The 109,724-nt window shown below is 38.6% G+C and overlaps 2 protein-coding genes across 3 annotated transcripts; both read left to right on the top strand.

The window, feature by feature from the left end:
• The first annotated feature begins 29,222 nt into the window (after positions 1-29,222).
• On the top strand, positions 29,223-33,654 carry LOC128503385 (ubiquitin carboxyl-terminal hydrolase 36-like). Its single transcript, XM_053473489.1, has 2 exons — positions 29,223-29,331; positions 31,547-33,654. The coding sequence occupies exons 1-2, from the start codon at positions 29,223-29,225 to the stop codon at positions 33,652-33,654; spliced, it is 2,217 nt and encodes a 738-aa protein (XP_053329464.1).
• Positions 33,655-38,999: 5,345 nt separating this feature from the next.
• FANCC (FA complementation group C) lies at positions 39,000-92,853 on the top strand. 2 transcript variants are annotated; one of them, XM_053467455.1, is made up of 14 exons: positions 39,000-39,233; positions 45,613-45,697; positions 49,622-49,716; positions 67,274-67,387; positions 69,104-69,168; positions 69,886-70,050; positions 71,162-71,318; positions 77,844-77,896; positions 80,748-80,847; positions 83,672-83,747; positions 86,705-86,780; positions 87,725-87,899; positions 91,048-91,251; positions 92,700-92,853. In XM_053467455.1, exons 1-14 carry the CDS (start codon positions 39,069-39,071, stop codon positions 92,829-92,831), a joined length of 1,662 nt encoding a protein of 553 aa, XP_053323430.1. In that variant the 5' UTR covers positions 39,000-39,068; the 3' UTR covers positions 92,832-92,853. The 2 variants fall into 2 exon arrangements, with proteins under 2 accessions (XP_053323430.1, XP_053323437.1); XM_053467462.1 differs by lacking the exon at positions 45,613-45,697 and having other exon boundaries at positions 39,117-39,233.
• Positions 92,854-109,724: the final 16,871 nt, after the last annotated feature.

The raw sequence follows: 109,724 nt of genomic DNA, 5'->3' as shown, positions 1-109,724 counted from the left end.
AATACTCTAGGCACTTGTAAAGGTAAAACCGACCAAGAAATATGTAGCGTTCTTTCCTTCACCGTATAAGCGTTCTTTCCTTAACCGTATAAGCTATTTCACATTGGCACACCAAGGGGATGCCAAGTTGATGCCTTACAAACCTCTCCGACAATGAATTTGTTATAAAACGTCCTTTATGTTCAGATCACTGTCCTCCATGTAGGCAATAATCTCCTTTTATGAATAAAAGACAATGGGCCCTGTTTGCTTGCCATGTAGTAAATACAGACTATTAATACAGAGTGAAAAGCTAAGAGTGACAAAAGCTATATAATGAACGGAAATTCATTTTCCTGGCATTTTTTTATTGTGTATTGTGTATTTCTTTGAACAAAATTTAAAAGTAGGAAGGCGAAAAAAAAATACAGATGGGATAAGTAATAATCTCAGCCTAGTTTTATCCAAAGTTTAAATTGATGGAGTGCAGTGACACTGCACAAACCGAATCAAAGTGGAATGCACTGCTGAAACAGGTTTACCAACGTTTAGAATCCGGATTCACGTGTTTTATTTGCAGGTACTGTTACTGTTCTGAGGTTCCACAAATTTAGTGTTTACGGAACTAATATAGTCATGCTTAACAGAATTGCAAGCAAGGACGGTATCTAGTAGCACCTATTTCGTATCTTCGTATACAGTTGCGGAATGAACCCTAGTTGTTTGGAGGGTAGTCTCTTTGATTTGGTTGAAACTAGCATATAACGCTTTATCAAAGGCCTCTTTGATAATTAATATTTTCTGAATCAACTTTGGCCAATACAATGTATAGCCAGATCTTCACTGCCACTTACTGTATGAGGCCATAAAGTGATTTTTTTTTTATTAAGCCTTCTTTTGTTTGCAATTCTGCTAATATGATATACAGGTAGCTTTTTATGGTCTAGGTAAAACTAGTAAAAGCTATTTAGGTCTCCATTTTTTAATTTCTAAACCTTCTCTCTCCTCCACCTTGCCTATAATATTCCAAATATTCTTTCCTTTCCCAGTGTTAGTGCGTCTGCTGCCTTCTGCACAGTATAGACATCAGATCTCCTATAGTCACATTGACAAATGGAGAACTCCGTATCTGGCGATGTTTTTTTTTTAATATTTATATTTTTGTATAATAAGAATGTTTGTTTTTCTTACAGTATTTGTCATGCCAGTTTATAACAAAACAATGCAGGGATTTTTTTTTTTGTTTTTGTATTGGGAAACATCTATCACAGTTACATTCTACTTTTAATGATATTTTTTTATTTGTATAGAGTGCTTACTAATGTTAAATAGGACAGAGTATATAACATTTACATTAAGAACTCATAGTGTTTTTAGTTAAAAAAAAAAACAACAAAACAAAAAAAAACATTCAAACTGGGTCTCATTGTCTGCCTTATTTTTTGGGTGACGGCAGGAGTGGGTTTTGTGTCATTTCATTTACAAAGATAAACGTATGCCATATAATTTATTTATATGAAAATTTATTTTTGTAGTGTATATAGTAGTCATCAAGTCTTTTGGACAGAATTATATTTTTAAAGAGTTTATATGTATTGATATCATTGTGAGACATTAAACTTACAGTGCACATTGGGCAAAATATTATTTAACCAAGAGTTAGGCGGCCATTGTCTTTGACTGTTGAGCTGTCATTCCAATGATCTTGAGAGTTGTAGTTGATCAACATGAATAGAGCCAAAGGCTGCTTAACCCTTGCTTACCCGATCCACAATTCTCGATTTGTGTTTTGTTGATACCGTCTGTTAGTACAATGATGGTTAACATTTATCACTCTAGCTGTTGTGGGCTATCGGTCAAGGTAGGGTGGGAGTTGAGGGACTGTGGGGCAGAACAGCTATTGTGCCAGAGGTTATCCATCACTGCATTATTTGAAAGGGTTAATCCAGTTCAGAGAGCATTAACAATTTCACCATACAAAATGTTTGTTTCCATTTGTAATCTAGTGTGGTTTACTTTTCTGGCTTTGAAATAAAATGTACAAACTCTCTAAATATTAATGTTCGAACACTGATAGAATGTCTAACATGAATAAAAATTATTATAACTTATTGGTTACTCATTTTGTTCTTGGAGTTTTCTTTTTCACTTGGTTTACAAAATCGTATTTGAGTCATTGTGCTGTTGGAAAGCGTACATATCAGTGGCTAGGGTTTACTCCAGGAAATCGGAAATTAGTTTGGGGCAAAGTCTTAGAATTTGTGAGCAATAGAATTGTATTCTATAAAGAGTGGTTACTCAGCTAATGAGCCTGAACAAGTTCATACTTATGTGGCCCCAATGTTAACTAGTTGTTTCAAGGACCAACCCCATGCTGAGCTACAATTTCAAAAAGCAGTGGCCAGGCAGGATACCAATATGTTTATTGTTAACATTGTTGGAGTAACTTCAAAATCTGATTTCTCATCAGATTAAATGTTGCTCTGAATTTTTAATTAGCTTTAGTTACATAGTTAGGCTGAAAAAGACATGCATGGATCAAGTTCAGCCTTTCCCATATCTGTTTACTTCTTGCTGTTGATCCAAGAGAAGGCAAAAAAAAAACATTTGTGGCTCTTTATATAAAATAAATAATTTGGTAGTGACAACAATAGAATTGAAAGGGAAGCTGGTGGTCAGAACAAAGTAATACACTACATCTTGGATTTGGGACCAGTAGCTGTTTTTTTTGTGTGTTTTAGTTGCAATTCCACACATAGCCACCAGGAGGTTACACAGCATTCGTATGACTGTTGGATCCTTTCTGTGCTCATTTCATTTGTTCTCTGATCCCTTGTCAATGTGTTTTGAACAGAACTGGGTAAGGAACATAGAACATATGTGCTTGGATATTTTTGTTACTGGGGCCACTGGGCTGAATCCTGCCACAGCAAGGAAACAGGGGATGCCTGAATCAATTATAAACTTTTAGTGCAATTCATACGCCTGTTAAAATTTTCTTCCATAAAGGTGCCACATACCAGATTATCTATAATTCTTGTTGATTAAATATTAAAATATGAACATAAAAAGATATACAGCCATCATTCTTCCTGGGGCTAGCCCTGCCTCCTCCACCCACGTGCATGCATCTTATAAGGAGCAGTGGATGGAGAGCTCTAGGAGTCCTGCCCTAGGAAGATCACAGATATGGAAATAAGATGACAGAAGGATTCCACCTGAGCCTTTATTGAGGAATTATAAGAAATTAGGTGGGTTTTCAGTGTTGGATTCTCAGTGTCAACATTTCAGTGTTGGATACTCATCACACAAGTGATGAGTATTCCAATAAAAGTTCCCAGTGGAGACAAATGGCTCAGCCAACCTTGGTGGCAGGAAATCCTAAAAGTAGCAAACAAGTCAGGAGAGAGTCTGACATACAACTGAGACTACAAATGGTTCAGGTGTAGTAGGAGGAGATGACACTCAAAGTTCAAGCTAACAAGAACAGAACAGGTATTCACGTAATTATATATTTATTTTATGTTGGGCGTCTTGTTTGTACAGTTCCATTTTTAATGACACCAAACTTCAATATAATTTTTAGTTTACTTTTTTGTTTTTACTTATTTTTAAGAGAAAACCAGAGAGTTTATGCACACATTTTATTTGTCTGCAAAAACAGGGAAAGTCTGTGATTTCTTTTTTTTTGGGTACTATTGAGGTGTTAAGGCAAATCATAAAAAAAAAAAAAAGGAAAAGCAAACAAATATTTATTAAAATGTAGTAAAACCTTTCTTTTTAGGTTAATCCCCTAAAAGTATGCAGACAAACATCCCCTGTATGAGACGGAAAAAAACACCAAACACCTTTTTAAAAGGCCATAGCCTAATTTAAATGCATAAATGGGCACTCAGTGATGAAACTTGCTTTTATTTAATCTCCTTGCTTTTCTCAGTATTCCTTTCAAAATCTTCCTATCTATGAAAGGTGTAATGATCCCAGAATTTTAATTTAGCAAAACACTTTTTTTCATAGTTTGAAAATAATGCAAAACAAGTTCTCGAAACACCTTCAGAAAAGTAAATTGGATCCGCTAGCAAACCGCAACGTTGCTGCCAATAAGAAGGCAATATGTTGTTACTGATCTACTCAATGTGCTTAAACGCAAGGTAAGTGTGGGAATTTACAGATGATTTTCCCGTTAGATAATATGCTATATAATAAGTTATGACTTGGCTATCAATAGCTTTTTTGTAACTGAGGAGGAGTGACACAAGAAGAATCTGTGATAGATACTACAAAATTCTACTTATAGGGCTATCGGAAAACAGGTAGTTTCATTGTGATCTATAGATTTATATTTATGTAATCAAGTATAGAATTTTAACTGAGAGTTAAGCATGTTGTTTTTACTATTAAATGTTTTAAAACACATTTCCAGTTTATATGCATATTATTGAGAGTTTTAGCTGCGGAAAGCTCGGATACCCTGCTGTATTTCGAGTGTCTAGATAAAAGGGTCATCAGGGTAGGAAAGAGGGACGGAAACATTTGGGTTCCAAAGAGGGACTGTCTATCCTAAATAGGGATCACTGGGAGTCGAGAAGAAGCAGATCTGGGCAAAAGTGATCTCTCCCTGCTCCCTATGCCAATATTTAAATGTCCCTAGAAAAAGCATGAAAAGCAGAGACACAGACAGGCCTGTCATTTGTTTTTGCCTCTAAATGTTGTCTTAAAAGTACATGAATATTTTTAAGGAGCTTTATTTTGGACTCAAATAAAAAGTGCCCCAAATAAAAGTTAATTTCCAGTCCAAACTAATTTTTTTCTATTTTTCAAAAGGTACCCGCTAGACTATAAAAAAAAAAAAAAAAAAAAACAGCGCATAAATACTACTGGATTATAAACTATGACACAAACATGGAACTATATATCTGGCTTTTTTTGTTTTTATTTTAAATTATGCAAGACGCTTTCTACAATGGATGAACGTGACATTGATAAATGGTAGCAGTATATCATCATGTTGGACTGCCATGCAAACGGTTTCATACTTCACTCTGCACCACTGCCAGTCTAGACTTTATGAAATTGTTTACAAGGACTGATGAAATCTCCAGATCATTGTTCCCAGTTCCAAAGGTATCTATGAGCTATTGACTACTATCTGCTATCTTACTTGTAGCAAGACTTCAGCTACGCCACACCAAGCCTGGATATATGGAAAGATAGGGCTGTTACGGATATTGAATTTCTTTACCTTAACGCATGACCTTTACTTTTAGCCTTTGATTCATGAAGCAACTACAACACTCAACTACACCTTCAAGAAAAAAGCCCGGCTTGGGTTACGTGAAGTTTTCCAAATTCAAATAAAAATAAGAAAACATGATTATAGGTATCCGTTTAAGTTATTTTTTCAGTATGTTCTTTTTGCTTACTTTTAACATGTTTCTACTCTGTCTTAGTTCCATTGTCTGTGTCATGCTTTGTGATCCCAATTGAAAGATCTTTTCACTTCTCACTTTCTTTTTGTTTAGATTGTTTGCTTAAGCCAACAAGAATAATGAATGCTTTCTTAGGAGCCCTTGACATGTCTCCTGGTATAATGTATCACACATGTCTTAACAGTTTCCCCACTCACATATAAGTCTGCAAACCCATCTTCCAAATATCAAGTGAAAAAGACTACAGGGTGAACAACATTTTAGAGGGCAATTTTTTTTTCCAAGCAACCATAATTTCCCAACATTCCATATTCCATTCCAAATTTCTTTCAAAACGAAGTGTTGGTGATACGGGTTTGGCAAGCACAGTGATATATTTTTAAAAAAAAAGATAGTACGGTTTATGGCAGTATGAAAAATATTAATGATTTTACACACAGGACAAACTAAAACACACAAAAAATATAACAGATATTTTCAATAAAGATACATTTCACTGCAAAATAAAATCAACACGTATTCTGTTAATCTATGTAAATTAGAAGAGAAATAGTGTTAACCTTTAAACACTTGAAAATACATATCACAGTTCACACCGTAGGATATATGAATATGTAGGCAGGAAGATGTATAAATCCAGTGGACTCATGCAGGACTGCAGGTTTAGATATAGAAAAGATAGTAATGATTTAGGCATTAGCCTATACATGTACATGTTTAATGAACATTAGGAAGATAAATGTCTGATATGTATCTTGGCATCAGCATTATAAAATTGAATGGAGATCACAACAAACAAGATCATAAAAAAATAGAAAAAAAAAATAAAAAAATTAAAGTCATATAATCAGCAAAGGTAACATTTAACAAAAAAACTGAATTGAGAAATTAAGTAAAAGTAATCAAAACTCCCCACAGCCTAAGAAGGGCTGGGTTTATCTTGAGCTGACCTCATTTCTTTGTAGTAAAGAACAGAACTGTATTACTTTCACATTGTGATAGGGTTCACTTTACAGTGCTTGTTGCCAGCTGGCAGATACTGACAAAATATTACCGTTACACTTGGCATGTGTTTATCTGGTCTTCCTTTAGGTGCCAATCTACTGAAAGTTAATCCGGTCTAGGAAAATGCTAATCTTTATCTCCAGACAAAGCGATTTCTTTGTATAAAACCCACACAGGTAATGGAATCGCAATGGTTAACCCAGCTTTTTACTGTGACCTCAAGCTTGGTGTCAGTCAGGTAATTGCCAAGCCACAGGAACTGTACTTCTAATGAAACGATTAAATGAACTCATCTACGGATTTATTTCAAGTGAGCTTGTTATTAAAAAAAAAATTCATTCATTCAAAGGAACAATGTCGATTATGTATAAAAGGGCCCATAAAATGAAGCCCATCTAAATATAGCGTGTTTGTGGTAGCAGTGCCAAAATAGAAAATAAGAAAGTTGCATTGATGCACTATTGTGGGGTTTGCTTTAATGAACTAAATGTTGTTACTTTTGTTTTCTGTGCTGCGGCTATAAAAGGTGCAAATACCTGTAGGTCAGGAAGCTTTTTATTTATGATGAGGGTATAAGAACGGTGAGCTGTTGTCAGTGGCTCTTAAAATAACTAAATCCATTTCTTAAAACCATCTACAGCTTGTACTTTTTGTATTGTTAGTATCAGACGTGTGAGACCTGCGATTAAGTCCTCGTTTGGACGAAACGCATCAGGTTAAGAGCGGACATGTTCCTTCTGCACGGTGCTGCTTTTTTTTATGCTGCAACAATAAATGTTATGTTTTATATTTGAAGACTTCTGTTCTCGGTCTTCTTTACCTGTGAAGAAGCCATATCCGGTTTGTGCTTTATCCTTATTTTGCTGTTAATTACTATAATGGACAAGTGGGGTGACCTGTTCCCCGCAGGTGAATTGAGGGCAATATAGAGGAGCTTGCAGTGGCGTCATCTCCCAGATCATCCAGTCAGAGGAGAGGATGTCACCGTAAGCACCGTCATTTAGCCCTCATGCAAACTGGGGGAGCTTTCTGGCTGAAGCAGGGAAACAATTTCAGACCTTTAACAGTGTGGTAGACTATACAAGAGGCCATTTTGTTTGGGTGCCAAACCATCCCTCCCTGGGAGTGTTTTTCATAGGGAAGAACAGCTCTGGCCATCACCTCTGATCTTGTCTCATTCATTGGACTCCAGGTTTTCTGACCCCTAGCTCCAATAAGTTTAGGATTTACATACCTTTTCCACTCTGCAATGTAAAAATGTATGATTGTTGATGTGTTATTAGATAAAGCAGACTATGATTGTCTATTTTTATGACTTAGTTGGAGATCAGATCAAATGTAATGACTGATATATGCAGAATTCCAAGTAATTTCAAAAGGCTAACATATTTTTTTCGTAACTGTATAACAAATCAGAGTTAACATTTCAAGTAAAAAAAAGTAACTGTCCAGTCATGGCTAGCATTTTTGTTGAGCATTAATGGCCAATCAGGTGCTACCAATAAGTCTTGGTTCATTCATGTTCTGATTTGAACACAAACATTTCTGGTATTGACATTGTTCAAATGGTGATAAATTGCTTGGGTTCCAATATCTGATACAGAAATCTGCCCAGCAAAATGTCCAAAGCTTATAATCATAACCTTAGAAAAAAGGACTAAAGCTTCTTAGCATCAGGAGCATAGCATGAGAAGGTATTCTGGCATGCTTACAGAAAGCTCAGGGGTACTCAATTATGGGAGCTTGGTAACAGCTAGTTAAAACCCAATGTATATATTATTCTTGTTTATTTTAACTTCTTAAACTTTTAAGTAAAATAAAAAATGTACATTTGGATATTCCTTGGTTGTGCCTTTGGTATATTATCTTTAAAAGTTTTATCTATCAAATCCAACATATTTAAGCAAAATTGTCCAGCCTTTGTGATTAATCAAGCCTAGCTTGAAACGGGTTGTCCACACAAGTGTAAAGAATGATGTTGAAAGGATTTAACATTTTGTGTTGGGGGACAAAATGAAAAATATTGATTTGGCAAGATGTCCTTTTTATTGCTTTCAGCCTATACTGTGAATGATGTACACATCTCTTACCAAAACAAATCCTTCACAATCAGCTCTGGGTGTGATCATTCCCAGCAGTCAGTTCCAAAAACATTTCCATTCACAGGTAGTAAACTGCTTGTCATGAATGGAGCCAAAAAATAATAAAAATTAGCTTCTGGTAAAGCTCCCGCTTGATATTTTGCAAAAGAGAATGTAAGGGACATTGGCTATATAAACTTTACTTGAAAGATAGTGGGGAATTTTACAGATATGTCAAAAGAAACAGACTGTCAGGCCCCACTGGAGATTAAACCAGAAACTTTGCCTTTGGTAGGTACTATAACCACTAGGCCAGCAGGTGGCTTTAGTGTTGGGGGTCTCTGGCTCCCTATTGACATTGGCTTCAGGCCTGTCTATGCCACACCTGTGGCTCGTTGGTTGCATGCCTGGATCTTCCTGATCTGGGGCTTGCCAGATGACCATGGACCTATATGTTGTTGGGCATGCTCCTAGCTCCTGGCTAGTGCATTTGTTTCTGGCCCTACTTGTATCCAGCGGCTTTTGATATTTCTGCTTGTTATTTTGGATTTGACCCTTGAACTCTGAGCTAGCTTTGTTTTTTGAGCACTTGGATTTTTCACCTATTTGGCGTGGACTTTGACTTCTCTTCTGGATTATCCCATGGTACTGTACTCCAGGCCCCACCTGCAGTATGCACTCGGTTCAGACCCCACCTGCAGTCTGCACACCCCTTGGTGCCCTAAACCTAGTGTCTACAGATGGAGCCAACAGATAAGGTAGACAGCTGTCTGTAATTGGACGCAGCAACACCTGCCTGTCTTGAGCACAGTCCCAAGGCACAAGGGCCCTGACAAAGACCATGATAACTAAATCACAATTTGAAACAGTGTTAGGCCAAATAACTAAGACATTTCTAGGCAAATGATCATGTGAACATGTGTATACAAGGTTTGAAACCTTAGGGTGAACCAGAAAAATATACTAAATATAACAGGGCACATGCAATAATACCATGACACTAAGCAAACAAAGTTATGGTAAAGTGACCATTTGGACTGTCATGTGAATTCCATGCATTGTATGAAACGTGATTTTGTAAGAACAGGTCCATAAGTTGAAAGGGGCAAAAGGGGTAACTGAACTTTCCCTGCACCTTCTTTTTCTCCATTTCCAGAAGAAATTTGAAAGCACAGGGGGCAACCTCTTACTGCACACCAGATGCCAGAGTTATATTCTGTCTCAGACTATGTTCATTTGCTTAAGGTGTTTTGTAAGAATCAAAAACTTTGTCATTGCTCATGTTTCCCCAACAATAGCTCCAATTTTTATAACTATGGTCCTTCTGGATCACAATGATACTTTTTGGGATTTTATATGAGATTGCCCTTATGGAAGAGGAAAGCACTTTATGTTGTCTTTTACCATCCAGGGAAAGGAATCTATACTCGCCTCAGTACAGATAACTATTAATAATATAGTAGTCATTCAAATAAAATCTCAACCCCGTGAACAAGTTCACATGAACCAATATTAGGGGACAATATGTAACCGAAGGTCACATCATATGTATTAGGCTTACATAACAAGATGAGTGAGAAGGGTAAGAAATAAGAGGATAAGAATATTCTTATTATTTTCATCATCTTTTCAATATTATAAAATATTATTTTACACAAGGCAATGTAACACTATAGTACTAAAGTGTACAATGTGATTTAATAAAGAAAAAACTCAATCTGAGCAGAATTCATGCTTCTATCAATTATGGCAAATCACACAGGTCCTGAAGCAGCAAAGCAGCCCCCTAACATCACACTACGACCATGTTTGACTGTTGGTATCATCCTCTTATTGTGCAATGCTGTGTTAGCTTTCCGCCAGATGTAATGGGGCCTATGTCTTCCAAAAAGTAACATTTTTGACTTATCACTCTACAGAATATTATCCCAAAAGTTTTGGGTGTCTTCAAGATGATTTTGAATGAGTCTTTAATGTGCTCTTAGATGAGTTTTGGTAGGTTGGCTACTTCTGGGAAGGTTCCCCCACTGTTCCAGTTCTTCTCCATTCGTAGATAATGGCTCTTAACTGTTTAGATTTGACAGAACTGGGAGTAATCATGCCTGAGTGTGTCTAATAAAAATGAACTCAATTACCAATTAAATTTGGTGAACTGGTTGATTTACTAAGAGTGGCATTTACTTTTTCACATAAGACCAGGCATTGTTAGATAGATTTTTTCCTTCTAAATGAAATCATCAATTAAAACTGCATTTTTTGTTTAATCAGGATAGATTTCTCTAATATTAAAATTAATTTAAATATCTGAAACATTTAAGTGTGGCAGATATGCAAAAAAAGAAGAAATCAGGAAGGAGGGCAATATTTTTTCACAGCACTGTACATATGAAGTTTTAAAAGCAAACCATTCTTGCCTACTAAATGATCATGTCAAATAAAATATTCAGTGCTAAATTTCCAAAGTTTCTTATTCCTAAAATGAATGCCACCTTTCATCATACTTAATAACCTATCACTATGAGCTGTTAGTGCTGGGTGATATATAATTATGAAAAAATATTCTAGAAACCTGGATCCTATCATAAAACACTGTACTTCCACTGTATGCAGAAAGATGCACTCAACCTAAAGTCTTAAGAAAAGTCTCATGGTGTGATATGGAAATTATATGTATAGCTCTGCGTCTGGGATTTGGATAAACAAAGCTTTATGCCAAGAAAATAAAAAGCTCAATCACCTTTCCTTCCCAAAGTGCCTGATATTTGGACAAAACACTTGCTGCCCAAAGCATGAAATGGTTTGGAAGTTTGCTGTGGTCAGTTTGCAGGGAAATGTAACATATAGCTAAGTTTCTTCACCTTACAATAATGTGTTCTTCAATAAAGAAAACAGTAACAATAAAATAGCTTTCATAGGCCTAAGATTGAAAGTCCAAGGAGTGTAGTCAAGGGCCAATTGCACTATTGGTGCCGGTCAGCACAAGCCTCAATAGCATGCTGTAACCGGCACTAGGTCTCCTTAAGAGGTGGACCTCAGGGATGGCATATCTTTCTGCCTTTGATCACATCCTAGCCAAATTACACAGCAGAAATTAGCAACTAAAACAATGTAATATAGATATAGAGATTTCATGGTTATGGTCCAAAATACATTTCCAGACGGACTAGCAACCTATTAACGTGTGTAAAAACAAAAGGCACATTTTACAAACTGAACCAATAAAGAATGTGATCTCATTTAAATTACCAATAGTACAAATGGACTCCCTGTGTACTGCGCATGGAAAAGTCTTTATGTCTAGATATTTACAATTAGCTGTCATTGTCATTGTCTTTCACTCGTCATTTTGTTCCAACATACCCCAATGACATGGCTTTACAATTTGCTACAGGCTCAGAGGGGAAACAAGACTAAAGGGAACATATTTAAATTTAGAAATAGCACCATATTCAAGCCTGTCTTGCAATGCATGTAGCAGTTAATAGATAAGAACTTGTGATACATTAGATTGCGCTACATAAAGTGGCACCCCAGTATCCCAGGTAGGATCCTCAACAAAGAAGGTTTATTAAGCACTCTCTACGTATGCATTTAAGAACCTTAAATATAATAAAGAACTTACATTTAATAGAGAATGCAACTCCAGAGCAGTAGAGCACCACATCCTCTATAGTCCGATGTTTTGCTCCACTGCTAGGTATACAGGGAAACATTCATATTAGATGAATTGGTCATCGTAGCCAGACTAACAGGCTTCAGGGCTAATGTTATTACCCAATCGTAGGTGAGAAAAATCCAGTAAGAGCACTTCTATGTGACAAATGTCAAAAAGCAGAAAAACATGGCTGGGATTGCAGAATGATGCTGACAAAGATGATTATTGGTTGGCCCCTGTGTGACTGACAAAGGTAATCAGTAGACTTGTGCATTCGTATTCAGGCGAACATGAAAACGAACACGAAGGGTGCCGAATACCGAACATACGAACATGGCGGCGGCAAAATGTATACGAAGACACACAACACGAACAATCTACGTGTTTGTTTACTAATCTCAATGGTTGCTTCCCCATCCAGCCTTCCTTATCTACGCAGCATCGCAGGGGTAAACGGGAGCGGAAATCCGTAGGTTCGCCGCCAGGGGTTAAAGACCTTTAACTCTTGGAGTGGGGAGACAGGCCAAGTTCCCCCATCAGGAGTTAAACGGCCGTGCAAGCGAAGGTTGGTTGATGCCAAGTCTGTTCGAGCAACTTTATTGGTCGCCAGCAGGGGGCTCATCTGCCGTCAACCCATGAAGTGCACTTCATAGGTTTATGGCAGAGGAGACCCCTGCCGGCGACCAATAGAGTTGCTTGTATGGACCTTTAAAATCCTGGCACCAAAGCTGCTGCGTAGTGCATACCACGTTAACCACGTATTAACCCCTTCTACAGAAAACGAAGGAAAAAAAGGAACACGAAGAATGGACACAAATATTCGCCCGAACCGAACACAGGAACGGGCGAATATTCGCGGAATACGAAGATTTTTCCCCCCACGAAGACGAACACGAAGAGTTGGCCGGAGCTCAAGTCTAGTAATCAGCGATGTTTTTGATTCAATTAAATGTCAAAGACATACAACTCTCTATATACCCCTGTCATTGCTAATTATGTAATTGAATTTCATGTTGCTTCTAAAAGACATATGTATGGATCTTTCAAACTTATAGCACATAACAAAATACATGTTTAGAGGCCACCGCGGAGAGCCTTCATCTGTGTTCATCGTTTCTATGTTTCTACAGATGCTGTGGTTGTCTGCGAAAAGCAGAGAAAGTTTGTCTTGCTTCCTAGTCTAATAATTAGAGTGTAATAACATATAAAGGTTTCTTACTTAAGATGGTGAGATCCCAAAACAACACCTGTTACACAAAATACATTATGTACATCTGGAAACACGCTTGTTGAAATCATAGTAAAACTTTTTAAAGGGAAACTTAAAAAAAAAAAGATGTTTACAGTAACAGGAAGGACGCGATGAAGGCACATTCTTGGAATTTCACACAGACACTTTAAAACTTTAATAATGTTAGGGAAATCCATCTGGCAGGTCACCACTTAACATTGTAGAGCCTTGCTTCCCTGCAAATAGTCCAAGATATACAACAGCATGAAGGGAATGCACAAGGGACTTGTCTGCTTACAACTTTCTCACTTCCATAGTGCAAAGTGTTAGCCCTTGAGATAAAACTCCTTTGGGGGGTCACTAAACTTACTAACAACAAAAAAAGTTTTTGACATTTCGCAATATATAAAAAAGAAGATGTTTCCACAAAAGTGAACCACCATCTACAATAGCCAATGGCTTTCTCCTGTTCTCTCTTGTTGGTTTAAGGACTCATAAATAAAGGCAGCACAGATTCTGCTCCCCCTTCCATATTTTGTACTTTTTACACAAAATGCCCTTATTTAAACATAATTTAATTTAAAAAAAACTCTTACATTCACTGCTAGACTAGACTCTGCTGGGATTTCTGATCGCTCCGATGAGGCACAGACACTGTGATCTCTATGCAAGTCTGTGGGGTCTTGCATAAAGCTCACAGTGTGATCGGTGCAGGGGGATCCCAGGGAGAAGAGTGAGAAACCATTTTTCTCACTCTTCTCCCATGCTGAAAAGTGAATCAGCAAAACAAAAAAAAAAAAAAATGTTAGTGATTTCAAAAAGGGGGGAATCACTATATCACTACTGCACTGATAATAGTATTTTTTTAAATAAAAAAATACAAAACATAAAAATTTAAAAAAATTATAATAAAAAAGATGACAATAAAATAAAAAAAATTGCCCTAACACAACATCTAAAAGGTATAACCCTCCTGCCCCCATTCACAACCCCAAACCCGTTAAGCCATAAGTATAAAAATACTACCATATAGGGTACTATATGTAAGGGATGGATATGGCCCTCTAGAAAGAAAAAAACTAAGGATGTGGGGTATTTCCGTAATCAGGAGATGCAGCTTAACAATTTTGGCCAAGGTTTCTCTGTCGTAACACATACCCTGTGCAAAGAAATCTAAGCAACACAGAAGTGTTGGCGAAAAAAAAGCGCAGGAAATAATTTCTGCGGCCACCTTTGACAGTGATTGGTGGCCAAATAGCAGCATGAAGAGCCCCAAATACCCCTGATATGATAGTCTGGGTTGTCTGCTTTACAGAAATATATACTCGTTTATTCGTTTAAAATTAGAGTTGCAATCCCATCATACCTAATGTAAAAATGCTACGAATAATGTACACCTTAGAGTACGTTCCCTATATGTACTGGGAAAGTATGGAAATTCTATATAAATTAGGTATTTCTAAAATCAGGACACCTGAATTGATAAACTTGGAGAGGATTTTTCATCACTTTACCTAATTTTGTGAGGATTCAGAGGGAAAATATATAAAAATTAGGTATTTTTTCTGATTTTTACTAGTTCATCTAACTATGGTATCAAAAGAAATAAACTTACGGTATTAGCCTCTACCACTGCAGCTGGGAGACTGTTCCATTTATCTACCAATGATTCCATGAAGTAAACTATTCTCCTCCTTTGAAATAAACTTTCCTCCTGTACTTTGTTAAATCAATTTAAGTATTTAAACCACATATCCTCTCTCTGTCATCTCCCCCAAGCTATATTGAAATGACCTGTCATAAACCTGCGTGGTGTGGATTCACACAAAGCCAAACAGAGAAGTCATTGGTGCCTGAATCATTTTCACCAGAGATATGATTGTTTATGATTTAATATCTTTACCAAAAAAAAGTATATGGCTAACACTATAGCCATCTGTCAGTTACTAGACAGATGAAACAGACCAACAACCAGGAAATGTTATAAAGTCTATAATGGTTATTCTACCTAACTTATTTTTGATACCAGTACGATTCCCTGAAATAAAGTCACTTGTATGCTTTTACCTCCTTACTCATCATCAAGGATAGCAATTATAGGCAGGATATGGTACACAGCTTTCTTTCATACACAGCATTTCTAATTTATTTCCTAAGCAAAATGGCCATATGGACAATTTAACGATGACTATTAAAATAAGGAACTGCTTCCCTGTTTTGGTCACTGTCATCACATGGCCAGCTGTTAGCATCTGAGACTGTAAAGTCCGCAGTTTATAGATGTTCATAAGCTTTGGAATGGAATAGCTCCGGGATTGGTGAATATAACCAGGTTGCCATAAAGTTACAGAAACCCAGACCTACAGCAGAGAACTCAATTCAGCACTCGTATTTTGCATGTAATGGGGCTACTTAAAGTTACATTCGCCATTTGGAAACGATTTCAGATATCAGCACTGCCTAATTTCATTAGAGAAATATAAAACTGCCATGCCACTTTGCCTTCCTTCATCTTGACTAAATGTTAGGTGAAGTCTTTTAATATCTACCAAGACAAAATAGTGTTCTGAAGTGTTTATCCTTAGCCCTATCCTACCAATAAAGTTGAAATAGATCCTAACAAAGCCCATACATGATTTGTATAATTTGGCAATCCACAGTTACTTTATTTTGTCTTAATAATATGGAATATGGAAATCAAAATATCATAATTGACAGCCTGTGAAGCTATATTCAAAATATTTGCTAAAGGGCGCAGAAATAAAATCTTGTGTTTTTATTGTTTAGTTTATACATCCAATGTTATGCTCGGTCTCCATTATCATGTTGGGGTGATTGCAAGTGAATGAAGTGTCAGTTGAAGCAGGTGCATCATGGTCACCAACATTTTGACCCACACTGTTGGGACAGAATGTGACACTGATGTCGCCAGTGGGTGTAGTTGTGATGTCACACTTTGTCCCTATTACATGCCAACTCCATGTGACATCATGCTCCACCTACATCAAAAAATTCAAACCTTTAGTAACTATGGCATGTAGAAGGATTAAAAAGAGAACACTAGTAATTAGCTTTAACTATTGTATAGCTTGAGCAGTGGTTGGTATTCACCTGAAGACCAAAAATATAACCAGCTTCAGAGTATGACGAATAGGGGAGGTAGTAACAGGTACAAACGAGAAGCAAAATGTAGCTTTATCTCTGATGGACCATTTACAAAGTAGCCTCTGGTTAATATATAATGATATATTGTTTTAAATTAGCCAGCGTTTCACTGCATCCATTTAGTGTACGTTACTTACCATCGGTAACGTAACATGTGTTTTTGTTGACCACACTGGCATGATCCAACACTACTATAGTTTACGAATGGTGAAGTTCAAGGGGGTTGCAGCAGTGCCTGGTTCTCTGTGACCCCTATAGTCATACAAAAGGGTAAAATCAAGAGAGAATTTATTGTCTATTCAGAATTACTCTCATGGAGAGCTTTATGCCAAATTTACCATGCATTCACAGTGCATGAGCTCAACAGTTATCCAATAAACACACAATGTTGAAAGCACTATAACTCACGTAGTATTATCAGGAGGAATTTGCTTTAGAGACCATTTTGTGTAGCAAGAGTTGGATTGTGAATCATAGTTAAATATGTGGTCACACATACAAAGTAAAATACCAATATTTCCTAAACGCAACATAATTTATGTGGGCCTACTAAGGGGGAAAATATGGTGTGAGTTCCCCTTTAACAAAGATCTGGGGAAAATGCAAGCTGCAATAACATACAATGGGAAAAGGACCAACATGCTCAACCAATTTCTTGGCAGAACATTCATAATCAGCAAATATTACACACTATTATATATATCACACATATGTAATTTGTTTCCCATATGGATTATATTACTGAACTTATTATTTGTCAGGAATAAACTATACATGGAAATGGCAGTCATACAAAATCATGGAGGCACTGTTCCTAAGTGTCAGATAATATAGTACATCCAGCAAACACAAAGAAAAGACAGAAACTAGACAATCACGTGTACCCAACAAAAGGGTATTACATATTACGATAAAAGGTATGATAATAATTGGAAGACAGTACAATCGTGCTTTGTGCACAGGGGCACAGTCATGCTGGAACAGGAAAAAGGCCTTCCCCAAACTGGTGCCACAAAGTTGGAAGCATATAATTGTGTAAAATGTCTTTGTATGCTATTACCCTTAGATGGAACTAAAGAGTCAAGCCCAAACTCTGCAAAAGAGCGCCAGATCATTATCCCTCAACCACCAAACTTTACAGTAGACATTTAGGTAGGTAATGTTCTCCTGGCATCGCCAACCCAGATTCATCCATCAGACTTCCAGATAGTGAAGCCTAATTCATCACGCCACAGAAGATCTTTCCATTGCTCCAGAGTCCAGTGGTGGTCTGGCTTACAACTCTCTAGGCAACGCTTGACATTACCCATAGCGATCTTCGGCTTTTGTGCATGGAAACCCATCCCATGAAGCTTCTGCTGCACAGTGCGTGGGCTGATGTTGCTTCCAGAGGAAGTTTGGAGTGAGCGATGCTGCAAAGAACAGGCACCTCAGCAGCCCCACTCTGTGAGTGCGCGTGGTCTACAATTTTTTGGCCGAGCTGTTGTTACTCCAAGACGTTTTCACTTCACAATAATAGCACTTGCAGTGGGCCGGGGCATATCTATCAGCAGAGAAACTTTACAAAATGACAGAGCTACATTTAAAATCGCGGAGCTCTTCAGTATGACCCATTATACGGAAAGTGTTTGTCTATAGAGACTGAAAACTGTAGGGCAAACGAAGGTTTGCGGCATATGATTTCCATATGAAATAATGGCATCCAGCAACAAGCTGCATATATATTCCACTTAGAATAACATACCCTTCCACTTTATTTTTTTGACTCAAATGCCTTAATAGAATCACACATCAATGTAATCTTTGTCAGATTGCACATCTACTTTTAAACATTGGCTATAATAAGTACAGTTTGTTAATATACCCAAGTGTTTTGTGCATATTTAGCCTCTTGAAATAATGATCTTTCAGAGCCAACAAGAAGCATATATAATTCGATATGCTAGGTTTGTTTCATATACGTAACAAGCATTTACCTAAACTGTGCTCTGGCTCATGTATATTTTGTCTGGCACCAAACTTCTCTCTTTACTCCAATGGGAAATAATTGGTTGCAGCCAAACAACAAAGCACTTTCCAAGTTCAAAAAAAATGAAGTCATCATTTCATTTGCTTAATCAGTTTCAACATTGTGCTATTTAATTAAATGGAACATTAGCATTCCATTGATGTGGTTGCCAACTAGAAATGTTCACAAGTCATAACAAGTGCTCACAGCACAAGTGCAACTTGAAAGCATGCTCCCCTAAGGTTCTGCTGGTGGGCACAATACCATTCTAGGCTCTCACAACAGGTACATACAGAATTACACATCACAAAAAGCAAGCTATTCTCCTTAACCATTAAGCAAAAGCTTTTGTTTCAGCTCAATGGGTTAAATGGTTATTAGTGGTGGACTAGGGATAGAGGTCATTCCAGAGTCATAACACAAGATGTTGCCCCTCCACCCAAGCTGTGTTGAGGGGCCTACCTCTCCTTGTATATTTCTTACTGTGGATCTTACTGCTTGTGTCTCACTAGTGCCAACTATGTGCAGTTGTAATTATGGAGCTGATAAAACAGAGGTGCCAATGTTTCAACTTAATCAGCCTGTGATATGATAAACAGCTTGTGCACTGCGGATAATAAATCAGTTACAAAATTAATTTGCAGTACATGCCATTATTGGCAGCACCAAAGCAACCACTTGTGTACAGTTCTGTACAGTTCTGTATTTTTTCCAGGCTGCATAATCAAGCCTTCTACAAAGGAGGTCTGTCACAGGAACCGGGTTTTTTTTAGCCTGTATCCCTGGTAATCATGTTAATGGTCCATTTTAGGTCCACCAGGGATGGTCTGACAAAGCTCCTAGACAGCAGCACTGTTCAGGAGCAGAAAGCAATATAGCAGACTTCACCCCTGCGCCTTAAAATTCACCTTGTGTCCCTGTGTCTATATATTGCTGCTTGCCATGGGGCTCCTCCACCTCAAATCCTGGCACCTGAAGCTGCTGCTGCTGTGAATGGGGCTCCATCAGCTTACATACCTGCACTTGAAGCTCCCCATGGGTCTGCCACATAGCTGTGCACTTATGATTTTTTGGTACATACTTTCTATTCGGGGACACAGGGTGAGATTTCAGGTTGGGGAAATTCTTCTGGTTGGCCCTTGAGAAAAAATCACCCTGGTAGTTACTGCTCCTTTCAGATTCAGACCAGCAGATTCTCCAGCAGGACAATCTAAAGCACCTTTTTCATACTAAGCAAAAGCCGCCATCCTGTCAACAACTTCAGAGGAGTGTTTTTCCCCCAGAATGGCTTGATGATCCCTCACATTCCAGGTGACCTCGACAGTCAGGTAGAGATAGATATCAGTCATGTTACTAGAGGTTAAATCTTGGTGGTGATTTTGAACATTTGAATAGGATGCCACTGCGATCACCAAAGTTATGAAAACCAGGAGGTCTTTAGGATCCCTGGTTAGCATATTTATGTCCTTATTAAGTACTCCAGGAATGGTCCTACAAAGCTCCCAAGTAGCAACTCTTTAGGAGTATAGATCCTTTGCAGGGTCTTGCTATCTAACTGCTAGTACTGAGTGTAGCTAAACAAGCATTCCTTTATTAAGAACAAATCCAGATCTTTTATAGACACTAAAACAACGGGAAGTCAATTAAAAACTAGATAATTTAAATTAGGTTTTCGAACAAATAAACCAAAACAGAGGACCATACACAAAAACATCTACTAAAGAAAGGAAGATTGTGGTACATCCCGAGGGGCAAGGATAAGGTGGTTCTTGGAATGATTGCCTTATTGATTTATTCGGAGGAGGGCTATGGATAGGAGAAGTGTCTCCTCTCTCTGTGTTATTCCCCTGCTAATCAAGAGCACTCCCATCATATATCCCTTATGTGGTCCAAGCATTTTATGGCTAGAGTTTAGAATGTTTTTGTAGCAATGTTTTTTTTACTACTGGGGTTTCCCACTTTTTGGTTTCCACTTTTTGACTCAAAACTTCAGATTATGCTTAAAAGGCTTCATGTATTAACCGTAGAAACACACACACTCACTGACATGTAAACTAATGTAAAGCCAAGCTGTGTTCAAAGTGTCTGGGGACTTTGGTTTTGTAACGATATGTTAATAATGTCTAAAATATTGCATTGTATTTGCTTGTTAAATATATATTTTTATATCAACCAATCATACATTATTTGTGTTTGTTGAGATATTACTTTTTTATTATATTATATTGTGTGGCTGATTTCTCGAATGTACCCTAATGGGGGCCAGAGGAACTAGGATGTTGAGTTGTGACACAGTAAAAGCCCAACGTGTGCAATTGGCAAAGATTCCAAAACACTTACTATGGCTAATTTAGTGTGCTGGGTAGCAGTGCCTTTGAGAGGGATCTATTTCACATGCGCACTCATATGCAAACCTGCTGATTCCTTACTAGAGGGCAGTAGAGGAGCTCCACCAGCAACTGGATAAAGATCTGCCTTGGGGTCCACCAGATGCAATAGGGAGGTCGGTAAGTACTCTACTTCACACAGGAATATTGAGTTTGATTCAATGGACCTGAATAAATATGGTCATAGTCAGAGAGAAAACACCGGAGGTATTTGACAGTGGCTATAGGAGGGCAGCATTGCACAGTGAATTTTACACAATAAATGTTTGCAGGGCCGGCCCGACCATGGAGCAGAGTGGGGCAGTTGCCCCAGGCAGCGCCTTTTGTTCTTTATTTTTTTAAGCGGAGGAGAGAGAGGGGCGGCGAGTGGTTTTCGCTTACCCGCTCAGCGCCCCTCTCTCTCCTCTACGAGCCCTCTAGCTCGGTGCCGGCTTGTAATGATGAGCGCCGGAAAATGACGTAATTTCCGGCGCTCAGCAGTAAAGCAGCGCGCACCATGGCAGAGCAGGGAGACTCGCCACAGGACTGCTGAAAAGGAAGGTGCAAAGGGGGGGATAGGGTAGATAATATGAAGGGAGGAAGAGGAAGGATAGATAATAGGGAGGGAAGGAGAGGAAGGGTAGATAATGACCCCTGGCGTCGGCAGGGGTCACTCCGCCCCAGACGGCATTATATCTTGAGCCGGCCCTGAATGTTTGCATACAAACACTGCATCCATAAACATCCATAAGAAATGCCTAATTATTATTTTAACCTATTAAACATTTAATTTTATGTGTGCAGTCTGAGTGCTGGGCAGGTGTTCTGGGTGTGTGGCCTGTGATCTATGTCTGCAATTTAGGGTTTCCATGTATTATTTACATGATCTATACCTTCAATGCTGAGTTTTTTTGTGATTTTTCAGTTGGTCTATACCTGCAAGGCTGGGTTTGTATGATATTTAGTTGCTCTGAGTCCATGTGTTATTTATTAATACCTGCGAATACAGGGTATGTATGATTTATTCAGTTGATCTATACCTGCAATGCTGTGTTTCCGTGTTGTTTATTTGATCTATGTCTGAACTACATGAGGAAAAGAGAGGTGTGGTACAGTGAAGGAGGGGACAAAGTGACTCGGGGGGTAATGACAAGGGAGGGTCGACCACAGGGATGGTGGCACCATGGTGGTGGCCTGTGTAGGGCACCTGAACACCTAAAGCTGGCCCTGATCACGACTCACACGTCTGTTTCTGGTCACTTGTATGACATGCACTGGTCATTTGCTATGTGATCCGCATAGTATCTTGCTCCTCCTATGCCCTGTGCATGTGGCATGAGAACATCTCACCTGGAGTCACACTAAGGTCAGAAGGAAGGAAGGGCTGCACTGACTCTGACAGTCTCCTCCTAATCTGCAGAGTCAGTGTGGCAAGTACTTTTCTTTTTCTGTGGGTTTGGGGGGGGGGTGGAAGGCATGATTACATGCTAGGGAGCGCAAGGTGGGGTCAAGCTAATTCTTGCCCAGGGTCCAATCAGTATTAAAGCTGGCCCTGGTCAGGGCTAGTGGAAATCAGAGAAAAGATTTGATGAACTGTAATAGACAACCGTATATTTAAAGCATACAGATATAGTGCTCATTAAATTGATTTAAGGAAAGGGTTTTAATGTGGCATCTTCTGTGCTGTTGAATACACGATCATTGTATGAGGTTTAGTCAGGCTGTTGAATTGCTTACTGTGCCAATTAGGGTTTAGTCCGGTCATTGAATAGAGTCCATTAACTTTAAAATAATAAAGTACTGACTTTTAAAAAATACATATACTTTTTCACCTACCAGGGGAGACTTTTTACAGAACCTAATTTTTTTGAAACACCAGTTCTCCATCCACTTTAAAGCAATGATTTTCCACTCGATATTATTTGTTCCGACAGAAAAACCAGATCCGGAATAAAACCAGCATGTTGCAGCAAAACATGAGGTCGACAGGTTTTTTAAAAAGCCATTACTGCTCTATCAAGTTGACATTGCAAGGTTGAATCGAGATCTTTGGATGGCTTGAAGAAATTGCAAATGCCTGCTTTCATGCTGATACAATACACATGTTTTGAGCGTACATTGTCTACTAGCACCATTAGAAGTTTTATTACTTCTGAAGCATCTGTTCCAAAAAAAAAACTGGAACACCCCAATCTCTGGAAAGAATCTTGTACAATAAGAAGCCATGTTAAAAGGTTTAGTGCTTAAGAGCAGTGTATTTAACTTGATAAGGCATTACTGTCTTTATGGTACTGGGGTCAATGACACAATGAAGAACACGGGGTTATATATACAGAGCAATTCTGGTTCATAGCCATATATATCGCAGCCATAGTAGCCAACAAAATGTTTGTGCTCCACTATTACCAGTTTGCACTCAATTAGCACATCCTACATAACCACACAGCATAGCGGACGTACATTGAGCCAGTAAGTGCACACTAGGACCAAATCAGCTGGGTATAGGTACACGGGAGGTGCCATCGGGCAACCATGCACCAAACATTTGCCTTGACGGCCAAGTTTCTGATTATGCATCAGTTCAATATTTATATATATATTTATATCATCTTTATATTTACTGTAGAGAAGGTAGTAAATCAAAAGGTAGTTTTTAAAAAATAATTAAAGAAAATCAAATTTAGGCTTACTAATCATTTACATCAATGATTGCACGGAAATTGCAGCATAACATAATTGATTTTGCAGTTTGGTATACAGCACTGCTAATAAAGCTGTATGTATTGGATTAATTGAATGAGAATATGGATTGCAGGGAGATAATTTACCAGTAGAGGGAAACTCCAGTGAATTTGGCTCTGTATAACTCACAGTCAGCTTAAGGCATTGATCGATCACAGATACAGTGAAGGAAAAATGATTTGCTCCCCTGCTGATTTTGTAAGTTTTTCCACTGACAAAGACACGATCAGTCTATAATTTTAATGGTAGGTTTATTTGAACAGCGAGAGACAGCATAACGACAAAAAAAATCCAGAATAACACATTTCAAATAAGTTATTGCATTTTACGCAGCGAAATAAGTATTTGATCCCCTATGAATCAGCAAGATGTCTGGCTCCCAGGTGTCTTTTATACAGGTAACGAGCTGAGATTAATCTGAGTTTCTTACCTGTATAAAAGACACCTGTCCACAGAAGCAATCAATCAATCAGATTCCAAACTCTCCACCATGGCCAAGACCAAAGAGCTGTCCACGGATGTCAGGGACAAGATTGTAGACCTACACAAGGCTGGAATGGGTTATAAGACCATCGCCATGGTAGCTTGGTGAGAAGGTGACAACAGTTGGTGCGATTATTTGCAAATGGAAGAAACACAGAATAACTGTCAATCTCCCTCATTCTGGGGATCCATGCAAGATCTCACCAAAAAACAAACAAAAAAACCACACTTTTATTAAAAGTAAGTAACACACCAAAATTAGACAAAAAGAAATTCAATAACAATATTAATATATATATAGATATAGATATATATATATATCATATTTGCTCGATTATAAGATGACTCCCCCAAAATCTGAATATTAATTTATGAAAAAAAGAAAAAGCCTGAATATAAGACGACCCTATAGGAAAAAAAGTTTTACCAGTAAATGTCAATTCATGTAAGCTATGTGAACAATTGTTTTGTTAATAAAAGCTATGATTGAGAAAAAAAATTTGTTTTTATTTCCTTTTTTTTTCAACCTGTCCCCCCCCAGTTATGCACATCTGCCCCCAGGCTTGCCACTCTGCCCCAGAAATGCCTTATAGCCCCTACATGCCACTGTGCCCCATGATATGCCTTTTAACCCTCTAAATGCCACTGTGCCCCATGATATACCTTTTGACCCCCTATGTGCCACTTTGCCTCCAGAATTGCCTTATACCCCTATATGCCACTCTGGCATTTAGGGGGTTAAAATGCATATTATGAGGCAGAGTGGCATATAGGGAGGTATAAGGCATTTCAGGCGGCAGAGTGGCGTGTAGAGGGTTAAAAGGCATTTCATAAATGCCTTATGCCCCCCGTTTAACACTCCCTCCCCCTCCCTCCTCCAAACTTACCGGTGCTTCTGAGTCCCCGGTGCTTAGTCCGGGCAGCGTGTAGAGCTCTACGCGAAATTCCGCTTGAAGTTTTCCTCCTCCTCTTTCTTCTTCCTCTTGGCTCTTCTTCTTCGGTGGTGGGCACGGCTTCAGTTTTGTGCACCGGGATGTGAAAGCAAATCCCGACGCACAGCATCAGTTGCCGCACGCATCGCAAGGGAGCAGGATCGGAGGTCTGCATTAACTAGACTGACTTTAAGCCGGTTAGAGGGAGATCCTTGATCTCCCCAAATGAGCCTGCTCCTCTAGCAGCGGACATTACTGTCCGTTTCTGGAGGGGTGCGGGCATGGTGGCACCCCCTGATGAGCGGCACTCGGGGTTGACCTCCCCCGCTAAGCACGCTACTGTACATCCCCAAATAAGTGGTGAATAGTTTTTTGTTTTTACAATTTTGATGGTGTCTTTAACAAAAGGAATTTACCAAACTCACATTGACAAGTAAACCAAGAATGCCTGTTCACAAGCTTGCATTACAGAGAGAATGGGATACAGAAGAAGACATATTCAAGTATCAAACTGTAAGATAACCAAGTATAAACCATTATATTTTGCATCCAATTTTATATAGAATGAGTATGGTACGAATATTACAGCTGAGGATAATTCGGTACGAGCCTATTCTATAAACACATAGAAACATGGTAGGTGGTATGTATTTAAAAGGGCAAGACGCATTTTTTTTCCTTTTGGTCGGCGTATTTTTTTTTTCTTTTACTTTTATTGAGAAATATCAATATGTTGAAAGGTAGCTGTTTCATAAATGTGTACCAGATGAAGTAAAATATCTGATTAAAACGTCCAACTCTCAGGCACGACATAAATACTATAGAGGGATTTAAAAGTTATTAGAGAAATTGGATACCACTCCCTGAAGAGAATGAATACCTGGCCATTGCTTTTTTTTTTTTTTGTTTCTCTTTGATTTACAAAAGAAAGAACAAATGAACCAGATCATCTGGTGGACAAAGAACAACAATCAAAGACTGTATTAATGGAAAAGATTTAACAAGACAATTTTTATTAGGATTTAAAATGAAGTCCATAACAGGAACAGTAACAATCATCTAAAAATGACTTTAATGTACGCCTTGGTTTCTGTATCGTTATAGGCTTCACAGAGCAGTGTCCTCACCGTATTTTTGCGTACGTATTATACAGGACCGCCAAACATTGGTGCCTTATCTCTCTAAAACGTAAATTACATAAGAAGATATTAAATAAGGGAGACATATTTTAGTGAATGGCTAAATCATCATGCACATTTACCATGGTATAGAGGTGCACTTTGTTAGTCATAAAGAGGAATCAAGTAAAGATGACACAGTCAAGCTGAGACAGCTTACTGCAAGGGTGGGCTGGCACCTTCTGGCATGGGGCAGTTAACGGAAACTGGTCCTCACACACATTTACACTAAAACACCCCCACTCTACCATCACGCCATCCAGGGGCGTAACTAGAAACCTCAGGGCCCCGGTGCGAGAATCTGTTATGGGCCCCCACCCCCAACCCATCTATCCCTTTCTCACTATCTCCCCTCTCCCTCCCTACCCCCTTCTCACGATCTACCCTCTCCCTCCCTACCTCCCTTCTCACGATCTACCCTCTGCCTCCCTACCCCCCCTTCTCATGATCTACCCTCTCCCTCCCTACCCCCCCTTCTCACGATCTACCCTTCCTACCCCCCCTCTCAAGATCTACCCTCTCCCTCCTTACCCCCCCTTCTCACGATCTACCCACTCCCTCCCTACCCCCCCTTTGTAGGTCACTTACCGTCAACTCCTGTGTTGGGAGTGTGAGGCGTTTGTCTCGGGTGCCGGCGCTTCACTGCTGAGCGCCGGCATATGACGCCATATTCCGGCGTTCAGCGTGAAGCGCCGGCACCCGAGACAAACGCCTCACGCTCCCAACACTGCACTTGGCGGCGGCGGCGGCAGCAGCAGAGGCGGCGGCAGCAGCAGAGGCGACGGCGGCGGCAGCAGCGGCGACGGCGGCGGGGAGCAGAGGCATCCTGGATTTCTGTCAGTCAGGGGGCCCAAGAGTTGCCGAGCGGTCGTTTTCAGCAACCGCTCGGCACCCCTTGGGCCCCCCCTGACTGGCAGAACTCCAGGGCCCGGTCGCAGTCGCGACCCCTGCGACCCCGGTAGTTCCGCCACTGACGCCATCCAATTTCACATCATCAAACCTCACACCTACATAGTAACTGCTGTCAGTGACATTAAGTGATACGATGAATCGGTTCATGAATTGATTCATTTCAATGAATGACTCGAAATGAGCCGATTCACTTTAATGATCCCAACTTCCCATCACTACTACATAACCTTACATTACCTTGCATAGAGCTCTTCGTTATAGCTGCTCGCAGATTGTGTGAGCATCCTCAACTTTATATTGTGTTGCATGACCCCACTGCTTTCCTGGCTCTGCAAGTAGGCCTCTCCAAGTTAAAGTAGGGATTTTTTTAAACCACATTCATATATGTAAGACATTAAAAAAAAATAAAACATTGGATTAAAAAAAGCTATATAAAAATTATCCACAGCTGCATATATGCGAAAAAAACAAAAATGTTTGTTAAGTTGCCTTTATAACCCAACCTATATTCATATATCATTTTCAGTTACATAAACGGAAGTGCTATAGTGGTGACATGGGACCGTTTTTTTACTGATGAAATACCAGGTACATCATTTGTCTTCTAGAGACCTCTTTTAACTACATACCTGGTATGTCATTGGTCAAGATGGGGTTAATATGCATTGTGTTAAAATCAAAAATAAATAATACATTTCAAAAACAGTCAGTTCAAGAAGGGGGTTTAGCCACTCTAGTAGAAAGTATTTTGCTTAAAACATTCTCCATTCCCATGTCATCAGCCCATAGACATCATGGTTTATAGAATGTCCTCTTTCAAAACTTTAAAATGTAGCATTTTGGTTGAAGCTCATACCTCTTATTGGGCCAGAAAAAGATACAATGTTACACAGGTTTTTTGGACCTCAGAGGTCTCTTCTTTGGGTGGAATGCTGAACAGATCTCTGAAGTCTCAAAAACGTATACCTTAGATTCTTTTCTATGTTGGTCTAATAAAAAGTATTTTCTTTTTTAACCCTTTTAACATGCTACAGGTTGTTGTTTGAATTCCTAGCAGGAGAAAGCCAAGTATTTTATTGCCTGCTCATAAAGCCTAGGTTTTTTTAAAGAAAACGTTTGGCTTCCCACGTGATAAGAGATTAGTTGGAAAAGTAACATATTGCACTTGAGAAGGAAATTGTAGAAAAAAAAAGATTTACTGGAGACAATTAGATATTTAACGAGTGCTGCTTCTCCTATAGTAACGTTGGAAAGTGCTGGGGCGTCACTAAAATGGGTAAGATTTTTGATAGTAGTCATTCCCCGGTCAGGTTCTTAATAAGGGTATGTGGGGTACTTGGGTACCTGTTCACAGTTGTGATGATAATACGGTGACGTGAAACGTGTAAACACTTGGAGGTCCTTGTATACGGAACAGACAATTCCTACTGCTGCATTTTGCACGTAATATGGTCTTCAAATATCTAGCTTAGATTCTGACGGATCAGTCACCATGAATACTGCGTCCACGTGTAAGGTGAGAACATTCTTGATTAGTATCCGAGTGCAGTTTCCAATGGTGTTCTCCACTGTCAAACTGTAACATGGAAAGTAAAGCTTTTTCTACAAGAAAACAATCTTAACTCAGCAATACGAATTCTGTTTTCAATACATATATATATTACACAAGTAACTTTGGACGTAAACATGGCACAAAAATCCCACTATCGCACCCATGCTTTCCAAATTCCAAGTAAGTAACCAGGGCTTTTCTGTGTGACATTTGTCTCAATCATATTCACATGTCGGGAGGCACTTTAAGAGTCTTTGCTACGTCTTTAGCGTAAACGGCACATTCTACATTGTAACTTTAGTTGGTAGCTTGTCGTTAAGATACATTCCCGCAGGTGGCCTGTAGCAGTGAGGCCCGTACAAAGCCGCCCAGCGTATACAATGCCTTCACCCAACAACTATCACGGGTTTGAATTGCAGTAGAAGATAACCGACAAGTACCTCGTCTTCACTGATTGGCCCTTCCGCTGAAGCCACGCCCCCTGTGACAGAGGTTGCTTCCGGGATGTTGTTTACTGGGAAGGAAGAGACGGTGGCTGCAGATACCGGAGACCGCAGAACACCCGAATCACGAACTAAAGGGCAGGTGACTGATGTGCTGATAGCCTGTGTCGGTAAGGCTTCAGAGGACTGGAACCGTTATCATATGGCTGCTAGAACAGTACTTACCTGCAATATTGTCACTCAGTAAAGAATTCTATAACGTTTTTGTTTTAAAGCGACATAAAAATACAGAGAGTAACACACTAAGTTAACTAATTGTATCACATTAATGTCTTATTGTATCTTCAATAAAAATGCTCTATTTTACGTTTAAAAAAAATCCTGACTTTTGTTTTTTTTTTCATTTTAACTTTTCCTTGTCAACTTGGCTGGAAACTTATATACATCAGTTCATAAATATAAAAGGTACCTTTACGACAACTGAATTAAATCCTTCCACAAAAAACTGTTTTTGTGTACATAGTTAATATATGAAGTTTCTATATTATCCTTTTGTTTTCTTTGTATACCGTTTTGTTGCTGCCTTTACTGGTTGGAGTTTTTATTTTAAAAAAGGATTGCATTTAGAAACTACATGCATTCTGTCCATGGGAGGAATTGTGAGGTCACAATGCATTCGGTCAACGGAACACCTTATTAGGGCTGCAACTAACGATTATTTTCATAATCGATTAGTTGGCCGATTATTTTGTCGATTAATCGATTAAAAAAAATGAATGTAAATTTTTCATTTATTTAAATAATTTAATAAACAAATGATGTTAAATACAAACAGCAGAATAAAAAAAAAACTTTGATAAAATGCATTTCTTGTCTTTATTTCCCAACCAGCCCCCCAATTTATGCACATTTGAGCCCAGACATGCCACGCTGCCTCCCACATATGCCACTCCATGCTGCCTCCCACATATACCACTCCACGCTGCCTCCCACATATACCACTCCACGCTGCCTCCCACATATGCCACTCCACGCTGCCTCCCACATATGCCACTCCACGCTGCCTCCCACATATACCACTCCACGCTGCCTCCCACATATACCACTCCACGCTGCCTCCCACATATACCACTCCACGCTGCCTCCCACATATGCCACGCTGCCTCCCACATATACCACTCCACCCCACATATGTCACTGTGCCTGATATGCCTTATACCCCCTGATACACCACTCCATCCTCCCCAGACATGCCACGCTGCCCTCCCCACATATGCCACTCCACTCTACCCCAAGATATGCCACTGTGGCCCCAGATATGCCTTATACACCCTGATACACCACTCCGTCCTCCCCAGACATGCCACACTGCCCTCCCCACATATGCCTTATATACTGTATATGCCTTATACCCCCAGATATGTCACTCCGTCCTCCCCAGATATGCCTTATACCCCCCAGATATCTCATAGTCCCGTCATAGAGTCACAGACCCGTTCGCATGACACTGACACCATACTTTTATAAATAAGTACTGGGTTAATCTTCACTGCCCCCAGGATTTAGATTCCCTTTAGTCTGCCCCCCTTTATCTCTAACTGCACCTTAATTATTATTAATTATTAATTATTATTATTAATTATTAAATTAACCCTCAGTCCTCATCATTAAATTAACCCTAAACACCCCATTAACCACAGCATCCCCTATATTAACCCTAAAGACCCTGTCAACCACAACAGCCCCTAAATTAACCCTAAACACAACTGCCTCAAATTAACCCCAAACACCCCATTAACCACAGCTGCTCCTAAATTAACCCTAAACACCCCATTAACCATAGCTGCCCCTAAATTAACCCTAAACACCCTATTAACCATAACTGCCCCTAAACACCCCATTAACCATAGCTGCCCCTAAACACCCCATTAACCATAACTGCCCCTAAATTAACCCTAAACACCCCATTAACCATAACTGCCCCTAAATTAACCCCCACCTCCCCTGACTTTCAGTAGCCCAAACATTAATTTTATACTTACAGTTAGATGAGTGTCACAGCCATGTGGTTGTAGCCTTCTGGGAGAAGGAAGGGGGCGGGGCCAGTTGTCACAGTGATTACAGGGAGGGACTGGTAAGTAGGAGCTGCTGCTGTGAGTCAGACTAAACTATTATATAATGAGGGGTGTTTTTCAGAGCGTTTGCTCTCAAAAAACCCTCATTTTATAATCGATAATAATCGATTCACCTAATCGATAATGAAATTCGTTGGCAACGAATTTCATTATCGATTATTATCGATTTTATCGATTAGTTGTTGCAGCCCTACACCTTATACCTGCAGAATGCAAGATTTGACCCTCAGAATCAGTTTGCCAGTGTGAGCTGCTATTCATAGTGCCTGTCACAGGATTTTTCTGATCAGCGAATTTATATTCTCCAATTTACTAAACATGGTGGAGAAATTTAAAGATGCCCTGGAGCTTGGCGAAAAGGATTCAGAGGATGGAAAATTGGGGATATTGGTGGCTTCTTCTGCTAATAAGATCTTTCAGCAGAAGACTGCGTTTGAGACAGAAGCCACCAAGTTCCAATTACAACTGGGAACCCCCAAAACCAAATATATTTTCCTGAACCCTGAATTTCAAGTTGGAATCCAGAGGCAGACTTCTTACCTACCTTTCTGCAGTGCAGATGGCATCCCACTGCCTCAGAAGGTTCTCTTCCCAGCAGATAAGCTGGCTATGAATTGGGAGAGAGTTTCCAGAGTGGGAGCCGGACTTAAGAATCTGGGGAATACCTGCTTCTTAAACTCTACCGTGCAGTGTCTCACCTACACCCCACCTCTGGCTAACTATCTGCTCTCTAAAGACTATACCTGCAATTGTCATCAGGGTGGATTCTGTATGCTTTGTGTAATGCGGAATCATGTCATCCAAGTCTTTGAAAACAGCGGAAGCGCCATCAAACCTGTTTGCTTCACCCGAGACCTAGAGACAATTGCTCCACATTTCTGTCTTGGAAGTCAAGAGGATGCACACGAATTCTTATGCTACACTCTTGACTCCATGCAAAGGGCTTGCCTGAATGGGTACGACATGTTGGACCGCCAGAGTCAGGCAACCACCTTGGTTCACCAGATCTTTGGTGGCTATTTACGTTCTCGTGTGGAGTGTTCTGTGTGTAGGAGTGTTTCTGACACATACGACACCTATCTGGACATTGCACTGGAGATCAAGCACGCAAAAAATGTTGACCGTGCTCTGGAATTATTTATCAAGCCAGAAATTCTAAGCGGAGACAATGCATATATGTGTGCACAATGTAACAAAAGGGTTCCAGCTAGCAAGAGTTTCAGTATCCACCGAGCCTCAAACGTCCTGACCCTGTGTCTAAAGCGGTTTGCCAACGGAGATAAGATCACTAAGTGCGTGGGTTACTCGGAATTGCTAAACATCCGTCCATATATGTCCCAGAGTACTGGAGAGCCTGTTCTGTATGGACTATACGCTGTCCTGGTGCATTCTGGGTACAGCTGCCATGCAGGACACTATTACTGCTATGTAAAAGCTAGTAATGGGCAGTGGTATAAGATGAATGATTCCCGTGTTTGTGCCTGCGACATCGAGGTTGTGTTGAACCAGAAAGCTTATGTCCTGTTTTACGAAAGGATTCCAGAATCCAGGAAACATGATGCTTCTGTGTCTAAAGGGAAGCTGAGTGAAGCCAGTGCTCTAAAATCCACTTCAGCCACTCTGACAAGTGGACGTGAGGCCTTGATCACCATGTCACCCCCCTCTGCCAAATATCGAGTAACTGCCAAAAGGGCTATCAAGCAGGGAAGGAGAGGAAGGAGAGGAAGGAGAAATTACATTTCCAGACCGCGCCATGAGAGTTTGGGATACACCCAGTCTGCTGCAGCTTCTTCTGGAACTTGTAGTAACTCTTATAAAAGCAAAACTCCAGAAGCCAATACAAAGCAGATAGAGAAAGATCAAGGAGTAACCCACCCACCCAGGAAACAAAATGGGATAAAGGATTTAAAACAGGATTCCTCTTACTTGGAGAAAAAGGGGAAAATGGACTGTGATACCAGGTTGGAGCAGTCCAGTAGTCCAGTCAAGGGCGTCACTTCCCCAAAACCAACAGACACCAAGAAAGCTGCCCAGAAGACCGTAACACGTAGCAAAAGCCATCCGCATGCATCACACCACAGCTCTCAAAAGAAAGCGTGTGAGGCAACGAAGAAGAAAGAAAGTGGCAAGCTTTTGAAAGAGGAGAGCCAGCCAAATAAGGAACGTGATGCTGCTAGAGGTCAGAGACTCGTAAAACGAGAAGAAACTACAGCCTCCGTGCTTGCGCGGGACAGCCAGGGTGGCCACAAGAGTCATAAGCACGCTTCCAACGCGGAGAAGAAGCTGCCCCATACATCGTATGGGGCCAGAGTGCTACGTTGGCTGTTGAGATGCTGTTTACAGTGCTGGGGATGGTAAGATAGACCAGTGGAGACTAGTAGCTTCTTGATCCAAGGAGAGATCCGACTGCCATTCTGGGGTGAAGAAGGAATTTTTCCCCCCTAGTTTGTTGCAAAATTGGAAAGAGCCACAAACTGGGGTTTTTTTGCCTTCTTTTCGATCAACAGCAATTAACCGATATAGGAAAGGCTGAACTTGATGGACGCATGTCTTTTTTCAGCCTATGTAACTATGTAATGGTTACCAGTCTCGGCAGAGCCAACGCAACTTCTGGTCAGTCACACACTTGCATCGCTATTCCAGTATGGAATATCCTTACTGAGCAGATGAAAGGAATATGTAAAGCGCCATCAAAATGCATCAAAAAGAACAAGAGAATTACCCTCTAATTAAAGTAGATCGCATTTGCAAGACCCAAATCCTGTGTCATATTGCTTTTTTCTCCTAGGGTTCTGAATGTTCTGTATGAGAGACTATGTTGCAGAAATCTCTCTCCAATTCTTTCCAACAGAAAGGCGAGATCAAATTTAAAATTGCAGAATAGACACGTGTTAAAGAGCGCTCAGCGCAATCTAATAAAAAAAACAACGCAGAACCTGAATATAACAGTGTATCCCGGTTTTGGGAAATCTTGTGAACATAAAAATATTAAAGCAAGAATGTAATAGAGTACACTAAAAGTATAGCTTCTCAACTTACATACCCAGGACCTCCACATATACTGTTGCTACTCAGTAGAGATAAGAAGACGTAATATCAATTCAAAGCCTTCTGTTTATTTTGTTCAAAAATAAAGTTTGCGAACCAAAATTAAAATCGAAACAATATAAAATATGCTGCAGTCCAGGACGCAACGCGTTTCTCCCGTTCAGGGCTTCAACCAGGCGAGATATGGATCCGCAGTCCGCTTCCTAGATACACAGTCTTCATTTCTTTTACGTAATCCTTAACCCCCTCTGCCTCGTGTACTCTTTACTCCGTCCCAGGGAATGTCCACAATGCAGCAGTACATGGAATATAGAAATAGGTATACTGAAAATGCAAATTTAGACCCCCCTCCGGTTATCCTGGATTTTAACAATAAGTCAGTTAAAAAAAAAACATTGGCACATTGTATTAAAAGATGACATTCTAAAAAACACGCTCTCTACTGCTCCAAATGTTATATTTGGGGGAACTTCAAATCTAAAGAAAAAAATGTCTAAAAGCCATATAAAGGAAACAAAGTCCCTTCAGAACAATCCTTTTTTTTTTTATCATATAGTAACGGGAAGAAATGTAATATAAAAAAATCTTCCTAACCTGCTGTTCTATGAACGTTATCTATCGATCGGAATACCCTTGTAGACTCCAATAGATAAAATACAGACACATTGGAGAGGTGGCAACAATATAAAAAAAACAAGGGAAAATGTGAAATGAAATTGGTTTTCAATTTGGGAACGCTAAATCCTGAAGGATTAAATGCTGAGTTTGATTTGTTTAACTTCTTATGAAGTTTTTTTTTTTTTTTTTTTTAAGGTACCGCCTTTCCAATTTTATAAATGTTATCTTTATTGGAATCAAGCTTTCCATTTCTTATTATGAATTAATATTTTATGTCTTTGCGACATTTTATTTAAATTCAATTTTAGATGAATTGATTGATAGCTATTCATTTATTAAATTATAAGAATTGATATTAATTTATTTACCATTTAGGTTGTTTTTATCATCATTTAAAATTATGAACTAAATAGATTTTTCTAAATTTACATAATTATCTATTACACAACCACACTAATTCCATACAGTAACACACACAAAATCATACGCTCAACACCACACTCACTAACAGCACATACTAACAATAATATATATATATACATACACACACACACACACATACTTATTCTGACTCTATAAACGCTAGGGAGGCACTGAAATGTAAATTCAGGATTCACTTGGCCGAAACCGAAAACACCCCCCCACCACCACCTTAAAAAAAAAAAAACAACACAGTTTTATTTAAAATAAATAAACAAACCAAAATGATACAAAAAATTTCAAAAACAATATATATGTATGTTTAACATCAATAACACTCCTATCATGGCCAGGCATAACGGCTGACTTAGCATGATAGGAGTGTGATTGCTGTTAACAATTATATATATATATATATATATATATATATATATATATATATATATATATATATATATATGTATATGTATATATGATAGTAGTGTGATTAAAGGCTTCCTATGCCATGCCATCGCCCCCACACTCATTCACAAAAATGAATATACTCATTTATTCCCTTAACCACACATACCTGCTCATACACCCTCCCCCACCCTCTTACCTGAACTGCAGATCTCTCGCTCGCAGACTTCTGCAGGTGCCCTGCTGCTGCCTCCCTCTGTTTTTTGTTGCCGTGCGAGCAACGTCTCTTGCCCCGCCCCCAGGGGAAGGAGGAACGGTGCAGAGTCATGTGACATGCATTCACGTGACACCGCCGGGTTTCTGTGTCTCCTGGCCTGTACTAGAGGCGCTGCCCACACTCTGTGCGACCGACGCACCGGTAAGCAGCCTGGACCCCGCGGACGATTGGTTTCAGCGGATATAGGCTACACGCATACACATTGACTCTAAATCTCCAGGCACATACACCGCTCACCCTCTTCTTCTACCTTGTGGAGACCTCATAGAGACCTGTCTGTGCAAGAGGCTGCGATGCTGCCTCTCTTAATACCGCGCGGCAGATAAATGTTACATATTTCTATATTCTTTTTATCATATGTGCGTTATATAACATTTTTAACAAATCACAGAGGTTAGTAGGTAGTTGCAGGCGAGTAGGTATTTTAGTTTTTGCTTAAAAAAGTTAAAGGAAAAAAAACATTTAGCTTTCCACATGATAAGGGACTAGCTATGTGGAAAAAAAAACCTTCTGTGCACTGGAAGGGCTGTGTATGAATTATCTTCTGGTTTTACCTGGAAAAATGCCTTCCTATTCTACAATAAAGCAGACATAAAGTGTATGTTTCTATCAACATATAGTGTTGTATGTTTCTATCAACATATTTTCAGTGGTCTCCAGTCTCGTGTGATCAGCTCGTAGCCCTCACAGTTTATGGAATGTCTACATTTACACCTTCTTAACATGGAATATTTTAGTTGAAGATGGTACCTTTTACTGGGATGTAATATTACAAAGATTGTTTAAGCCTCAGCGGTCTCTTCTTCAGAGGGAATGATCTGAAGAGATCTCATAAGCTTGTGCAACTTTACATTATTTTCTATGCTGGCCTAATTAAAAGTATTAGCTTCAACTAAAGACTCAATGTTCTGACATTTTTAACATGTTACAGAGGTTGCATTTTTGTATTTTATTCTGTGCTTAAAGTTCAATGAAAAAACTATCGGCTTTCCACGTGATAAGGGACTAGTTCTCAAGATGACGTATTGCACCTGAGAATGAAATTATAAAATAAAAACCATTTTCCTAGAGATAACTAGTTATTTAATGAGTGCTGCTTCTCCTGTAGTAACGTTGGAAAGTGCTGGGGCGTCACTAAAATGCTTGTGATTTTCGATAGTAGTTCTTCTCCAATCTGGTTCTTAATAAGGGTATGTGGAGTACTTGGTTACCTGTTTTTTGCATGTAATATGTTCTTCAAAGCCTTAATCTAGTCTCCAAAATTAACTAGTTATACATGCAGTTGTTCCAATTGATGTCAATGGTAACTCATCTCCCAATGATTAGAATAGGCATGTCATTCATAATGTCATAGGAGCATACACACAAATGCTTAACATGTTTAATATAGTCTGGTGGTATGTTATGTGAGTGGTATGTTGGTATGATAAGATCGCAGTCTCTCTTTCTAACCCCAAGTAACTACCGTATTTGCTCAATTATAAGATGACCCTGATTATAAGACGACCCCCCAAATCTGAATATTAATTAAGGAAAAAAAGAAAAAGCTGGAATATAAGACGACCCTATAGGAAAAAAGTTTTTTTTTTTTTTACTAGTAAATATTCATGTAAACTATTTTTTCGTATTTAATAAAAGCTATAATTGAGAAAAATATTTTTTTGTTTCCTTGTATTTGTCAACCTGCCCCCCCAGTTATGCACATCTGCCCCCAGGCTTGCCACTCTGCCTCCCTGATATGCCTTATACCTTCCTATATGCCACTCTGCCTCCAGAAATGCCGTTTATCGCCCTATATGCCACTCTGCCTCCAGAAATGCCTTATACCCCCTTATATGCCACTCTGCCTCCAGAAATGCCTTATACCCCTATATGCCACTCATATAGGGGGTTAAAAGGCATATCATGGAACAGAGTGGCATATAAGGGGGTATAAGGCATTTCTGGAGGCAGAGTGGCATATAGGGGGTTAAAAGGCATATCATGGGGCACTCTGCCTCCAGAAAAGCCTTATGCCACCCATACAACACGACACTACCCCCCCCGACTTACCATTGCTTCTGGGTGTCTGGTGGGGGCAGCGGTAGGTCATGTGACGCCAATGCTGCGTCATAGAAGCTGCGGTGGAAGTACAAGCAGTAGCGAGGTTGTCCGTGTTCATGAAGCGGATGTTTGCCAGCTGCCAGAGAAGAGAATTCACCGCAGCGCTGCTGGGAATTCCCCTCTGGCAGATGGGGAAGGTATGCGCGATGCGATAGACGCCCTGTGTAAGTGCCGGCAGCAGCTGAGGTTAGCAGACAGGAGGATCTGGGTCCCCTGCATTAGAAGACGACCCCGATTCTAAGCATTTGCTCTGAAAAAACCTTGTCTTATAATCGAGCAAATACGGTAAATAGTGTCTGCCCCATTCTTTTCAAAGTTAAATACGTTGGTGCTCATGCCAAATGGAGCCCAGTATACATTTAACTATGGATGTTATTCAGTCTTGTTACATACAGTGTCCTTTCATGGAAATAACACAGAACAATAAATAACTCTTTAAAATGTGAATAGTTATTAACCTTGCCTATAACTACAAACTAAAAGACAATCAATGCCTAATTACTAAATACATATAAATATATAATAGGTAAATACATATTTATATCTATATTGTTTTTATTGTGGCAATCAGGATATCAGATTTTCTATCGCTCCTTTTTATATTTATATCTATATTGATGCTTTTTGGACATACCGGTATGTATTTATTCATATTTATAACGCCAGCTCCTTTTGCTGATTAGGCATTGATTGTGTCTATCTGCCTACTGGTTTGAGATATTTGTGGACCCTTGCGTATTTTTAAAATTATGTACCCAAACCTGTTATTGCCAGATTCACGGCATCTGTTGTTAATGAGAATGTCTTCAATTGTTCTTTGTATCCCAAAGGCTCCTGTCTCCAATGAGGTAACCAGTTGCCAAACTAACTGGCCCGACTGTTACTACCATCTGTGTAGTTGGAAATGGACCAGGTCCCACCAGACTCTGCCCAAAGCTTTGAGCGTTGGCTCAGTAAAGCCGTTGAATGGGGTCAGACAAGCACCTTGGAATCTCAGCAAGATGTCTGCCTCCACTTGCCTAAATTACAGGAGTTCCTACTGAACATAAATGAATATCTGAAACATATGGTAAGTGGCTTACCAAAAGAAATTTTTCATTTTATTCTTTACATACTGAGAAACTCAGAAGACGTGGCTCCGTACACGTCACAACATTTATTAAACTTGTCGTATCTGTGCCTGTATTAAAATATAACATAGAAAATAAGATACAAGTCATGTTTCCTTATGGTTTGTTAGCAATAATTGTATAGCTAATTGTTTAAATAAGTGAACATTTGAGTCCAGTAATTATAAACAGTACTGTATTGTAATTGATGGATTATAATCAGGAGCTCAAGGCCCTATTGTTGGAGAGAGTTTATTCCTAATAATTCGGTGTTATCTGTTGTTTATGTTAAATTTGAACGTGCTGGTTGTACGAAGACAACTGAAGAGTATAATTACTGCAAAACCAAAAATATAGGGGCTTTGAGTGCCAGGGTTGGGGCATGATTTTTCCTAATGGAATGCCTAGGCAATTTTTGTCTTTTTTTTTTTTGCTATACTTACTTTTAGGTGATAAACTTATAAATACACTTTATGACCAAAATTATACGGACACCTCTCCTAATAAATAAGTTTATATATTTCAGCCACATTTCTTAACAGGCATATAAAATCAAGTACGTAGGCATGTCATCTCCATAAACAATCATTGGCGGTAGAATGCGTTGTACTGAAGAGCTCAGGGGATGCCACTTTTGCCACAATTCAGTGTGTAAAATTTCCACCCTGCTAGATCTGTCTACTTTCCCACTGTAAGTGCTATTATTCTGAAGGTGGGGTGTCTAGGAGTAACAAAAGCTTATTAACTAAGTGGTAGACCGTCTCAGAGCGGGGCTGTTGAGTGCTGAAGCACATAGTGTGTAAAAGTCACCTATTTTTTGTAGCATCACTCACTGCGAAGTTCTGAATTGCCTCTAGAAGTAACATCGGCACAAACACGGTGCGTCAGGAGCTTCATGGAATGGGTTTCCATGGCCGAGCAGCTACACTGGTACGTCCTGCTCTTCTTGCAGCGGCAGGGACACATCCCTGCCGCTACACAGGAGATCAGGCTGTTATTTGACAGCCTGGACTCCCACCTGTCAGCAGAAGCCAGCGATTGCTGGCTCTCTGCTGCACGATGAGCTGTAACAGCTTTCTGGCCAAACGCCAATTAGAATGCCCGGGTCACGTCACTGCTGACGTCACCCGAAAGTTCCCCCAGAGGACAGCATATCCCCTACAGGGTCTATCTAGACCCTGCAGGAGATATCCAATCACTCCGTTCTGCACCTGTAACAGATGTCGGCGCGAACGCCAGAAAACCGTTCGGGCATTCCCTACTGTCCCCGGAGGACAGGGTATCCATCCCTGCTGGGATATCCGGTCACTCCCATGAGGCACTTGCATAGAGTTCACAGTCTGTGGGGGCGTGCATAGAAATCACAAGGGGATCGCAGGGAGGAGAGTGAGAAACCATGTTTCTCACAATTCTCACATGCTTAAAAAACAAATCAGCAAACAAAAAATTATAAAAAAGATAATACTAATAAAAAAAGAAAAAACTTTACATCCCATTGCCATCATCTAAAACAGGCATGTCCAAAGTCAGGCCCCGACTGATACGGCCCCCCAAGTGAGCCACGGGACTTGGCGTCATCAACCGGCGCAGGGAGAAGGAAAGCGCGAGATTTGGGCTTTCCTTCTCCCTGCGCCGGCACACACAGCCACAAGGGCATCTGATGAAGAAATTGTGTAGGGGAGGGTTAGATTTCAACCCTCGTCTACAGTCAAACATGAACCCTGTTTAAAGTTACTGTAGACGAGGGTTGAAATCTAACCCTCCCCTACACAATTTCTTCATCAGATGCCCTTGTGGCTGTGTGTGCCGGCGCAGGGAGAAGGAAAGCCCAAATCTTGCGATCTCGGACGTCGCTAGATTTGGGCTTTCCTTCTCCCTGCGCCGGCACACACAGCCACAAGGGCATCTGATAAAGAAATTGTAGGCAGTGGCGGAACTACCGGGGTCGCGACTGCGACCGGGCCCTGGAGTTCTGCCAGTCAGGGGGGCCCAAGGGGTGCCGAGCGGTTGCTGAAAACGACCGGTCGGCACCTCTTGGGCCCCCCTGACTGACAGAAATCCAGGACTCCTCTGCTCGCTGCCGCCGCCGCCTGCCTCTGCGCTGCCCAGAGTGCAGTGTTGGCAGCGTGAGGCGTTTGTCTCGGGTGCTGGCGCTTCACGCTGAGCGCCGGCATATGACGTCATATGCCGGCACTCAGCTGTGAAGCACCGGCACCCGAGACAAACGCCTCACGCTCCCAACACAGGAGTTGACGGTAAGTGACCTAGGGAGGGAGTGGGTAGATCGCGAGAAGGGGGGGTAGGGAGGGAGAGGGTAGATCGTGAGAAGGGGGGTAGGGAGGGAGAGGGTAGATCGTTAAGAGGGGGGGAGGGAGGGAGAGGGGAAATCGTGAGAAGAGTAGGGAGGGAGAGGGGAGATTGTGAGAAGGGGGGTAGGGAGGGAGAGGGGAGATTGTGAGAAGGAGGGGTAGGGAGGAAGAGGGGAGTTTGTGAGAAGGAGGGGTAGGGAGGAAGAGGGGAGATTGTGAGAAGGAGGGGTAGGGAGGAAGAGGGGAGATTGTGAGAAGGAGGGGTAGGGAGGAAGAGGGGAGATTGTGAGAAGGGGGGTAGGGAGGGAGAGGGGAGATTGTGAGAAGGGGGTAGGGAGGGAGAGGGGAGATTGTGAGAAGGGGGGTAGGGAGGGAGAGGGGGGATTGTGAGAAGGGGGGTAGGGAGGGAGAGGGGGGATTGTGAGAAGGGGGGTAGGGAGGTAGAGGGGAGATTGTGAGAAGGGGGAGGGAGAGGGGAGATTGTGAGAAGGGGGTAGGGAGGGAGAGGGGAGATTGTGAGAAGGGGGGCTAGGGAGGGGAGATAGTGAGAAAGGGATAGATGTGGTATGCCGTTTTCAATAAACTTTGCATAAAATAGTTAATTTTTATTTAATTTTAATGGTTCAGAAAATGTCAGGCAAAATGGTCGGCCCTCGCACATGTTCACTTCATCAAATCTGGCACTCTTCGAAAAAAAGTTTGGACATGCCTGATCTAAAAGGTATAACCCTCAGAACCCCCAAACCCGTCAAGCCATAAGTATAAAAAAAAATACTACCCTATAGGATACTATATATATGGGATGGATATGGCCCTCTAGAAAGGCAAAATTGCTCCGGGACTTCAGGTACCAAAAACCCCTGGGACTGAAGGGGTTAATATACTTTTGTGTATACCAGGGAGCCAGCTACTTTGACTTCTTGTTATGTGTGATTATACAGAGTGGCTGTTTGTTACTGACTGCAAGGCAGTCTTTGCAAAGGGACAGGGTACTTCAAAAGGCCAGTGGCTGAACATCCAGGGTCACAGGAGTCGTGACTGCGACAGGGCCCTGGAGTTCTGCCAGTAAAGGGGGGCCCAAGCGCACGGAATGCTGCAGCCCGCACAAGCTGCTGTGTTCACCTAGGACAGGGGTCGGCAACCCACGAGTGGCATGCGGGGTGCAAATGAGCGGCACACTAATCTAATTAAAAGCCGCCTCCTCCGGCGCCTAATGAAATTAAAGGAGCCGACATGCACACAATGGCCATTCCTCAGCTCTTCATCCCACGTCTTAAAAGGGGTGGGACGAAGAGCTGAGGCATGGCCTCCACCCGCTGACCCCACCAGACACCAGGGAGTCAGAAGCAGTGTTAAGTCGGGGGGGAGGAAGTGCTATATGAGGGGCATAAGGCTTTTCTGGATACAGAGTGCCCCATGATATTGCTTTTAACCCCCTTTATGCCACTCTGCCTCTAGAAATGCCTTTTAACCCCTATATGCCACTCTGCCTCTAGAAATGCCTTTTAACCCCCTATATGCCAGAGTGGGTTGACAGTTATGATTCACTATGACAGATATGATTCAATATGACATATGTGATTCAATATGTAATGTGTATAAATCACGTTTTTGGGGGGTTGGGGGGGCCCTTAACAGATTCTCGCACTGGGCCCTGAGGCTTCTACTTACGCCCCTGCAGAAGGCACATGGTTCTGCCGCTGTTTTGCTGCTAGCCAAATTCAGCCTCCATAAAGTGAACTTTTTAATTAATTATTTCCAAAATAGGTACATTGATAAGCGAAAAGCACACACTCTTGGTAGTTTTAATAAATTAATTTAGTCATGCCCTAAAAGCTGTGACAAGTTCCACTTTTAAGTAGTTGTATCTATAAGCATGCATTTCATCTTATAGGAAATGTCATGGTTTCCACTTTGCTCTGTAAGAAATAGAAAACAAAGGGTGGATTTCGAACGATTAAAATGTAAAGATTGGAATAGGGTCCCACCATACAATATCTCAGTCTCTTAAATTCAGACCGTGTTTTTAACTCCAAAAACCAATAATCTTATTGTCTTTGCCAATCTAGTTAGTCTGAAAGTTATTATCTTCTATTAGGGTAAAGTGGATGGCAGACAGAAGGTCCGTATAATTCTGAGATGAATGTGCTTTGTTAATAGCATTTGTAAACAATGACATATCTGGCTCGCTAGCATTAACTGCCGCAGCAGGGGCAATAACAATAATTTATGGGTGTACGTAATGAGCAGGCAAATGCCGTTTTCAGTTCTGTGTTGGTTTGGTACCGTTATTATGCTGGCTATAAATGGATTGTCTCTATGAGTGGCCCCAGAAAGTCTAGAGCAAGTCCTGTGTGTAAAACCGGGATGTTAGGTTTATTACAGCAACAGATGGTTAACTTTTTTTTTATACATGTACATTATCCTTGTTCAGCACCCACTTAAAAAGCTTATATGCAGAGCTATAAATATTATGAGCGGGAAGAGAGCGGCTAACATGTGCCTCCTGAGTTTCAAGAACTGAAACATGGGGGGGTTTCATAGGAGGTCTATTATATTTTTATAGCCTTTCGCAATCTCCACCACCCCACACACCTAATAACGTTGTTTTTCAATTAGTCCTGCGGTGGACACTAGTATACTTATTATGTAGTACTTTATCAAACTTTGTATACGTGCATTGCCAGTTTGAACTGTAGGTCTTTTGGAAAAGTGCATTGCTTTGCTTTTATTAGATGGATCTGGTATCCCAGGGGTAACGCCATATATATTGGGGTGCATATATGAAAAAAAAAAAGTAAGAAAAGAGTCAAGAAAAAAAATCCACTTTTCTGGATTGGCATTCATTATTTTCTGTCTGTCTGGTGAGTAGTATATTTTTTGGACGGGATGATGCCCACAAATATATATTTTGTGCAGGACACTGCTAATGCCAGTGGCTGCCATGTTTCTGTGTCTGCTTAACACTACGGAGGAGGCTGATATACAATATGGTTCTTTGTTTTATTATAATTATTTATAGAATGTCAATTTTTTTTTACTGAAAAATTGGAAAGATCAGTTATAAATTTACCAAGATTTCAACCATGTAGGCATATTGTAATGTCATTTCTGTACAAGTGGGTTAAATGTTAACAGAGTGACACCAGTGCCACAGCAAAAAAATCTGAAATAAACATATTTGTTTACTATTGCCACACAATGATATTTAGTAGTGATAGGGGGTACAGGGTCCCATGAAATGCTTTTTAATAATAAATACCATTCTCCCTTCGGCCTACAAATATTATTTGTCATAGTATAGGATTTTATAAATTTACAGGAAATATAATCCAAGAGACTGGTAGCCATGGTACCTTAAAATGGCTATTGGTTTTCCAAATTTCTGCATAATAGATACCAAAAATCTTAAACTACATGTATTACTGTTTTACCACTCTACTAATGTGTGTTTTTTCCTTAAAAAAAAATATTTTTTAAAATAGCACCAAACTTTTAGAGTGCGGCCTATATTTTAGGAATTGGACAGATTGTTTATCTCAAGAACATTTCTAGCTCCTAGATCTACCATCTAAATCACCAGATAAGAAGTATAGTGTTGGATGTGGAGAAAAAAAATCAGGAATGGGTTATAAAAGTGCTGTCTCCCTTGTGGTTGTTGAACCAAAGTTCTGTATATTGCAAATTTGTCCCTGCTATGTGTCAATACCAGAGTGAATATAGTCTGCTCGAAGTCAAGAAACAAGTTCTCCTAAATATGTGGTATAGTGGACAATAAATGTTTGTGACCTAGTTAAATGTTACCCTGAGGACACACGTGTATGTTAAACCTGCAGCGGCATAAGGTTACAGGCCTCCCCGAAAGCATTGCTTTCATTGAGTGCTTGAAAAGAGCAATAATTGTTTAAGCCTTGCCCTCAAGAACCTCTTCCAGACCTGGGTAACCTAATACCGGGTTGTAAAGGTTATATTCAGTTGTCTTTTATTAAATTTTTAAGTAACAATTTAACGTCTCATGCTTTGCTTACAGAGTCCAAATGCGGCGATTGAAAGGTTCCCCACGATAGGTCAACTTCTGGGGAGGCTGTGCTGGAATTCCTTCATTGCAGGTCATGGTGAGTAAGACCTGCTCTTCCTAGCAAGTACTTAGGCCTATGAACAAAAAGTGTGCTAAAACGCAACGTGACAGTTGTTGCTCTTCTGCCCTTGTCTGAATTCGTCTGATCCTTCTCTATTCCTTTTCTTTTGGAAGACTGGTGGCTCATTTCCGGGTCATCGTGTACACCTCTTCAACCCTTTTATTTTTACACTGCATTGGTCAAGATCCGCTTTCTCGGTGTGGTAATAGCACTATTCTAGAACTCATTTCTTTCAAAATTTATTTTAATAGAAATGTGTGTTTTTTCCCCCCAGTTTTCATTTTTAGAATGCTCAGAAACCCACCAAGTGTAATGTGTACCCAACCTTTTTTTATGCTGAATATGCATTATGTGTGCGGAGAAGGCAAAGCAGTTAAACATTTTTTCTTCTTCTGTGGTGTAGCGGTCGGGTTATTTTCTCATCGTGGAACAGGAAATCGTATTACTTAAATAGCTGCTCTTAAAGAATAGGCTGTGATTGCAAAGTTTCCTGCACACACATTCATATTGCACTTACTAGTTGGGCGTCCTTTTGGCTAAAAGAAAACACACTAGAAAATGTGATATTAAAACAAAGCAGTCCTGAATATGCACGTGGTTTTGACCATAAGCGACCTTTTCAACGTTTCTGAAACGGAGGTACTGGAAGCGTCGTAAAAAAACATTTATTAAAAATGAAAACGGGAAAACAATGGCTCCAAATGCAATTGATCTGCAAAAGATGTTGCCGGCGGGAGGGCAGAACAGTCTGAGAGGCTCGCTGGACATTTATTGGAAAAGGCTGCATTATATCAGTTTTAAAGTCATGGAATATGTGATTTCATCAGGGTTAACCAGCAGGCCTTGTCGTAGCTGATGTAGCCTAGAAAATCTGTATTTTCTTATTATAACGAGAGCGTTGGTCTACTGCACTGTATCGGGATAAAAAGAAAGGACACTGAATAAAGACGACAATTTTAATTATTTTAATCTATATTTCCATATAAGTAGAATTATATTGACATGTGTCCCAGTGAGCCTTTTAAACAAAATGCATATTTAAGTACTTATTTTTTTTTTGTACTTTAATATACATTACTTGCACATGTCACAATATAGCAAATGAACCTCTTGCCTTTAGTAGAAGGTGCAGCTCCCGGCATTTGTCTGCCATTTGTCTGCTGCTGCTGCTTCGTTATGTAAAGTAGCCTGAAACCCCTGCCCTTTGGAAATGAGTTAAAGAAAAGGGTATGAGGTATTTAAGTGCAAAATTCATGTTAATGATTTTCCTGACAAAACTTCAGCTCTCAATAAATGCCGCATATCATCCTGATGGGCTGTTTATGGGTTGCCTCTATGAGATTCTCTTATGTTGTGTGTGTTGGCTTATATGTGTACTTAGTATTAACTTGCCTTTGCCAGACCTTAAACTGCTTTTATTAAAGGGCTATTTCACTAGGGTGACCACATTGTATTTCTGCCATTCAGGGAGCGGATGAGATCACACACAGATGTTTTATATATGTATATATATACCGGTGTATATATCACATACACACTGAATTACATATATATGCACAAATGCACAGTAAATACATTTTATATTTTAGAAATTATTAGGAAGCCTTGGGAACCGTTTCAGATTTAATAATATAATATACAGTACATAAGTCGTTACTAAACACGAGCGATTTCAGAGAATCAACTCCTTTATTACCACTCATTACACACACAGTCACATGCACACACGCACACACAGCAGGTTTCTTACCTGGTGCCAAATGAGCTCCGTGTGTAGAAGAGACTCTTCGATTTCTTTTCGATTTCATGTGTATAACTAGGCTGTTATTATTATTATCATCCAAGATTGTATTACTCTGGATATAACTGGTATAGCAGTGTCCTTCCGAGTTTGTAATACTCCGGCGTTACTAGGGTAACTACTAGGGTGCCCATCAAGGGCAAGTCACTGTGTACTATGTTGTATGAACGCACCAGGCTAAAATGGATTAGATTATGCTGGATCAGGATATTAGGAGACAGAGAAGGGAGTTACTTCATTGGGGCATTGGAGATATGGATACTCTGTACTAATCTATTTTGACAGTTGCCTAAACGGACACTTGGCTCACACAGTGAAATACACTTCTGTATTTTGCTTTCTGTACATGGATTGCATTACTCTTGTAGAGTACCTGGGTAACATTAACCTTCCAGGTCTATGGTACCCTCCATATTTATGGTTTTACATTACCACTTCATGGATTAGGGCAATTCAGTTCTAGCAGAGGTTATATGGAGAAGTCAATGGCAACAGTGAGCTTGAAGATGGGGAGATTAAATAGTTTCTCTTTGACTGCGGGTTGGTGGTATAAGGACTGTTTAAAATTAGGATAAGCAGGGGAGAGTCTGATCAAACAAGATAGATTCCAGAGAACAAATTCAGTATTGCTAAAAATGCTGGATATGTGTGTGGAAAGAAAGAATTAAACAGAGGTGCAACTTGAACACAGAGAACTGTGGACGCAGCTTTAGGGGTTCTGTAGCTAAGGATCAGGTGTTTTAAATTTAATTCTGGAGATTGTTGGGAGCCAGTAGAAAGACGTGTACAGTGGTAGGGATCCAGATAGGATATAACTTTGAGCTCAGTTTTGTAGATGTGGAGGTTCAGGTAGTGGGATACATTGGGATAATGAGGCTAGAGATACCTCTGCATGGAGGTACCCTTGGAACCCAAAATAATACATTTTTCAAAAAAGAATGTGTATAGAGAGAAGAGTGGAGGCCCCTTAGGCACACCAATGTAGAAAGGTAGGGCACACAAACAAGTGCCAGAGGAGTCAGAGTACAGTCCCGAGAGGTAGGACTGAGCCAAGAGGCAGGTGTGCCACAGATACAATATGAATAAAGCGTTTTCAAGAGAAAGAGGTGGCCAAGACTGTCAAAGGCTGCTGTGAGGTCTAAGAGGATAAGTAGGAAAAGTGGCCTTGTGTTTTAGCATTGAGGACATCATTGGTAATTTTGAGGGCTGCCTCACTAGACTGCTGTTGGTGGAAACCAGGGTTTGCAGAGAGAGAGCAAATATAGAGGGTTAGGCAATTGTAGGTTGAGCTTTCCAGTCTGTCCACATCCTTGTGTTCACTGAATGCTCCATCCAAAGAGAGGTTTATTGTTGAACATACTTTTTGAGTAGCAGATAGCTTTGTTTTCGTGCTTTATTCTGATGAGCTTTCCAGTAGTTTGAAGGCCAGGAGGACAATGAAGGCAGAATGGTACTTAGATGGGGGATGTAGGTTCTAGGAAAAGTTTCCTCAAAATGGAAGAGATGAGAGTATGTTTGAACGGGGAGGGGAACGCAACAAAGGACACATGAGAGAATGCACAGTTTGCCTTAATCTCTTAAGGGCAAGCACTGTTTTATGTATTTTTACACTTAACACTGAAGCAAGTTCAGCACTTTTGCTATGCTTGTTCCGACCATAACTTACATCTCTCTAATTTAGTTTACCTATTCTTGTGTTTTCCCAAGAAAAATATAACTTTCTTTTGAACCCATTGGAGATGGGAAAAGACAAAACCTTTTTTTCACAGCTTTCACCAGTAAATTCCTTGGCAATGATTTTCATTATCGATTATTATCGATTTTATCGATTAGTTGTTGCAGCCCTATACATAGCCAGTAAAAAAAAATCTAAAGAATATTAAAGTATTTGTCCTGATTGTGGAAGTACTTTGTATTCCTAGGATTTAACCTACTTTCTTTGTCTGCTTGAAGGGATGCTGATTATTTGTTTATTCATAGATATGTATTCTTTCACTTTAGGGATCTATCTTGTTATTTAAAAACTTTTCTTTTGCTATTTAACTGGGGAATGAAATGTAAGTACCTCAGATTGAATTTGACTACCCTTTTGTTTGCAGAGGACACTCGGAAGGCATTGATGTCTTGCTTGTTCTGCTTGTATAGCAGAGAACCACACAATGCTGTGGAATTGAAAGCCAACGATTGGATTCAGGTAGGTCATCATTCTGTCAGCAGCTCTTAGCTCACATTTCCTTTTTTCTTCTTTTACTTAACATCAAGTACAGCAACCGTTTTAGTGTTTGTTACATATGTATTCTGCAGTTAAGTTCACATAATAGATATCAAAGTTTTATGATACGGTGTAGAAAGGAAGCTCCCTAGACAACAAACATGGCTCTGGTCATACATCTTTGTGATTGTGTGTTTGTTCATTTTTATATATATATATATATATATATATATATATATATATATATATATATATATATATATATATATGCATATGCACATAATCATTATTAAAAGTTTTAATCACTTGTCAGGTTTGATATAGTAGGTATTACACACACATGCATTTTTACCTTACCTATAACGTTTGCTTTCTTGCAGTTTCCCCAGTGTAATTGGTGTGTCCAGCAGTGAAATAATTAGTAGCCTTTGTGGTTGTCAGAAGTTGCTTTTGATTCACTTTGAGATGAATTCTAGCTGCTGCTAAATATGAATATATAAAATCTGTGTTAAAAGTTGGAAACTGAAAATACCTTCGCTGAGTACTTCTTTTAGGGCTGAACAACCTAGGGAAGTGTAGGGTAGCTACAGTTCGTGAAAAAAGAACCATGCTTCAGCAATGTGAAACGTTAAGATTGTGCCTTTTGTTTGCCTTTATTAGGCAACATTTCTCAGTTTTCGCGCCACTCTTGAGATTTTAGCTTTTATGAATCTATAAATACAAATAATGAAAATGAAATCCCACTCCCACAAATGACCTTTTGACTTTACACGAGACCTTGGGAAAATAAACTTTTCTAGGCATACGTGTAGACTTTGATCAACCAAACAGCAATGCAACATTAGGTAAGCTCTCAAAAGCAACAACAACGGTTCAGGCAAAGAACCCAAGAGGCCTTGGCAGGCAAACTGACGCCAGTCAGCTTTCATTCATTTATGGCAACTGTACTTTAATTATAACCAGAAATAGAACATTTTCACAGGACTTAAAATATAATAAACACTCTATAGCTAAGGTTTTGGTAAGTGATAAGGTATCTCTAACTTAAAGTTCTTTTTGATAAAGTGAATAGAGTTTTCATATGATGATCATCTTATGTTTCATATCTGTCACAATAATTTAAGGAACGGTGCAGGTGACCTTAGACCAGAGATGGGGAAAACCCACATACGTACTGTTTTGTGAGAATCATGATCAACCGTTATGATGACGGGAGACTTTGCGAGATTAATCTAGGGTTTTTTTGGCTTCCTTGGACATGTTCGTATTTCATACCTCTCTTGTTGGTGCGTAACAATTAGGAATCCTTTGCCTGCCTTACTGGAACAGGTGGGGACCAATGCCTTCATCAGGTTAGAAGAAAAACAAAGTGGGGATATTTCAACCCACATTGCCTTGTAAAAAGATTAACCCTTTCACCCAGGACTTATATTGGGAGCATTTAATGTTTGGAAGGTTAATTTAAGCTTTGTTGGTTCTGGCCTGCAGGTGATTAACAATTTCCTTCCTCTGAGGACTGTGAACAATTAAAACTCGTAAAAAAGCATCTGCTAGTCCAGCCACATGTAAAAGTTGATTAGTTGTTTTGTTGGATTGCTCTGTGGAATACATAGAAGCATGAGTAGATGTTTCTTGTAAATAGAACATTTTCTATTTGCATAGTAAGTATATATTGTATGTACACTATTGAGAATGCTGTAGATGCTGAAAATTGATTATTTATTCTTTGGCCAGATGTAGTTTAGACAGCCCCGTTAATGTGCTTCTCCTTACTTCTCACCCACAAAACGACCTTTGACCTGGAATAAGAACGCTGTAAGTGACGGAAAGTTGTTCCGTCCCCGGCTTTATCACACATCTGTGCTTGTGAAGAAAAGCGTTAGGTGTTTGATTCCATTAGACTTTCACATGTTTGGCAATTTGGTGAAAATGCAGAAAGCTGTTTCGAACGTATTGGGTCCATTATACTTGGTATTCTTCCTGATTTTTTTTCATAAATAAAACGCCATTCTTAAGGTTCTGTTTCCCAGTAAGCTTGGAAGGGCATCCCACTCTTCTCCTTCTGTATCAGTATAAAATATTATATGTTGTCAATTTTGACTTGGGTTTTCCTCTCCCCAACTATGATAGGTCTACGGCCCCCTAGTTGGTATCTTTGTTTGCTTTCATACAATATTTTATTTATCTTTTTCCATGCATGAAGTAGATGAATTACATACCCAATTAAGGCAGGTTTGTATCATGATTTGTATTATGTAAACGGACAACTGTATTATATAAGTTGACCAAAGCTGTTCAGATGCATCAGTTTGATTATTTGAATGCTAAACTTTTTTTATGCACTGACCTTTTTGATTTTTGTGTTTGTACAAATGTTGGATGCTTGTGATTGACCTCCCCGGGCTTCTGCGTATTTGGTGAGCCAGTTTGGTATTTTAAGGTAAAATATGTAACTATTAACATAGAGGATCACTGCTTGGTTATTTTCTGCTTTTATTTTCTTCATGGTTTTTTCTTGCACATTTTATGTGTAAAGTAAAAACATTAAGAAATACTTATAGTCATGTATATAGAATATATTAGTAAAGGTTGAAGTTGCAATGGCAATATTTTATTATGGTTAGAGGTATTTGGTGCTTCTTTAGCATATGTGTGAGTGTCATTCAGTCTTCTTAACCTTCTATTTATAGTTAATAGAAATATATTTTTTTTTTATTTCAAGGTTAAGACTTGATGCATATTTACATTCCTAGTACTTCACAAAATAGCCATGTACGCGAAGCCACGTTATTATGAATTGATTTATATAGCGCAATCTAGGGTTGCAACAACTAATCGATTTTTATTGATTATAAAATGAGGGTTTTTTCAGAGCAAACGCTCTGAAAAACACCCCTCGTTTTATAATCCGTTTGTGACTCACAGCAGCAGTTCCTACTTACCAGTCCCTCCCTGCAATCACTGCCGGAGAAAGAAAGGGGCGGGGCCAATTGGCAGTGACTGCAGGGAGGGACAGGAAGGAAGAGGCGGGGCCAGTTGATTGTCTCCGCCCATTTCCCTGTGGCGTCCACATGGCTGTGACACTCATCTAACGTGAGTATAAAAAGCTGCTGAAAGTTAGGGGAGGTAGGGGTTAATTTAGGGGCAGTTATAGCTAATGGGGTGTTTAGGGTTAATTTAGGGGCAGTTGTGTTTGATGGGGTCTTCAGGGTTAAATTAGGGACAGTTGTGGTTGATGGGGTGTTTAGGATTAATTTAGGGGCAGTTGTGGTTGATGGGGGTTTAGGGTGAATTTAGGGGCAGTTATAGTTAAAGGGGTGTTTAGGGTTAATTTAGGGGCAGTTATAGTTAATGGGTTAATTTAAGTCTGCAAATCTATGAGTGCACTATGGCATATCAGGGGGGTATACGGCATACCTGGGGTGGATGGAGTTACATATCAGGGAGTATAAGGCATATTGGGGTATATAAGGCATGTCTGGGGGGGCAGTGTGGCATGTCTGGGGGGGCAGTGTGGCATGTCTGGGGGGGGCAGTGTGGCATGTCTGGGAGGTCAGTGTGGCATGTCTGGGAGGGCAGTGTGGCATGTCTGGGAGGCAGTGTGGCAAGCCTGGGCTCAAATGTGCATAACTGGGGGGCAGGTTGGGAAATAAAAACAAGAACTGCATTTTTATCAAAGTTTTTTTATTCTGCCATTTGTTTTTAACATCCTACGTTACTTTATTAAATTATTTTAAATAAATTAAAAATTTACATTTTTTTATCCGATTAATCGAAAAAATAATCGGCCAACTAATCGATTATGAAAATAATCGTTATTTGCAGCCCTAGCGCTATCATAAGCTTGCAGCATTTTACGTAGAGCAAAAGTATACATAGTATGCAAGCAGTTAACAGCACACAACATTCACACATCAGTATAGACTATCAATGGTACTAAAGAAGAATGGGAAAGAAGGGCTGATTCAGTCCAATGTTTTGGCAAATAAAGGACGGTATCTGTATGAGCGTGTGATTTATTTTCATAGGGGTTTGTCCATTTTGACCCTGGATGGTGTATGGCATTTTGCAGAAACTTTCTTTGCTTTAGCAGACCAGATGAAATTATTTACTGCCAATTAAAAACAGGATGTTTGACATTTTAGTGATGTTCTCCGGATGACCTGTTTTTTTTTAACGATCACCTTGACTTTTTCCCTATTCAACTATATTTTAAATAAGTTTGGTAATTTAAGGGTGCAATCTTTTTTCTCTCTCTCTTTCTTCTCCCCATCAAAATATATATAGGATATACTCCTTGAATGTATGCATAGTAAACCAAAACATGCTATTTTCTTATTTGTAATTTTATCTTTTTTATGTATTGGTATAGACAAAAATGCTTAATGAGGTATAAACCGAAGAAAAACACACCTTTGCTAATGTGTTTTATATTTTCTATTCTACCACAAAAACAAGTGATGTTTTAGCTGCGACCCTCCAACTCTGGTAGTCAAGAGCATGGGGGTCCGGTGTTGGACGCCCAGCACCAAAACTGACTGGAGGCAAGTGTATCATGTTCGAGAAGATATGCTCAGTTGAAAAATCCCCCATGCATTTGCAAAAGGGACACGGTGAATATTTAAAGGGACCATGGATTAAATCCATAAGGATGGATGATGTGCCTGGCATTAAATAAATTTAGAAAGCAATCTAAGATGGTTTTCTTCGCTTAAGCGGTATTGCTGTAATGCCTCAATGTAGAGGCATTTAGCAACAAAGAGAACCATAGCAGTGTCTGTTGGCCCCTCCCCGGGGCATCAAGTCCACCATATGTAATATGGCAGCAGACGAGTGATTTAAAAGGGCTTAAATGGTGTCACTGAACTGCCTCTATAGCAAGGCATTCAGCAACACCAAAAACAACCCCAGGGCGCACTGTGACTGCACTGAGAAGCTTGTTTGAGCAGGGACCTCCTCACCTGTTGTTGCTGTAAGTCAAATTGTTATGTTATATACTACTTATGTCCTGTCTACCAGATGGTAACATTCTAAATTGGCCTTTTACCCTAAAAAAACAGACAAACCCATGCGTTGGTGGCATCACTGCACCCAGCGGATTTTGCTGAACACATATTGGGATGTTGTTTGACCATGGCATGTACCCGAAGCTATAAACTCATACCTGAAGTGCAATGTGTATACAAAAAAACAAAACCCCCGAAATTTTGACAAAGGCTGGTGGTAGAATTAGTGCAAGGAAAAGATTAAAGTACCACCATTTGAAAAACCCTAGGGTGTCTTGTTTTCAAAAATATATGGTTTGATGGAGTAAATTGAATTTGCCAGGTTCAAAGATGTCTCAAATAGGACATGGAGGCAAGATTACCACATAAAAAAAAAAAAAAAAAGATTTTGAAATGGCAAAATGGTACTTGTACTTTATTGCCCTACAATTTGCAAAAAGAAAAAACCAAAACATAAAAACATAGGATTTTTCTAAACTCAGGATAAATAATTTATTTTGCAGGTTTTTTCATTAGCTTTTATAGACGAGTGACGAGACAAGAAAAAGAGTTTAAAAAAAAAAAAAGTTTCACTATATTTTATTATCTAATTAAATTATTTTATTATCTAAAGAAAGCGCTTCTTGTTCTGAAAAAAAAACATAATGTAACTTATGTGGCTACACTAAATGAGAGAGAAGAAAATTGCAGCTAAACATGAGCACCACATAAATGTTAAAACAGCTCTGGTCACGAAGGGTACAATCGAAGAAAGAAAGAACAGCCCGGGCCTTGAGGGGTTAATTCTGCTTTGTTTGAACTCATATGAATATGCGTTTGTTCTATACAGAGCATCAGAAAAAAATAATTAATGGGCTGTTAAGGTGTATTTACAAAGTAGAAGGAAAACCAGATGACATTGAAGTAAAAATAATTTATCAGGCAATGTAAATAAAATCCTGTAATTTGAAATATGTTTTTTTTAAAAAAATAATAGTGCAGCAGGGGTATGTGTAAGGACATTATAATTTAGTCTTAATGTTATAACGTTGTGTTTGTAACAGAGGATAGTATAGCCACATGTCGGCAAATAATTCCGTGTGTCACTAATTCTTTGTTATCAAAAATATCCTAGAAGAGGTAACCTATAAAGTTTTTTTTGTGATCAGACATTATATAAAGAGCTGGAGCCACAACTGAAGAAAACAATACGAGTCACTGGAGTGCACACAATCCCTCTTCTGCCAGATAAGCAAATGGTATGCATTTGTTTTATTTGCAGACTTTTAAGTAATTATACAGCACTTTGCGTAAATATATTGGTGTTTATGTTAGGTAGGATACACCTGGAGGGAAAGTGTTAATATTTATTATTTCCTCAGTGTAAACCAAAGAAATTTTCATAAACCATAGCAGTGGGAGTTGATCTATTGGGGGAAATTCCTGGCACCATCAAGAGCATTCCAACACTGTATAAATATTGTGGTACCAACCAGCTCAAACACATTTTTGCCCAAGCCCCCCATAACTTTCCATTAACGCTGAAGTAACAGTTCGTGGGAGGTAAGAAGTGCCCAGGGTGTGAGCCAATAACAGATGGAATGCTTTGCGTGTGGTGTTGCTTTATCTCCACATAAACAGCAGAAAGCACAATGCAAACGAGGAAAATCTATGATTAAGTGGGGTTTTTTCTACAAAGTGTCTATTATATTTGGGTAAGAGGTAATGCTTTTCCATTTTATAAACTACACCAATATGCTATAAAATCTGATTTGTTGTTGCCATCATTCATACATTAATATGTAAAACATTTATCGTTTCAATGAGCATTTGCATACATACACTGGTACCCAAATGTGTATACCATTATAAAATGTGTTATCCCGAAGATGAAAATGTTATTCATAATGAACGTCAATGGGGCACAACTAGTATGAGTTAATCGATATGTTGTTGTTACGTTCTTTCCCGTCTTCTCACCCATTTTTATAAAGGCTGCGTGACTACATAACAGTAGTGAAGGAATGATTATTTATGAACTGTGCACATTCATTCACAAGTCTTATAAATTCTGTCTATGTTCAATGTGGCAATTAGATCTTCAATCTGTGTTGTTTCTGCAATAATGATAGGTTAATAAGACACTCGTTTGAAGGGATGTTTTAAGATACAAACTTTTTTGTTTTGTCTTGAATATGGTAATATCTTTCTTATGCAGGTGTTTACGGTCACCGTGTTTGGGCTCAGTATATGGTTTGCCCTTTTCACAAGTCTGTCGGTCATAAAACTAACATAATCAGAATTATATCTTGGTCTTAGGTGTTTAGTCACAAGCTGGTGCTATTCGAGGACAATCATAGTCGAGGATGATCTGCAAATTCATTGGTGACAGAGGAATTTCCAGTTCCTCCATTGGTTTCAGATAAAACTTTCCATCTTAAAGAAATATTTAGGTCAACTAGACACCTAACTTTTATTATATAAATTTACTATGGTGATACCTTATTTGGTAGTTGATTCATTTTGGGCATTTCATATCTCTTGATGACAAATGTATGTTGTCTAAACGTGATAATGTTATTATTTGTCAGGCTGAAACATTGTTGATGTGGTAAAATAAGTAGCACTTAGAATGCAACGAAAGAGAGTAGTAGATATATATATAATTAGTTATGTACACTGCTTTTGGCACAGTGTACTTGTGCCTGGAAGTTTTGCCTGACTGGGGTATAACAGTTCCATCTTCTGTATTGATCCGGCATACATATAGAGTGGTTTATTCAGAAGTGCTTGGGTTGGAGGAAGAGTTTGCAGGAAAGTTGTGGTTTCAGCTTCCCTAATTTACTATGCATTACAATGCACCACCCCTGGCAGCTTTCTGTGCATGTAAATTCGTGTTTTTGCTCATTTCGTTTACTCACACAAGTAAGGCTTTAAAAAAAAAAAAAAAAATCTAACATATTCAATGTGAGACATTGTTTTTTTCTGAGAAAATGCTAGATAGATAAATATTAGAAATTAGATTTTAAAAACACATTTATTCACAGTTCTGCAGATACATAAATTATCCAGTACTAGTATAAATGTGAAAACCTAACTTGTCTTGATTTGAAAACCACCATACACCGATCAGCCATAACATTATGACGACCTGTCTTATATTGTGTAGATCCCACTTCCACCAAAACAGCCCTGCCCCATAGAAGCATGGACTCCACTAGACTTCTGAAGACATGCTGTGGTGTCTGGCACCAAGACACTAGTAGCAGATGCTTTAAGTCATGTTAGTTTGCGAGGTGGGGCTTCCATGGATCGGACTTGTTTGTCCAGCACATCCCACCAACGCTTGACTGAATTGAGATCTGGGGAATTTGAAGGCCAAGTCAACACTGAACTCGTTGTTGTGTTCCTCAAACATTCCTGAATTATTTTTGCTTTGTGGCTGGGGCGCATTATCCTGCTGAAAGAGGCCAATGCCATCAAAGGGTGTACATGGTCTCCAACAATAGTTAGGTCAAAGTGACATCTACATGAATGGCAGGACCCAGGTTTTCCCAGCAGAACATTGCCCAAAGCATCACACTGATCACATCCAATGCGATTCATTGTAGGTGCTTTCGGCGGTGGACAAGGGTCAGCATGGGCACCCCGACTGGCCCCATACGCAACAAACTGCGAAGAACTGTGTGTAGGGACACCTTTCTATCCACCATCAACTTTTTTCAGCAATTTGAGCTACAGTAGCTCATCTGTTGGATTTGACCACACAGACCAGCCTTCGCCCTCCCACGTGCATCGATTAGCCCTGGCCGTCCATGACCCTGTCGCCAGTTCACCGATTTTCCTTCCTTGGACTGCTGCACTCCACAAGAGCTGCAGGGGGTTTGGTGTAGGCAGCTACATTGGTATCCTCGCTGTCTTGGCAATGTGGGACTTTTATTACTGATGGTGTACCAGGTACTTCTGGGGACATCTTTTGTTGACGTATGTCATTGGTCGTGAATGGCATAATGCATAGTTCAACCAGTGAGACAACTTTCAATAACTTTTGACATAAGAAAACCACACCGTCTGTGCCAGCTGATTTACACTTGACACACTGCTAGGTAACTCAACTGGGTGGACTTACGCCTGTCTTGTCACCCTTTGGCATCTCAGCCGTATCACTTACACAATTAAGATCTTTGTGTAGCTTGAAACACATAAGGTGTGTAATCATTGGTTCCATGTCTCTGCTGCCACCTTTCAATAATTGTCACTGAATAAAATTCCCTTCATATAGACCTGGTAGATGAAACTGTCCTAGCGTGTAAACGCCAACAATATGAAAATATGGCTAGGATGGTATGTATTTCTCCAAAGTGTACCTGTATCACTTGTTTTGAGAGGTCGTCTTTAACAAGTTTTGTACATGTTGATTTGTTAGAGGCATTAATATCTGTGTATATAATAATGTGCCTGTAGTTATGCTGTTACCGTTGGCCTGCTTTGCTCGTGTTTTTTTTTTCTGTCTACAGTGATAAATCATACTATTAAACATGCAGAAGCTCTGGTGTGCACCTAAATGCCATTTTCCTTTTATTTATTTATTTGTACTGTGTGCTGTTTTTCATTACAAGCATGCGCACGTTCTTTTATTAGTGCCAGGGCTGCACACCACCCCCTTACTTTTCTTTTTACAAGAATCCTTAAAACCATTACAGGAAAAAGTATTGAAATTGTAAATCCATGGGTTAATCAATAATGTTCAATTTGGGTAATCTCTTAACAAAGTGACAGATGCATTTGACTGTTTTTACTGTTCTCCTGGTGCATTCTTAAACCACAACTTACATGGTTTCAGGCCTTTTAAGACCTAAGTTAATGACTTGCCTCATTATTTGACGGGGGGATCAGGAGGGGCAAAGAACTAGACCAGTTCATTAGAAAGAAGATGTGGTTATTCTCCCTCCCACCATCTCTCACGTTAGAAGCCTTTAGCATGCTTTTTAGAATCTATACCGTATATACACTTTGAATTAAACCTACAAGGTAGAGCTTTCCAACCCTGTAATCCAATTAAATGTTGTTTGCCTGCCTAGCCTTGTGGTATTCAGGCAGGGCAACGTAGGGAGAGACTTGTCCCAACACATGCAACAGATTATGCGAAGACTGCAAATATAATAATTACGCCATGGAGCAGACTGTGCTGGCAGATATTGGAGCACAGAACTCCCTTTAATCATACTGCTTCCCATAATGTGGGTGGTCACAGTCTGAAAAAAATCCAGCCTTTTTTCCTCTTGCCACAGTGCTTTTTAAAACCGATTTCTGGAGAAAAGAGTGTTCCACACAGTGATCCATGTTTTCCTTCCTGAAAAAAACAACCGTTTTTTTTTTTTTGTTCATTTTCTTTAACTCTAGGTTTCCCTATGTGCATGTAAATTATTTTGGATAGTTTGAAAAGAAAGAACAAAGAGGCTTTTTTCATGTTAATTTAGGTTTTTGTTTTGCAGAGTTAAAAACGATACTTTGATTACGACCGTTCTTAGTTAATCTCTTCGAGTGGTGTAGCGCTCTACGAATATACACAATCCTGTCGTAATGAGAATGTGTGCAATTTAATCTTAATGTGGCCATAGAAAATGAAAGGGATTCCCAAGAGTGAGTGAGAGGCTACACACAAGTACATAAACATTGTCTCACGCCGAACCGTTCAAACTCACACAAAAAAAAAAGTTCAAGTTCCCAAAGTACTTTTAATATGCATTCTGTTTTAGTAAGGCTGTCAGGAACATTATTCAGTGTCAACCCAGCCTCCCGTGTGTAAATTCTACATCCCGTCTGTACTACCAGGAAATAAATCATTTCCTATGCCGATCTTTAATCTCTTTTACTCTTGCTCTGTATCTGTGTAATTTTATTTTTCTTAAGCTGCGTGTAGCGAGAGCTGACCTGGGGTAAACTTGTATCTGGTGATCGCATCTCACGTAGCATGCCCATTCCTATTTTTTTGTTTCCCGTTGGTATAATAGCGTCAGTGAAGAACATAATAGTAAATGGATGCCAGGAGGACATTTAGTAATTTGTACATGTAACGCATGAAAATTGATAAAATACTAGCACTTCCAGTTTCTTTTAAACTGTTTTAAAAAAAAATAATCATATAACAGAGGCAATATTATTTAAGTAGTAACCCCTTCAGGCCAGTGTTCAGAACCAAAGGACTAAAATATTTCTTGTCCTGTTTACCATATGTTTGTTAAACCATGAGCCCCCTTTTCTATATATAATGGGTATCGTTGTGTTCAGGGGAGGTAGAAAAAGAAAAACATAATAATTAATGAAAATAGATTTTAAAAAACAAACCCTATACTATATTTTCTTCTATACTGTAAGTGCCACAGCTGAACAATGGCCCAATTTATGTTAAGCATCTGATTAGTCATACCCCACATACATATATATTTTTTTATGTTCCAGAGGGCCACATCCATGCTTTACATATTACCCCTTATTACATATTCTAATACTATTGACTTTGGGGTAGTGTTTTTTGGTGTTTTTTTTTCTTATAGTGGAAAAGCTAAGGGGCGCTTTTTATTTTTACGTTTTTGTTTTTTCACTCTTCTCAGTGCAGTATGGCTCTGGGTCTCTTTGGGGATCTCATACATTTTTTATTCTCCCAATCAAATTTTTTTTTGTCCCTTATGTTTTTTATGGTTTTCTCTAGTTTTTGGAAGAGGGGAAAACTACTTCTCTTTCTCCTCCTCTTCTTGTTCTGTTTGTGCTGATTGCAGTAATCGTGATCAGCCAGCAGGGGGTGCAAAGGGAGAGCCCAGAATCGCCATAGACAGCCTGATATTCTGTGTAGCAGCATGGAGCAGCGGCAGCAAAGTCAGGACGTACCAGTACTTCCAAATGGTCTTCTTGCAGCAGGGTTTAAGGATGTAAAGGTACGTCCAAAAGGGGATAAAAGGGATAATATTACTCAAGCAGCTGTTTCAATACGTTTTGTAGCACATTATATCCTGACTCTGTGTTTTGTTAGGGTTCATAAGCATATTTTGCAAGATGAGTTTTGTATGGATCACTTGTTTAATACCACCCATTCTAGACACATGTTCTGCGTTAGGTGTATTTTATTTATTGGGGAGACTCTTCCCTTAAAATTTTAGGGACACATCACCGTGATCACTGCCTTAGATTTTTGGCAGACTGAAAATGCATATGTTTTGTGGCTTGGGGCAGCAGCAATGTGCTCTTGTAATAAAGATGTATAGATATACTGAAGATCTTTACAAGCGTTTCTGTGGAGTTTACCGCTAACTGAATGAGGCCCACACAGGGTCTCTTTTTATTCATGCGGTGGGATTGCTAAATTACACACAAATGTTTATTTTTGCTTTTCAAAGTATTTACATAGCATGTGATATGGGGAACTCTGGTTTTTATTGTTTGTTTTCATTTCATATTAAATAGGGGTGCTGACAAAGACGTGTTTAGCGGGCTAGATTGGATGTACCAAAGTGACATTGTTTTTTTTAAGCTGAATCACGTTAGAAACCAATGCAAATAAATAAAACATACAATACCTACTCTCACTTTTAAAATCATACCTGTACTCCAACAATTGGTATTACTATGAGCCCAATTTAGTGCTTCACTGGTTTATCATGAATAATAAACGTCTTCAACTACTTGCAACCAGAGCCAGTGCTGAGTTATTTAATGAACAAGAACATTGTGTACCTTTCCATATGAATGCTTCTGTGACTATTTTGGTGTAGATGGAGAACGACCAAACTTTCAAACTATGAAATAACGTGCATTGCTCTTGTATAGACTAAACAGGGAGATTGAGAACAGTGTACCTTGTTCCAGCACTCACAATTTATTTAGAGGCTTTTGATCCATCACCAGTGTAGCCTTCCTGCTGTTAAGCTAGACCTAATGTATATGGTCGAATAACTATAGGCAAGCTCCTTTTGTGAATGAATGAGGGTCCTTCTGACTTAGGTCCCTTCCGGCATGGAGCAGAGCGGTCTTTCTAAATTATTTTAAACCGGCACGGGGAGACAGGAACGTGTTGGAGTCACGTGACCCCGCGGTTAAACAAGGCTGCCCTTAGTTTGTGAGCAACCGGATAGCAAGCTGCAGGAGCGATGAGAGATGAGCATGGTTGTGTTACTGTGTGTGTGAGCATGAATGTGTATGTATGTGTAGATGTGTGTGTATATGTATTTGTGTGTGTGGGCATGGTATGTGTAAGTGGAGTGAGATGGAGTGTGTTAGAATGAATGTGTACATGTGTGTTAGTGAATATGAGGATGTGTGTTTACATATGTTTGCCAGAAGGGGGGAAACCCTGACGAGTTTGGGTGGGGTCCCGGGGCAATTTTTGCACTGGGTCCTGTGGTTTCTAATTATGTCCCTGCATCAAACTGGGAAAACTACCAAAACATCATCCTAGGAAAAGCAGCCTCTCCCAAGCTGAAATAGGTTTATGTCCCAATACACTGTACATAATAAGAATTCTATTACTTCCATATTACAAAACAAAATACAGACTAAAGAAAATTACTATTGCGTGGAAATGTTTGATAAAAAAAAAATATTTAATAATATCAGTGGTTTGTTTTTGGCATTGGGCAGTGGAGTGTATTTCAACCACAAGTCACTTATAAGTATTTCTCTGCTGTAGGGTGTCTGCTCTGCATTACTTTGAAGGTTTGGAATTTCTAGGCATGTATTGCAAAAAAAAAAAAAAATAATAATAATAATAAAAAATATCTGCCAAAGGTATTGCATTTCCCTTTGGTGTAAATCTGTTCAATTGTCAGCAGAAGCAGCCATTGCCAATATTAGCATCCAAGAAGAGGAAATATCATATTTGTAGGTTTCTACTTTTCCTCATCACAGGGCGTCCTTTGTAGCAGTCCAGATTCGGCGTTTAGAGAAGTATGACTAAGGTCGTGTCAGCAGATTTGGTAGCCCTGTCTCTGATTGGGAGCTGTTACACATTTTTGGTTTTGTCATTTTCACATTTAATCAAATATAATGAATAAATCTAATAAAACCTAAGGATTTAATGCTTAACTTTAAATAACCCTTTGGTGATTGGCCACACGTAAACTTGATGGATATCATACCCGCATGATCTAAGCTTTGTACCGGTGCTGAGCGTGACTCGTAGATGTAACCTGGAACTCTTCCACCAAGAAGTTGTGTGGTCCTAAGCCACAGTAGCAGCACCATATACCTTTTTTCTATCCTACCAACACTGGATTGCACAAAAATAAGCTACAATCCACAAAAAGCTATACGGTAACACAAATGACGTTCCCTCACCCCACGTAGTATTTTTGGCACTTTCCAGTTGCAACCTTTGGTTCATTGTGGTTAACCAAGGACCTGAAAGGAATATAGAAAAATATTTGCGTTTCCAGAACATTGGTTTCCTTTTAAATAAGACAAGAAACAATATTTGTCTATTTTAATTACAGTGATTTCCATTTATTCCATATTATTAATCAAGATTTCAGTTAACGGGCATCACTATGCATTGATCTTCCAAGTGATTCTTGTTTTGAAGTTATATCCTTTTTCTTTGCTTTGTAAAGTCAAGCACTTTGTTGCAACATCCTCAAGTTATGTTAAATATTTTATTTAAAAAAAAAAAACGCTAACCGTTACTCATACCGTAGTTGTTACAAGTCATAAATTACAAATTGTTGTTTGTAACCTCAGGAGAACCAATCCTGCCCTCTACAGGTCCAACAAGGAAACTGCTTTAAACAGTTACCTTGATATTGAACGGCAAACATTTGCATTCCTTGGGCTAAATATGGGTGGCTTATAAAGCTAAATATTCCAAATCAATGTTTCTAATTTCTGAATATAGGTGTACAATGGAATTTCTTTGTGTACCTATTAAGCGGTACATTCTGACACGTCACTCTGGTTTTTGCGGATTAACAAAGAGCACTAGGGTAGGTGACATAGAGCAATCTTTGAAATGCCAGCCTGTTGACTGTGGTCCCCTATGGCGCTATTTTTGTTGTTCACTTTCCATCACATTTTTTTTTTCTTTTTGTACCATGTGACTAAGGAATTTTAACATGTAGTAAAAAGTTCTTGTATTTTTTTAGTGTGTTTGTGGGTGGGGGGGTGTAATATTAATAGACACAGTAGTAGACTGTGGAGCGTAAGAATCCTAAGGCAGTATATGGCATTGGGGGCAATGTTCTGTTAGTGGCAACAGAAGACTTGGAACTTATTATTTCTACTTAAACTCAAACAGGCATTGCAATAATGCATAAGAAAAAGCAAGCGGGGTGCTGGGTTGTATAGATCGATATTAGTGGCAGAAAGAGAAAAGTGGCTCTGCCGCTTTACGGATCTCTGGTCTGACCTCACCTAGAGTATTTTGAACAGTTCTCGAGACCCCATTGCCAGAAGAGTATTGACATGTTGGAGAGAGTCCAGAGGGGGCTACTAAAGCCTTAAATGGCTTGCAGGCTAAAAATGATCGTGAAAGACTAAAGGATCTCAAAGAAGGAGAGAGGAGGTATCATAAAAACATTTATATTTTTATTTTAACAAACTGCAGGAAAGAAGTTTATTTCAGGAGGAGGAAAAATGTTAAAAACAAGAGGCCATAATCTAAAACTAGAGAGTCAGAGGTCCTTAAAATAAGGATTGTCCAAACCTTACTTTTCATATAATCAAGGTTTGCATAATAGTTTACTTATGCGCGAAAGATAACATTTAATGCCACTAATGCATTTTTAAAAACAATATCCACATGATTTTATGTAAGGCAATTTTCTCTTACAGAAGGGTGGTTCTGCAGCTTTATATCGTAGCTCAAATAATTGCCAGAGCCCCTTCCCACACATAGAATTTGATGACAGATAAGAATCATTTGGCCAACTTAGTCTGCCCATATCTTCCCGATGTAAAAACCTCAGACCATATTCAACCCTTGGGCTTGTCATGTTTAGAATTACCTTGTATATGTCTCATACATGATTACATGTGTAAATCTTGTTGTATTGACTTCTACCACTTATGCTGGAAGGCTGTTTATCTAGCACCCATCGGTAAAGTAAAGTGCCCCCTTTTCTTGCAATCACTGATTTGTGTATATATATAGTAATGCTTATGTGAAAGGGTTAAAGTGTGGTAATTGTCCTGTGTATTTGATAGTTCCACATTAGCTGCCAACCATAGCCTCCTAACAGGTCCTTTTTTGTTCAACAGTGTTCAGTTCTAGTAGTTTATTATTGTGTGGAGTTAGGGAACACTCCAGGTCACATTGGACAGGTTCAGTTTGATTTGTATTCTGTGCATTTGTTGTAGTTTGTGCTGAGTAATCAGACAAATCTAAAATCTGCGTGTCTAAAACCGATATCATTGTTAAATGGACGTCATCATTGTTAAGCAGCATTAACAATTTCACAGTGCCACTAAACGCATCGGTTTGCTGCCCCCTTGTGGCTGCTCATCAGAATAGTATGATGGCTATCCAAAAAAAAATAGCAAAAAGAAAAATGGTTACATCTCTGTTTATTCAAAATTCAATAAAATGAAATTAATACAGAACGTAGTGGGAAAATCAAATCATCCCTAGTATGAGGTAATAGTGCAGAAAAAAGAGGGAAATCACTACCCTCCACCAAACTAGTGCAACCGAAATCCTAGCCCCTAAGGTATCAGGTAGGTAAGTATATCCTATGTCTCCCGACAAATTTATTACACTACATCCTAATACGACCTCTCTTTTTCTTTTTTGCTATTCATTGAATGACTGTTAGAGATTTAGTTCCCTAATACTTTATAAAGTTCCTTATAAATTTACCATAGTTAGAGTTTACTGGCCTTTTTCTGTGTAGTATGACGGCTACTTTCAAAAAAAACCCTTTTTTCACCTGAAATGTGACTTTTCTTATAATCCATCTCTGCTGTAATTTCTTTGGATTTAATGGAAATAGATATTTGTGTCCCCCCCCCCTATATATTTATGTTCATTTCACAACACTGGTATATGTTTTCATCATGTATTAAAATATATATTAAGGTGCGCTATTATATCTTATTAATTACTCCCAAGTTTATCATATTAACTGATATAAATATATATAAAAAAAGGAAAGAGTGAAATATAAAGTGATATAGGCAGTCCTATAGCTGTATTGTTTCCAGTTAGCTGCAGGGAACATAAGCTTTGTGCACTTTTGGTTTGGGTCCTATAAGGTTTGTGTCCTTATGTTGCAGGTTTTCTGAATTTGTGTTATCCCAAACCTTTACGTAATTTCTTGTTATTGGACATATTTGTTAATCATAGTATGCTAAAAGATTAACCACTTTGAGAGCCTTAAATTTGAAAGTCAATGCAGGCCTTTTGAAATATTTTCCTGTGTTTTGTATAACCTTTTTTGAGTTTACAGGATGAAATGCAAGACAAAATAAGACCACAATACTACCACAGACGATAGTAATTGGAGAAGTGTCTGATCAGGAGACAAAATGATCTTATTATAATATTTTCTATTTTTTTTTTCTTTTAAAAGAATTTGCTATGCCACCTCTTTTCTGCATCGGTATCGGGATTAAATGAAGACTCAAAAGCTATAGAGCAACTTGGCTGCACATCCGCTGACTACCATGGGAAGCTTTTCAAGAATGTAAGGACCGTGTCTTACTTTATCAATATATGAGTTAATTTGAGAAAACAATTAAAGAATGAAATATCTCTCCAATGTGATTTCATCTGAGTAAACTGTTAACAAATAGCACAGTATGAGATAGCTCCCCAAGTAAAATTGCACAGTACCTTTAAGCAAAGGCTTAGAAAACTTGTTGGCTCATAAAAATAATTTTGATACCTCTTCTAGATTCCATACTGTGCCACATAGCTGGCACAGAGAGGTCTGCTCTATTCTTGGGCAGGGGTTGACAAATTTGGTTTGGAACTAGGAACCAGCCAAAAGTTAATTAAGAAATAAGTCCCATTATAAAGATAATCAAGAAAGATATCTCACAAAATCTGTGTAATAAAATAAGATTTTATTGAATAAGAAATTATTGATCAATACATTAAATATTTTTGGGATAAATATCAATAGTTATCTATGTAATAAAGAATTGATAGTAAAATTAGTAAAAACACTGATACATTATACATTATATTATTGATAAATCAATACCTAAAAAGTTGCTAAAAACATTAAATGGCTTCTCTTCTCTGTCTCTCTGGCACCACTAACCCTAGGCTCACCCCTGACGCTCCAACACTTATACTGCTACGCACGATAACATTTGACACCAAGACCCACCCACACAACCACAACAAAAAGTAATACTCATGCTAACGCCATACACTAACATATACTTACACACTTAAACACCATACAGTAACACACGCCCATGCCACTCATATGCTCACCAACACCTTACAGCAACACACACATGCTGACATATACACACCATACGCTTATACATTCATCGCACTCATACACACATTATCAAACACTAACACATACACACTCACTGACACTATACATAGGCAGACACTAGCTTTACATATACAGTATATGCATAAAATATACACACTTGCTGTAACACTCTAGCGTTATACATATACACACACATGCACTGACTCCAACACTACAGTACACACACACTACCCCCCCTCTCCCTATTACCTTGCAGAGACCTGTCTTCACTACAGCCCGCACTCTGTGTGAGCTGCCGGGCTGGTGCCCCTCTACTAATGTGGGGGTCACAAAATGCACATTATGTGACCCCACTGGGTGCTTCCATTACTGAACAGATGAGTGCTGTGCACCTAACCTTGAGCGCCCACTGCTCCCCCTGTCCTGCAAAACCCTAGGCTCCAAGAAGTGATTTTTGGGGGTTTATCGAGCCCTGCAATTGGGCATCCTGGCATACACCAGCTGTCCCTGTACAATTTTTTTTTTTTACAAAATCCATTTAAAGAGGAGTGTTGCTAAATCAACCTCAGGAGAATCTGCTGCCTTGTAAAATTCATGAGTCTTTTGTGTTGGCTGGATTTTCCTTTTGTGAGAGATTTTCCTGTGAGCCAGTGCAGTAATATCACATACAGCCATATTTTGTGCTTACAGTGAGGGTTTGTTGTGTAATTTTTGGCCTTCATTACAAGCCTAGATAAGTGATCCAAAAGTACGGTGGCACATATTTGGAAAGCCTCGCACCCCAAGTTTGAATATCTCAGAGACAGGTGACTTATCAAGTATTAATTTAGTCCACATGGTGTTTTCCACTCATTTTTGTTCTCTGTTGGGGCATTAATTAAATATAATTTGCTTGGAAATTAAAGGGCCATTCTCTCCTATTAATTGTTCCTCTTTATTTTGCAGACCATCAAATCGTTAATTTCAAGGCTCAGAGGAAGTCGGTTTGGGGAAAGCAACGCTGATAATGCGTATGTTTTACATAAATATTTTATCATTTTATATATTGTCGTAGGTACTTTAATTGCAAGTCAGCTCAGCTTCATAAACTCCCTCATCTTTGTTTTAGCTCATCAAGCCGAGCCATCGGTCTCCTTCAGCTGTGCTAAGGTTATCTTGCCCTACTCTGAAACTAAACAGTGCTATGTTAATGTGCATCCGGTATGCAGCAGTGCTATGATAATCTTTGTTAAACCAGTTAAAACACAGCTGTCACCTTTGCAAACTCGCACACATGTGTTTTCTACATCCTCAAGCTCTCTCCTCCAGGCCTGAAATATGAGTCATAACTCAGCGAATTGTGTGTTGTGTGTGTGACCTGACAATGTTGTGTGTTTGGCTATACTGTCTGTGTTTGTTTGAATGTGAGCGGTATGTGTGTACACATCTCATCAACCAGTACCTTATAGATAAAGGGAATCCCTGTACCATTCAACCAAAGGGGGGAATAACATCATGTCCTCAGGATCTAAATGATAAGTAAGTTAAGATGCTGTTACCATGGCATGCACAAGGTGTGTTTCTGATGGGTGTGAATTCTAATGTGCTCTTGATATAAAGAAGAGATCTCCTGGGTCTTGAAATTTTACATCTTTTTATGTTGGCCTAATAAAAGGTATCGCTTTTGACTAAAGACTCTTCTCTCGGACCCATACAGCTTGCCCTTGTTTTGTTATTTTGTTTTACAGGCTCTCTGCAGATGATGTACGGGCACTCTCTATAAGTTGTATCCCGATTCACACCATGCCTGATGTAAGCCCATTGATTGAAGCCCTGCTTGAATACCATGGCTCAGAACCAAAAGAAATTCTTGATGAGCTCTTTCTAGATACTATAAATAATTCCATTATGCAGTAAGTTCCACAGTTTCTTGTGTCTTTTTTTTAGTCTTTTACATAGTGAAATGTGTTATGAAAGATATTAATAGTGCAATGTGTTTAGTTGTTGTGAGCCCTCTCATATGATGTTTACCTGCTGTATTCACGCTAAATGTTGATGCAAAGATGGACAGCACATATTTACCGCTTGGCATTGGGCCCCAGGTAACATTTCATGCCTTATATCTGCTTGATATCTGAATTACACATTGATTTGTTTATAGTGTACTATTCCATGTTGCAACTACAACATCACGGGTCGCCTTCCAGTTATGAAGTAATTTAAAGAATCATTCTTGTAAGGACCCTTCATATAAAACATTTAAGGAAAAGAATAATAAAGTGATGTGCATGTGAGTGCATCTGTGTGTTTGTATTCCCATCTTCACTCACTCTTTCTTCTGCTCTTTGTAGCTGGGGATATCTTCCCCCAGTCCTGGGCATCCCTTATTGCGCCCTTCCTTTCTCTCTGCCACACAATGTTCCAGAAACCTTATCCACAAATATGCTGCCACTCTTGCCCCCCTTTCACCTTTACCCTCAGGAATTCCCATTAGGGTGTAAGAAACTAACCGCCATAAACCATCGCTTCCCCTCTAGTTCTCTGCACCTTCTTATTGCTTCTCCCACTGTCCTCTCCTGGGGTGGCCTCCACCTCACAAGCTTAGACCTGACAGAAATAGTTCACTTATCCCCCATGGCCTCTAAATTCATCTCTATTACCCCATCGTTTAATCTCAAACAGTATACTAACTCTCTTTCTCGCAGTGATGGGTACACTCTGCACCCTGTTTTTCTACAATGTGCGTACTCACTTACACACACACCTTCAACACACCTCTCATACACACACACCTTCGACACACCTCTCATACACACACACCTTCGATTCATTGATAGGATGCTTCTCTAGATAGGATTTGCGTATTGGGTAACCCAGGTCTGTGATTTTAGAAAGAAATTAGTATTTTTGAAGTCATAGATTGTACATTCAACAGCAGACGGCAAATGTCTCTTTGTATATGTAACGTTGCCTATCAGAGGGAAAGATTAGTCTTAAATTGGTTTGTTTTCTTTACAAATGAAGGAAGAAGATTGCTCTAAGTGAATCAGCAGTACTTAGCTTGTGGCTTCGTCATTTGCCGAGCCTAGAAAAAGCCATTCTGGATCTATTTCAAAGATTAATTACCATCCAAAGCAAATCATTACAAGAAATGGAACAGACTATAAAAGATTCATACTTGGTAAGTGCTGTAGTCTCTTGTAGCATTGAGCAGCTTATATTTTCCTGTAATAGCTTAAAGACATTTGTATGATTTGTCTTTTGATGTAGAGAATTGAAGCATAAATAAATAAGCAATTGTTCTTTTTAATGCATTCTTGAAAAAGTAGCTGGGATTTTCCCCCCATAATGAATGTATGTGAGAATAAACTGGGGGGGGGATGTTGTGATGAGTTCCCCATATTTGTAGTCTCGTGAGACTTGCATCCGATAATCCTTCATATTTGTATAGCATCAAAATCACTGCCGTATGACTCAGACGCATGTATATAAAAAGCTTAGTTTGTGCTTGCGTATAAAAATACAACAATAAGTTATAGAACACGAAATAACTTTTTAAAAAGTGTTTATATTGCTTTTCTACTGTACCAGATACAAAGGGTGTGTTTATGTTAGAAATAGCTCATTTTAGTTATATGTACACATTCTCCCCTATACTTTTCCATCTGTGCAATACTGTATTTGGAACGTGAAAAAATGTATTGGGCAAACCGTAACAATAGCACGATTTCAAGCATAGTCCTAGAGACCACAGAAATACTGATTCAAAGCAGCAGGGCACACTGGTTTGTCATGAAAATAAAAGTTGGATTACAAATTACCAATTTATTTCTATGTTAAGTGTGACCTTTTACATGCTGTACTGGTTCATGGAAATGCAGCTGAAAGGTCACTCGCTGTTCATCAGCTAAGTTGGACTTGGAGCAAATAAGGGTTGGCAGCATCATTATATATAAATACCTGAGTCCATTCTATAGAAAATATGGAGGAATGCCAGGCACGGTGTTTCCACCACCAAATAGCATTGTCAGTACCCCGTGTCCTTTCTATGCACATATGTGTATTTTTGGTTAGACTTTGATATCGGATCCTGTTTTGCGATCCTGATGTCTTCTGCTTCCCTTTTCAGCAGCACATCTGCTGTTAGTCACAACTTGCACAAGAGATGGCTGGGGGTGTGTGTGGGGGGGGTTACAATTACCTCTTGGTCCATAATAGTTTAAATTTTAAATTACTTCCCTGTTAATGTGGGTTAGGTTAGTGAGAACCAATGTTTTTTTTCTGACTTGGGCCATTGTATTATCGAGCTGTTCAGCCAGACCTGTAGAGTACAGAACAGATTCAGAACCTGGGATTCTCAACACCAGGTGGTGGGTGCATGAGGGGTAATCGCAGTGCTTGTCAGACCAAATCACTATTTCTCTATAATGAACATTTTTACAAAAAAAAACCCCACCAAAATAACCTAAAATAATCTTTAAATTATTGCTTTGGCTATTAAAAATAACACAATAAAATTTAAATTTAGAAAAAACTTTGGACAGAGACAATTAACAAATGTGGGTATCCAACAGCAACATGTAGAATACACAATAGTAATGTTTAAGCCCAGCTGTATTAAAGGGCTCTGATTATCACATTAAAGTGCTAAATAAATTAACTAGTTACATGACAGAAACATTTTCCATTACCCCAGCGCTTCTCTTCAGCTCTGTTAGTCTGTTAGTTAGTTTTTTTTTCAACTAAAACTCTACATGACATTACAGTAGTATTTAAGTTATGCCAGATGATCTTTGAAGTGTTGTGCAGTAAGATAAATTGTAAAATTGATCAAAAAGTCAAAACCCTACTCCATAAACGTGCATGGGATTTTGATGGAGATTTCTAGATTATTCTGCTTGACCTCTGTTCTTTCACGGAGGAGAAACTTGATATTCCCTGCATTGTATTTGTTTTTTTGTGAGAGTAATTAAAGTGTGATGGTCTAGTAACTCTTATTTTACACGGTGTGCTGTTAATTTTGCTTCCTGACCCTTGAGATCGAAACGAAATTAGTTCTAGAAATTCTATAGCGGGTAGGAAGTTATAAAATTCAGGAATAAAAATAGGATGTAGTTTGGTTTCCACTGCAATAAACTGACCCTATTCTATACTATATGAGAAGCAATCCCATGGCTCTGGGTAGAAATAACAAAAAAAACAACACGGTTTTTCTCCATGTGAAAGACTTATGAGATATTACATGATCTGTGAAGTTTAGCCTGCATACAAACTAAATGTTATGTTGAAATTATAACCATTTGTTCCTGCCACCATTATTTTTAGTGTCATCCGATATATTTTAATAACGTTCCAACATCAACCAATTTCCATGGCAATTTGCGGTTCAGGATTCTAGGTCACGCTAACAATCACTACTAAATTCTGGACAATCCGTTGATAGCTTTTTCAAAAATGAACTATTGTAGTTTTGTTTTCCTACACTTTGGTGATTTTCTGGCAGTTTTATTTCTTTCTTGACGGTTTTTTTTTTTAAACTTCTTTGTCTCCTTTTTTTTTATTTGGGATTTGATGTATGTTCATTGGAGAACACGTTGTTTTCGTTTGGTAGTTTTGATGGACTTGTGTGCCCCTGCTGTGATTAGAAATAAATGGTTAATTCATTTATTCTTATTGATATTATTAAATATTCCATATTAATGACTTTTCACACATTTTTTCAGACCATAAAGACAGGTCAACACTGCTCATTTGAACCCTCCACATCACTAGACACAAGTAGAGCACACATACACCATGCTGCATTATATCCATGCCTGACACATTTTAACCAATTCCAAAAAATGCATTTGAGACCCTTTATCCTGACATCCAACCCTTTGCCCATTGCGGTGGGTGCATGTCTATTGTGGGACATCTGCCTTGAACCACAACGGGAAGTCTGTGTCAAAGACTGTTGAGAAGTAACTTGGTGCAGCCAAGATGGATAGGGTAACATAGGACTCCTTCGCATATAGCTTCGAACATTTTAAAATTAACACATACCCATCGCTAACTTACTGGGCAACTTCTTTTGTCTAAGATCTACTACTATGCAGGAAGCCCAAAGGTCCCTCAACTTAAATTATATAAAATAAGAAATCGCACAAATGCATTAGTCTGATTCTTATGGCACTCTGACTCTCATCATGCCTGAGACAGTGCTAACAGTGAGAGTGATATGAGACACCTTTGCATATATTAAACACACCATACAAGAACAAGAAGACCACACATCATTACTTTTGAGTCAAGCTTTAATTTTTTTTTTTTTTTACCAGTGTTTTAGTTGGACAGGTGTCACGGTGTTTGACATTATGCCCTCATGTAGATGTTCTGTGCTTAGCTGTGATAGTCTGTTCCGTGTCTGCCCCTCATGTCTGGTGACATTTGCCGCATTTTGTGGCATATTGGTCAAGGAGAGCATGACAACAATGTGGTCCCTGTGCAGTTGGGACTTGATGTCATTGGGGTCCTGCATGGTACCATCCGTGTTTCTTTGCCACCTGTGTTTTTGTCTCTATGTTCTGAGCTAAGTGTCCATGTAGGTTTGCTCCAGACTTGGAGAGGACAGTGTTTCAGCTACAAGCGACACCAGCCTTTGTGAATACCAGGAAGAGTGCTGCTGTGGATGGGCAATGGGCAGTTATGTGCTTGATGCCCCTACAGTTTTTGATGGAATATCTTTGGCGGAGGATGGAGAGGCGTTGGACCTCCAACATCTAGCTCTTTTCCTCTAGGTGTCTTGTGGGCTTGTAGCTGGACCTGAAGATGGTGTGACTCTCAGTGCAGCTGCATCTACTGCAGTGATGAGTGCGGTTGTCTCATTCCCCTAAAATAAGGCTGTAGGCCAGGGATAATACAGCCGTGGTGGTGATGGACCGTCAAGCATGCATGAGGAGCCAGTGTAGCTGTATCCATGAGTGTGTTCTCTGTTGGGGTGATGGCGGTGGCAGCAGCAGTACAATGTGACAATTCTGGCTCACTCGTTTTGGAACACCATATCAAATGTAGGGACCTGTATTGAAAAGTAATATAAATGTTTCTAGCAGATACTTAGCAAGCTTTTTCTTCAAACAGCTTACGTAGTGAGTTATGAATTTGTTTATGTAGTTTTTGAAATCAATATTCATCTAGTGCACCAATATTTGATGAGCATTGAGAATCACATTTATACTTATTGAATAGTATATGGAACGTGTTGTTTTAGCAAGTGAACATCTAGTGAACTCCAAAGAGAACCAGAACACATGCTAGAGCATCCAGAGAAGAAGCTCATGTAAGTCGGTATAATGTTTGCTCTTTATTTTATAGACATTTGTGAGACGGTTTTTAGTATCTAAATGCCAGCTAGCCATTGATTTATACTGAATATCAATTCTAAGTACGGCATTATCCATTAGTGTTTGTTCATCGGGGCTTTTTTTATTGTAGGATAGGACTGATGGGTGTCCCTGCATAGAGCATATAGGGATATCTTCTGTGATATTATGTAATTTGCATTTCTCTCTACCAACGCAATAGGATTTGGATTTTTCAACAGATTAGCACCTTTTTTTAATTAACTGTTGGACTTATTTTGATCATTGTTTATATATATCTTTTGCATTTAAATTGTATTCAATATAATACATACGGAGGGGGTGCTTTTAATGGAAGTATTTTTTTATTATTATTGTTAACGCCGTGATACTTTATTACATTAACCTGTTTGGACACGTTTTCCTGTTGTTTGCTATACCATTGAAACATCAGGGGGCTGCATTCGCACTTATTTAACCCCTTGTGTTGCACATTTAATCCTTTACGTGCTTTGTTTTAGTGATACACACAAAATATTGTTGTAACAGCAGATTGAATCGATAAGATTGCCACTCTCCCAGTCCCAACATCTTTTTTTTTGTTTTGTTGTATTTACCTATTTTTGTGTCATTAAACACAATTTACATTCATACTGTATAAGGTGAAAAAACCAAACTGATATATTGCACATTTTAGCCTACAAAATGCCAAGTAGCTTTGGATAAAGCAAAATGATTAATGCTGAAAACTATTAGAACCATTGGAACTTGTATATACTGGTTATCATACTTCTGTTAGGTCGTTCAAACATAACATTCTTATTTTTCATGAATACTTTTTGTGGTAAAAATAGTCATCCTATAACGGCTTTACCGTCTACACAAATTCGATTTGGGTGTTAGAAAAAAATATTTTACACAGCTGTGTGAAGAATCTACCCCAAACGGTGGAGACATTTCATTTTACAGACATTAGGTGGCGATATTTGAAAGAAGGACAACAAGCTGCTTTAGGAAATATGGAACCACGTCCCGAAACATTTCATTATTTGAAAAGGGAACCCTGTGTACCTTAACAGCCGTTGCAGGAAAATGTAGATAATGGAGGAAAGAGGTGTCAACCTTGTTTTTATTTGTTTTTCAATTTTTGGGGAATATCATTGAAAGCCAAAAAGGTAAAATATTGGAAACATAAAAAAATATATATTCTGATGCACATATAAAATATGCATATTCTGTTGAGTATAACATAATGTGGAAGGGCACATAAGAATTATATTGTAGTAAAGGGAAAAGTTATAATAAACCCATGACTATAGTGCATGTGTCTTTAGCGTATTATACCTGTTTATAGTGCGGTTTTTTCCTATTTATTTTCACAATATATTTTTGTACTTCATGATTCAGTAATGTGGGGTGTTCCAGATAAACATCTTCTTGAAGTGCGTAATCGAACACTTTAATACAAATATTTAATTTCATATTTGTGATTATTTTCCCATTTATGTGGCAAAACATTAACCCATGGTTTGAAACTTTTGACGCGTTGTAGGATCCACGGACCCAAATGCCCTCCAGTTCTGTCAACAGTGACATTGATGCATTTTTCATGCTGCTGGAAAGATAGAATGTCTCAAGCAGGCTTGGAACAGAAACTTGTTTGAGACTGTACTCCTCTTTCTGTAGCCTCTGGGAATCATGCGAGCTGCTTCCTGCTTTAATAAGACACTGCGTTTGTCTTTGATAATGATATCACGGCTCCAAATCTTTTTAAATGCAATGCAGATTTTCTGTTGTATTCATCTCTTTATTTCTTTAATGAAATCATTGCAGCCACAACATAATTTGTATGTATATTGTATGCATGCTGTGCATCTGTATCTATATATTATATATATCTATATCTATATATATATACACATGTTATATGTATAGCTGCACAATCTTATATTAAAATATTAATTAGAAGGGGGTGCAGTTTAGATTGTTCATGGTTTGAAAACAGCTGGCCGTTTGACTATACGTTGACCTTTCTGCTCCATCGCTGGTGAATGGAACTTGAATATGGGACTGTAAATATGGCTAATTAGTGGCAACCACACATTAAATCTACGCTTCTCAACCTGCAGTATATGTACCCTCAGTGATCCACCCAAGAAGTGCTATAAGGATGGCTTCATTCTAAAAATTCTAACGTTTTGATGGGAAACGCTTATAAAAGTCGTATATTTTGGAAATCTGGTACATGAAGTGCCTGCCTGTTTATTTATTACTCAGTTATTTGTACCCTTCCCTATCCATCCATCTGCTTTTAGGAGTTTTTACATTATTGGGAACTATATAATTGACTTTTATTTCTCCCTCAGCCTCAAGCCTCCTGTCACCCAGCCATATTTAGGATTGTTGATGATATTTTCAGGTATAGTTTACATTCATTTACGGTCTTCAGTGTTTTTTTTGTTAATCATCGGTGAATGTATTTGGATACACAGTATATTATTGTATTGTCACTATACTGCTTGCATAAAGAAAATCACGGAAATGTACACTACCGTTCAAAAGTTTGGGGTCACTTAACTGTTTTTATGGAAAACAAGGACATTTCTAGCCGTGTTATATAATTGCAAAATGGTTTTCTAATGATAAATTAGCCTTTTAAACTTAAACTTGGATTAGCGAACACAACGTGCCATTGAAACACAGGAGCGATGGCTGCGGATGAAAGACCTCTGTACACCTATGAAGATATTCCATTAAAATCAGCCGTTTCCAGCCACAGTAGGCGTTTACATCATTAAGAATTTCTACACTGAATTTATTAGACAAAATTAGCTTTTCTTTCAAAAACAAGGACATTTCTAAGTGACCTCAAACTTTTAAACAGTAGTGGTATATATATATTATATTGTGAACATGTGATTTCTTATAAGGGCATGTTATTGTTTTTATGCTTATTACATATAAAAATGCTTTACAACGTCTGATACTCTGCTGTTTTGAAAGGTCAGGGCTTTTTAATAAATAAATGTTTTATATCTATGTTGTTACAAATGTATGCATTATTATATGTGCTCTGTTGTCTTTACATAAGCACTTGGTTACTCATTTTTTTGTGTGAAATCTGTTAAATTCTGCGTTGCTGGATTACCTTTAAATAGCGGCTGCTGTGATTGTGCCTAATTCACAAATCTGCTGCTTTTTTGTCTTGGTATATGCATAGTGTAATCACTCAAGAAGATTTCCACATGCATTGGAAATTATAAAGGGAATTCTCTATTTGTAGGAAATCAAATTAAATGTGTAGGTACATTCTGCAGGGAAATGAGAGATATACTAAAGTTAAACTGTTTAGAAATGAATGTAAATTCAGAAACTCATAAACGTAGTGCATTTTTGTAACCAGTTTGAGCAACTAAAATAGAGAATTCACAGAGACATAAAAAAGACATAAATTTGATGTGTAAGAGAGAATAGAAAGTATAGACTAGACATCATTAGAGACATGAACATTATGCCAAGCTTGCGGTAAATTTTATTTTAAAGCTTGAAATGGGGTGATAGTCTCGTTTAAGCACTTAATGCCATATTTTTCTTGTTTAGTTGGGGCCAATAAAGCAACATACAAACAGTCAGAAAGTCTTGTTTAAACCCGTACCAGGTTAGGTAAGGCTACCATGAAGTAGCACTCATGTAATTAAGTAGAAGACAAATGTGAACCTTTGAGTGAAGGAAGTCCAGCGATGCTGTGAGGATAAACACGGCTAGTGTTATTAATAGTATCACACGTTCGTGAGCATGTGGGTTCTTTAATGATCTCTTTTATGTTTATACCGATGTTATTTGGCAGTATAAAATCTGTCAGTGGTCTTTCAGGTAAATATTACCCAGCAGATAGTTTCCTGGAAGAGCCTTCGGTTTATCCGGAACTGTCTGGAGGTGCTTAAGACAACATGGCAGCAAAAATGTGATGTCATTCATCGGTTAGTTTGTTGGCTGTTAACGTTACCCTGTACTGAGATTTTCAGGAGGAGGTAGCTAATTTCTTAATGTTCCTTTTTATGGTTAAATCAATTTTTATTATTTGAAAGATAGACAATAACAAATAATTACAGAGGTAAGGGGGAAACAAATGGTTGTTAAATACATAAATAAAAATGTAAATAATAGTAATAATATTCAAACATTGCCATTTACTGTCATTACAACAAATTCACATTATCCAGGAAGTATAATATAGTGAATGAATACAGAAATAGTTGTGCTAGGTCTAAGTCACATCCCGGTCACTCCCCACTAACACATCAAGCAATGTCATGCCCTACAGGCTAAAATAGAATATAAAGAAGATTAAACTTTCCCATCGTGAAGTCCACGAAAAACATGAAATTAAGGCCACACGGCACTGGCCACAGGGAACTTGATAGTGGGGACCGCAAGCTTTGTGTGGAAACAGCTCAAAGCTGAGGGGGTAATAGGAGTGGGGAGGAAGACAGAAAAATAAAATATTAGAGGGGGAGTGATACAGGAAAGAGGTGTTAGAAACTGCGATAAGGTCATCTTACTGCATAAGTAAGCAAATCTGCAGGTCCGCTAGAAAGTCAAGTCATTGGAACCATGTCTCTTGGTATCTTCCCTGTTGCCCATCCGCTAAAAGAAACAGCTACTCGAGTGCCCGGACTCACTCAACCCCAATGATCCATTACCTAAAAGAGGGAGGAGACCGTTCATCCAAATGCAGAGAAACTAAACCTCATTTTTTGTACTGGGAGTTTGCAAAGGTATTGTGATGGAGGAGGAAAAAGAGGAAAGGCCCGCACGGATGTTGGATTAGGAAGACGAAAGTTGGTCCCTAAGCATTAGAGTGTGCCAAACCCGTAGAGTGGCCGACTTTTCCTTTTTTTTTTTTTCCCTTTTTTTCCTTTTTTTTCTTCTTCAAAGTGGCACAAGGATTTGTTTATTGAGAGATTTGCGGAATATAAGCTTGTATGGGACAGTCCCTTGTAACGTCACCAGCCTGTGAAGTTAGAAGGGACCACATGAAGTTCAATCCACAGGAAGTACCAATGTAACCGTTTAAACTCCTGAATAGGCTGATAACTTTTATGCTAAGTGCTAATTTTTGAAATTCAAAAAGCCACCAATGGAATACTTCTACTTATTTCACTTTACACACCAAACCAAGTTTGTCATGACTTATCTGGTCTTATGAGTCTCTTGCTTATAAAAAATGTAAGTTGGTATTTATAATGAAACTATTTCTTTCAACCTAGAAATGCACTGTTGGAGAGTGATGGAAACATCAGAGTTATTACTATTATACGATTATTTACGTATCACTTCATCCAGCTGTACGAGAAGGATAACCTCCAGGTACTGTTTTTTTATTAATGTAGCAATATTCTTACGACACAGGTTCGGTGTGAACTTACTATGCGCTGTGATCTAGGACCATTGGTCGGGGAAATTGTAAATTGGGTATTAATGTGTTACACTGCATTAATTATATCCATCGCCGTGTCATGGATTGCTTTTGAAGAATTTTAATTGGCAGTATACATTCTGAGACATTTGCAATAAAATAGTTTTACATGGCCATTCCTCTCCCAGAAGTGACTGAGTTTTGCCTAATAGATATAGTGCTAAGTGTTTTTCTGCTTTACTCAGCAGTTGGTACAGTGTTCTGTAGTGATCAGCTGGGTTTGAGAAACTTCAATAGTCAGTAGCTTAGAGATAAATATGGAGATTTGGGTATGGAATTAAACCCGAACCGGACTGGCATACTATGTGTACTGGCCTATAAATCAGTCATGCGGCCACACACTAAAGTATGTTATCAGCTTCCTGAGCAGCCATAAAGCTTATAGCCCATTTGACAAGAACCAGGATCACTCTTTTATACATAACCTAGAGTCTATGTGCTCAGCACATGTATTTTTTCAATTGCACCAAGAAATACGTCTGACCACCTTCAGAGATCAACATTTTGCAAAAAAACACACATAGATGTTTATTTCCCCTAGCGGTCATGTGAACATTAGGTTTAGACATCTACTATAAAAGACTTTAAATGAATAAGGAGATCAAAACAAGTATATGAACAGTGATGAGAACAAAATTAGATAGCGTTGTACTCGTATTACTAATCCATTTAATTTTACTTCAGGAAACATATATTACCTTCTTAAAATGAGTTCTCTTTTATCTTAATTTATAGAACAATAAATTGGATTATTATTGAAGTATATAATCACCAAAACAAGACATCAGCATAAAATTACTGCTGCCTAAAACCATCAATAGTAGGGGAAACATAGGTGATATGGCTTATATTACTTGGCTCGGCTAGAGTTAGAGAAAGCAAGAAGAAAACACTTGCCGGTGGGCATGAATGGGCATTCATATTCCTAAAAAAACAGCTGAAAATGTGTGGACATCTTGTCTACAACATGGTGGCCATGTATCTCTTAGCAGAGCAATTTTAGTGTCTGTAAAGTGTCTGCATGTGTCTAGGGAAACATGCCCCTGCCAGGTGCTTGAGTAAGAGTAAATCAATGTTTAAAAATGTGTAATTATAGTAAATTACCCCCAATTTCAGAAGATATTTAGAAAATAATAGCATTCATATAGTGTAGTAGTGGCTTTTCTCTAAAGGGGTAATGGGTGATTCTCATCATAGAATTCTTTAGGTTCAATGTTCAGACCATACAAATATATGCAGCCTCGGCCCATACGTTATCCAAATGTCTTTACCTCCAAACTCCATCAACTGGGTGCTCAGACCAAGCAGGAACACCACCTCATATCTCCTTGATATAAGCAAATGAGGTCAGCAACTCCGGATAGATGGAAGACAAAAGCTGCTTTTGAATAAGCACGGTTGTGCGGAACGCGTTGTGTTTGCTCCCCTTGTTTTGTCTCTGTGACAATGACGTTGTTTTTGCTGATTTTGATTCATAATAAAAGATTAATTTTATTATACCACGCTGCCAACGGTGGATTTTTTCAGCTTCCATCTATCCATAGCTGCCGACCTTCATTTACTTAGGACTTAATTTACGCATGGAAACTTTATGGCTCTAAAGCCTAACCCAAAGTATTTGTAAAATGTCATGATTTAAAATGCAACATCCTTAATGCTACCTGGTCTCCTGGTCCAGAGACAAATGCAACCTTTCAGAAGCATATGCATATAATCAGTATATATGAATCAGTATGATATTAAAACGTTTAAGGTTTTTTTACATTGCAAAATATACAATATCAGACAGAAACGATAAATAGCTTGCTTATACTCTCTATCCTGAAATGTACATGTTCAAAATCCGCTCCATTTGTCCACTATATTCCATTTATCAGACTGCACTCATACGGTTGAACGTTGGATGATACCCGTGTTAGACACCTGGACACGTAGTTCATAGCCAGGAAGCAGTACCCTGTAATCTGTGTAATTCGGGGCCTTATTTAGGATCAGGCTGACACGTTTACATTGTAAAAAGAAGTGACATATTTTTTGTTTGGAAAAGCCAGCAAATTGACTTCATTAGCCTGAGGCCATGCTGTTTAAATACCTCATTTGCAGCTGTCTTCGTGTCTAGTGTTTTTTTCCCCCTGACCTGTTTACGTGGCAGGATGATACTCACCCTGGGGTAACAGATTTTATATTCAATAAGATTTGATTCTTGGACTGTGTTCAAATGCAAATAAAAAGAGCATCGAGGACGCAAAGTTTAGAGTACGTGTCATCCGCATATTTGACCACTCTTTGGATGGAAAGGTAACATGTAGGTTGCAAAACGTGCCTTTGGGGAAAGAAAATACATGAAAGCAGTTTAGTAGTGTCTACGAAAGCGTTTGTACTGTTTGATAAGATTTCATTAGAACTTCATTTATCTGAACATTCCAAACTGGGATGCCCCTATAAGATGTATAAACTCTTGGCAACAGAATCCAAAGAAAATGTAATACAAAGAATACTTGAGCGTACTTGCCCCTAGGATCCCAGTATCGTGAACGCTACATTATGAACATGATGCAGGACCCTAGGTGTCTCTCTTCCTGTTAACACACAAAACTACTTAAGATGTTGGGTGGGTAAGATAAACCTGTAAAGGTAACACATTGCAAATATAATCATCCTTGTTTATTTTATATTATATGAATATTTTCCATTTCTTTACGATTACTATTCTAGCGCCGCTTTCCATTGAGGACATATTTTCCACACAGCAGTCCAGCTCTTTTGATGGCATTGCTCAGACAATCTCAAGGTACGTTTTTCTTATATGCCATTTGATTAGCATAGAACGTTGGGTTTGAAGAATACACACTATTAATAGGATGTACAGTAATTACAGTGAAGGGAAAGGGAACCTCATTTCCCTGCCACCACACAGTCCGTTTCTCTTCTCATCTGTCATGCGTCACATTGTCATGTTAACAAGGCAGGCATGCAATGTTCTATTTCTCAAGGATATCAGGTGCTCCTGCAGCCTAATGAACCCACAAACTATTTCAACACGTTAAATGATATGAGGTCAGACTAGAAAATAAATCTTTCTCTTAACGTTTTCCTATTATGTCCTAAGTTTACAAACGCTCCTTATCCTGGGAATTTCCAGAGGTCATTTTTATTTCTAGAAACTATATTGTCGTCATTCCTACTGGCACGTACTTCCACGTTCTCAATGGAAGAGAAAACAATAGAAGCAGTTGCTGTGATTCCATGTTTGGAACATTTTGTAGTGTACACTTTACATTTGGCACGATAACTCTGCAGCCAAATTCCATTTTTGTAAGAATTCAGACAGTTGTGGAACACCTCCCTCAAAGATTTCCCCCCCCATCACCCTGCTTGAGAATTCCACAGGTTTCACTGGAGCATCGTCCACTGTGTCCAAGTATGTCTCCATGTAGCATATGAAAGGGGGCAGTCTGACACCCCTGCTATAACATGTATAAAAGTATTATGTAAATACTTTTATATGCATTCTTTACACAAAGAAAAATAAAGCACTTATCGGAAGCTGCAGCCATGGTGCAAAATCTTCTTTCTTCCTCCATGACACAAAACTACTTCTTGCCATTGATTGGAATCTTAAGCTGTCAGTCAGTGGCAGTAAAGTACTTCCAATTAAATCAGTAGTATTCCTGTCACTGATTGACAGCTTAAGCAGCCAATCAGTGGCAAGAAAGTGCTCCAATTCAAATCAGTGAGAAGACTTTACACATGCGCACGCAGCTTTCACCAGAGCCAGCGCTGGATCAGGCTAGAGGTTGAGTTCATCACATGCAGGGAGATGCATTTGGCCGAGTGTATCTCTTGCAGGGCATTTACCTAGGTGTGATATCTTCTCTCTAGATCTGGTGCTGTGTGATTTGCTGCTTTCACTATATATATATATATATATATATATATATATATATATATATATATATATATATATATATATATATATATATATATATCTCTGTGGAAAAGGTCTTGAGAGAGGTCACCTGATGTGAGGATGTTTGGTAAGGATGTGTAGAGTGAGTGACAGTTGGGAGGAAGCCAGCAGAGCAGAAACTGGTGATTTAATGATGGTTACCTCTACAAATCTTCTAAACTGTTAATAAAGAGTTACAAAGGATTTCCAGAATCATTTCGGCAAGTTTATAACACTAGGGAAAGAAGAAAATGCATATGGGGAACTTAAGGAAGATTTCCTTTGTATTTGCATAAAGGGGCCACCCACCTATAATATGCTTATTTACTTTTCTGACAGTGTGTAGTTACATGTTGCTAGGGATAAAGGTTTAGTCTGTCTTATGTTTACCTTTTTATTCATGCAAATACATAAGTTTCTAATTTCTAGCCCTTTATAGCTATTTCTGGTTCTTCGTCGACGGGAATGCCTTAAAGGGGAAACCCATCTCGAGTGCAGTTTAGTAGTCTGATCGCTATATACAGATATTTTTCTTCTATGTAAGCTGGACTACAAGACTTCCTTGTAGAAGAAAATCTCTGAGTAAAATCAGAGGGTTAATATTTGCCCTAAATATTTGCTTTAATTTCCGGTACATCTTGTAATACAGTACATAATTTATCACCTGGAATGGAAAGTTATTAGTAATGTTTACCAGCCAGAACGGCTGATATTTAATAGAGGAAATTAATTTTTACACATAATTGATGGGCATTCCCTGCCCTATATTTAAATTCCCTCCCGTCCCGGAAGCAAATTGTCTCTGAGATGTAGAGGCGCAGCATTTTCTTACCGAAGAAGAATCAGATGTGGGCAGTAGATGAGCACACTGTGCTTTCATCTTTTTTCTGGGGCCCTTTTATATCTGCGGGCCCTGGGGTGTTGAATAGTTCAAATATAATTTTTGTACATGCTGTTTTTAACACTTTTCCAGAGTACATAAATTCAGCCAATCTTAATTCTTCAGTGCTGAAATTTTGTGTAGGGTATATGAAAGTATACAGTGCTAAAATATACATATGCTCTGTATAAACCATTTCAATATTAAAAAAAACCTAAAAAATTTACACTGATAACGCAGAGTGATTAGGATAAACAGTATAAGGCACATAAATAAATTAAAAAATACAAGGAAATATAAGAAAAAGAAAACCACAATATATTAAAAAGTTAAGTCTGCAGTGGAAGTTAAAAGAAAATAAAATAAAAAATCAAGAAAACCGTCCCCTGTTAATGCCTCATGTGATGGTCCATCTGCCTGTCATTAGTATTGTAAATCCTAGCCAACATTGAGTATTTCCCACACAGCTAAAACATCTGTCCATATAAATGGTCAGCGGATATGTCATTTGTAGTATGTGACACTTGTTTAGGTTTCGGTATTTATGCTATGCTCTCTTGGTTGCGTGCGTCAGGTTGCTACTTGGTAAGGGGTTGTCTATTATAAAATAAATTTCAACTGCATTCATGGAGCAAGGGGATTTGTGATCTTTCTAGAGCTGAGCCCCTTCAAATCGTCTGCGTTCCACCCTTGTGCAGTCTTCATCATTTGATAAAATATCAGGTTGACATGTTTTTCTTTCTTTTTAACTCCATCGTCCACTTCCGTTTACAATGTCATTGTTACTCCGTCTCACGTTACACAATGAACTAGGTATATACCTCCTAGCATTTGTGTTATCTCTAGACTGCTGAATAGATGACATACTTTTTTTATGTCTCATTAATGAAAATATATTTTTTGCATGTTTGCGTTCCAGGATTGCCACCTAATGTTTGTCGTCAGCATCTGCATGGTATTGTTAAAAAGCTGCAAGATGTGATCAATGACAAAAGGTACAAACATGCCCAGATTTGATCCGATAGGGAACAAGCAATGTTTTTTTTAATGCATAAAGTGACTCATTTGTAGTAATGTTTTAGTTGGTATTAGTTTGAAAGAAAATGTGATTTTGCAATAGCTTCCCTGGAGGTGGTACTAGCCAAGAAAAATATTTCCATTGTCGTCATAAAACAAATCCACTAGCCAAATAAAGTTCTACAGCAGGAAGGAAATGGGCAAAGTAGACGGACCAAGGAATTCCTCACTCACCAAATTCAGTTTTCCTGTGTTTTTCTACATGATTTGATTGTATGGTGGTTTTGTCCTGTGACATTTCTAAACCAGAGCGCACGGTGTTGTACTGGCCTTAGGAAGAGGCTGCAGAAGGGTCGGTTTCCATCTCATTTTTTTCTTGTAGCGCTTGTGCGTTGAAGAAAAAGAAGTAATAGTCACGTAAAGTTAGAAAGTTATGGAATTCGATTATACACAGGGTTGTGTTGTCTTCTTGTGTTACTCTATTCATTACTTCATTACCATTTGAGGCTTTATAGGTTCCATCAAACATCATGGGAGTTCTTGCAATAAATTTGTTCCAAACCTTTTAGAGTGCTGCTTAGGTGAGCAAACTCCATGTGCGTGTCAAAGCTTGACTGGGATTCCCCAGAAGATTATACAGGTTACTGTGGAATCTGTGACATGCACAAGCAGACGGGAGGCTCCATCAGTTCTTGAAATAAATGATAGAAATACCCAGTCCCTGTAATCCTTTAATCCGGCCCTGGCAATGATCTAGACAATGCTATTCAGCCTCTTGTAGTAAAAAGCATTCCCCGGGTCACTATAAAACTTCAAATTTAAATCAAGACATTGTTTTGTCCAGTATATTACAAATAATTACAGTATATTACAAGCAAAATGTTTTTTGCTGTGCCATGACTTTACGCGATTCCTTTTTCAGGTCAAATGAAAGTGTCTTTCAAACTTGGTTTTTACTGGTTCATTTTGGAGACTGGGTGGATATGGCGGCAGAACAGTTATTGACGTCAGAATCTGAGATTTCAGATGACCTGCTGTGGCTTTTGGCATTTTATTACAATCCATGCAACGACAAGCAAGAGAGAAGTAAAACAATGGTGGGTTGTGGTATGAGTGCTGCATGAATAACCTGGGCACGTCTGTAACTGTTATTGTCTCGGCTTCAAGTCTTGTATAATCCTCTTATTACGGTGAGAGCTGTGTGAACCAGGTAATTAAAATTACACAATACTGTACGGGACAAACTACCGCTTCTTAGATGTCTGAACTTTAATGTTAACATTGTAAACTTCATGTAAATTGAAATAAAACCCAAAGGGTACACAAACGATAAACGTATAGTGTAGCTCTATAAAACGATTAGTACACATTTTTTATTATATTTATACATAAGGACTTATAGCGTAGCTTTAGCTTTCAATTGCCATAACGGACACTTAATTGCATGTTTTTGCGTTAGTGCTGTTTTAGACATATCTGGATTTTTTTGTCGGGTCAGGTGGTGCATTGTTGGGGGTTATATAGATGGCGGGGGTATAGCTCTCCATATAAATTACGTCGCACCTTGGCCTGCGCAGGAGAGCTCACTGGTTTCCAGAAAATGTAAATTATGGTGAATTAAGTGATTAAAATGACAAACCCAACACGCTCAAGCTGGAGACATTGCCTCACGTCACTCTCCATAAACGCTCGTAAACAGTATTTCAACCTGTATTTAAAACACAGCATTGGCTGCAGCGAGTCTCCTTGTCTGAGAAAGCGATACACCAAGCGGTTTGATAGCTGCTTGGCCACATTTCCCTTGAGTAAAACCTGGCACCTTGCTATTTTTTCAGCTATTTCCTGCACTTCCCTTTTCCCCTAAAGCCAAAATTAGCAATGTTTTCACAGTATTTTTTGTTTCTTTTTGCTTGGCTAATGGAGAATGAAGACTGTGGTATCACGCGTTACTGGGTACCTGAATTTTACTTACTGGAAACAAAATCCTAGGAAAAATGTGTGGTACTTTATTGTAAACTACGGAGGTGAAAGCCATCCACCCGGTTTGATAAATTGCTTAACTCCAGTATCTTTGCCGTGTGACATTCAATACGTTGTTGGGCCCTCTATACATGATTGCTTTTCTGCATCTCTATTTCTTGTCTTGCCTCTTCTTGTTCTTTGCTTCTTCTATATTCTGTCTTCTTTCATCTTCTTTGGTCCACTTCTCCTCGTTATCCGCTGCATTGTCCAGGCCTCCCAGAGCGCTTCTGCAAAAGGGCGGACATTCTGTCCCTCGATTGGAGAAATGGGGAGAGGGTGTCCTGATGGGGCGCTCTGTGGCTCTTTTGCGGAGGCCCTATGGGAGGCCAGGTTAACCAAGTGAATCTTGGGGAGAAGCGGACAGAGAAAGAAAACAGAAGAAAAACAAGAGGCAAGACAAGAAGAAAGTAGGGAGACATTGAGAGAGTTCATTTTCTACTTTGGTTTCGTTTCTGTCGTTGGAGGCCCCCTCTCTTTTTCCTTTAATGTCTACTCTGATATAAGACATGCAAACAACAAAACTACCTGTGTACAATACATACCTTACAGTTTAGTATTTTTGTAGCACTACTCGACTTATAACAAAAAAACTTTTGCTCGCTCCCCAGAAAACCCGTGATAGAAGCATAGCGATCCAACGCACTTCTTTATTCCATTATGCTTTTGTTCCACCATCCACCTAAAAAATACCTTGTGGTCTGAAGGTATTTAAGATTCATACTCTTCAGCAATACCCTGAATCCAAGATTTCTAGACTGACGGAAATAATTACCTGCTTTGTGTTTCTAGTATTTTTTCTTGAAGTGATCCAGGATTTCCGTCTTCACTTTAAAAGCAAAGTAAATGCAGACCATCATTTTTCTAGCAATAAACTAATCTGTAAAAACTAATCCGTTTGGCTGAACCTGTCCAAAATAGTTCAGACAGAATGCTCTTTAAAAGCGGCCCGCTACCTTTGTCTTTAACACAAGCAGATTTGTCTAGATTGCATAAAACAAGTTTGGACCTCACGGGCATCCTGAGACATGGGCTGTCCTGGAGTTCAGCTTGTAGATTACATTTCTATCCATATGCTGTGAAAATCCGATGCTGTCACAAAATATCTCCAACGTTCTTCATGTTCCTATTAATCTTAAGGAGAAGTTTGCATGGATTTAATGATTGGTTTCACATGAAAATTCAAATGTTTCCTTTAATTTACACCAGTCCATTCCTTTCATTCTCCAGTGATATGATAAGGCCACAAATTTGAATGTTTCTGATTTTTTAAGTTTCCATTGTAGAGCACAAGGTACTATTGAGACCCGGATTAGCACTCAGAATCAGAAATGTATCCTTATCAGATCACCAGAGATTAAAACAGCATGCCGTTCTTAGAATCCGATCGCGGCTTTCCAGACTCGCAATCCAGCCTTATCCCCAATAACAAGGGGTCATTTACAAACCCTTTCACATAATCGGCTGTGATGTAGAAGGCATTTATAGTATAATCCAGCGCCTTTCTCCTGGCAAATACTTTATCAGTTGTAGCTTTCTTCATTTTCTTTCACTACAAATGGACTCTGTGCAGCTAAAAGGCCAAGCGCTTAACTGCAGAGACCAAAGAAATTCTGAATATCTGAGGTTTTGTCCTTTCCTAGTTGTGTCAAGCTTGCTACGTCAATATCTCCAAATGTTCTCAAATGTTACATATGGTCTGCTGACTTTTTAACATGGATTTCGGATACAATGAATACATTTTATTATTTTATTTCTGGGGTTTTTTTGTCTGATTTTGTTTTACATGAGCAGTGCTTTTAAAGTGTGTATAAAATTTAAAGAACATTTTAAAAATAAATGAATATTAAAGTACTTTGTAAGTTCTTTAAACCAGCTCAAAATTCCTTACCTCAAGGAGAAGCACATGGGGGGGGTCTCCTTCATAAAAATCCCTCTATACATTTGCAGTGGGGACCACACAAACATGTAAAGGAACTGCTCATCTTAAAGTGTATGTGATGGCTACGGTGTCCCGTTAAAGAAATGTCCACGTGTTCTAGATGGGATATAGGGGTAGACTGATCACCTCCTTACCCACTACTTTAGACATAGAAACATTTGCAGTGCAAAATGAGTTTATTTTCTAGGGATTGCACGGATGGCAGTATTGAACCTATTTCTCCAGTGGTTGCCAGATACAACAAGTAACCCATCCTCTCTCATTATTATTTTCTCATTTTTCAGGTTGAAGCAAGGGAACTTTCTGAACGCTTGGTCAAGCTCCATGCCGGTGCTTCTGTCTGCGCAGGAACGTTACGGGAATTATATGAGGGGTGTAAAGATGCAAAACGGAACTTCTGTACAATGCAGCTGATCAGGCATCTCTGCATCGCCTTTCTCCTTTTGTCTCCGGAGTGGCATGTCATCGCCAAGGAGTGTATTTCCAGTGTAAGCAGCACATTGATTATTCATTTCTCTGAATACATACAGTATGCCAAAAACTAATCATGCAGGCTCTGTTCCGGTAGGTGCATTGATTTCATTGATCAGTAAATGGTTTCAAGGCCTATAAAGAACTTTTTATTTCCTGTTAAAAACAAGGTATTTGTTGGCATGAACTAGTGGAGCCTGAATGAAAACCCAAGGCCAGTGGAATAAAAACAATTATAATAACTTATAACTTGATAATACTAATAGTATAAATCCAACAATACAGCATAAATGATACTATTTACCTTGCGCTCATTTGTTGTGATTACCAAAATATGGAAACTTGCTCATTTTTATTGCTTTTGTATACAATTATATTGAATGCTGAATAATGTGTCATTGTGGTTACATTCTAACGTGGAAGGCTAGGTATCCCTGTTCAGCAAGCTTTTTTAAAAAAAAAAAAAAATAATATTTTATCCTGCTTCAGTATTTACTGTTGTAACTGAGGTAGAATGTTAAAGCAACACATTATTTCACATATTATTTTGTATTATTTATGCCTACAAAATATAGCAGAGCCATGGACATGACAAAGGGGCTGAAAAACTATAGTATTAGAGTAAATTTGTAAGTGATGAGATAAAAGTACTCTTACAACTGTGAGCTTTATTCTTTAATCAGAATATTTAGAGATATGACTTGTTTTCTGCATTTGCATCTACATTGTTGAGTTTTCCATCCCCGGTTGTAGGACTGGCTGTCTTTACTGTCTTCTCTCTGTGCGGTCTCTGTTGACCCAGTTTCTTCTGGCAGTCAGGTCTCAAAGAGGGCCTTCTCTCCTTAACGTATTTGGTTCTCTATTTCTGTAAAAACTCTTTAAATTCTGCCTCAAGCATGTCATAAATTATTCATGCTAAGTAAAGCTTGTGAATATTATTGTGATAATTTTGTGGTGTGTTTTACAAATTGTTTCTTTAGCCAATACAAACTATAGAGATACTCCTGGATTTTTCATTCTCGCTAGTTGTGAATATATATATATGAATCCTTTTTTGTGGAGGGTAGCTAGGGTTTTTCATGAGAGAAAATGTTTTTTGGGCAGTTTACAGAATGGTCTGCTGAATCTATGACAAACTGCCCATACATGACTCATAAGCATATGAGTATTGAAACAGAGAAGATTTTCCTGGCTATATTTATCTTCCTGTTTTTGGTCCTGAAGCATTTCATTTCAGAGCAAGACGAGCCCCAACGTCGGAAGGTCACAGAATGATCACAATGTAGGGAGCTAGATCTATCTTTGGGGGTTGAATTGAAAAGAATTGAAAATTGTTTGTTTAGTGGTCAAAATTTGGCTTATTAGAATTTGGACCGGAATATTGCATATTTGTTTGTGGAATATGGAAAGGCATTTAAGGATAACAATTACTCGTTTCCTCTCTCTCTCTCTCTCTCTCTCTCAGATGACTCAGACACAGGAAGCTGCCAGCGAAGTATCTGACGTACTGGCTCGTACAGTGTGCAGACTTAATAACACAGGAATGAAAAAGGAAAAGATAACCGACGTAGCCTATGAGCTGCTTCATGACGTTTAATGCAAACGGGTAAACAAGGCCGGATGTATGTGTTTTCAACTCCAATCCTGTGCGGCATTCCAGTGACGGTTCGGCATTCCTTGGCACATCGCACTGCCCACGAACGGTCCCAAAGCGTTAACTCGAGGGAATGACTAGTTTCAAAGTTGGATGTCGGGAAGTTGCTGGTGACAATGACCACTAGTGTATTATTAATAACTTGGTTGGAATGTTCAGTCGCATCAGCCGCTTGGAAGGAGAGCACCCAGGGACTGAACAGCAGATTATCGCTTTAATACCATTTCAAAAAGCCTGGAATTGTAATATGTATATAAGTTGGGCGCCCGTTCATGTTCCCCACTTATATCTGCTAGAAGTTTGGTGTGCTAAGGGTTAGTGTTTCTTGTTTCCAATGGAGGGAAGATGTTGACAGTGCAGTGTGGCACAAACGTAAATCCATGCAGCATTTATAACTAGGAAAAAACACTAGATTGTACTGTATATTGAAACATGTTAATTTGTGCAAATAGCAAATTATTAAATAGGGTATATACATATACCAACAACATACAGTCTCCTTTAGATTGGATTTCCAAAGTCTCTCAACAAGTTTTCTGTGGCCAGATGCAGATTAACCTCACTGATTCCCTTTTTAGAAAACACTTCAGGGTTGTGGAACTCCAGGCCTTAAGAGCCTCACATAGCTCAGGATTCCTTGATCACCTGTGCAAAAGCAGGCTTACCCTGTTTCCTTCATGGAATATATATATATATATATATATATATAACACACTCCTGATTACTTTTTCTAATTAAACGTATTCACTACATTGAATACTTTTTATATAGACACGTGTACCCAGATGTTGTGTACGATAAAAGGTATTCTTGGCTTATGATTTCAGCCACCTGTTTATCAACCAGATGGTTTGATGATTCATATTGTAAGGATTTTGCAGTATACCTGTTTTTTTTCCGAGGGAATGTTTCCTTTGCCTTGTCCAAATATTTGCCAGACTATAATAGAAGGGGAAATACTCTTATATGAGGTCTAGCATTCCTATGGAATGTAAATGAGGATGCTGTCTGCGTGTTTCAGAACTGATTGTTCCATCCAGTGGGAACGTAAGTGAGGAATGTTCCTCTCCATCCAAGGAATTTGAAGTTAACTTGCCTGCTTCAAGAAAAAGAATAAACACTTTATTTAAAGGTTATTTCCACTGTCTCCACAGAGGAGTCATTTCTGCATTTTTTGCACTAATTGACCCTACTTATTGGAGCAGAATACTATTCTCATTTTTTCCATCTCCACAACAGTTTTTCTTTGTATTTATCTCATTTGGAGGCTGAAACTGAAATACACATTTTCTCTATACAAAAAAAAGGTTTTGAATGATTCTTTTGAACATGTGTTCAAGGGGAAGGGTGGTGAAAAGTAACAATAACATTCAAACTGACAATAGTATGAACCAAGATTAAGATATACCATACAAAAGGAGAAGAGGACCCTGCGTTTGGGAGCATCCATTCCATTGGTTGCTATGGAAATTGCAGCATTTTTCGATGCTAGGTGCTGGCATTATTTAGATATTGCTGTTAGAAAATGAGAATTGTGTCTTATTTAACTCCTTCTAATCTACCGTTACTGAGCGTAGTTTAACGTTTTCTAATGCTAATAGGTGAACAGTGTATGAAGTAAAATGCATTGGAGTCCACGCAATATGCGGACTTATAGCTTAGAGGACTCTTTGGCTGATTACATGTCTTCTCTCATCGAGCAACAGCTGAAGAGAAGGCCAGGCGGCCCCACTCTGTCCAAAATAAATATGTAATGGCCTAGGAGGGGGTTGACATCAGCTTTAGCCATAAATTTAATAGTGTGATATTACTCTTTTTCCTGGCTTCATAGTTAAAAAGCTTAACTTACAAGGTATGCACATGGATGATGATGTCGACCAAAGAAATCCTCTATGGTTAAAATAAGCCAATTAATGTTGTTCTTCAGAGCTTTAAATGCATCAGTCACTGAAAATTTTAGCAGTCAATGCCTTGTGTCTGACCGCTTTTTCTTGTGTTTATTACATGTATATTATTTTTTGACAGTGTGAAAGATGGGCTGCTTTTAATTCCATTAATATGTTTCCTTGCTGATCAAGCTGATAGAAGGAGAAGGAAGCTCTTGTTTAATGAGTTAGGCTAGGATCTAGTAAAAAAAAATAATAATAAAAAAAAAAAAAAAAAGGGGGAGGCAGGCGCACACAATGTCACAAATTGTAACTTTTGACAACTTGTGACTTTGTGTCACAGGGTAAATTACTTACAGTGCTCAAGACCGACCCCCTGCTGTCAACACAGTGATTAAATAATGGAATGGACACCCTTTACCAACCTTAATGGTCTGTGTGGTTTTACCGTGTTTCTCCACAACACATTCTAGAGATTTCCCATTTTTACAGTTTTTCACCAATCTTAAGGGTTTCAGTTCTCTCAGAAAAGTGATCAGATTATCTGTTTTGGACTTGAATCTGGTGCTAAGCAGCCTAGTAGTTACGCCTTTTGAACCTTTGAACTTGATCAACTCAGAAAGCGGCCTTTTAGAATTTATAGGAACCAATTGTTTCTATATATCCTGGAAAATAGATCGGATATATTCTCAGCTAACACCAAAGTTTACTCTAAAGGGTATTTCATGTTTCGACTGCAAACAGGTCTTCATACTAATTTTGCTCAGATCTAAAATCTGGGGAAAAGAACCTTTCAAATAGCCAAAAGCCTACAGACCTGCCACTGCTAGGTAGACCGTGCAAGCCACCCATTCTGTGCATTTATCCACCAATAAACAGCCACCAGTAATTTTGGGAAACTGTATCCTTGGCCCAGTGAGCATACCTTTCCCCAAAGCAGACTTACCAGGCTAGAGGCTTTGTATACTGAGGAGTTCCAGTTTGGAGGGGAAGTATTTTCAGACGGCTTGTGATCCTACCCTGTTCTTTTCTACTTCACCTTGGATGGCATGGAAACGGGGGACTTACTGTGAACTACCTTTTTTCTCGCTAATCCAGAGGTGGCACTAATTTTGTACCCAAACAATAAAAACAAAATAAATTACCTCTGCCTCAGTGGGATGTATTTATTTCATAGCAGTAATATGTGAGGACAGTAATATTAACAGCAATACTAATCACATGTTAATTACAGACATTTCTAACATTACTAACTGGCGTTGCTTTGTGTATTGAACTAGAGATGGATAAAACAAACAAGGAAAACATAATATAGAAGAGCAGTTTTGAAGGGATTTGCCAGACCCCACCATTACTAATTGCAGATGTGAATTTAGTCATCTTCCTATTTCAGACTTGTAGTATGTTTGGTTATATACCAGAGATAGGGTGTTACACAACTCAATTTCCCGTCTGTAGTCGGACTGGAAAATATGTACATAAAATCTGGTTGTTAAAATGTTATTTTGAGTAGCTTTGGAAACACCTTTGATAACAAATCAATTGCATTTTACATAGAGTTAAAAAAGTCTGGAAGCTCCTAGTTTTTGGGGTTTGTTTGGGTTTTTTTTTGTTACTATTGGCCTTCAACCTGTGAAGCCTTAAAATTGCTGTCAAACAGCTAAAACTCCTAAAAATGGTCAGGCTGTGGATCTGAAGGAAAATGTAGACCAAAGAGAAGTCTATGGAAGTTAGTCATTACTTTCAAATGTCGAGAGCAAACTACTGCAAGAGAATCTCCTTATGTCCACAAAAAAGTAGACATACTAGAAAATTCAAGAATAAAAAGGTGCATGTCCTAGAGCTGCCCAGTCAAAGTCCTGATCTCTGTTAAGAAACCAACTGGAACAACCTGGATCAAATCTGTCAAGAAGACTGGTGCAAAATCACAGTGACCCTGTGTGCAAAGCTGTTGCAAATATTAATATACACGCCAAGGTCACCTTCAAACTTTAACCCAGGTTGTTTGCTTATTTCCCAAATTGAGATCAGAGAAGACTGTTTGATATGAAACTAGGATACATAGTCATTATGTGCCACCATTATGACATGTAATCTTCATTCTTATGTGTTGAAAGCATAGCTAAACATGCTATGTTTTAATAGTATATGATGTCAACGTCACTGACAAAAAGCTAAGTCAACATGTAAGGGCTGGTAATTGTAGTTGTTTAATGATCCTTAAATCATACTGCATTTCTTAATTTAAAATGTGTGCATTTATTATAGTTTCCACAATGCTAATATATGTATTTGCAAACTTAATCTTGAACAGTAAATATTACCGGCATTGTTCAGCAAATAGAATTCCCAATTTGTTTTGGCATGAGTTCTGCTTTGTAGAGGAAAGGTTGCTGTAGAAATGATTATTCTTTTATGTTCAGGAATACAATGGCTTTATATTTCGATAATGGCACAACGTAAACACAATAGTTTCAATGAATGAGAAAGAAAGATCACAAAGATTCAGGACACGCATATGTCTTCTTCATGGAAGCAGCCGCATTCCTAAGGGAAATAGGGGAACTTTGCTTTCCTTTAAAATTACCCTATTTGCTTAATTATAAGACGACCATGATTAAAAGACAACCCCCCCCCCCCAACATTTGAATACTGATTTAGGAGAAAAAGAAAAAGCCTGAATATAGGACGACCCTATAAGAAAAAGGTTTTATTAGTAAATATTAATTATTTTAATATTATTAACTATTTTTTCATATTTAGTAAAAACCATGAGAATTTTTTTTTTGTTATTTCCTTTTGTCTACCTGCCCCCAGTTATGGACACCTGCCCCCCAGATATGCCTTATACCCCCTATATGCCACTCTACCCCCCAGAAATGCCTTATGCCCCCATATGCCACTCTGCCTCCATGATATACCTCTTGACCCCCTATTTGCCACTTTGCCCCCACATATGCCTTATACCCCCTATATGCCAATCTGCCTCCCTGATATTCCTTTTAACCCTTATATGCCACTCTGCCTCCCTGATATTCCTTTTAACCCACTATATGTCACTGCCTCCCTGATATTCTTTTTAACCCCCTATATGCCACTCTGCCTCCAGAAAGCCCTTATACCCCCCATATGCCACTCTTACCCTCCCCGACTTCCCTGTGCTTCAGATTCCTTGGTGTGTAGTGGTGGCAGCCGGTGAGGGTCTGTGAGATGCGTGCAGACAACCTCCACTGCTGCTGCCAGCATTTCCGCTCCATCACAGAAGCCCCGGCAGACGTGCCAGCAGCAGCGGAGGTTGTTTGCCCACATCTCTCCGGCAGCCAGAGGAGGTCTGTGTGGAGGATCCAGTTCCCCTGGAGCGCTGCGGGGTATCTGGATCTTAGTCTTGTAGTCAGACCTCTATTTGAGGTCTGATTAGAAGACGACCTTGAATATAAGATGATGGTTATTTTTCAGAGCATTTGCTATGAAAAAACCTTATCTTATAATCGAGCAAATACGGTATTTTCAGATTTCTCTTTAGGTATTGAATCAGTAATGTCAGCCATGATATATGTGTATTTACAACTCATATTTTCCTGACATCACAATACATGTACATGTGTGAAAAAAATATTTGCTCAAAGAGAACTTTAATCAAAACCTCTTAGATAAGAGAACCAAAGTGAAGAAACATGTCATTCATTTATTAAATAAATGTATGCAGTACTCATTGCCACTCTGTGAAAAAGTGATTACCCCAGAGATTAAAAGCCCAGCCACACCAACTTTTAGCAGGAAGGACAGCAATAAAACCTAGTTATTTGTTGGTTTCAAACCTGAACGGATCATTTAACGTCCAGTCCAAATGCCATCTCCTGTACAATTCTCTGTTACAAGGTAGAATTCATAGTTGTTTCAATTATGGCAAGTCCTGATGCAATAAAACATCCCAAACATCCCATATGACTGCCACCACCAGCCATTGGTGTAAGGTTCTTAATGTGGAATGCAGTATTTGCTTTTTGTCAAGACATAATGGGGCACATTGACCAAAAGGAATCACTTTCGACTCATGTGTTGCAGAACTATTGAGGTGAATGAAAGTCAGACCCTGGACAAGCATTGATGTTCTCGGCAGTAGATTTTTTGTTTGTTTTTTTGCGTTGTTCTCCCACATTAATCTAATGCTTGCACAGTGTCATTTTGAGTCTACAACACTGACCTTAGCTTAGATAAAAGAGGCTAGTGGATCCCCGGAAGTTATTCTAGGGTCCTTCATGTCTTCCCGTATAGTTATAAATCTTGATTTTTTTTTTTAAACATTTTGACAGCCACTTCTATGAACATTCATTACCGTTCCAGCTTTCATTTGGTCAATATGACTATGATGGTAGTTTGGTGGAGCCTCAGAGTCTTAGAAATGGCTTTTATTTGTTTAACCTTTTCAGATTGATAAGCAATCCACAGCTGCTCTCCAGGGTTGTTAAGGAATGTCTTTTGAATGGGCAAAACAGTCCAATTTCATTTTTTTGAACAAGGTCCGTTATACCTGACCCATTTTTTGGTTTGCATTTACTAAGGAGACAATATATTTTTCATGCCTGAAGACTGTATGTTTGATTATCCAGTACATAAAGCTCTCTCTGAGACTCCCTCTATATAGTACCATAACCCGCAACAATGTTACAAATTAAATCGTGGGCAAATACAAGTGTAAATGTGTTAAGCTATAATCTATAACTGTCCTGTGTCTTGTGTGATTTAACACACAAACTCCTATGTAATGATGTGTATAAACATTTGAATGCCCCACAGCTTAAGCCTGCCTTATATATGTTTGTATATATTATGTAGTAAAATTCTTTCTTTTTGCTGTTCCATTTTATTAAAAAAAAAAAAAAAAAAGCAGGTAACAGAGAGATCTTTGTTCAGCAAAGACCAGAATATGTACACAAGGTAATCCCCAGGGCCAGGTTTGCATTTCATGCAGAAAGCATGTGATTTATAAAAATCCAATTAATTGCAAAATATAATTTTTTCTAAAAACGATATATTATTAAAGATATGCGATATATATGTAATGTGAGTCCATTCAACAATTCAGAGGATCTCCCCAACTTGGCCAAGCTCCCTGGTGCCGGCAAACGCAGGACAGCGAGACAGCTAACTGGGACGGTGCCCAAAAGCCGGGACTGCTGGGAACTATGGTATTGTAACAGTAGGGATAAACTTTTTTCTTAGAACAGGGTCTTTTCCTTTACTGCATGTTTAATAATGCATAGTTAAAGGGATACCCCAGTCATCAAATGCACTTTAATGCATATGATGTACTCACCACTTGTCAGCTCTTGTACTGGTGCTGCTGAAAGCTGCATGCAGGAGTCTGTTTAGACACCGACGACATACTCCATTTTATTGGAAGTGCTTTACTCCCATTGATTAGCAGCTGAAGCAGCCAATCAGGGGCAAAACATTTCGGACCATGATGGAAGAATGTCAGGTAAATTAGAAAATTACAAAAAAAAATATAAAAAGACAAGCGTACATATGGAACATTATAGGAAACATTATAGTTTCCATATAGTTTGGAATTAATATATTCAAACAATGTAGGAAAAGTGCCATACTTATAAAACATAAAGACAGACCCACCCTTGCTGGTTTTGCAGTCTAGACTATGGAGCTTGATTCAAGGTTTGAGGTTGATTGAACCATCTTCAGCCAGCTTTGTGGGACTTTTAAGGGGAATTTCTGAAATAAATAGGTCCACTTTGGTAACACATATGTTTTTAGAATATTAATCCTTCTCCGCCATGATAATTCATGGGCTTTCCAGTGCTTTGAGTCTCTATAAATCTATATAAATTTACCTCTATCAATTTTTCTATATTTTTTTAGTTATTTTAACCCTCATGGTATTGAATTTTTTTTCAGGATTATTAAATTGGTAGGTGTTTAATATTTCTTCCACCTCTTTTTCTTCGTGTTGAATTGAGCTATAGTTTTTTTTTTGTTGTTTATAATTTAAAATCTTACTGTATTTTGAGAGCTCAGACAGCAGGTTATATAAGTAATATGAAGGGTCTGCAATAAGAATGTTGTCCACATAAAGAAAGATTTTTAGCTAATTATTCATGATTTGGGAAACTTTTCATCTGTTTGGTTTGAATGATAGAATGTATAATATGGGATATAATGGACAACCCTGTCTAGACCCATCGTTAGAGGGGAATCAGTCAAAGCAAATGTTAGGTCCCACTTTTCTAGCCAATGGGTAGATGATTGCTCTATGTATCCAGCCACCCAGCTGAAATGCTTGTAGGGTCTGACTTGTAACCAAAATTGACCCTATCAAACGCCTTCTCAGCGTCTAAAGATATGGTCAAGAGGGGTTGGTATGTTCATCACTTTAAGGACTTCCATCACTAATACAATTGTACATTAATATTATATAAGACTCCCAATGGAGTGCCCAGTAAAATATGTTGATAGTACTTTAATCCCTGTATTAAATCCAGCTATTTAAGGAAAAAAACAGCAGTATTTGGCAAATAATGCAATGTATTGCCCCATTAACTATTTGTACAATGCATGTGAAAATACAATAATTTTCATACCCATTCACAAAATCTGCTAAACAGTACTTCAGAATGAATATTTTTCACAAAATAAGCCTCATTTTTCCTTTAGCGTTCTCCTAGTTCCTCATAAACACAAGCTGAATACGAAATGTTCCTCTACATAACTCCACTGTCAGTAGTAAAATTTTTATGCTCCCTCAGAGAAGCAATGATGTGAGAGACTCTTTTGACTAAACTGCTTATTATTCAGGCCGTACAGGGACTGACACATTCTTTAATTTACATCTTAACTTGGCTTTTTTTTATTATTTATATTTCCCAGTCTGTGGAACGATGCAATTTCAGGCTATGGAAAAGATTTATAGGAGGAAAAAGTAACGCAACTTGTCATCGTGTGATTTGATCTCCACCGAGGCGTAACGAGGCAATGCAGTTTAATCCCCCGTGTCACCGAACAGGTAAAGATATATAAGACCCTGCATCCTCAGGAGCTCACTGTGGCAGGCTTAAAAGTGGCATAATATTGTCCTAATGTAAGAAATGAAAACGCGGGTTCTATTTAATCCCCTAAACCTCAAATACAAACATGTTTGGATTTGCTATACAAAATCATCCGTATTTAAGCCGTATATGGTATTGTTCCTTGTTTAAACTTGCTTTACAGTCTCAGGTTTTCTTCAAAGTCCTAACCACAGTTTACTCAACAAATTCCAAAGGACACCTAATATACATTATTTTGGCATCAGCAGGTATAGCGGTCAAGTTTCAGTGATTTGGACTTTTTATGTCCACACGCATCGCCTAGGAAATTCCCCAATCTTGTACTTTGTTCTATTCCGCAATATAAAAAAAAAAAATAAAATAAAAAACAACTTTTTTTTTTTGTATGATTCAGAAAGGAAAGTTTTGCAGGAGGAGAGCTACAGAATGTGGCTTGGACAAATTGCAGTTTCTTTAATATAAAATAAACCTTGCACAAGGTTTTAAGTGGGCATGGTGACTTTTCATCAGTGTTTTTATTTCATTCAGCTAAGGAACCACAAAGAACCGTACGTTAAAAACACACACGCCTGGCAACCATTACTACTTTAAGAAGTCTACTTTAAAGAGGACATGTAGTGGAAAAGTGGTCCTTATGTAGAACAAATTTATGATGTGTTGTGGGCCCTGGGATGTCATGTTCCTTTATATCATGATTTATTTTAGGTCTTTTAGAGAATAACGTAGTCATTTCAAAATATTAATAACAACTCGGATAAGGTCTAGGAGTCAAGTGAAGTGGTTAGAGGCCTGCTGAAACATTTGTTTCTATAGTAAAATGAAACGTGTCTGCATACTGTGAGTAAAGACAGCTTGGGAAATGTATGTGTGTGTATCGCACAACACAACACAACACAGCAGAGCAGAGCAAGCAGAAATGAAAGAAAACCGTTTAGTGTGAAATTCAGTGTAAAATTCTGCATGTGCTGTGTCCTTGCTTGAAATGTATGATCTTGAACAGATAGAATACAGTAGAAAAGACAAAACAAACGGTAGTGATTCTATATAAAAAATAGGAACTGTAAAAACCATTTGAACACGTCTCCCTAATACCTGTGATCTGTTGAAAACTGCATGGTTTAAAAGAACAAACGTCTCTAATTGATTCATATAAGAAGACCATGAATTATCTTTAACGACGATCTCTTCATGTTGATGCTGGTTCACCACGGAATACCTGAAGTGAGAGAAAAATGGCAAACTCGCAAAATCACTGATTAATCATTGGGAACCACAAACTAAACATCATAACCGTTCCTCTTATCATATTAATCATTGCCACAATTAAAAAAAAAAAAAAAAAGCAAATATTTACATGACTGCAACAATTAGTCTCCAGCAAGTACTTTGCTTTAAATACCTTTTTTAATGAATGCATTTGCTGAAGCAGACTTGTCGAGTGAAATTAAATGAATGGAATAATACAGCACAATTGATTATCGTTCTTCCGATTTTCTAAATCCATACTACTCTGACTTGGAAATGTCCTTTTTACGTTTTAGTCTTTCGGTTCAGGGGTTTATGTATGAGTGTGTTTATACGTGCATTTTCTTTATTATTTTAAGCTAAAAACAAATAGATATGCTATGTTTGTTAATAATGGGTTTTGTGTGGCTGATCGGCTTGACAAAACGTGATTGTGCTATTGGAAGCATACAGCATTAGCAGTACAGGCCTGGAACCACTCAGAACATTTGCTGTGTATGAGTGTATCGCAGACAGTTTTCAGTGCTGGATATCTGACGTGTGAATGTGTAATTGTATAAGTTTGCCAAGTTAATAGAGTTTCTTCATACCTCCTGCTGGAAAGAAGGTATAACACGCATGCGCGTGCACACGCACATACTATTACCAAGTGTTTTCTTTAAAAGAGGAAATACTATAGCTTTAGGCAAAGTCCTTGTGAAGTGACTTGGACAGGCTTTTCTTTTAATAAAAGGGTTGAATATTTGAACATATTAGTTTCATGTATTCCACTAAAAGGGGGCAGGTAAGGTACTCTTTTCATCAGTATGTAGAGGGATTGACAGGGTGTGTTTGTTGATTCAGGTGTATCCTAAATGCAGTCTGATGATACACAATCTCAGGAACCGCTCCCTCCACTTATCGAGCTCCCATTAATCTGCACTAAGTGACTGCTGATATATACGGCCCTTCCAAACCCCAACCACTCGCTCTTCCATTACACTGTCAGCAAACACAGCAATTGGCAAATTAAATATAGATATTACGCTCCATGCCGCCATCTATACATCAACTGAATATGGGCATTTGTAGCTGCTAGACAATGATATTTGTTCTTGGGTGGTGTCTCCACCTGCAATAACATATTAAATATACATAGTAAATTAGGATATCCCCATGGCAGGGCGAGGAATAGCACACTGTATATTTGAACTACTTTCTTTTCAACAAATGTCTTAGTTTCAAAAGTATGCCATTAGATAGACTAAAATGCCATTACTTTTGCTTGGGCAACAATACTGCGATATAAATGTATGGGCTATGCATCTTCTCAATTACTCTCAAATCTTGATAATTGAAAAACAATCCAGAATAATTTCAGACTGCCACATCTGCCATGACTATAGAACTTCCCCAAAAATTATATTTTTTATTAAAGGTCTGCCTGACAGAGTTTAATAAAACATTTCACAGGGTAATCGTTACACATATAAATCAGTCACTACCCCACATACACATACTGAATTTCTACCATCATAGCATCATATAGCAAGTACGATCCTTAAACGTTCTAGAACTTTAACTCTCATCACCCACAAGGAAGTCCTAATAATCAGAAACACCATAAACGTGACCTTGATTCAATAAACCGCCCTGCCAAGGGTTACTTCTTACATGTATGTATTTCATTTAAATGTAATCAAAGACTGAAGGCTCTGAAGAGAGTTTCTATTCATATCATTCGCTCGTACTAGCATGTCTGGCACAGACCGGTGATTGCGAGGCGTGCAGTAGGTGCAAAGACCTGGCATTGCTGAGCGATGGATACCAGACAGGGTAACTGAACCAATAGATCATCATTACTGCTCACCCCACTCTGGGAAATATTTATTGTCATCTAACCCTCAGAATATTTTCTGTGATCAGCTTTTATTTTTTTGTTGACCGTCAGTCTCTCTTTTTACTCTGCCTTCTTCTCTCTCCTTTCTCTATTTTTGCTCGTCTCTCCTCTCTTTCTCATCTGTCTCTGGTTTTCTCTTCTCCTTTCAATCGATAGAGCGTCATTAATGCTCACCCTCACACCACTCTGGGAAATATTTATTGTGATCTATCCCCATGAATACATTTTCTATGCTCTATGGCTGCATTTTCTTTCTTTCATGTTAGCTGATTGACAACAGATTACAGAAAAATTACAAAACCAAGCAGGAAAAACCAACACAAACCAGGAACGTTCCTCTTTCTTTGCAGACAATAAACAGCTTGTTTCATAAAACCATTGTGAGAAGGATCAGCTAGATCTGGACTGAATAAGTGTCCGGGGTGGCGTAGCGCCACAACAGCTGGAGAGCTACGTCTTGTTCCTTCAGGGATCAACCTGTGTCTATATCTGCCTTCATGCTTATTTACGCACATACATATTTTATACGCACGTCAACTACCTATATGATCTGCATATGTATTCGAGTGTATGTAATTTGTTCACCCTATTTCATCTCCCTCTCAAAAGAGTCAATCATTTATCTGTGCCACACGTTCCCGAATCTGTGGGTGACTGTTCCGCTTGGTACAGTATCAGATTTGTTTTTATTCTGTTAAGTTCCTGTGGAGATTGTGGGATAGGTTTTGTGTAACTTTCTGACAATTATTTACTACTTCTTTGTTCATTAAGTCAGAGCTTTCCCGTAAAGATTTTTCCTCCGCTGAAGTTTTGAATGCATCATCCGAAAAAGATTATAATACCCTTATGTGAGGAAATTTGGTGTTTGGTAAACTTTAGCTATTCTGGTAAGGAAATTAATACTTTATAAGCCTTTCATTACTCAACAGGAAAAATGAAACATCTGCTTCGGGCTGGTAAATCACTAAACCTTTATACGTCAGGTTTTAATTAAGAATATCCTAACACGGGCCTCTATAATGTAGAAGGGCATGTAATAAAATGTGTGTGTGTGTGTTTCTTATGCAAATAAGGGGATCCTACAAGTAAATTGTAACTACCATACATGCTTAAAAATAATTAAAAAGACTACTAAAACACGGCTTAAAAACAGCTATTCTGGTAAATAAAATATCATGGCTCTGATAAATGTATACCTTTTGAAGCCAATGATTTTTTTCAGGTAATAAATCTGTCCCTTTCCTTCGAAATACTGGATAATATTTCAGAATATCAGCGCTGTAGCGTATTGCCTTTATGTGTCTGTCTTGTGTTTGCATTTGATTAAGTTTGCAAACTGTTCAGGTTTTGCGTAGACAATCCTGGAATAAGGATGTAAATCCCAACCCCAGGATTTACCACAGAGGGGGCCCTTGGACGAGTGAAAGCAGCTGATTGCCGCACTCGACAATCAGTATGGGGAGGAGAGAGATTTAATATTCTGTATATGCTCACACTGATGCCCGGGAGCAAGGCTGATTTACAATATTGAGATATGCATCTGCTGAGGATTTGTAGACGATGGAGATCACCAAGAATAAGGGATCCTTCATCTTGTAAACTCACATTCATAGTTACATAGTTCATAAGGTTGAAAAAATACATAAGTCCATCAAGTTCAACCCTTCTACCCAACCTTCCTATTCTTCAGGAGAAAAGTGATGTCATTGTGATGGCACTGGCATATATAAGATATACAAGAGATCCTTAATGGGATCTCTATACATATTGAAAAAAGAAAAAAAGCCCTTACATCTATTGCCATAGCACAACATGTAAAATATATACCAACCCCTATTCACTTTCTCCAAACCCCTGAAGCCAGAAGTATTCAAAGTAATACCCTATATGGTACTATGTAGGGAAAGGATGCGGCCCTCTAGAACAAACATGTATGTGGGGTATGTCTGTAATCAGGGCATTTTGCTAAACATAACTTGGGACATTGTTCATCAGTGGCACTTACTGTGTAGAAGACATTCTAAGCAAAGTTGAAAAAAAAATAGTACGGGGTTTTTTTACATACTGAAGAGGATGTATAATTTGTGTGGGTACATCATACATGGAAAAGGAAAATCTTGATTAAATCAGCATACGGCAAGAATGGCAAAAGAAACATGCGGTATGTAACATAGTAAAAAGCCTTGGTGAGGAAAGTGTTAAACAGCTGCTTAGGGTGCCTTTGAGACTACATAGAAGGAGAGACTGATATTCCTTACAACTTCTTATAATGCATGTTTTGATCAAAAGTGAATGCAGGTGTTTGAAGGTTGGGAATCATGTGACAAGGCATCTTAAATGAACCACCAAAAGGTGTTATCACGTCCCTTCTTTCTGATTTATGGAATATGTGTAAGGTTATCACCAACTGAAATACCCCTAGAATTTACTAATCGAGCGACCTTGTACTAGACGGGAGGCCAGCCAAAATCCTGTGTAATGGTGCAGAAATACTTTATGAATGGGGGTCCTTGGGGATTATATCTGTGGTCAGAGCCTTCAGTACATTAGTGGCCACAGCAAAAGTGCAGCAGATGCAGCTTCTCCATGGCAAATCAAGCATGCAATGTTTTTGTCCATACCGAAAACAAGAAATCCCAAGATTAGCCATTCATTTTAAATCAAGGGTTTCGTTTAAAGCGTTTCAGTGCCTTCTAATTTTCACACACACAATTATATAAATTATATATATATATATATATACACACACACACATATATACACATTTTTGAAGTGTTGTTATAAAATGATGTGCTGGCTGCAGCTAGAAAGATGTCTGGCTTTATATGAAAAGCATCGTTAACATGACATGTATTGCTTCTGCGTTAATGTGAAACGGTGTTTTATTTTATGGGTGAAATTCTGCATCCCCATCTCGAGGGGAGTTAGAAAATCAAAAGCCTAATGCACCATAAAACGTTAAAGCTGTTAAAATCTTTTGCAAGGTAGTAAGTGGGAAACAGGATGACGAAAATACCATCATGAATAGACCAACAATCCAGTCCTCATTGGTTATAGAAGTCACTATAGCAGTGTGACAGTAAAGAGTTAAACAGAAGTCCTCTGCACCAGAGCTGCATTGAGCTTAAAAGGAAGTTACTAATGTAAACTTTTTAAACTTTGTATTCGTTTCAGTGCTGAATGTGTTCTTAAATGGTTTATTTCTTAAATATATACTGTATTCTCCGTGTTCATGTTCAGATGGGGATTTCACCCAAGATTCAGCTACCTGGGTAATAATATTGTTCATTTACACCATACCTAACTGGTTGGGTTTAAAAACTAAAGGAATGTTCTTGCTAACTGCTCCACATTATTGTGAGGGTAAAACAGAACAGACAGTTATCTCATTTAATAATATGATACCGGGACATCAGACTCATTGCCGCTTTCATACTTTAAAACCAGCAGTGCAGGGATAGTGATTTTTTATACGCACATAATAAAAGCAGGCGTAATTGTATAAAGACATCCAGCAGACGTTGGCCATACCAGCGAGAGGGAGAAATATTACTGGAACTTCTCTTGAGCCCAAAGCTAATATTTAAAAAATAACTTGGCCTTTCAGTTAAAATGTTATGAAAAGAATTGTGTCAAGCTGTAAATGGGAAAAAAAACTAATTAATTCAGGCAAGGTGATTGCCTGAATTAATTAGCAATCGTAATTTAGATCCCGGGCAGCCTGAATCAATTCAATGAGAATTCTGAGTGAAGGCGGTCTCAGCCAATCAGGAGAGACTTCTCAACTCCAAGCACCAAGCTCAATGTAAGGTGCAGCCATCGTCAGATGTGTATGTTTTTGATCTGGTAATAGAGGGGTTAATTCTCTGAATCTGCTCATGTCTAATGATTGTATGTATTTTATAATATAAATATTACATCTGAAATCAGAGCCGTTCCAAAGCCTTCCTAATAATTTATATAAAATGCATCTTATGTGTATGTGACGGTATGTATATATGAATCAGTGTGTATGTGATATATATAATATACAATGTATCTTATGTGTATGTGACGGTATGTATATATGAATCAGTGTGTATGTGATATATATATAATATACAATGTATCTTATGTGTATGTGACGGTATGTATATATGAATCAGTGTGTATGTGATATATATAATATACAATGTATTTTATGTGTATGTGACGGTATGTATATATGAATCAGTGTGTATGTGATATATATAATATACAATGTATTTTATGTGTATGTGACGGTATGTATATATGAATCAGTGTGTATGTGATATATATATATAATATACAATGTATCTTATGTGTATGTGACGGTATGTATATATGAATCAGTGTGTATGTGATATATATATAATATACAATGTATCTTATGTGTATGTGACGGTATGTATATATGAATCAGTGTGTATGTGATATATATAATATACAATGTATTTTATGTGTATGTGACGGTATGTATATATGAATCAGTGTGTATGTTATATATATATTATACAGTGTATTTTATGTGTATGTGAGTGTTTATATGTGAATCAGTGTGTATGTGATTATATATATATATATATATATATATATATATTATATATTATACAGTGTATTTTATGTGTATGTGACAGTGTTTATATGTGAATCTGTGTGTATGTGAGATGTTATATTGTGTGTGTAATCTCATCCTCTTCATAGTGTGTGCCTGAAAGGGAGAAATAAAATGTGGTCACCCCAATCCTTGATATACTCGTCT

The sequence above is a fragment of the Spea bombifrons genome, chromosome 1, assembly GCF_027358695.1.
Source record: "Spea bombifrons isolate aSpeBom1 chromosome 1, aSpeBom1.2.pri, whole genome shotgun sequence".
Lineage (NCBI taxonomy): Eukaryota > Metazoa > Chordata > Amphibia > Anura > Pelobatidae > Spea > Spea bombifrons.
The sequence above is the reverse complement of the archived record's forward strand: the minus strand, read 5'-3'. Positions and strand labels throughout refer to the sequence as shown.

Excerpts from the sequence above, each read along its gene's own strand:
- LOC128503385 (XM_053473489.1), top strand. The coding sequence starts at position 29,223 with ATGTTGTTTACTGGGAAGGAAGAGACGGTGGCTGCAGATACCGGAGAC. Across the intron at positions 29,332-31,546 it reads TGTGCTGATAGCCTGTGTCG|CTGCTATTCATAGTGCCTGT; the intron begins GTAAGGCTTCAG and ends TGCCAGTGTGAG.
- FANCC (XM_053467455.1), top strand. The coding sequence starts at position 39,069 with ATGGACCAGGTCCCACCAGACTCTGCCCAAAGCTTTGAGCGTTGGCTC. Across the intron at positions 87,900-91,047 it reads AAGAGAGAAGTAAAACAATG|GTTGAAGCAAGGGAACTTTC; the intron begins GTGGGTTGTGGT and ends CTCATTTTTCAG. Across the intron at positions 91,252-92,699 it reads CCAAGGAGTGTATTTCCAGT|ATGACTCAGACACAGGAAGC; the intron begins GTAAGCAGCACA and ends TCTCTCTCTCAG.